This window comes from Myxine glutinosa, chromosome 4, assembly GCF_964187855.1.
Source record: "Myxine glutinosa chromosome 4, kmMyxGlut1.1, whole genome shotgun sequence".
NCBI lineage: Eukaryota > Metazoa > Chordata > Myxini > Myxiniformes > Myxinidae > Myxine > Myxine glutinosa.
In genome coordinates, this window is record NC_136264.1 from 153543896 (window position 1) to 153688074 (window position 144179).

Consider the following 144179-nt stretch of genomic DNA (forward strand, 5'->3'; position numbering starts at 1 on the left):
AGCTTAGCAAGGAGGAGATCGTTCATGGGCACCAAGCAAGGGCGACCGTTCACAGAGAGAGCTGGGGGCAGAGAGCGTTCGTTCACAGACCTCTTGGACAGAAACTCTGACTCACACTGACTGGGTCACTCACTCCGACTGGGTCACTGGGGCACTGCCGTGGGGGGCCCGGGGCAGGGTCTTATCGCCCCGCCCCAGAGTCATACCCGAATGTTCCAATCCCCTACTCTGGCTGCTGTTGTTAGCCACTCCCCTTGGGCGTTCATTGGCTACCTGCCGCTTACCGGTGTTGTGGATTTTCTTTAATTAATTCAGTCTTTGAATTAATTTGACAAGACTCAAGAGAATTAAATGTCCACATTCGTCTCAGAAGACAATCAAATATTTTAATGACACATGGGAATACTTGATTCACTTCCACCAAAGGTATTTACAGAATACACTTCCATTTGAGTTGCACACACACGAATAAAACGAAATCACTACACTACATTCGACAGATCAACACTACATTCAACACATCACAAGTGAACCAAGAACTCCGAGGGTGCCGTGAAATGGCTTTCTTATAGTCAAAGATCAAAGAGAGAGGTCATGTAAGGTTCAAGGGAGATAACAGGCAGTTCGTGTCTTCAATTCCTTGGGTCAGCTTTTTCTTTCTTCATATGCAACTCTCCCAGCCATAAAATGCAAGTCAGAGATTTCTAACATCTTACAAAATAAACAAAGCCTTCTGTTTCTAATAGATAATATGCCTTCGCGTGACTGAGGAGATCGGTTGCTTCTCAATCTCTAAGAGAAAACAGGGTCGGACAAAGTTCGAATATACATCATTCTTATAAGTTCTATGTATTAAATCTTTTTAATACATATGTGTATATAGGTGTATTGAATTGTTATACAGTTCATAGAATGCAGTTAACACCGATTAATATATACATTCATTAAGTTTACGTATTTTCAATGGCAACGTCGAGGCTCAGGTAAATCTACTTGATTTACACAAATTACGTACACAAATTAATTTTCTTCTACTACAATCCTCCATCTGATCATATAATGATCACAAATATAGAAGCCAAATTAATTGTTTGAGTCACAGGTTGACTCCATTTTGAGGAACAATCGTTTTTTTAAAAATTTGCTTCCACAAATTAATTTATCTCCACCTACGGCATACACCATCCTGATGGAAAAGTTTGTTTGTCATTAGGCATCGCCTTGTATGTTGAATTCCTCCGTCGTTGACAGTTCAGTCTGTTGCGGAGCTCTTTTCATTCAAGTGATCCTCTGCAGCATGATGAACGCTGAAACTCTGTGCGCCTGTCATCAAGGAGTGACCCTTGCAGGTCACAATCTTCTCTGTATCTTGCAATGCACAATCTGCCACATTTCAGCAGCACACAATCCATTGCACGTTGAATCACCAATATGGTTCGTAGATGGGCAAGATCACAAAACGACCCTGCACAACAGGTAGCATCACTGCCATTCTTGCAACAAGCGTTAGCAGATCTCCCATCTGACCTACCCTCTAAAGAAGAGAGCGTGAGGAGCTGCACAAATCCTGCTCAATCAGCAGAGTTGTGTGAGGTGAGGATCAAAGCTGGAGGTGCAGCGATTAAGGCTCCAGGATCATGATGTCCAATTGATCCATGATGCACACCAGAAACAGCCAACAGAGCCATGAAGGCCTAGTGTCCAGCGCATTCCAGCAGTCCCATCCAGGACTCGTCCTCCTTTGGCAATCAGCAGTCGTGATGTCATGTTGGAACATCAGGCAGGAGCTATAGTTTGACATGCCAATGGAAGAAAACTTTGGCAGTTGATGTGAGCTCCAAAAACAGGTGTGTTCTGAAGCAGGTGGTCACTTTCAGCCCACATATAACAATGTGGTTCAGGCAAATGGTCGTCTTAGGTGAACCACAATTTTCAAGGTGTCTTTCCGTGTTTCGGAGGTGCATGCCACTTTAATTTCATCTTGAGCCAGCCAAATTTACTGGCGATAATCTCCAGCAATTCTTCCAAAAGCCTCTTTTTTTGATTAGCCTGTTTTCAACACACTGGATCGTGCAAATCATTTTAAAAACATAGAATTAACATATTATAACTGACAATGTAATCAATATCCCGATTATGTCCTACTTTATAACAATTTACATTGGTTCACAAGTTCCCTAGAACATTTGAAAGATTATATTTCATGTGCAACACCCGAACAAAACATTAAATCAGGGGTGTACATGTTTTTCTTTTTAGCATAACCAAAGTACATATGAATGTATTCAATAAATCTTCAAAATTGTTTTTCTCTTTTTTCTTACAAAAGAAAAAATACCCAAAATTCTATCACCCAGAATCTCAAATCTTATCATGTATTTCATCAACATTTGCCAGCAACAATCCTGGGGTCCCCTCACCACAAGGTGAGAAGGAAATCTCATGTAATTCAAATGCTCAATTTTTCCAAAAAAAATTCCCAAATAAAATCAAAGCAAAAATCCAAAATTAACCATTTATGCATTTTTATCATAATTATCACAGATTTCCTTTATCAATTCCCAACAAAACCCATCTGTATATGTTTCACATTACTTTCAGCACATAATTCCTTGAAATCATCATTAAGTCCCTTTTTCTTTATTTTATAACAAATAAAGCAAAAAATAATAATAATAATAATAGGCCTCAATCCTTCCATCCCCAACAATCCTCTTTCACATTGTTTTCCTTATCCCACATTCATTTTTTGCAAAATCTGTTGCCAATATCTGTATTTTTCTCCTCCTTTTTATTAATATCAACCATTTTCTCTCGCCATGGAATAGTCCACCACTCATATAAATAATCATAAGAGTTCTGCGAAACATCTCCATCTTTAAAACTTAGCCAACCATTTTTAAACCACATGTTTTCCCCCCAAAAAACAAGTCACATTCTTTGTATATTGCCAACATTGTTCATCGTTTAAGTATCATCCAGAACTAAATTTTTATAAACCATCAACTTGTAGATGCATTTATTTATATCCCATTAACCCAAGAACTCTCAATTGCTTGGTTATATTTTAGTAATGTCATATATCCATATTTCTTTTCCAAAATGTTCCTGATATACACATTAATCCCACTAGATCTCCTACAAACCCAGAAATCCGTAACAGTCCAAATTTTCAAAGGATAGATAGCAGTTTTCTCTATACCTATGGAATAGGTGCATGAATATGTAACAGGTGCATGCCCCCAGGGGCACTGTTTATTTCCTTTTTTATTCACCTTCTACATATCCACACCACTTACTAAAAAAAAATACGATAAAACACATAAAGCCGCTCTCCCTTCATTGAGGCCATGTTTTCCTTCTGGTTCAAGATTACTCATTTTATTCAATTAATTGGAGCATCCCTTCATCATTTTTTTATGAATTGTGATAAACTGATCATTTGAACACAAATTGAACAAAATTAATCGAACAAAACACTTCCATTAACTCGACATTCTTTTCACAGCACAAAGTTCACTTGAACATCCTTTTCCTGGATACTCCCTCTTTATTTTTATTTTTATTTTTATTATTTTTTACAATAAAAATAACCTAGTTTTATCATCAGATTTACAATTTTCATATTTCCACTCTCACCAGTGAATACAAATGGCACCGGTATGTAGATGTCGCAAGTTATCAAAATGTATGGTGTTGGGATATATATCATCCACTGGATCGTAATTTCAACCATGCTTCTCCACTTGCAACCCAAATATTTTCCATGAAATAAATAAAATGAATTTTATGAATCTTCTCATTATTCGAAAGTTTACAAAATGTCCCAAATCTGTATATTATTTTCTACTGTGGTTATATTAAACCATTATTTTACAAAATCCAACTTTCAATAAACTGAAAAATGCTTTGCTGGACCCATGCAAGATTCATCACAAATTTTGCAAACTTCCCAAAGACATATCTTTCATTGCTTTTGAATTTGTGAACACACACGTTTCGTACTTCCACTCCATGTCAGGAACCATTTAGAATGGTGAAAATGAATTTCATAATAGACTTACCTCAGCCTCTAAAAGTATTTCCTACAATTTTCACGATTTAGAGGTCGAAATAGCAAACCAGTCCTTTTTGGGGCTAAAACGATCCTCAAATTCATTACATTTATACCCTCCTTTCCCAACCTTGTACACTTGGCATCACTATCTCCTTAAATGACTACTGTTTGCATCCTTGGGAAACTACATAATTCATCCCAAGCAAAAGGAACTACCTCCAATGTGTACATTTCCATTCTCACTAGAATTTGGCATCTGCATACATTTCTAATAATTACTCTCATTTGCTATACTAGGGCGTGCCCGTACTATATATATCTAAAATTATATCCCCCCCCCTCTATTTACATGAAATGGTTTGGTCCATTCGCAAAGCCAAAGCGAACGACATTATATCCCCCCCCCCCTCTATTTACATGAAATGGTTTGGTCAATTCGCAAAGCCAAAGCGAACGGCTTGCGAGTACGGTGACCATACCTTGGGAACCACTTGTCCGATTAATTTCAAACCTTGAAAAGGCACATCCTCGGGTCCCCAGCAATATACCTGGCAAGTTTCAAGTATATCGGACCGGTAGTTGTCGAGAAACAGCGGTCGCATACAGACACACACACACACACACAGAGATTGCTGGAATTATATAGAGACTAGGGCGTGCCCGCACGTACGGGCGTGCAAAAAAACATGCGTGCAAACAACAACAACAAAAAAAAACTTTGAAACCACGTGGCAGTAACGACCACAGAACCCCCCCCTCTATTTACATGAAATGGTTTGGTCCATTCGCAACGACCACAGAACCCCCCCCCCCCCCTCTATTTACATGAAATGGTTTGGTCCATTCGCAAAGCCAAAGCGAACGGCTTGCGAGTACGGTGACCATACCTTGGGAACCACTTGTCCGATTAATTTCAAACCTTGAAAAGGCACATCCTCGGGTCCCCAGCAATATACCTGGCAAGTTTCAAGTATATCGGACCAGTAGTTGTCGAGAAACAGCGGTCGCATACATACATACATACAGACAGACAGACACACACACACACAGAGATTACTGGAATTATAGATAGACTAGGGCATGCCCGTACTATATATATATCTAAAATTATATCCCCCCCCCTCTATTTACATGAAATGGTTTGGTCCATTCGCAAAGCCAAAGCGAACGGCTTGCGAGTACGGTGACAATCCCCCCCCCCCCCCCCTCTATTTACATGAAATGGTTTGGTCCAAAGCGAACGGCTTGCGGAGTTTGGTAAATAAATCGCCATAGCTCGGTAACTACTTCTCCGATTAATATGAAACCTTGAAAAGGCACATCCTCGGGTCCCCAGCAATATACCTGGCAAGTTTCAAGTATATCGGACCCGTGGTTGTCGAGAAACAGCGGTCACAGACAAACACACATACACACATACACACACACATACACACAGAGATTACTGGAATTATAGATAGACTAGGGCATGCCCGTACTATATATACTAGGGCATGCCCGTACTATATATATATCTAAAATTATATCCCCCCCCCTCTATTTACATGAAATGGTTTGGTTCATTCGCAAAGCCAAAGCGAACGGCTTGCGAGTACGGTGACAATCCCCCCCCTCTATTTACATGAAATGGTTTGGTCCATTCGCAAAGCCAAAGCGAACGGCTTGCGAGTACGGTGACAATCCCCCCCCCCCTCTATTTACATGAAATGGTTTGGTCCAAAGCGAACGGCTTGCGGAGTTTGGTAAAGAAATCGCCATAGCTCGGTAACTACTTCTCCGATTAATATGAAACCTTGAAAAGGCACATCCTCGGGTCCCCAGCAATATACCTGGCAAGTTTCAAGTATATCGGACCCGTGGTTGTCGAGAAACAGCGGTCACAGACAAACGACACACACACATACACACACACATACACACACACATACACACACACACACAGAGATTACTGGAATTATAGATAGATGAATGAGATCTTGTGTGGGCTAAATGCAGAGAAGTATTAATTCTGTGTTATCATTTTTTGCGTTATTAATTCAGCAAATCTTTACCCAGAAACCACTCCCCAGTACATATCAAAATATTACCGTTCTCAGGGAGCATTATCAAATTTCTTTTCACAAGTCATCCGGCTCATCATAGTGAGCTCTTGTCCATTATCACATCTGTCTTTGTTTACTAAACATACCATCCCACTGAGGCAGCTGCACCGTCACTTTACATAAACCCATGCTTTATATACATTTGTTTGCGTCGGAATTCCTTATCATTATCATTATTATATCAGGGTGGGTGTCATTCAACCGGGAACCATTTATTAGATGTAAATATGGAATGTCATATGTCAAGTCGCAAGGCCCCCCGCCCACCACCCCCCTCCTCCGATCTGGGGGGAGGGGTGGTTGTTAAATATGGTTAACTCACATGGCACTCAGCAACAGGACTGTAATTATGAGAAAAGTCAGCTTATTTTACATCCTCTGTTACTGTAATATCATATTTAATGTCTTATTCCATCTCGGGTATTAGCCAAAAGTATGCCCTATAACTGCATACAAAACACATATTGTTGGTGGGTATTCGATAAAAGTTCATATACCACATTACCCTTTACAACTATTAGTTCAACAGACAAAATTTCCTTTCTCATGAATGCACCTTTATGCAGTCACGTGAAAAAGTAAGTACACCCCTACATTTATCACTACTTCAAATACCTAAAATTAGAATCAGGTGCACCAGCTCAGGTGCAAATGATTAGAACATCGTTAGAGAGGATCTTGGAGGAACCTGTCTTATTTAAACCTCAGACATTTAGTTTGGTTTGCTCTTTGTTGTTGAAGTGTGTGGCGTCACCATGCCCAGATCAAAAGAGCTCTCTGGGGCCTTCAGAAAGAGGTTATAGATTCTTACGAGTTTGGGAAGGGATTTAAAAAGATCTCCAAACAATTTCAAATCAATTATTCGACTGTCTGGAAGATCATCTACAAGTGGAGAAGATTCCAAACAACTGCCAACTTGTTCAGGCCAGGCCGCCCCAGCAAGTTCAGCCCGAGCAGACTGCAAGATGCTGAAAGAAGTCTCTAAGAACCCCAGAATGTCATCACGGGACCTACAGGTAGCTCTTGCCACTGTTGATGTCAAAGTACACGAGTCTACCATTAGAAAGAGGCTGCACAAATTTGATCTACATGGGAGATGTGCCAGGACGAAACCTTTGCTGTCCAGAAAGAACATCAGGGCAAGACTAAAGTTTGCCAATGAACACCGAGGCAAAGACTAGCACTTCTGGAACAAGGTGCTCTGGACAGAGGAGTCAAAGGTAGGGCTATTTGGCCACAGTACCAGAAGACATGTTTGGCGAAAACCAAAGACAGCATTTGACCAAAAGAACCTGACACCAACTGTAAAGCATGGTGGTGGAAATATGGTTTTGGGCAGCTTTGCTCAATCAGGGCCTGGGCAACTCACCATCATATAATCCACTATGAATTCTTCATTGTACCAGAGGGTGCTTGAGGATAATGTGAGGCCATCTGTCGGAAAGTTGAAGCTCAACTGAACGTGAACCTTGTAACATGATAATGACCCTAAACATACCAGTAAATCTACCAAGGAATTGGCTGAAAAGAAAGAAATGGAGGGTTCTGGAATGGTCAAGTCAAAGCCCGGATCTAAATCCCATCGAGATGTTGTGGGGGGATTTGAAACGAGCTGTGCATGCAAGAAACCCCCCAGACATCGCACAGCTGAAATAATTCTGCATGGAGGAGTGGACAAAAATTTCTCCCATACGATGTCAGAGACTGGTAGACAGTTATAAGAAACGCCTACTTGAGGTTGTTTCTGCCAAAGGGGGCAATACCACCTATTCGAGCCAAGGGTGTACTTACTTTTTCCACATGCGAAATTTGCATTTATGTTTATTTAAATTATACAATGGACTACAAAATGTAAATGTTTCATGATATTTGTTATATTATATCACCTTTATCTATCAATATTTTTGAAATGAAGATCAAATAGCTGTATGTTGAAATATGTTGAAAAAGTCAAAACTTTACATGGGGTGTACTTACTTTTTCACGTGACTATATAAAAATAATAATTTTAACCCCATAAGAATGCCTTGTATGCAGAGATATTTGGAACCGTTATCATATTCAATTTATTTTTCCAATGACTGCACATCCAAACCTAGATATTTTGAGTTTCGTAACTTTTAATACCCCAAATTTTCCATTCTTTCCCTCCCTGATCCTTAGATATAGGGATGGGTTCTTTTTCGGATCATGTTGCATAGAGCATTATTTTCCCAAACAGTGTGAACATTAAACTACATTACCAACAATTAACATTTAGTAATTACTGTTACACCAACACCTAAAATATAATTATCTTTGTACCACCACCAATTCCAAATTTACCAGAATTAATCACCACCAATGCATCACTACCAATTGTAGTGACGTGTAAATACCAATTTTGCCAGAATTGGGACACTCCACCCATGGCGCGAACATCGCAATTTCAATCTGTCTACACCATGTCACAACTCTAACCTCTGATGTCTATCGGTCTCCTTCCACATTGATACTGTCCACCAGATTACACCCAAATTTGTCCATAAACCTCTGAGACACACACAACCTGTCCAAAGTTTCACAGTGAGGTGGGGTGCAGATCAATTCTGAAATAACAGAGGGTTTTGTCTGAAATTCGTCTCATGAAAACCCATCCAAGAGTCCAGTGTAACAGACAGACAAACACATAGACACACAGAAGACCCCAGGGTCCCATCAAACTAGCTTGTCCCCAGATCCACAAAACGAAACGTGTAACTTACTCAATGAATGCAATTGTCATCCCAATTTTCATTCCCTGTGCAAATTAAAGCACTCCGGACAATTTGCAGCCAATGTCAACAACTGAAGTTGTTTCTCTGACTCCAGGCAGTTACATACAGTTACATACATCCCTGCTTACGTCACACAAGACAACAGGCAATCCGCTATCAACAGACACCACACCACACAGAAACCTTTGGCAATGCAACAACCGAACCCCCAAGACAACAACAACAACAAAACATCAAATCGACCTCAATGGCTCACCGGGCAGCTCATTGTGTCCCTGTCTATCTCTTCTTGCATCTACACTGTTCACAGCAAGTCCAATTCATCCTTTAAGTCACATGTACCCAGAGTATATGTAACAATCACTCAAACTTAATCCAGCTGCACATACCGGTTTCCCAAAAACTCACAGAGCAGTCCAAATCCAGACCAGTCATGCATTTACATGTAAATATTAGGTATAGTATCTAAAATTAAACAAATGGTCGACTTGCAGCTCACAGATGAAAAGCTTGTATCTTTAAGATTGATCTAAGCTTCCGACATTTCAAATCGTCACTTGAAACGTCAGCTTATATCAAAAATACTTGCTCATTCCTGGAATCGCACGTTCAACCTTTTGTGTCATGACACAATATCTATTTAAATAACTATTTTCCATTTATATACATTCATAGAAATGTTAGCGTCGGTCACAATCCGCGTGGATTGTATCTGTCAGCCCGTCTGCAAACATCAATCACGTCGAATGTATTTCACACATATACATTCTCATTTACCCATGACTTACACACCATTTTCAAAGCACACCATATTCACCATTACTGTTGAAACCACTCTTCCTATGACAATTCAAGACACGCACGCAATTACTTACAACAATGCAACCAATGCCGTGCAAACAATTCCACGAATCACAAATCTATGACCAATAATACACATACCAGAACCAGTAAATCGCATAACCAAAACGCAAACTGTAAACCCAACCAGAATTTGTACATTTCCAGATCAACTCAAATCAAGAAATCAACACAAATCCTTATTACCTCCAATCAACTCAAAATTAAATCAAACAATTCAAAACCAGATCGGATCAGCGATCAGAAATCACTTTTCCAATCAACACATTCCAACACATTCCAAGCAACAATTCATTCAAAGCCACAATTATTTCAACACCAATGTACCAGATAAATCATACCAGATAAATCAACTCAGGGAAAATGCAATTTACCATGCACACAACACGATTTTATGCCCTTTAGCAGTTCACTGACACCAAGTCCAGCTCGATATCAGCAACCAAGCTTAAAAACACAACTCTCACCTTACTGTGACAAATAAGCAACCAACCTACTTCACACTAAAACAAATAACTTTTCATCACCCCTTTCTTCTGCAGCAAGAGTAAGTGAGTGAAACAGTTAAGAACCAACGCGACAATATGCGGACACTTGTGTGAAAAACCTGTCGAAACCAGATCGGATCTGGTTTGGACAAAACACACCTGGGGTATTTCATGCGATCGAGCATCCGGTGTACCCGCTTACCAAATCTTTAAATGGCCAGAACACACACCAAATCACACACCTTTAGAGTTGTTTCACTCATTTTCAGAGCCCGGTGAACTCAAAACCGTATCAGATCTAACCAGATCACACACACTGAACATTACACCTCCACCTGCGAGAGGGTTTTACACCTGTACATAATACACCTGTACATAATACACCTGTACATACACCTTTTACACCTGTACATAATAAAGCAAACAGGTAAACACACACTTTACACAATACATGGTCATTTAAATCAGCAATTGGTTCTTTTATACGTTACCAGATGACTCGGAGTGAGGGAAGAGAGAGTTCAGTACGTGCGAGGTGGAGACAACTTTTAACAGGGTACACAATTGTCCCTTACCTTCAATCCACCTTTCACGCACTCCTGTCTGCTCCCCCGTTGCTCCAAGCCTCCTTCAGTATCCCTGTCAAACAGTCACCATTAATTGTTGTGGATTTTCTTTAATTCATTTAGTCTTTAAATTAATTTGACAAGACTCAAGAGAATTAAATGTCCACATTCGTCTCAGAAGACAATCAAAGATTTTAATGACACCTGGGAATACTTGATTCACTTCCACCAAAGGTATTTACAGAATACACTTCCATTTGAGTTACACATACACGCATAAAACGAAATCACTACGCAACATTCGACAGATCAACACTACATTCAACACATCACAAGTGAACCAAGAACTCCCCGATGGTGCCGTGAAATGGCTTTCTTATGGTCAAAGATCAAAGAGAGAGGTCAGGTAAGGTTCAAGGGAGATAACAGGCAGTTCGTGTCTTCAATTCCTTGGGTCAGCTTTTTCTTTCTTCATATGCAACTCTCCCAGCCATAAAATGCAAGTCAGAGATTTCTAACGTCTTACAAAATAAACAAAGCCTTCTGTTTCTAATAGATAATATGCCTTCGCGTGACTGAGGAGATCAGTTGCTTCTCAATCTCTAAGAGAAAACAGGGTCGGACAAAGTTCGAATATACATCATTCTTATAAGTTCTATGTATTAAATATTTTTAAGACATATGTGTATATAGGTGTATTGAATTGTTATATAGTTCATAGAATGCAGTTAACACCGATTAATATATATATTCATTAAGTTTACGTATTTTCAATGGCAACGTCGAGGCTCAGGGTAAATCCACTTGATTTACACAAATTACGTACACAAATTAATTTTCTTCTTCTGCACCGACCACTCCCCTGTAGCTCCTCCCTTGGGCCTTCCAGACTTGTTCCAGGCCGAGCACGTGGCATTCCAGCCCAATAGAACACAGGGCATTCCAGGCCAGGAGCACCGAAGCCTACACTTACTGGCCTGCTCAACGCATACTAACACCGGAAAGGAGACTATGCTTAACATTTAATAAGATATAACTGAACTAAGCGAGGCTACAATCTACATGTTGTGGTGCAAATAACTAAGAAGGGGGTTATCTTTATTTCTCACAACCGCAACAATATATTTATATTTATATCTATCTATATATATCTATATATATCTATATATATATATATCTATATATATATATATCTATATATATATATATATATATATATATATATATATTGTGAGAAACCACCGGTGAAACCACCTGTTCTCACGACCGATTTGGTGCCCCGCCCACCGCGTGACGTGGCATCCTTGGAGCCTCACGCGATCGGGGGGAAATTCGGCACGTGATTGGTGGAGGGGTCAGAGAGCGCGGTCGCCATCTTATGCGACGCACACGGCTCGAAGGCTCCGAGTGGGAAATATCATAAGGGTTTTCCTTGAAGCCTCCGGACAGCCGAGTTGGGCTGGTCGAATACCGTTCTGTATTTTACGAGCGAGGAACTCCAGAAGAGAACGAGTGATTCCCGGCTTCGTGTTGGAGCTACTGGCCGACCGTTCCTGGCGGCCTTGTGCGGTATTCCATCCTGGTATCCTCCGAGTCCCGGAGCCCGTCGATTGGAGCCGCGAGTGATCTTACCTGCGTCCTGTTGGAGCGTCTGTTGCCGACAGTTCCTGCAGGCTTGTGCAGCATATTCCCTTTTGTTACCTTTCATGGGTTTTGTGATCGAGCCAATAAATAATCGTGCCTTACCCCTAGAAGGCCGATTAAAACACAATTGTGTTTATTGCGTCTCTTTTGGTTCACTACGTGGATTACTTGAAGCCCGGACATTCACGTCCGTATTCCGTGCTGGGATACATTCCACAGACGGGATCGCGACAAATGGGTTGCTCGTCCTAGGATCATTCAAGTAAGAGCCATTCGATTGAGACGGGAATTCTGCAGTGGACGACATCTTCTGGCATCTGTTCATCGCCTTCTCACCAGCGGACGCCGTCTCGGAGGAACTTTCTCGCCGTAGGACGCTGTCTTGGGCAGAGAAGTGAATAGCCTCGGATCCCTCCAAACAACCGACAAAGGATAAGCGAATAGCCTCGGATCCCTCCAAACAACCGAAAAAAAAAAAAAAAAACGTGAGTATTTGTACGTGGTATTTTTCTCATTGGCAATTTGATGTGCGGGTGATATTGCGTAGTTTGTGTCGTATTTCCCCAACAGAGCGTTGTGTTTGAGCGTTGTGTTTGAGGTTGTGTTTTGTGCCTGGTCGTATGATAACTCGTAGCCAAGCTATGTCGACCAGGGAAGTGAGAGTTCAACCTGATCATGTTGACAGTCACGTGGGTGGCGAGGTGAGCGATGCAAGCAGCCTTGACCCGGTCACTCAACCCGAGATGTTAGGAAGCGATCCCATCATGACTAAATGCATGCGTTCGCCCTTCTGGACCGGGCTGACTCCGGTTCAACAACTTGACATGTATAACAGGGAGAATGACAGGGCAGAGGCAGAGCGTGCGGCAGCAGCAGAGAGAGAGCGTGCAGCAGCAGAGAGAGAGCATGCGGCAGCAGAGACAGCAGCAGAGAGAGAGCGTGCGGCAGCAGCAGAGAGAGAGCGTGCAGCAGCAGAGAGAGAGCGTGCAGCAGCAGAGGGAGAGCGTGCGGCAGCAGAGAGAGAGCATGCGGCAGCAGAGAGAGAGCGTGCGGCAGCAGCAGAGGGAGAGCGTGCGGCAGCAGCGAGAGAGCATGCGGCAGCAGAGAGAGAGCGTGCGGCGGCAGCAGAGAGAGAGCATGCGGCAGCAGAAGCTGAACGCGTCAGAGAGCATGAGTTGCGAATGTTGACTGAACGACTGCGGGCAGAGGGGTCTGCTGCAAGAGTCCCGGAAACTGTTCATGTTCGTTTGCCGGACTGGACGGGAGACACGAAGCCAGAAGCGTATCTGGAGATGGCGGAGAAGTTGTTGGCTGCCGGTGGCATTGATGAGAGCTTGTGGGTCGGCCATCTTGTGAGCCATCTATCTGAGAAGGCGAGGGAGGTATATGCGAGGATGGCAACCGAGGACGCAAACAGATACAGGGCATTGAAGGCCGAGATTTTGAACGCCTATGCGGTGTCCGCATGTATTTATAGGAGAAATTTTTTCAGCTGGACTCGTGAGTCCAGTCAAACCTATGAGGAACATTCGCGGGCCTTGTTGGAACAGCTGCAGAGATGGTTCAAGGGGAGCAAGGTTGAGTTACCTCAAGCGGTGGCGGAACTCCTGGTGCGTTACCGTATCGATCAACAGCTTCCGCCTGACTTAGCATTGTTTCTTGTCGACAAAGACACTGCTTCCTTGGCAGACTGCGTCAACCTTATTGATAAACATGTTTTGGCGTGCAAAATGCTGCAAGTCACGCAGTCGCGTCGTAAGACGGAGGAGTCTGCGATCAAGACCGCCCCCCGTCTGCCCGGCGGCTGGATCGAGGGGAGGGGTTCTCCGATGCCCTCCACTGGTGGCGGTCGCGAGCCGCAGACCAGGGCAGGGCCCTGGTGCGATTTCTGCAAACGCGTGGGGCACGGTGAAAACCGCTGCTTCTCTAATCCCGCTAGTCCGGCCTACCGAGGCAACCCTCCTGTTAAGTCGGAGGGAGATCAGTGGAGCTCATCCGCCGGGCCCTCGCACACGACGGTGGCATCGGTGACCGAGGTCACTGCCACCGAGGCTAATTCCATTCATCCACTGTACCAGGATTATTCAGGGACAGCCTTAGTGGGTGGCCCTGATTCGATGCTGAAGTTTGAGGCCCAATACCTTCGGGATACTGGGGCGACACGGTGTGTTCTCCGGGCGGGGGTAGTTCCGGCCTCTCAGATGCGTTATACCGGCGAGTATACCCTCCTTCGGGGCATTGACCGGGTTCTTGGCCGGTATCCCCTTGCCCTCCTCGAGGTCCGGAGTGACATTTTTAAGGGTCCAGTGACCTGTGTGGTGGTACCCTACTACCCGATACCCGGGGTCTCCTTGCTGATTGGCAATGATGCCATGGCCAGGGAGGAGTCATTGACTCTGACCTGTGGGGGGGTCACTAGATCCCAGAGTAAACAGGCGGAGAGAGTGGCGGAGTCAGACATATCTTCACTCTGGCCCGAGGAGCCTAGCGCCTCGACTCCAGTTCCCGACGGTGACGTTGCGTCAGCTGAAGTCCACCCGAGCCTCCCGTCCAGCCACCCTCAGGTGCCGTGCTCCTCAGGGACCGCTCCCGCCATGTCACGATTCAGCAGGAACGCTAATGCTAAGGTATATGTGGGAAACCTGGGCAATGGAGCAGCGAAGGCCGAGCTAGGGAGGGTCTTCGAACATTACGGACCACTCCGCAACGTATGGGTGGCTCGAAACCCACCTGGATTTGCAGTTGTTGAGTTTGAAGAGCCACGAGATGCTGAAGATTCGGTCAGAGCCCTTGATGGAAGGTTAATTTGCGGATCGCGTGTGTGCGTCGAGATGTCGAATGGCATGTCGCGGCGGCCTCGTTTCAGACGCCCTTTGGTCCGCAGGCCTTTCGACCCGAACGATCGATGTTACCAGTGCGGTGAAAGGGGTCATTACGCATATGACTGTTGTTCTCGACACCGGAGGAGTACCCGCCGCTCTAGGTCTCGGCCCGTTCCCTTCCTGTCAACGCTTCCCCCAACTTGAGTTTGGCCCCCTTGCCTCTCTATTGTGCTTGTGTGAAGTGTAACTCTTGTAGGGTAGATATTAATGTGGTGTATGGTGTTAACTATTGTGTGTGGAAAAAAAAACCAAACTGGTTCATTGTTAACCTGTTAATGCCTGTTAATGGCCTGTGCGTTAATAATTGCGTTATTGTTGCGCTATTGCGTTGCGTTGTATTGTGGCGTTGTTGCGTTATTGTTGTTAATAAGTGTTAATACTTGTTAATGGCGTTAATTGCCTGTTAGCGATTACCGCCATCATCTTGCCATGTGATTTGCACCTACTACAAATACTGGTTTTTAAAAAACGCCGTCTATTCGACGGGGTTTTTACTTAGGGGGGGAGGACTGTGAGAAACCACCGGTGAAACCACCTGTTCTCACGACCGATTTGGTGCCCCGCCCACCGCGTGACGTGGCATCCTTGGAGCCTCACGCGATCGGGGGGAAATTCGGCACGTGATTGGTGGAGGGGTCAGAGAGCGCGATCGCCATCTTATGCGACGCACACGGCTCGAAGGCTCCGAGTGGGAAATATCATAAGGGTTTTCCTTGAAGCCTCCGGACAGCCGAGTTGGGCTGGTCGAATACCGTTCTGTATTTTACGAGCGAGGAACTCCAGAAGAGAACGAGTGATTCCCGGCTTCGTGTTGGAGCTACTGGCCGACCGTTCCTGGCGGCCTTGTGCGGTATTCCATCCTGGTATCCTCCGAGTCCCGGAGCCCGTCGATTGGAGCCGCGAGTGATCTTACCTGCGTCCTGTTGGAGCGTCTGTTGCCGACAGTTCCTGCAGGCTTGTGCAGCATATTCCCTTTTGTTACCTTTCATGGGTTTTGTGATCGAGCCAATAAATAATCGTGCCTTACCCCTAGAAGGCCGATTAAAACACAATTGTGTTTATTGCGTCTCTTTTGGTTCACTACGTGGATTACTTGAAGCCCGGACATTCACGTCCGTATTCCGTGCTGGGATACATTCCACAGACGGGATCGCGACAATATATATATATATATATATATATATATATATATATTTATATCTATCTATATATATCTATATATATCTATATATATCTATATATATATATATATATATATATATATATACATATATATATATATATATATATATATATATATATATATATATATATACATATATATATATATATATATATATATTGTCGTGTGATTCCCCTCGGTTAAGACCGGGAAATCACGAATGGCGACGTTCGACGACGTTCAATGGTGGATTTGACTATATATATTGTTGCGGTTTTTCAGAATAGAGGATAACCCCCCTCGTAGGTAGTTGCACCACAACATGTAGCCTCGCTTAGTTCAGTTATTTCTTAGTAAATGTTAAGCATAGTCTCCTTTCCTGTGTTAGTATGCGTTGAGCAGGCCAGTAAGTGTGGGCCTCAATTGGGCTGGAATGCCATGTGCTAGGGCCGAGAACAAGTCTGGCAGGCCCGAAAGAAGAGCTGCAGGGGAGTGGCCGGTAAGCGGCAGGCAGCCAATGAACGCTACAGGGGAGTGGCTAACAACAGCAGCCAGAGGAGGGGCTTGGAACATTTGGGTAAGACTGGGGCGTGGCTATAAAACCCTGCCCCGGGCCCCCTGCACCAGTCAGAGTGAGAGTGACCCAGAGAGAATCGGAGCTTCAGAGAGTCAGAGTGTGCCCTAGAAGTCGTGTGGTTGAGTAAGAAGTCAGAGTGCAGGAGGGTCAGAGCCCCAGTCAGAGTTCCTGTCCAAGAGGACTGTGAATGAACGCTGTCAGCCCCCAGCACTCTCTGTGCACGAACTCTCCCTGTGCCCTGCGCTCTGCGGCTGTTAATTGCGCTTGCAAGGACTATCCTTCCCGGGGCCACAGACGCACGATCTCCCTGCCTGAGCTCCCTGCACACGTGCCGCGAACCCTTCGAGGGCCACGCCCGGCGAGCTGTCCGGAGCGAACGGCGCCAGGACGCGTTTGGAGCGCGTACTTTTCCTTCCTTCTTTTCCCTGTGTGAGTGAGTGGGCCCTTGTCCGGGGATTAAGTAAGATTGACTAAGTATCTGCTCTGTGTCTCTTCACCCTGATCAACTGTATAAATTGTAAATAAACCTGTGTTCTTCCTTCCATTTGACCGTGCACGTCATTTCACACCATTGGCCTAGCATCGCACGAATAAGACCGCTCAATTGGGTTCAATAAGAATTAACGGCACGAGTCACGTGATGCGCAAACCGCTCAGCATATTCGATTAGCATGGCCCGTGCGAGGTCCAGTCCCCGTTCTCGTGGCGGCGTGTGTACCGAAGGTAAGTGGGGATTCGACCCGACACCCTTCCGCACGCTCGCTACGGGAGTGGCGGCTCGGCCGAAGGGGGGAAATGGTTTAACCCCCCTCTGTACATGGACGGGCTCGAGAGATCCACAACAATATATATGCGTGGGGGAGGAAAGATAGAGGAAGAAGAAGCGGGAGATTTACCTGTCGGTCCCACGCGCAGGCTTCTTCCCCAGCAAATTAATAAATCACACGAAACGGAATTTATGTCCAAAAATAACACGGCTTTATTGCCGGACTCCGAGAACAATGGACTTACCGGCAAATAAATGTCCTAAGTTGGAATCCCACACACCACTTCAAAAATGAGCACAGGGGAAGAATTGATCAAAGAAACCGTTGTGTTCTGTTGTGGGGACTTGGCTCTGTCTGCAGTGTCCGGGATCGTCGGCTCCAAGTGCACAAGCCGCCGCGGCTCCGATGTTGGAGGGAAGTAGGCCTCGATCCGCCCTTGTTCGCGCACCATTAGGCCTCACCGAGCACCTCGCTCATGCCTGGCTCGTCACGGTCCAGCGGCAAGCCTCGTTCGTACACTCGTCTTTCGCACATGAACACAGGGGAAGAGAATCGTCGGTGCTCCAACGGCAAGCCTTGCTCGTCATTCGTACGTGAACGCAGGGGAAGAGATTCGTCGGCGCTCCGTCTCTCCTCCAAAGGCAAGAGAAGGCAAGAAGGGGAGAGTCCAGAGCAAGCAGAAGATCCAAGCGCAAGAGACGGGCCAAGGGAGAGAGAAAATGTCGGTCTCCGACCACTTGCTATCGTATCCAGCACAAAAGGCAAGAAAATGTCGGCTCATGGTTCTTGGTGTGGCTCGTCCTCTGACGTCACCGACCCTTCTTCGACCACTCCTTCGCAAGGTAGGTGTGGCCTCAGCCTGCCTGAGCAATGTTTCATCACCATGGTGTGAAATGCGCGGCCGCTTCCTGACTGTTCTTCCGGTCAGGTTTTATTATTATTATTTGCTATGTGTGGAGCTTTTAATGGTGGGATTCCTAACCTATGTGTCTATGTGCGTTGCCATACGGGACAATGGATAGATCACAGAGGGAATGACGTACAAGGTAATTTTATCCTGATGCCCGACAACTATTTAACATGCCCCACCCCCTTGTGATGGGGACAGACACAAGCTTAATCCGACATGCGGGCTAGACAGAACTTATGACAGGTGAGGTTCCCAACCATGACAGTTGAAGCACCTACCTATGCAGATCTACCTGGATCTATATGTGCCCTACCCTAACATTCATAACAATATATACATATATGTATATAGATTTTTTTTTTTTAATTTATAAAAAATATATATATATATTTTCACTGGCCTGGGGTTGGCCCTCTCTCGGATGAGTACTGAATTGCGCTCGAGACATGTCCCACATTGAGTAACAATGGCTTTAAGGGACAAGCTGAAAAAAAAAAAATACTGTATGGTCTGGTCAGACAGGACATTGCTGTTGTAACAATGCCCATTTCATGGCTTTGTTTGATGGTCATCATACTGAAGAAGATTGCATGCTGTACATCTGATTGGTCCCATAGACATAAAGCCATAAAACAAGAGCACTTTCCTCTGCCGACTATTTGACATGTAGGCTTCACGGTACTAATGCCTTCAAAATCCTCGACGAAAGCAATGGGTTTTGGCACATGAGTCTCTGAACAATCATATTGTCATGTCTGTAGCCGATGAACACCATCCTTGGACGGATAGCCGGTCGGACCTTAATTCCCGAGGCGCATAGCCGAAACTGGCGGGTGGTGTGTTGTGTACGGGTGAAGGAACGAGGTGCTTACCTGCACGGAGTTCACAGGGCTTGTACTCAAACCCACTAAACGACAACAACGAAAAAGCCACAATAATAAATTTAATGAAAATGCACGGAATAAAATGAATGTTGAGGTAAAATTAAATCCTAATATCTAATTTGAGACGTCTCCATTCAGACACAAAAACAGACCAGAGGAGAGATAATGACAATAAAATATTTTGAAGTCAGCCGGCACTCAGCTTTGCTCCCACGAGACTGCCGAGTGAAGTCACAGCACAAGGCAGCCTGTAGCCGCTCATGCGGGAAACGCATGAGATGGCACGTACTTCCTCTCCGCGTCACCACGAATGTGAGGGGGATCGTGCGGCCGGTCCTCTTTCGCTCTTGTCTCCCTCCAAAATGTAATGTGGCTCCAGTTCCCCCCAAAAAACCACCATCACACATCATTCCTGGCTCCACCGTTGCAAAGGGTCTCTGAGCTCCGAACAGTTCTCTGCACGAGCGCACACCAGACAAGCGACCGCCCGCTACGAAGCCAGAGAGGGAGAGAGAGAGAGAGAGAGAGAGAGAGAGAGAGAGAGAGATAACGACAGATAGCGATTCTTCCTCTTCTCCTCCTCAAACCCTCTCGCTCTGACATCACCCCGACCAATCGCCCAGTTCCATTGAATTGCCCCATGGTCAGGCTCGACCAATGACGAACTCCGGGGTGTGACCTTTTTCCTTGCTCGATTGATGGGTGGGGTTAATTGTCTATCGAGAACGTTCGGCTCTACTCTGAAACGTTCGGGTTTGTCGGTTGTTGTGGCTTAATGGAGAGTTTTTATGGCAGGCTTGTTATAATTGCAGGAACATAGGGAAAAACACAGGAGGCAATCACATACTGGGAGAACTAGCCTTAGACCCTACCTAATTAACATTATTACCACTCCCATGTGGTGACACGTAAAATATCTTAAGCTCAGAGTTTTTTTTACTTAAATACATCGAGATTGGCTTCCTACTCGCACATGGTCCATGCTACCCTACAGAGTGCTATCTCCACGATGATATTTCATCCTCTATCCCTACAAATGCAACAATATCTACCATTCACTGATCAACAGTGTGAAGCATTGGGGATCAGCAATTGCAGTATAATGGTGGAAGAAATTGCCATGGCCACACGCATATCAAATATTTATATTGTTACGGATCTCAGAGAATGCACTCCCCTTAGCAAGGGGGGGTTAATCCCCTTGGCCTGTTAAGCTGGCCGTCTCTGGTCCTGGTAGTTATAACGCTCTTTTGCAGGGTGAAATTGGTCAGGGTTATTGGTCAGGGTGTTCTCCCGAATACCTTTACCAATCCCTCCGCAAGACAGGGAGACGAGTACTGCTCGAACCACGGACAAGATGTTATTTGCCGAGCGGCTTAGCAATCCGCGATTCGAGCCATTAACAAAGGACTAAACCCGACTATTGCGGTTGGCCGAATCGTGCCACAGGTACTCAATCGAAAGAAGGGACTAAAGCGATCGGGGGAAAGAAGAAACCAAAGTAAGGAATACCAGACATTTTATTAATTATTTACAAAACCAAAGAACCAAAGAAGAAACGAAAATAACATACAGAAGAAGAAGAAGACACAGGGCAGCCTTAAGCAGTCTTATATTATTCCCCAGGACAACAAACAGGACAGACAAACAGACTTACACGAAAGGGGAATAGCAGGCAGGAATGACTAGAAGAAGGGATGAGAAGGCCCAGGCAGACGGTAGGCGTCGAGGTCCGGCTCCAGGAGTCGACACGTCGTGGCGGGAAAACCCTGGCAGGCAGCGAGCACGTATCATTCACCGTGAGCGGACGTTGCATATAGCGATGGGACTGGGATGCTCCGTTTATAACAAATGGCCCGTGTCAACGCTCTCTCCCTTGAACAAGATGCCAGTTCGTCGCGCACTCCAGGTCCTTCCCCTCTCGTCGGTACCTTCTCACGCGTCTCTCTCTCTTGCAACTCTTGAACCCTCTCACTCAACTGTCTAAGCAGTCCCTCGAAGCCGCTTTTATTGCTCGTGTTGGAATCAAGGCGCGCTCCATAGAGCCACGCCCGCGATGGTCTTTCGTCAGCCCTGGTTGGCTGGTGGGGGCTCGCTGGCCCCGCCTCGGGTGGTGAGTCAGTGTGCCACACCCGTGATCTGGCGGCTCCGCCCCCTTCTTCCTCGGCTTGACCGCATGGCTAATGGCGGCTGGGGCGAGCGCTGAGGCGGCTGCGGCTGGCAGAGGTACGTACCACAATTGGTTGGAGAGGGACGTCGCAAAATGAACGGAATAGGGCCTATCTTATTTGATTAATGCAACGCAGATTCAACTACTGGGAACAGATCCTTAACTGAAACACATAATAATGAAATAACTACGGAAAGGTCCTATGGTTCGCTATGTGTTGTACATGGACTAACTAGGGTGCGATCTTTAACAAACCAATTGATGGGGATATTTACAGGGGAACATTTATAAGGGAAACATTTACTAAAATTTACTAGTGAAGGTTCTAAAAACCGTAACAATATTATCTTGCAGACTGATCTCAGTGTCAAAAGTTTCTGCACACTGCCACATATGCTTGCAGCCAACCAAAAAAAAGAGACTATTCTCCATGTTTCAGAATACGAGGGTTCTCCATGTCTCAAAACATGCAGAGCGTGGCAGATGAAACCTGGATGCCTTTCAATCCAGAAACCAAAAGGCAGTTGGCATATAGTGGAAGCATGCGGACTCACCACCACCAAATGTTTTTTTTGTGCCAGCAACGAGAAGATTATGGTGGTAATGATTTATGGTCAACAAGAGAATAGCCAAGAAGATTATGGTGGTCATCTTTTTCATGGCACCATTCTGACTTTGTTCCAAATTGGACAACTGTTACTGGTAAAAGTTCTCCAGTCGCTCAATGGACCCCCTTTTATTGTGGAGGAAACTAGTTCCTCAACTGCACATCACTCCAACTTTATTTTGGCCAGAATATTAAATTGGAAAAATGTTCCTTCCAGAGAGAAAAATGATCAATCTCTTGCAGCTTCCAACTGACATTCCAACATTCTTCCTCCCCCTTTTTTTTCTTATTTTTTTTTGTATACAAGATCGAGGCTCGTGAAAGAGCCAACATTAATCACACAAAAAGGCAACCGACACACAAAACACAAAATAAGGGGAGCGGAACACAAGATGGGGAGAGAGGGGGAAGGACACAATCACAACACACATTATGGTGGTCCCTTCCCTGATCTGAACCTAAGCCACAGTTTTGAATGTAAATAATTCCTTTGATTTTGTTTTGATTTCATTTGGCTGCATTGTATCACTATTTAACTGCGGTTAATGTTCCGACACATTCATATTGTAAGCAGCTGGAGTAATATTTTCAAAAGACCTGCTGGAACTCAGAAGAGATGTCCTTTTGGTGCTGCTTTTGGAATATGGGAATTGTACTATGGCAGCTGTAGCTAGCACAGTCTTGCTGTTGGATGACCTTTTCCAAAGTCTATCTTGTATGTTTATGGACTCTAATAAGCATCAGATTTTGTCTTTGTTGCTAGATGCTGCCTTTAATATATCTCTCCTACTTTTTCAAAACCACATCAAGTCCTTTCATTCTTTGAACATTGGTCGTCTGCTGGCCTATCTTCTAAACTTATTACTTTTTTTTAATTAAAATAAAAAGTTAGATTATTGGGTTTTCAGGGTATTTTGGGTCTTTGGGGTCCATTGGGTCTTTGGGTCTTTTCGGCCTTTTGGTTCTTTAAAGATCTTCAGGTCTTTTGGGTCTTTAAGGGTCTTTGAAGTATTTTGGGTCCTCTGAGTCTTTAAGGGTCTTCGGGATCATTTGTATATTTTGGTTATCTTGGGTCTTTTGGATATTCGGGGTCGTTAAGGGTCTTTGGAATGTTTTCGGTCTTTGGGGTATTTTAGGTCTTCGGGTCTTTTGGGCCTCTGTGGTCCATTGGGTCTTCAGGGTCTTTTCAGTCTTTGGGGTCTTTTGGTTCCTCTGGGTCCTTGGGGTTTTTTGGGATATTTAGGGTCCTTTGGGTCCTCGGGAGGTTGGGTGGGGGGTCTTTTGGGTCCTTGGGGTGTTTTGGGTCTTAATGGTACTTAGGGGTGTTTGGGGTCTTAGGGATTGTAAATGTAAGGGTCTTCAAAGGTCGAAGGGGTCTCAGCATACATTTCAATAGTACATAATTAATTGATAGACGTACGTAATTAGACACAAAGAGCATGACACACACACACACATATTTACAGTAGATACAAACTTTGCGTGTGCGGAAGGCATTTAATTGAGTGGTGAAGAGAACATGTATGAATCCTTTTTGGGTGAACAAAGATGGCGGCCGGTGGTGTCAACTTTCAGGGTCGCCCCTCCTATCCAGTTAGTATAGTCCTTGAGCCAACCGGCCATTTTTTGAAGTGAATGCTCCGGGGGGGGGGGAGTAATTCTCATTATGATTTTCCATTAGACCAATGTCTCAAGTGTCAGAAAAGGTGTGATGGACATCTGAGAACGGTAGCTTAGTGCCCGGATGGACGCCATCTTTGAAACCACCCAGCTCGAAAATGCCCATTTGGTGGGGTACATTGTTGCACGTGTATCTGGACTTCTATACTAGCTATCGATGTGCGGTTGACGACTAAATATACGTCCGATGTGTACCGTCTAAATAAAAAATAATATGAAGCATTTTGTTTTAGATTAATTATTATAAAAATCAATTATCGAAAAAAAATCATATATTTTTCAATATTTTATTATTAGACTTGTACTTTTTTTAGTGAAACAACACTGGTATGATTTTCCAAATTATGCATTGTGCTACACCGTTTATCTGTCTATAAAAATAACTCAAAAACTAAAACATATCATCCACCACGAGTGTACACAAAAAATATATGAAAAGGCATGCACTTTCCACAAACCGAAACTATGTCAGTTGGAATTTCCCGCCGATAATCAACCCACAGAACCCAGTGCCGAAAGTGACGTCAGTCTATTCTATATCTATATTCTATATTCTATATCTCAGTCTGAGATTTGTTGCGGTGACCTGATTAATTTCTGAGGGGGGGGGGGGGGGGGTGGGTGGCTTAAGAACTAAAAGTGAACATGTTAGATGGCGCCACATACAACTCTATTATAGAGTTGTATTGTGGCGCCATCTAACATGTTCACTGACTTGGATGAGTATGTCTATGTAAGCTGGCGAGCTTTTCGGATATCGGAGTAATCTAACGTCAGTCTTTTTGTTCTTTCAGCTGAGATGGCCGGTGTCGAGGCGAAACGGGCGAAGATTGAACCTGAGTCCGGAACGTGCATCCTGTGCAGCAAGAAGTCGCCACTCTCTGAACTAAGCAAGGCAGCGGGCAACAGTTCTTGGAAGACATTGTGTGACGCAGCCGCAGTTAGAAACTTTTATCCAATTCTAAAGCTAGTCCAAGAAGGCGCAGTTGAACTTCCTAATATTCCAATATTATACCATAGGGCTTGTAGATCAGACTTCACTCACAAAAACCAGCTAGCTACTTTGACCAATGCAGCTAGAAGTTCTTCAGTTGATACTGGCGATGCGGTGCGACGGCGATCATCACGGGAAGAGACAGGATCAACTTCAACGGTCTACGATGATAAATGCATTTTTTGCCAGCGTGCTTCAAAATTCATAAAAGGCAGTCGTACCCGTGAAACAGTTGTCTTGGCTGTTGAACTTCGAGCAGATAAGACAATAAGAGATGCTGCGACAGCTCGCAATGATGAGAGAGTTTTGGCATTGACTACACGAGATATGGTTGCAGCTGAGGCTCACTACCACTTCTCCTGCTATAGAAACTACACACGGCCCCAAAAACCTCAAGTAGAAACTGACATTGAAGATAATATCGAGAAAAAAGAAATGATACGATGTATATTCAATTTCATTCGCACTGACTTGTTCTTGAACCCGAGGATTGTTCCAATAGTTGATGTTGCAACAGATATCCTGTCTTCAGATACATTTTCAGTTGATGTTCGTGACTCCATCAAGAAGAATCTGCAGCGCACATTACAAAGAGAGTTTGGAGAATCGCTCATCTTCTTCAATGTGAAACACCGTGTATACTTGATGCCCGATAATCTGACAAAGCGAGAGATTGCTGCAGAGTGCGTAAACCTGAAAGCAGAAGTGAAAGCATTTGAACGAACGGACGGTGAAAGTAACATTGTGCGTGCAGCTACTTCACTGCGACACCAGATCAAAGATGCTCATTACAATGAACGTTGGCCGCCTCAGCCAGCAGAACTCACTTCAGATTACGTGAAGATACCAGATTCTCTTCGTGTATTTCTGCATACTTTGATTTGCGGGAGTGGGGGTAGCTCTGCGCGTGCCGACACACTGGTATGGTCGATGGCTCAAGATATCATCAATGCTGTACACCGGGGTACCATCAGAACATCGAAGCATGTCCTACTTCCGTGGGTCATGAAAACGCTCACCGGTAATACAGAGGTCATCAGAATATTGAATCGACTCGGGCACGGATGTTCGTACACAGTTCTGGAAGAAATCGAGACAGCGCTATGCATAGACAAATTAGCAAGTGTGGAGAAAGATACAGTACCACTTCCGTCACATGTGCACCCTTCGGTCCCGACTGTATTAGCATTCGATAACATCGACAGGCTAGAGGAATCGCTGAGTGGTGGCGGAACATCGCATCGCGTCAACGGTATCATCGTCCAACCGAAGTCGCAGTCGTGTTTGCCGCCCCAACCTCCATCGGCAGTATCCAAAGCAGATAAGAAGCGATCTATCCCGTCATCCAGCGATTTAGTTCCAATATACAGCGGTGGGAAACGAGAGGGCCCACCTGCAATCAAGCCTGCAGATCTTTCTGACACTCTTGCAGGCGCAACATCCCTTGCGCAGCGCCGAAATCACGTATGGATTATGACTCGCATGCTGGAACCATGCGACCAGACAATCAGTTCGTGGACTGGTTTCAACATCATGACTAGAGATCGTGTTCAGGTGACGGAAGATGTAGTTGGCTACCTGCCGACTATAAACGCGCCTGCCACAGATATGGCAACAGTGCAAGAAATCCTCAGAGAAGCTCTGAACATCATGTCATCACTTCAGCTTGAGCGTATACCGGTGGTGCTAGACCAGGCACTATTTGCTAAGGCGACCGAAATAGCATGGAAAGATGTCGATCGATATGGAAGAATCGTGCTCATGATGGGGAACTTCCATACCATCTGTAACTTCATGTCGAGCATTGGGAAAATGTTTGGAGATGCAGGCCTTCGGGATGTAGCTGTTGAGTCAGGAGTAATCGCTGAAGGTTCCATCAACAGGGTTCTGGAAGGCAAGCAATACAACCGTGCTGTGCGACTCCACAAGTTGATGTACGAGGCACTAATGCGCATCATTTGGAAGGGCTTCCAGGTGTGGATAGAAAGCAATCATCCTGACAAGGAACCCCAGATTCGAAGCACTGACCTCAAAATTCGCAGCATCAAGGAGGATGTTTGCCACGAGACTCTCGCTGCTGCTCTCGATGATGATTCATGTGTACAGAGCTTTGACATGTTCGCGAAATACCTACATTTTCTGCGAACCAAACATGGAGACCTGGCTCGCTTCTGGATGATGTATATTGATATGGTAGAGACCCTGCTGGGGTTGATTCGTGCGGATAGAGAAGGCGACTGGATGCTTCACTTGGCTTGTGTCAGAAGAGTGATCCCTTGGTGTTTCGCAATGAACAAGGTGAACTATGCTAGATATCTACCAGTGTACTATGCACAGATGACGCAACTCCACGAAACATGCCCCGAGTTGTACAGGCATTTCAATCAAGGCTACTTCTCCGTACAGCTTAGACCAGGGAATCCATTTGCCAGAATCGCTGTTGATCAGACAACAGAAGAAACAGTAAACAAAGATACGCAAACAGCTGGAGGAACACGAGGTTTTAGTCTTCGACAAGGGGCTGTGTCACGATACTATCTAACTGCAGAAAATCGGGCTACTGCACTGAGGCAACTACGAGAAACTATCCTTGTGAATGGCAGCGACACATCTCACGCCAAGCACCCTGACTTGTCTACTTCTCGCATCAAACGTGATGAGTCTGGCGTCACAGCTATCTGTGATCTACTGGAAAATGACTGGACCAATCCATTCGCCGATGATCCGTCATGTCTTCTCAGTATATCTACCGGAGCGGCTGCGAGGGAGGACGTTTCTAATGACCTACTCAACACCCTGCAAAAGGGGGAAGCGGCGTATCAAAGCTTCCAGAAACGTCTTGAAGAGGGAACAGGCTTTCATGACACATTGAACAAGCTAAACTTGAAGACCTTTGGTAAGATCAAGCAGAAAGTTGTGAAGGGCACAAACAAGGAGATCGTCCTGAGAGCTGACAGACAACTGTTTGCCACCATGATACTCATCGCCAAGACAAGGAACCTCGACATGCAACTTGTCCTTTGTCACCCACTAGGGCCGTTACCATGGTCTTTGGCAAACGTTGATGGGTCAATGAAAAAAACGAACAAAGCTGCACTTGCGAAACACATGGAAGGTCTTGTGGAACCAGCCGAGAGCGTTGACAAGCGAAGTGCAACAATAATTGATGCGATGGCTCTCATACAAAAGATGCATGGCGAGAACGACACGTTCGAAGAACTATCTGACCGCATCCTTGCTGCAGCGCTTCACGCTGGTCAAGGCAGTGAGCGCATCGATGTTGTCTTTGACACATACACAGAAGAATCCATCAAAGCAGCTGAGCATGTGAACCGCGGTTCAAATGAAGGCATCAGTTTCAGCGAGATCAGACCCGCACACAAAATCATGAACTGGCGGCGTCTCCTTGCTTGCAGCCAGACAAAGGAGAAACTGGTTGTGTTTCTGGCGGAGTCGTGGAAACATGAAACAAATCGCGAAAAGCTAGGCAACAGAACACTGTATGTCACCTGTGGTGAAAAATGTGTGGTACTGACCCGCGATAGGTGGAAGTTGGTGCAAGCACTCGAATGTAGCCACGAGGAAGCAGACACGCGTATGTTTCTCCACGCAAAGCACGCCGCTACCCACTACAAGACGATCATCTTAGTGGCAGATGACACCGACGTTCTGATCATCAGTCTTCATCTCAGCAGAACCATCGATAGTCAGCTCTTCATCAGACGAGGAACAAAGGTTCGAGTCAGAATGATCGACGTTGGAAAGTTGGCTGCGGTATTGGGGTCTGGAGTTTGCAGTGCATTGCCAGGGCTTCATGCATGGAGCGGGTGTGACACTGTGAGTGCTCTTGCTAGCCAAGGAAAGATAAAGGCTTTGAAGCTTGTGCAAGCGAATGAGCTGTATCTTCAAGCATTCACAGATCTGGGATCTTCGTGGAATGTACCAACAGACGTCTTCAATAGCATTCAGGCCTTCACGTGTCAGCTGTACGCCAAGAACACGAAGATCGTCGGTGTTAATTCGCTCCGTTATCACATGTTCTGTGCAAAGAAGGGCCAGATCGAATCTGGACAATTGCCGCCTTGTGAAGACTCCTTGATGCAGCATACGCTTAGGGCCAACTATCAGGCGGCTATCTGGCGACGCAGCCTTGAAAACCTACCAGACGTCCCAACACCATCAGCAGGACATGGTTGGGAACTCGATGATGGCGGTTCGCTCACAATCTGATGGATGGCGGGTCTACCAGCTCCAGATGTCGTCTTGAATCTCATCTCATGCACATGCAGAAGGACGTGTCGACCGTCAGATTGCTCCTGCATACTGAATGGGTTGAAGTGCACTGTTGTGTGTAAGCTGCAGGGATGCTCCAACATGGTGCAGGATGATGCTATCGTGGCTCAGGATGCCAATGACTCTGATGGCGACTCTGATGATTAACTTTGTGTGCACTGTATATTGTATAGCATATGTTGTTCTCTATTATAATGCAGGCCAAATTGCCTGAAAATCTTTATAGACAGATAAACGGTTTAGCAAAATGTATAATTTGGAAGATCATACCGGTGTTATTTGACTAAAACATGACATGTTCAATGATACCTCCGCTTGCTTATTAGGAATATACATCGTATGGTGTTAAAATCAGCTCCATACGTCTTTCCAAACTCTAGTAATGAATAATTAATATAATTGGCGGCCATTTTGAAATCCAAGATGGCCACCAAAGTGCAGATTTCCTATGTAACAATTTCCGCCTGCTTATTAGATATCGTATGGTGTTAAAATCCTCTCCGTACGACATTCCTAACTTGCGTTATCGTCAGAATAGATAATGCCAGCGGCGGCCTAAGTCATTTTATGCCTCTTTACATTTATTTGTTGTAAACTCGTGGTGGATGATATGTTTTAGTTTTTGAGTTATTTTTATAGACAGATAAACGGTGTAGCACAATGCATAATTTGGAAAATCATACCAGTGTTGTTTCACTAAAAAAAGTACAAGTCTAATAATAAAATATTGAAAAATATATGATTTTTTTTCGATAATTGATTTTTATAATAATTAATCTAAAACAAAATGCTTCATATTATTTTTTATTTAGACGGTACACATCGGACGTATATTTAGTCGTCAACCGCACATCGATAGCTAGTATAGAAGTCCAGATACACGTGCAACAATGTACCCCACCAAATGGGCATTTTCGAGCTGGGTGGTTTCAAAGATGGCGTCCATCCGGGCACTAAGCTACCGTTCTCAGATGTCCATCACACCTTTTCTGACACTTGAGACATTGGTCTAATGGAAAATCATAATGAGAATTACTCCCCCCGCCGGAGCATTACTTTTGGTCTGGCTCAAGGACTAGTAAAGAGATCAGTAGTCACCAGCTCACCACTATCGCTTGTGGTGCTCGCTTTAATCAGCCATATTAGAACCTCCCCCTTCCGGTTGTTGTTGTTTTTTTTCACAGCCTCATGACAATGGAGCAGAGTAACTTGCCGATGTGAAATGACAGTACAGTGAAATGCCGATGAACCCACAAACGTTCGTTAATTATAATCTATCGTCGTTCGATCGTTTTTTTGTTTGTTAGTTTGCGTTCGCTTCTCGTTCCTTCGTTTTTTCGTTCATTCCCCAATTTCGTTCGTTCGTTTTCGTTCCAGCTTTCGTTCTATGGTTCATTCTTAATTTCGTTCGTTGTTTTTTTTTTCGTTCTTTTGTTCGTTTGTTTTCCTCCATGTAATGTTTAGCGACGCTCGTACGTTTGTGGGTGCCGCCCTGACTAAAGACCGGATAGTCCGAGTTCGCGGGTTTCACGGATATTAACTGTCGCCTCGTCCACAAGACAAGGTCCAAACGATGCTGCCCGTGGAACGATCATCGATTGATTATACCGTGTATTAGTAAAGCGACCAAGGCCTTGTTTCCATTGGAAGCCGTTTCTGATTAAGGACGTGCGGCCTACTCGGTGAGGCTGGTACAGTGTCACGTGTGGCGTCCTGCGCTGGTACAGTGTGATACAGTAATATTTATTTAATGTGAGCGGGATATAACTGTCCTGGTGTTTATACATAGGCTCCTTTCCTCCTTCTGGTGAACCGTGATCGGGTGAGAGTTGTTATGTGTTTGCCGAACGGACAGCTTGAGGTTCCGACGTGGAGCTCGGGCAGGGTGGTGCCGGTGGTTAAGCCGGCTGTTCCGTAGGGGCGGAAGGGCTTGGATCGTTTGTTCGATGTCATCGAATGCTTCGCTGCTACTACTACTAGAGAGGATTTGGTGCTTGTCACTAACCCCAAAGCAGCCTATTTCAGTTTCCTGCAGGAATGTGCGCAGTTTCTTTTCGACTGTTTCGATGGAGTGCTTAAGCCGCTTGGCGAGCGCTCTACAAGCTGCTTGGCAATGGAACACACCTCTGGAGTAACATGATGGCCTCCCTTAAGATGTCAGTTTTAGAATTTTCGATCGTTACAAAATTTGGCATGTATATAAGGCTGGTTAAATTTTTTTTCCTGTTTATCACTTTTTTTCAAAAAAGTGGGTAGGGAGGGTTTTTTTTTTTTTTTTCTCCCCCTTTCCTTCTTTCTTTCTTTTCTTCAGAGTGAAATTTTAATGGATTATTCAACGCACAATATGTTTTTTTCTTAAATATACTTGATCGGACATACATGATGAATCATGTTTATATGATTTCTAAACTAGTAAACCTTCGTATGTACGCACTGATACGATTCAAATAAAGAAACCTATGTCACATTGAGTTCTGTTTACTTTTAATATTTGCTGATACATATAACAATGGTAGACCAAAACTTCGGCTTTTAAGAATAATGTCCGGTTGCCAAACATGTATCTATCAGCAGCTATTGCCATAGCATTCATACATATTTGACTAGAATTCCTCACCACGAAATATCACCTCATGGTACCGGTACATGCATATTGAGCAGTTTGGCAGACATGAAAGAGGACATAAACCACATCTAAAGAATGTCTGATTCGCGTTTATACATCTATCTATCAGCAGCTACTGCTATTATACTATAGCACTCAGATGTATCTATCTATCAGCAGCTACTGCAATTATAGCACTCATAGATGTATCGATATATCAGCAGCTACTGCTATTATAGCACTCATAGATGTATCTATATATCAGCAGCTACTGCTATTATAGCACTCATAGATGTATCGATATATCAGCAGCTACTGCTATTATAGCACTCATAGATGTATCTATCTATCAGCAGCTACTGCTATTATAGCACTCATAGATGTATCTATCTATCAGCAGCTACTGCTATTATAGCACTCATAGATGTATCTATCTATCAGCAGCTACTGCTTTTATAGCACTCATAGATGTATCGATATATCAGCAGCTACTGCTATTATAGCACTCATAGATGTATCTATCTATCAGCAGCTACTGCTTTTATAGCACTCATAGATGTATCGATATATCAGCAGCTACTGCTATTATAGCACTCATAGATGTATCTATCTATCAGCAGCGACTGCTATTATAGCACTCATAGATGTATCTATCAGCAGCTACTGCTATTACAGCACTCATAGATGTATCTATATATCAGCAGCTACTGCTATTATAGCACTCATAGATGTATCGATCTATCAGCAGCTACTGCTATTATAGCACTCATAGATGTATCTATCAGCAGCTACTGCTATTATAGCACTCATAGATGTATCTATCTATCAGCAGCTACTGCTATTACAGCACTCATAGATGTATCTATCAGCAGCTACTGCTATTACAGCACTCATAGATGTATCTATCAGCAGCTACTGCTATTATAGCACTCATAGATGTATCTATCTATCAGCAGCTACTGCTATTATAGCACTCATAGATGTATCTATATATCAGCAGCTACTGCTATTATAACACTCATAGATGTATCTATCTATCAACAGCTACTGCTATTACAGCACTCATAGATGTATCTATCAGCAGCTACTGCTATTATAGCACTCATAGATGTATCTATCTATCAGCAGCTACTGCTATTACAGCACTCATAGATGTATTTATCAGCAGCTACTGCTATTACAGCACTCATAGATGTATCTATCTATCAGCAGCTACTGCTATTATAGCACTCATAGATGTATCGATCTATCAGCAGCTACTGCTATTATAGCACTCATAGATGTATCTATATATCAGCAGCTACTGCTATTATAACACTCATAGATGTATCTATCTATCAACAGCTACTGCTATTACAGCACTCATAGATGTATCTATCAGCAGCTACTGCTATTATAGCACTCATAGATGTATCGATCTATCAGCAGCTACTGCTATTATAGCACTCATAGATGTATCTATATATCAGCAGCTACTGCTATTACAGCACTCACAGATGTATCTATCTATCAACAGCTACTGCTATTACAGCACTCATAGATGTATCTATATATCAACAGCTACTGCTATAATAGCACTCATAGATGTATCGATCTATCAGCAGCTACTGCTATTACAGCACTCATAGATGTATCTATCTATCAACAGCTACTGCTATTACAGCACTCATAGATGTATCTATATATCAGCAGCTACTGCTATTACAGCACTCATAGATGTATCGATCTATCAGCAGCTACTGCTATTACAGCACTCATAGATGTATCTATATATCAACAGCTACTGCTATTGCAGCACTCATAGATGTATCGATCTAGTAGCAGCTACTGCTATTATAGCACTCATAGATGTATCGATCTATCAGCAGCTACTGCTATTATAGCACTCATAGATGTATCTATCTATCAACAGCTACTGATATTACAGCACTCATTGATGTATCTATCTATCAACAGCTACTGATATTACAGCACTCATAGATGTATCGATCTATCAGCAGCTACTGCTATTATAGCACTCATAGATGTATCTATCTATCAGCAGCTACTGCTATTACAGCACTCATAGATGTATCGATCTATCAGCAGCTACTGCTATTATAGCACTCATAGATGTATCTATCTATCAACAGCTACTGCTATTACAGCACTCATAGATGTATCTATCTATCAACAGCTACTGCTATTACAGCACTCATAGATGTATCTATCTCTCAACAGCTACTGATATTATAGCACTCATAGATGTATCTATATATCAGCAGCTACTGCTATTACAGCACTCATAGATGTATCTATCTATCAACAGCTACTGCTATTATAGCACTCATAGATGTATCTATATATCAGCAGCTACTGCTATTATAGCACTCATAGATGTATCTATCTATCAACAGCTACTGCTATTATAGCACTCATAGATGTATCTATCTGTCAACAGCTACTGATATTATAGCACTCATAGATGTATCTATCTATCAGCAGCGACTGCTATTATAGCACTCATAGATGTATCTATATATCAGCAGCTACTGCTATTACAGCATTCATAGATGTATCAATCTATCAGCAGCTACTGCTATTACAGCACTCATAGATGTATCGATCTATCAGCAGCTACTGCTATTATAGCACTCATAGATGTATCTATCTATCAGCAGCTACTGCTATTACAGCACTCATAGATGTATCTATATATCAGCAGCTACTGCTATTATAGCACTCATAGATGTATCTATATATCAGCAGCTACTGCTATTATAGCACTCATAGATGTATCTATATATCAGCAGCTACTGCTATTATAGCACTCATAGATGTATCTATATATCAGCAGCTACTGCTATTACAGCACTCATAGATGTATCTATCTATCAACAGCTACTGCTATTATAGCACTCATAGATGTATCTATATATCAGCAGCTACTGCTATTATAGCACTCATAGATGTATCTATCTATCAACAGCTACTGCTATTATAGCACTCATAGATGTATCTATCTATCAACAGCTACTGCTATAATAGCAGTATTCATGTATCTATCATCACCTACTACTACATGTAGTGCAGCGCACGTTTAATTTTTGACTTGGAATCCACAGCAATAATGGGGCAGGCGGCGATGATAAACAGGATTTTTTTTTTAACCAGCCTAATGCTCAATATAAATATACAAGAATGTGTTGTTAATTTTGCAAAAATTAATGTATTTTAATAATTACAAGCTAATTAGTTGTGCCTGTACATGTAGGAATATTCCAATAGGCAGCACACACAAATTATGAAATCAATTAAAACTTCATGTGGCAAGTCAAGAATAAGCCTGGGTCATGTCGGAGTTTACGGGCGTAAACTCAAAAATTTCTAAAAAGTAATTTTATTCAGTTAAAAACAATAATTACACATGATACATACTAGCAATAAGGGTTATTAAATGTTGGAAGGACTTAGCCTCTGGAACAGTCTGCCTCCAAATAAATTCATGCAGGTATGAGGTGAATAGCGCATCCGAGGTACCAAACTGACGGCGAATCTTGCGCTTGGCCCTCATCCACATGTTTTCCACATTCTGTGTGTGGACGTCTTGATCCAGCGGGTTGACGAAGTTCTCCTGGTGTATGATTGTGCTGTGCGTGTAGATACCATGTGCCCAGTCATCAACATTGTTGTAGGCGCGCCAGCCATCAGTGATAATGTGAGAACCTGGAAGGATCCATTGGAGGGTGAGGTCAATAAAACCACAATGGACATTACATCGAGGGCAAATACAATAATTCTCGATGAGTCTGCGACGTGCACAGTGCACACCACTTAATAATGTCAGGTATTAGAGCCAAAGAAGTGATATTATGATCCTCCGCGACCATAGCGTTATCATCTAAAATTTCATCTTGTGGCACAATAAAACGAGGAGCTGGGGGACGACCGCCTGCCATAACTGAGTGCTCAAATTGAACGGATCAATATTTTTAAAAAAAACTAATCGTTTTTAATCAAGTAAAACAAATAAAATTACTTTTTAGAAATTTTTGAGTTTATGCCCGTAAACTCCGACATTACCCAAGCCTGTTAATTTTTTTTGTATCAAAAGATGCGCAAGACTCGAAAGAAGAAGAAAAGAAAAAAAGTCATGAAAAGCCGTGATGTAATCTCCAACGGTTGCAGAGAAATCACGGAATTCATGGAGGAGTGCCCATGATGCCCCCCTAGTCCTTTTAGGGTTGAGGCTTCACTCAATTTGTGTTGAGTTGCTGACGACGCCATGCTTGCCAATTGTGTTGGCAAGAGTGAGCAGACATTGGGATGAACCCACACCAGTCGGTGGTGAAAGTTATTTATTTAATCTCTCGACGGAACATTTGGGGCTTGCACTGTGGCAGGGAGGTGGGGGTTTTTTTTATACAAGTTACCCATAAATTCGTACACAACTTTTAGACCCAGAATCGATTATATGTTGTCATTTCTGACAACTTTTCTATATTGCAATATCGCGGCAACAAATTGACGAAGAAAATACGAATATAAATTGCCCCCTTCCGACGAGAAACAGCCAATCATGGAGCAGCGCTGCATCATTTGATCGTATAGGCCATAAATTATGGGCAACTTGTAATATGATCACATGATGTAGCGCTGCTCTGTGATTGGCTCTTTCATCGATCCTAGGGTTTGGGTCCTCCCCCAGTATCCTAGGGTTAGGGTCCTCCTCCAGTATCCTAGGGTTTATGGTGCTCCCCCAGTATCCTAGGGTTTATGGTGCTCCCCCAGTATCCTAGGGTTAGGGTTCTCCCCCAGTATCCTAGGGTGAGGGTTCTCCCCCCAGTATCCTAGGGTTAGGGTTCTCCCCCCAGTATCCTAGGGTTAGGGTTCTCCCCCCAGTATCCTAGGGTTAGGGTTCTCCCCCCAGTATCCTAGGGTTAGGGTTCTCCCCCCAGTATCCTAGGGTTAGGGTTCTCCCCCCAGTATCCTAGGGTTAGGGTTCTCCCCCCAGTATCCTAGGGTTAGGGTTCTCCCCCCAGTATCCTAGGGTTAGGGTTCTCCGCCCAGTATCCTAGGGTTAGGGTTCTCCCCCCAGTATCCTAGGGTTAGGGTTCTCCCCCCAGTATCCTAGGGTTAGGGTTCTCCCCCCAGTATCCTAGGGTTAGGGTTCTACCCCCAGTATCCTAGGGTTATGGTTCTCCCCCCAGTATCCTCGGGTTAGGGTTCTCCCCCCAGTATCCTAGGGTTAGGGTTCTCCCCCAGTATCCTAGGGTTAGGGTTCTCCCCCCAGTATCCTAGGGTTATGGTTCTCCCCCCAGTATCCTAGGGTTAGGGTTCTCCCCCCAGTATCCTAGGGTTAGGGTTCTCCCCCCAGTATCCTAGGGTTAGGGTTCTCCTCTCAGTATCCTAGGGTTAGGGTTCTCCCCCCAGTATCCTAGGGTTAGGGTTCTCCCCCCAGTATCCTAGGGTTAGGGTTCTCCCCCCAGTATCCTAGGGTTAGGGTTCTCCCCCCAGTATCCTCGGGTTAGGGTTCTCCCCCCAGTATCCTAGGGTTAGGGTTCTCCCCCAGTATCCTAGGGTTAGGGTTCTCCCCCCAGTATCCTAGGGTTAGGGTTCTCCCCCCAGTATCCTAGGGTTAGGGTTCTCCCCCCAGTATCCTAGGGTTAGGGTTCTCCCCCCAGTATCCTCGGGTTAGGGTTCTCCCCCCAGTATCCTAGGGTTAGGGTTCTCCCCCAGTATCCTAGGGTTAGGGTTCTCCCCCCAGTATCCTAGGGTTAGGGTTCTCCCCCCAGTATCCTAGGGTTAGGGTTCTCCCCCCAATATCCTAGGGTTAGGGTTCTCCCCCCAGTATCCTAGGGTTAGGGTTCTCCCCCAGTATCCTCGGGTTAGGGTTCTCCTCTCAGTATCCTAGGGTTAGGGTGCTCCCCCCAGTATCCTAGGGTTAGGGTTCTCCCCCCAGTATCCTAGGGTTAGGGTTCTCCCCCCAGTATCCTAGGGTTAGGGTTCTCCCCCCAATATCCTAGGGTTAGGGTTCTCCCCCCAGTATCCTAGGGTTAGGGTTCTCCCCCAGTATCCTCGGGTTAGGGTTCTCCTCTCAGTATCCTAGGGTTAGGGTTCTCCCCCAGTATCCTAGGGTTAGGGTTCTCCCCCCAGTATCCTAGGGTTAGGGTTCTCCCCCCAGTATCCTAGGGTTAGGGTTCTCCCTCCAGTATCCTTGGGTTAGGGTCTATCCCCTCCCATTTGGGTTTGTTATCGCACTGTATAAACAACCTTATCTATGTCCCACCCCTTGACCAACTGGCAAAGAGCCCCATTTGCTCTGTATTTGTATATTTGATATAATCGATTGTGGGTCTAAAAATTGTTTGAGATTATGGGCAACTTGTAAACATTGTACGAATTCATAGGTAACTTGTAATATGATCACATGATGTAGCGCTGCTCTATGATTGGCTCATTCTCGTCGGATGGGGGTAATTTCTATTCGTATTTTCTCTTTTCATAATTTTTTGCCGTGATAATGATATTACTATATCGAAAAGTTGTCAGAAGTGACAAGATATAATCTATCCTGGGTCTAAATATTGTGTACGAATTTATGGGCAACATGCAAAAATTTACCAGGGAGGCTCAATTACACTTTAGTTTGTACAATGAGCAGTGGGTTGACCACCTACAACAGGAAATTGGGCGGGGGTTACAATATGTACTCGCTAACAGAATGGTGGTGTTGTTCTCATGTTAATTGCAATATCCTTTAGTGGGTGTCAGAAGGTAGAAGTAAACCCGACCATAGGTCTGGGTGTTCGCCCTCTTTTTACTCGGATCATGTTTTGATGACCAAGTGGTGATATTGTGTGCTTCCGCATGTTGACCAGAAACATGCCGTGGCGTGGCCCATCACACTGCAGTCGGGAAGACTCTCCCGTGCCTTTTCAATTCTCCTTCCTTAAAAACATGGACATCTTCGTGGAAACACTAACTGGTACCAGCTTTGAGCTTCGTGTTTCTCCCATGGAGACCATCTTTAATGTGAAGGTGAAGATCGAGATTCTGGAGGGTGAGTGAAATTACTGTAAACTTTAATTTTTTTTATTTGATCAATGCTGTACTTTGTAATGTCTCCGTATGTCCATATGCTCTGGGTGAATCGCCCTCAATTTGTCAAACCCATTGATGTCACATTCGTGCTCCTCACAATGTCCATGAGGGCTTTTCACGCAATGGTCGCCGCATTCGAGAGTGCTCTAGTTGGATGGCTTTGAAGTTGCCAACTTTTCAGCTCCCAGGAAAAGTGAATTAAATGTATTTTCATAATTATAACGGCACTTGTAGAGTGCATAGTCTCTCCTCGCATGCTCATTCTCATAAAAAAAAAATACCATTGTTAACTGAACATGACACTATTATGGCCCACTGCTATTATGGGCCATTTTTTGTATGCCAAGTCAAGGCTCGTATAAGAGATAACACATGGGAACGTATCATAAAGGGAGCGGGTGACAAGACGGAGTGAGAGACGGAAGCACAACAACGATAGGGAACAGGGACATCAGGATATCTGTGGAATAGAGAGGGCTGGGGTAGAGTACACGGGATAAACAAGATGGACACGACAGGGGATTTCAGGAAAGAAAACACGTACTGTAATTTGAAGAAGGTGTATTAACGGGGGTAGAAAAGATCAAGGTTTTGGATGGAGGAAGATATGACATGGTGGTGAACAGCTGTTTTAAAAACCTGAAGGGAAGAGTGGGATTGAAGAGAGTGAGGGAGTTTGTTCTAGAGGTGGGAGAAAAGAGGAATGAAAGAGTGAAGGTGAGCAGAGAGTCTTGATTTTGGCAGTTTCACCAGAAGAGAGTTTCTGGCAGGCCTTATGCTCCCTGCTGGAATATTTGGGAGACAGAACAGGGGGAGCATATACACGTATCATCCGTGCACCCTATTATGTCACAAACATTGCCATTATCCATAGTTTTATTGGTCCTCTACCGGTGTACACCGGAGGGGACTATAGGTTTGCACGCCGTCAGTCTGTCAGTCTGTCAGTCTGTCACGCAAAGAACAGTTTTCCAGACTTTTTTTCTAAACTCATAATGCTAATGATTTAAAACTTGGCACATGGTTTCCTCATGATAAGTTACAGATCAAGTTCGAACTTCACGACGTTTCGATCATTTTTGACAAAGTTATGGCACTTTGAACTTTGGGAATTCTGATGATCCTTAACTCTGCCATTTTAAGTTTTAATTTCCTATAAAAAAGATTTTCTCTGCAATAATAGGACCGAGTGAGATAAAATTTTCACCGGAGAGGGGACTCTGTCTGTTGAATATTTTAATGGTAATTATGATGTCACAGGTCACGTGGTTCGGCCGCCATATTGTTTTTCATGAAAACACGAAAACCCCTTTTTCTCTGCAATGGCTGAACAGATCGAGGCCAAACTTTGCAGGCAGAATCGCATACCCATGTCAAACAAAAAGGTCAGCGAGCATGATGTCATGCGGCACATGGTTTCAGAGTTATGACGTTTTTAAGCATGAACTTTTAAAACCGAGCTCCTCCATCATTTTTGATCCAATCGAGGGGAAACTTCACAGATCTGTTCAGCATGTCAGTCTACTAAAATGTCCTTTTGGAATTTGCGATAGGGCACGTGGTTTGGCAGATATCGTTAAGTAAACGAAAAAAAAGAAGAAAAAAAAAGAAGGATATCTCTTGAATCGCTCGTACCTCAGACCGTGAGTTGGTAATTATATAATTCACACAGTGCAATACGTGCAGGCCGCTCCACGGAGCGACCTTGCGGGCTTATCAACGAGGCGTGGCGTGACACGCATGTGTTCAGCATACCTCAGATCAAGTTTGAAAACCAGCATCAACCGTGCATAAATTTGCATATTCGATCATTTTTGACAAAGTTATGGCACTTTGAACTTTGGTAGGGGACATTTATTGCAGCGCAAGACTCGGAATGCTTGTTGATTATTGATCGATTATTAGGATATTTAACGACCACTTTTGAACACCTCAAGGCTAAAAATGTGGCATGTGCGAAGTTTCAATTTTTTTTGTTGAGCGGCTTCGGAGAAAATATGTCCAAATTTCTTCCTTTAATTCAATATGACTGCCATACCATGTGACCTTTGACCTCAGACCTATCAATTATATATTCTCTAAGGAGTTCCTCTTATGTTTAAAGTTTTGCATTGATCAGATAAGTGGTTGCAGAGAACTATCTAACCCTAACACAGTCTATATACCCCACAAGTGTTACCAACATGACCCATCCTGCTGCTTCCCTGGCGTTTTCCAAGGGTGTTTCTAATAACAAAAGTAATAACACCACTGATGATAATAGCATAATATTAATATTATTCCCCAAGGGGTTTTGTGACTTGCGATATTGTCCCCTCCCTCCGCCCTAGCCTTCACCACCCCCGACACCCTCACAGAAGTAAATTTTATTACAGGGAATTCAGAATGGTGAGACACGGTCTGATCTTTTCAATGACCTGATCTAACATAAGTAATAGTAATAATAATTGGCAATAATAATAACGATAATAACATGACTCCCCCTGCCGCTCCCGTAGCGGATATACTAGTAAATTTATAATGCAGAAAGGACGTCGGTGTGTTTCAAAATTGGCTTGGGAAACCGCTGATATTCTCACCTGTGTTTGCTGGAATCGCTACCGAACATCATGCAAGTGCATTTGCTCCTTGAATAAACGCATGGGATTCGCACAGACATTGCATTCGGTGTATGACCAGCTAAAGCTTCTAAATGTTCTTGTGTTCCCTGAGAATGATGACCTGAAGTTGAGTGCCTTCCGCAGGCATTCCTGTTTCTCAACAACATCTCATCTGGTGCAACACTGAGCTCCAGGACGATTACTGCCTCCAAGATTACAAGTATGCTTCTTTAGGACGAATATGAAAATCCAGTTTATCCATATCTGTTTTATCAGTCTTTCCTGTTGCTTTGTCAACACAAAAAAAAAAAAAAACCACCTTTAGAGGCCATTTTTCCTCGCAAGCGGGGGTTGGCCTTTTTCGGGAACCGTGGTAGTTGTTGTTTTTCGGTCCCCTTTTTGAAGCAATGTTTTACGGCCGGATGCCCTTCCTGACGCCAACCCTTTTTTTTTTTCTTTTTTCTTTTTTTTTGTATACAAGATCGAGGCTCGTGAAAGAGCGAAAAACAACAACTACCACGGTTCCCGAAAACGTTTAACGCCTTTAACGACAAACAGGGAATTGCCAGTGAACTGGTACTCAATTAGCCGACCTCAGAAGGATGACAGGCTGAGTCAACCCCCCTGGCGTTAATTCAGCGATCGACCGGGTTTCGAACCCAGGATCCTAGGATCCTAAGCTGACACCCTAGCCGCTAGCCCAACACCAGGGTGTTGCTTGCAGGTGTTGCAGGTGTTGCCAGGGACCAGGGTGTTGCAGGGTGTTGCCAGGGTGTTGCTTTGTCAACACAATTAAATAAAAATAAATTCCAGCCTCTTCCATGCAAAAACAAGCTCCATGTCCCCTTCAGCCTGAGATACACCTGACCTAGATTTTGTTCACGACACTCCATTCTAATAACTAGCCTGGTGTTGGCTTAGCGGTCAGGGTGCCGGCTTGGGATCCTCACTAGCCTGGTGTTGGCTTAGCGGTCAGGGTGCCGGCTTGGGATCCTCGGATCCTGGGTTCGAATCCAGGTCGATCGCTGAATTAACGCCAGGGGGGTTGACTCAGCCCGTCATCCTTCCGAGGTTGGCAAATTGAGTACCAGCTTGCTGGGATGAATGATCCCGGTGTGTACCCCGATTTAGAATAGGTACACCGTATCCCTGCGCATCGTAAGAGCGTGACCAAGTGTTGGCGTCAGGAAGGGCATCCGGCCATAAAAACATTGCCTCAAACAGGGAACCATGATTGTCATGGGGCCCGCAAGGCTAACCCCTGCTCTAGCAGGGAAAATGGCCTTAAAACGATCATTCATTCATTCATTCACTCCATTCTAATAACTCCTACAGAGATGAGTCACATTATTAGAATCACTAATTGGTGAACAAACTTCTAAAAAAAAAAAAACTTTGTTTGAAGTTATTAAACATTTTGTCATTATTTTTCAAAGAATGGTGGTGGTGGTGATGGCTGTTGCAGCTGCCAACTACATCATTATGACCACAAAACATTATAAAGTGAGTTAAAAAAGATGAGCCTTGATTTTTTTTTTTTTTTTTTTTTTTTTTTTTTTTTAAAGCAGAAGGTGCCCTATATTGCAGTTGGCAATTAGCATTACACAAACCATCATCGATCACATTTCCATATTCTCTTTTGTTACTAAGTTGTGTGGGTTTTGTAAACCAGGAGCTAGCTGTCTTGCCCATGTGATCATACGGAACGTCAAGCAATGCATAGTCTTAAAGGTCTTTGGGGGGGCCGGTTCACACTCTCGAGGCATTTTACTGAAAAACCGGCAGCACATTGGCATGTGGAAGCCATTTGTATTGTACATGATTAATTTCTCCCCAATACATCTCCTCCCTCCCCCACACCACCTCTTCACATTTTTCAGCAGCAAGTAGATGTAATGAACTATGGCTCTCTTGCGAAGATGTCATTACCTCCGCCACCGAAGGTGGACGGTGATTATGTTTACACATCTGTCTGTCGGACATTAATCAGAATATCTCAAAAAGTTATCGACGGATTTGGACGACATTTGGTGGACAGGTTGGGGAAGTCAGTGATAAGGCCTAAATGATTCGACTTTGGTGTAGATCAACATCCGGCCTATCGGTGGGATACAAATTTTGAACTGTTCAGCCTGATGGTGGTATGCACTCTACCTACTGCCATTCACGTTGTTATTGTTGTTGTTATTATGTATTATCTGACTAATCGGACTGCTTTATTCCATGGTATAAATATATGGAGATATTGGACAACCACATCATGTGTCCCTTTAACTGCGAAAATAATATTTTAAATCCAGGAAACTAGTGCATCAATTTTTAGCTTACCTGTAACGAAGTTCATGGGAGATTATGCGATGGTGCGTCGTTCGTTCGTCAGTCCATCTGTAAACACTTGCAACTTCTTCTCCGAAACCACATGGGATTGTGACCAAATTTGGCACAAATTATATTTGTTGTGTTGTGACTAAAGTTTGTTCACGGCATTAAAAAAAATCGCAGTCTAAGGGGGTTTGCCGGGGTCAAAGTGGATCTAGGTTTGATCCCCCAAAATATGAATTTGCTTTTTCCTCTGAAACTACACACACTATTTCGATGAAACTTGACCACAACCTTCATCCCCCATTATGTGCCGAGGTGTGTTCACGGCACTAAGAAAATCGAAGTCTGAGGGAGTCTACGGGGCGTCAAAGTGGGTCCAGGTTTGACTCCCCAAAATAGGTATTTGCATTCTTCTCTGAAACTACACACACAATTTCGATGAAACTTGACCACAACCTTCACCACCTGTGCTGTACCAAAGTTTGTTCACGACATTAAAACAAATCTGCCTGTTTAGGGGTCTATGGGATGGTTTCTGTTCTTGTCCGTCCATTCGTGTGAGTAACGTTCCTTTCCATCCATTGGTTAGACAGTTGGCCTGACTCAACCGACAATTGTAACCTGAAAAATCATACGGCCACAATTTTAGTGTGATGCGAAGCCATATACCTTTTCGGGGCTGTCATAATAACAATCGCCATGCCCTCCCTTTGTTTTCCATTCAGTGTAAAACAACCAAAGTGACTGGTAAAAGGTTCAACAAATATCGAAAGGTTGTAGCCGATAGGTGTCATGGGCTGTGTGAAGGCCACTGTACATATATGCCTTTGGCTTCAGGCCTCTGGTGTCAACCTCTGGACCAGTGAAATACCTGAGCTATATAACCATGACATATTATATGCACATAGGCAGTGGGTATGTTTTTGCTTCAAACTTAGGTTGTTTTTTTGGGGGTTTTTTTGGGAGCGTTTGAGGCAGCAGCCCAAATAGCTGTTGTTGCTTGTACACTGCCCAAATAACTGTAGCATTCTCTTAAGCAAGAGCTTTTACCATGGAGGTTCCTTGCATCCTAGCTGTGCAATAATGATTGAAAAGCATTATTATTTACTTTTAACAATGTGGAAATATGCATCAGGAAGGAAATCATTAGTTTAGGATCGTTTATTGGCACAATTCGGCTGCTAATGGTCATTTGAGAGTTGCATTTCCATGAGGTTTCTACATATCTCGGATTGTAAGTTGGACATGCGATTTTGATGAGCCATGACGTGTAGGAGCCATACTGTTGCTGTTTCGATTGTGGTTTCTGTTAAGACAGTGGTGACATGATGGTGGGTTGGATAGGGGATGTGAAAGAGTTAAATATTCCACTGTTTCCATCAGGTAATGAAGAAATATGTAATGATTGATGTGGGAATGCCCTTGTGGTTTGATGAGTGGGAGAAAAGATTGGACAGAGTTGGGGGGGAGGAGGGGGTTGAGGACTTTTGGTGGTACGGGAGTGGTTGAGGAGTTGGGGTAGGAGGGGGTTTAAAGGCTGGAATGTGGAGGGGAATGAAACCTTAGGGTTGGTAGGGGGATGTTGAGGAGCTGGAGTAGAGAGGGGCCCCCCCCCCCCCCGGGGAAATCCTGCAGATGTGACACCCAGTTTAACGTCCATCTGATGGACGGCAGGCAGAGCTTCACAGCAGTTCCCACATTTGTTTTCCGGGCATCTACAGACGTCTCCAGACAGTGTTCATGCCTTTATTTAATTTCCTCACGCTTTACAACTAAAATGCGATAAACTCTGCAAGCTCTTAACCTGAGCCGAATTTCAACATTGAATCTGCGGAATTGAACCTTACAGCATTTCCGACTACAGAAATAAGTGTTAATTTGTTCTCTGGGTGTGTCTGGGTGGATGGCACAGATTAACTCCACCAAACACCAAAACGTCAACCACAAATATTTATTTACCTTTAAATAGAGTTCTTTAAAAGTGAAATTTGAGTACGGATTGTCGAAATTCAATTCACCACAGAGCGCGCACAAAATGTCATTCTATGCCTTGCCAGCTAGAGCTCAACATGGTGGAGTTCCAAATACGAGGTTTGATTCGGTCAGAAGATATTTTTTGATTGGTATAATTTTTATAGTTCTATTATTATAACTATATTGGTGCAATTTCGGTCTTTGCACAAAAATGTGTAACATGCAATGTGGTGTTAAAAAACAACTACATATCTAAAAAAAAAAAAAAAGGGACACTGTCTAATGTATTGCCATGGCTTGCAAGAGCAGTTTTTAAAGAGTACACTTGCATTAATTATCTTCATAAAAGGGGTGTTTTAAGTTGCGCAAAGACCCAGTTTTCATTAATGCACTCTTGGAGTTCCCTTGGTATGCATGCAAAGTTTCGGGCCACAAGGTTTAATGGTTTTGGAGTTATGGAGGAGACACACTGACTGACACATTGGCACACACTCTTATTATGGTAGATAGATATCTTTAATAATTGTTGAGATTTTGTTTGACTGATGCCTTTGCTGTGAACTTGCCAGTGTTGCAGATGGTGCAACAGTGCGTTTGGTCCTGGCTATGCGAGGTGGCCCTGTGAACACACGACGTGGTGAGCCGACTGCAGTTGCACCACGCTATTTTGCAACCACTGTATATCTTCAATTTATCGATTATGATTGAAAAGCATCATTGTTGATCATTTTGTGCCTTTTCTTTCAGTTGCTTTGGAAGATGTGCAGATTCCATACTTTCCGGAGAGCCCACCTCTTGAGATGAATCCCAAACTTGCGTTGCTTGTTCTGCAGCAAGGAGACCAGATTGACTTGCTTCGAGTGGTAGATCGTGGAGATGGCACATTGTCCCCACTATCGGAAACCTTTGGGTATTATTCACATCAGGGTCATTATTTATTTCCATGTGGACGCGAAGTGGAAAGTGCAGTTAAGCAATTGGTTCACTTCTGTCTCCATGAAATTGGTTCATTGTTTGTCCGTGTTTACACATGTCAGTTTATGACCAAGGAACAACTTGATATCACTTTCGTGTTGCATCTGCATACGAATCAGAAAACGAACCTGCAGTTTACTTTGGCTCTGAATTTATCCTGATTGCACATGCGTAGAGAGGAGTGAGATATATGTATATACCTTTTTTTTTCTTGCTGTTTTCTAAGGACGTCAATAACAGACGCAAGCAGGCACAGATAGTACGGCAGATAGGTGAAATATTTGGGAGAATTGTGACTGATGATACAAGCACGAGAGTTGGCACACAGTTAGAGTATGCCCTAAGGAAGATATTTGGCTAGAGGGCCATCGCAGATTTGTCCTGTGACAACAATGGCGGCCATTTTTCAAAATGGCCTCTATTGCTTGTTATTTTACATATATTTGGTACATTACTGTGTATAAACAGTTGTTGTGGTCATACAAGCTTGACATTTGGCACATAATTAAGACCCCTAACTGTAGGTTATCATATATTTGTCCTGTGACAACAATGTTTTCAAAATGACCGCCATTTATGTGGTATATTATGGTGTATGGTATATGGTATATTAATTTGTATAAACGGTTGTTTGAATCATGCAAGCATTGTATTTGGTACACAGTTAAATATTCTGACTATTAGAGTCATCACAGATGTGTCCAATAAAAATGGCGCCCAATTTTTAGTACGGCAGATAGGTGAAATATTTGGGAGAATTGTGCCTTTCATGATACAAGCACGAGAGTTGGCACACAGTTAGAGTATGCCCTAAGGAAGATATTTGGCTATCGGCCCATCACAGATTTGTCCTGTGACAACAATGGCGGCCATTTTTCAAAAAAGGACAAAATCTGTGATGGCCCGATAGACAAATATCTTTCTGAGGACATACTCTGACTGTGTGCCAAATGCCATGCTTGTATCATCAAAGGCACAATTCCTGCACCTATCTGCCATACTAAGATAACAAGCGTTATGCCTAGGTTCCCCGTCGGTGAAGTGATGTGAGTTGACAAAGTGGAAGACGCAGAAATCATGCTATGATATGATATTTCGCTCACAAGGTTCAGACATACATGGAGGCGGCCATCTTGGATTTTGACGTGGCGACCCAATTTTCAATAGCGTTCTTCCTTATGCCTAGATACACCCACACACCAGATTAGAAGTTGGTACTTCGCTTATTTTTCAAGATATTCATCTCACAAGGTTCAGACATATATATGGTGGCGGCCATCTTGGATTTTGACATGGCGACCCAATTTTAAATAGCGTTATTCCTTATGCCGAGATACACCCACACACCAAATTAGAAGTTGGTACTTCGCTTATTTTTCAAGATATTCATCTCACAAGGTTCAGCCATACATGCGGTGGCCATCTTGGATTTTGACGTGGCGACCCAATTTTAAACAGCGTTCTTCCTTGTGCCTAGATACAGCGACGCACCAGATTAGAAGTTGGTACTTTGCTTATTTTTCGAGATATTTCGCTCACAAGGTTCAGACATATATATGGTGGCGGCCATCTTAGATTTTGACGTGGCGACCCAATGTTCAATGGCGTTCTTCCTTATGCCGAGATACACCCACACACCAAATTAGAAGTTGGTACTTCGCTTATTTTTCAAGATATTCATCTCACAAGGTTCAGACATACATGGCGGCGGCCATCTTGGATTTTGACGTGGCGACCCAATTTTCAATAGCGTTCTTCCTGATGCCGAGATACACCCACACACCAAATTAGAAGTTGGTACTTCGCTTATTTTTCAAGATATTCATCTCACATGGTTCAGACATACATGGCGGTGGCCATCTTGGATTTTGACGTGGCGACCCAATTTTAAACAGCGTTCTTGCTTGTGCCGAGATACACCCACACACCAGATTAGAAGTTGGTACTTCACTTATTTTTCAAGATATTTCGCTCACAATGTTCAGACATATATATATGGTGGCGGCCATCTTGGATTTTGACATGGCGACCCAATTTTCAATAGCGTTCTTCCTTATGCCGAGATACACCCACACACCAAATTAGAAGTTGGTACTTCGCTTATTTTTCAAGATATTCATCTCACAAGGTTCAGACATACATGGCGGCGGCCATCTTGGATTTTGACGTAGCGACTCAATTTTAAACAGCGTTCTTCCTTGTGCCTAGATACACCCACACACCAGATTAGAAGTTGGTACTTCGCTTATTTTTCAAGATATTCATCTCACAAGGTTCAGACATACATGGCATCAGACATACATGGCGGCGGCCCTCTTGGATTTTGACGTCGGTTGCACCCACACACCAAATTCGAATGCGGTCCTTCGCTTACGCCCACACGCAAACACGCCCGCACGCACGGACGGACGGACGGACACACGGACGGAGGGGAAAACCATAGTACCCCTTTCGCTCCGCTGTGCGACGGGGGACAACTAATGCAATGTGTCAAATAAGGTGGTGTATAAGACTGCATGAACAGCGGTAAACTTCCGGAATTTTCTTTCTACGACCGTTAAAGTCTCCATTTTATTTTTGAATTATATACTTGAGCACTAAAACACAAATCGCATTTTTGCGAATTATATACTTGATTAAAAGCCCAGAAAGTAGCAACACTGCTGCGTAACCCACATTTACAATTGCATTTTAACAAGCATCTGTGTTCATGGCATGTTACAGCGAAGGTTCTTTGTACGGGCTGTGCACTGGTACACCGACTGGAGGATCTGACATTGGGAAGGCAAAAGCAATGCGAACAACAAAGGGACAGCGTCTCAGAGAAGATGCATTGATGAAGAAAAAAATGCTTTACCTTCATTGCCAGCTTGAACTCAGATCTACAAGCAAGCGGGTGTGTGCCGTACATAAGTGAGAATGACCATGGATTTTCCCTGGTGTATATTCGATGATCCTCAAAAAACAGTCATCGGGCCCACGCTTTAAAAAAACGAGGGGGGGAGGGGGAGAGGTGGGGTGGCGGTGAGGGAAATTGTTGTAATAGGCTCCGCCTGCGTCTGTCCGTCCGTCTGTCATGCTATCTCCTAAACATTTGTGCAGAAATAAACCAGACTCTAGTTATCGTCACATGGCAAGAAAGTGTGGGAGCAGTATAATTTTGGCCCTTCCCCCTGGGGCCGAGGGTGGGGTCAAAAGGCCGGATACCAAAAAATGTAATTACTGGCACATTCTTATTAAACATTTTATAACGAAACTTTGCATTGCAATCAACATTGGGGGATGCATGAAATTTGTAACTATTCTTTTTTGGATTTGACCCCCAGTTTGTGCACCAGGGTGTGGGGACTTGGGGTCACTGGGGTCAAAACAAGATTTTTTTTTTTTTAACTTGAAGCTTGATATTTGCGATAGCATGCCTTCGCTCAAGTTACCTTCACCACCTAAGGTCTGTCTGTCTGTTTGTTTGTTTGACTGTGTACAAGATATCTGAAAAAATTCTGGATGGATTCAAACGAAATTTGGCAGAGAGGTATCGTATGTGACGAGGACAAAAAGATTAGATTTTGGTGAAGATCTGGATTCGGATCCGGCTGGTAGAATTTTAAAAGTGATTCTTCACCATTGGGAGATAGGGCCAAAAACGATACTTAACAGGATATCTCAAAAAGTTATGGATGACTTCTGACTAAACTTGGTGAATGAGTTGGTTCGGTGACAAGAACAAGCCGATTAGATTTTGGTTCAGGTCAGAATCCAGATCCGGCCAATCATTGGGATACAAAACATAGACTGTTCAGCCTGGTGGAAGTATGCGTTCTTCTGAGTGCCATTATAGTTTTAACATGCATTTTCATAACCATGAGTAAGATAATGAATGCATTTATGCTCTACTGTACAGGATTTATTGTAAATTTAACGGAAGAATTTTAAATTAATTTTGATGATTACTTTATTTGCAGACCAAGAAAGATCTACATGCCAAGTTATGTCCTCGATCTCCAATGGTTCCCTTTGGCGTTTCACCATTACCACCTTCCCATGACGGTTGCTGTTTGCTCCCCAGTCTCGATGTGCATTGCACAATTTCTCGCCCTGAGGGTCAAGTGATAAGGATGCCTGCACGAACTGCAGCATTGCCTAAATGCCTTCAGGGCACTTTGTTGGCGGAGCACGACTCCGCTGGAAACTATGTTGAGCAGTCACCGACGTCATCTTTGTCTGCTGTTTGTCGCAATGCGTCGTCACTTGAAGGCTTTGGGCAAGTTGATTCTGCGGACAGCTTGGCAGAACAACTCAGCCGTGTGAGTGTCTGTGGCACGACCAAGAAGTCTCGTTGCGCTCGTACTTCATCACAAAATGAAGAAATAGATTTTGATGGCCTCGGAGCCTCACTCGCAGGCCTGGCATTGACTCCAGCCGCCATACCTGCAAAGACTAAAAAAACGCCACACCTCGCATGTTACAATGAATCTGAAAAAACACCATTTAAAGCTGACCTAGCTGCTTGTCCTGTATTTCATAGTTCTTCAATACCCCCAATTAAAGAGCCAAAAGGACGATGTTCCATATCCGACAGAAAAAGGCCAAGCCTTTGTGGCGAGAGCCGGTACAAAATGGCTGCTATTATCAACTGTACAAGTCGGTGCAAGAATTCCAAGATACCCAGGAGGGTGCGACAAAGCTCAAACAAGGTCACCTGGTCTCCCTTACTGTCATCCACTGATCATGGTATGTGTTTGCCTCATTCAGGATGCTTTTTATTTTTATGCCTGTAAATAGAAATGTATACTTTCCAGCTATTGTGCACTATGTAGAAAATTCCGAATTTTTTTCTTTTCCTCCAGTAGCCTCAAACTCATGGAATAGCTTGTATACATATTGCTTGCAGGACAAACATGTTGGTAGATATCGTCACTATTTTGACATGAATTAAAAGACTTCACATGAGTGGTAGAAAGGAAAGCATTTTGGTGGGGTGGAGGGGCATTGGATCAGTGGGAGTCCAAGGGAGCAGAGGTGGTTATGGGCTAAAAGATATGAAGTGACTATGGACAGCACTCTTGGAGGGGCATGAGACAGACGGACACAGTGGGTTTCACAGTCTAGAGATTGAAGTGATGGTTCATCTTGAAATTTGGATGGTTAACTGGGTGTGGATTTATGGAAGAAAGCATGATGCTAGAGGGTGACAGGAGCGAGGCCAGAAACGAATGGATAGAAAACAAAAACCATCAACTTGCCTGCGGTAAACGAGCAGACCTTGGGATTCCACTTCCTGTTATGGAATCCCTGATGGAGAGAAATGGGAGAATGGGACGTGTGTGTGTGTGTGTGTGTGTGTGTGTGTGTGTGTGTGTGTGTGTGTGTGTGTGTGTGTGTGTGTGTGTGTGTGTGTGTGTGTGTGTGTGTGTGTGTGTGTGTGTGTGTGTGTGTGTGTGTGTGTGTGTGTGTGTGTGTGTGTGTGTGTGTGTGTGTGTGTGTGTGTGTGTGTGTGTGTGTGTGTGTGTGTGTTGTTTATAACAGTGTATGCTGCAAATACGTCTGATTGTGATCAGTATGATGCATTCCACCCCCATCAACCACATGTACCATTCTTCCCTGTATTTGCCCCAATCAGGTGGCACAGACTCTGGAGTTGATTGTGGACGAAGGATGTACGAGGAGTCGTCATCGCCGTCACATTTTCGACTTCCCCACGCCACAGGCCGTAACAATACTTCAAGTGAGATTCGTTTTCGTAATTTTGATTACATATCCGTGTTGAGGTCATAATACTTCAGTAGGTTCAAAGGCTCCGATGCTTCGTTTTCAATCTATCAAATCTGGGACTGATATATAAGGCTGGATTTGCAGGATTGTACGATCTGTGAGGTGAAAAGATGTCAGTGTCACTGAATGGAAGAAGATGATTTTCCCAAAGTCAACGTTAAATTGGATAATTTAAATACAGTTGCCTTTTCCTAAAAAGTATGAATGTACCACAATAGTTGAAACAAATTCGACAAACTAAACAGCATCCGGTTGAATCGCCTTTATTGTCTATTTGGTTTAACCAAGAGAAACCCAATGTACGTTATAATAGTGTCCAGCAATTGATATGTACGGAGAACTTTCTTAGCATTTATTTCTGGCTTGATGTGCAATCAACCCAGCTGTAACGAAGGCCTGTACAGCACAAGGTGTTGAGATGTGGATTCCCTCAGGCCATGCTTTGTGGCATTTCCAGACTATTGGGAATGCATTTTCAGTTTGGGCATTCAGATTTATCTTGTATCATGTGTAATCTTGTTGCTTGTTACTTCAATGATGTTGTGGAAATGGCATCTAGGGGCTAAGGTTTCATAGGGTAGACTAGTTATTTCCCATAGTAAATGTATTCGAGTAAGCTTGAGGTAATTTAATTGTGATATCAGATATGCGTCGCTTTATGAATAGAAAGATGTTGTCAACCCTCCCCAATGTTTGTCTAAAACTGCCATCCCTAAATCACCTCTTTTTCATGGTCTTTCCTTTGTAATATGGTTTTAATGTTTTTTTTTAGTGTTCTGTTAGGCCAACAGGCGTAAGTTTTGTTGGGAAACCCGAGATGACCACCCCTGACCACCAGCAACCCTGCAGGTGAGGTATGGAAAGGGTTTGCCCCCCTCACCCCCCAAAGCTGGGCGATGAGCCGCTGACATAGGAGGGACTATATATATATATATATATATATATATATATATATATATATATATATATATATATATATATATATATATATATATATATATATTGTTACAGATACGACTTTGATGGTATGGTGGGCCGAGCGGGATGGCCGCCGTATCCGTACAAGTTACCCCGATTGCACCCGGGGTTGACTAATCGCGCTATGCTAGACCAATGAAGGAAAAAGAAGACACCCGGCTGGGTTATAATGACACAATACGACACCAGGGGTTCAGTTCTCAAGACCTCCGGAGGAGGTTATATTCGTGCGGAAGGTCAGATTACAGGGACGAGAGGTACATCATAGGAAGACAGGCACTTAGACACAACCTTATATTATTCCCGACAGACCACAGAGAAACAGGACAAAAACTGACTCACACGGGGATTGATGACAAGGAAAGCGGGTATTCGATGGCCAGCACAAGGTGCACCTTGTGCTCAGGGACAGGATGGCACGGCCCAACAGATGCAGGAGGTCTCTCAGCGCTCGAGGTGGCGTCTTGTCGTCTCAAGCTGGGGGCGCATCTCTCGTCACGTCCGGCAAGCGGCTGCGTATATCCGGCGGGGAGTGACACGCCCTCGGCTCGCTAGCTCCGCCTCGTGGAATCGGCACGTTGCTTCTCATTGGGTGCGTGCGGGGGGGTTACTGGCTCCGCCCCCGACGAGGAGCTGACAGCCAGCCCCTTCGGGGTAACCCCGTGGAGCGCATGGTCTGGAGCTAATCGAGCCGGTGTGAGGACGCATCCTCCCCCGCTCCGCCGCCATCCCCTCTGTTGTTGTTGTAATTGTTGTTGTAGTTGTTGTTATTGTTGTTGTTTGGGGAAGAAGATGGGAGGAGGTATGGGAAAGGTCCTAAACTCACTACTGGTGCCATATAATCACATTCTGGTGCAACGAAGAGTCATAATTAATGGAAACGAGGCCTTAACTGACATAGATTAAGAATAACTAGGAAGATGTCCGAAAGTTGTCTACGTGTGGTGCGGTGGACCTGGGCACGACATTTAATGGGGGAATAAGGGGAAGGTCGGCTCTACTGATTGTTATTTACATGCAATGGGACTAGGGAATGGGGGACTGGGGAAAGTTGGGGAGTATTGGAGAAAATAGGGGAATATTTACAAGCGGATATGGAGGCCAAATTCCATATTCGCAACATTGCACCCTTCTCTACCCTCGGGGCGTCCCGACCCGATAAATTTTTACCTACTTTAGTGTGGCACGCAATGTAGTTCCCTCTACTATTAACTCTACCCTGAGTGCGACAGTTTTACAGATATTCACAAATGAGTAAATATGTCCCCCTGCGACGTTGCACCCTTCTCCTCACAGAAACACACCCACAGGATAACCGAATCCGGAAAGAATTCTCAAACTAAACATACAGCCGGTAGGGAGCATTATTTACAAGACTATGCTGCTATTTACACTACGATCCAGGACCTGTTTTTGGAGGAACACATGCAGATGTTATGCATAGAGAGAGCGCGCTTGCCAGCATCGATACACCAACCCACGAGTGCTCTGTGGCCGACGGCCTTTAATAACGTGCAGAGCACCCTTCCCGAGCATCAACAGCACCACCCCACCACCAATCGGTGCAGTCACCATTGTTCATTGGTATAAAAATAAATTCGACAACCCCTAACCCTGCAGGTGTCTCTTGCTCTTCTTGTGGTGCACTTGGTGGTGTTAATTAACAGTGGTTCACCTTTATGGCATAGGTGCCACGTTGACCCATAGGTCCATCCCCGGGTGGTGCTTGGCCGCAAACGAACTGCGGTCCATTGTGGGTGGCCACAAACATTGCGGTCCATATGGTGTACCGATCCAGGCAGCGAACAGCGAAAGTGCAGGCCCACAACTGCGTAGCCAGCACCTCTCTCTCCTCTCTCTCCACCCCAAAGCCAGATCCTCGGAGGTGGGAGACAAAAGAAGAAACAAGTGAGTAAGGTGGTAAGGGCGCAAAAGTGCACGCAATGTAAGGTGATGCACACTGGGGGCACATGGGAACCAGGTGAGACAGGTACGTTCCTATCGTACGCCCCCCCCCACCAGGTAACCTACATGGCCCCTCCCTTACCCCTTACTGTATCCACACAACACAACACTACCCATAAACATCTACTTTACAAATCAACAAACATCCCTACTGTCTTCCCCGTTCCTCCCATAAACCAAATTCGTCTTCTCTCCCTCCTAACCAATCAAATTTGCCATTTCCAACTCTCATCAAAATTTGCCATTTTCAACTCAACATCAAAATTTGCCATTACCAATTCATCATCAGTCCCTCCTAGGGAGGGAGAGATGGAATCACCCCAATGTCTCATCCACGTCGTGATGCGTCTCACAAATCCTCACAGCAATCTCATTTCCTGCACACAGAACAAAGAAAACACAGGTGTGGAGTCATCATCATCACCACAGGTAAGTGGCTGCGTATGGTGCGACAGGTTCATCAATCCTAACTATTTCCTAAATGACTTTAACAACTTTACACTACCCGGGGGCTTTCTCCGGCCAAACCATTGGCCCTCTTACACTATGGGTTCTAAAAACCAATTCCCATTGGCCAAACTGTGGTGCTCTTCAATTTGGGGTCTCACTCCCCCGATTCATCTCCCGGTGCCCTCGCACAATTTCTGGGCTGCGGCGTGTACCTCTCCCAGTGGGTCTACCCACCTGCACACCTCCACCACTGCAGTTGCCTCCGAGCTTACCTGCTCCTCACCCTAACCTAACTACCTGGGGAAGGCCCTCTGGCTCTCTCCCCACTCCGTGCCCTCTCTGGCACTGGGCTGCCCGATCCACACCCGGGATCCTCAGGCACCCACTCACAACTACCGGCTCCCAGAGCCCACCTGCGGCCTCACCTGGCCGACATCCTCACAGTGGTGGAGTGCCCAACCAACTACACACACTAACAGGCTACACGCCCAGCCATTTCCACAACACTAATGCACCCATTCACAACACCATTCTGCAACCGCACCACAAATGCCAATATCCAACCACAATTTACCTGCACCCTCTACCTAACACTTACACTACCCGCCCCGGGTGCTCGTGAAAGGGGTCCACTCTTCCCCCATCCACACCTTCGCACCATGCACACCACTCCGTACCACTCACTCCAACTCTCTCCACACACCTGTACCTGCACACCTGTGCTCTCACACCTGGTGCCACCTGCACCCTTCTCTCCCCAAGCGCATTCGCGCTGATCCACACACTCACTACTCATACACTGCTCCACACACCTGTCCAGTTGCACACCTGTGCAATCACACCTGTTCAATTCTCACAAACACGGCATCATCTCAGCTAACTACTCCCTTCTGAAACTTGCGCTTCCCAGTCGTCCCTTTAAACTATTGCGCTCCCTCGTCATTATAATCCACACTAATCTACCTGCGTCCCCACTACAGGTATCAGTCACTAACTAACCTTAACGTTACCTAAGGTCATCTTCGCTAGATCCCTACACACCATATCCTAACCCACCCGGGCTAGTTTTCACTGCCATACACCCCACAAGCTATTGCTCCTTTGCCCCCCTCACATGGGAAAGGTGGCAGGGATGCCACCCTCTCCCACCGGGCCTATCGCTCCTCAAAATTATTGTCTAACTTCTCAATTTTCTTGTCTAACTCCTCAAAATTATTGTCTAACTTCTCACTGGTACCCCTCGCTTCGTCCCTCATTACCCCCATTTGGTTTCCCAACCGCTCACTATCAGCCCTCATTTGCTCACTATCAGCCCTCATTTGCTCACTATCAGCCCTCATTCCCACCATTTGTTCCATAAGGGCCCTCATTTGCAGGAGGAAAAGGTTCGAATCCACCAGGGGCGCTGCCACGGTCGCGGGCGCGGTGACCAGCGAGGCGCCATTTTGCGCGCCCGCTTCTTCGTGCGTGACGGCGCTATTTTGCGAACCTGCCGCCCTCACTGCTTCGCTCTCCTCCTGTCCCTCATTTTGGTCCTGGACCGACCCTGCTTCACTCTCCCCTACCGGACCCCAGCCGTCTTGATCCGCCATAGCGCGACTTGCAAAATTCGAGTTTCGTAAAACAAAACAAATTTCGGCCGCTCCAAATTTTGACCAAATTTTTTTTTTCCTCTATTCGTTTTTTTTTTTTTTTTTTTTCAAAATTTGGTCGGGCCTCGAATCTCACTCCCGACACCAATTGTTACAGATACGACTTTGATGGTATGGTGGGCCGAGCGGGATGGCCGCCGTATCCGTACAAGTTACCCCGATTGCACCCGGGGTTGACTAATCGCGCTATGCTAGACCAATGAAGGAAAAAGAAGACACCCGGCTGGGTTATAATGACACAATACGACACCAGGGGTTCAGTTCTCAAGACCTCCGGAGGAGGTTATATTCGTGCGGAAGGTCAGATTACAGGGACGAGAGGTACATCATAGGAAGACAGGCACTTAGACACAACCTTATATTATTCCCGACAGACCACAGAGAAACAGGACAAAAACTGACTCACACGGGGATTGATGACAAGGAAAGCGGGTATTCGATGGCCAGCACAAGGTGCACCTTGTGCTCAGGGACAGGATGGCACGGCCCAACAGATGCAGGAGGTCTCTCAGCGCTCGAGGTGGCGTCTTGTCGTCTCAAGCTGGGGGCGCATCTCTCGTCACGTCCGGCAAGCGGCTGCGTATATCCGGCGGGGAGTGACACGCCCTCGGCTCGCTAGCTCCGCCTCGTGGAATCGGCACGTTGCTTCTCATTGGGTGCGTGCGGGGGGGTTACTGGCTCCGCCCCCGACGAGGAGCTGACAGCCAGCCCCTTCGGGGTAACCCCGTGGAGCGCATGGTCTGGAGCTAATCGAGCCGGTGTGAGGACGCATCCTCCCCCGCTCCGCCGCCATCCCCTCTGTTGTTGTTGTAATTGTTGTTGTAGTTGTTGTTATTGTTGTTGTTTGGGGAAGAAGATGGGAGGAGGTATGGGAAAGGTCCTAAACTCACTACTGGTGCCATATAATCACATTCTGGTGCAACGAAGAGTCATAATTAATGGAAACGAGGCCTTAACTGACATAGATTAAGAATAACTAGGAAGATGTCCGAAAGTTGTCTACGTGTGGTGCGGTGGACCTGGGCACGACATTTAATGGGGGAATAAGGGGAAGGTCGGCTCTACTGATTGTTATTTACATGCAATGGGACTAGGGAATGGGGGACTGGGGAAAGTTGGGGAGTATTGGAGAAAATAGGGGAATATTTACAAGCGGATATGGAGGCCAAATTCCATATTCGCAACAATATATATATATATATATATATATATATATATATATATACATCACACACACACACACACACACACACACACACACACACACACACATATACATACATACATATACAATTGTCAGGTTGACGTCAGGAAGGGCATCCGGCTATAAAAACATTACTTCAAAAAGAGAAACATGACAATTACAACCACATATGGGCAGGGTACAGCCCGAAGTGGAGATCGGTTTCTGAGGTTTGGGACATGGAATGCAGGGACAATGACAGGGAGATCAGGAGAAGTGGTGGAAGTATTGGTCAGCAGAAGAGTGGACATATGTTGTGTGCAAGAGACGAGATGGAAGGGAAGTGGTGTGAGAATGGTGAAGGATAGGCAGGGACAGAAATACAAGTTTGTGTGCCAAGGGTGCCCGGAGGGTGTGAATGGTGTTGGTGTCCTGTTTTCTGAGGAGTTTGTAGACAGTGAGGTGCGTGTGACTAGAGTGAGTGATAGGTTAATGATGGTGAAAATGATGAATGGAAAGCTCTTGGTGAACGTCATCTCGGGATAGGCTCCGCAGGTTGGTCGGAGCGATGAAGAGAAGGACAAGTTCTGGTGTGCGATAGAAAAGCTGATGGAAAACGTGAAAGATGAGGAAGTTGTTGTGGTAGGAGGAGACCGAAATGGACATGTGGGAATGAGTATGGACGGTTTTGAGGGAGTTCATGGGGGTTACGGATATGGTGAGAAATGGAGAAGGTGAAAGGATTTTGGAGATTGGTGATGGAGCTGAGCTGTTGATTTGTAATACTCAGTTCCAGAAAGAGGATAATAAGCTTGTTACATACACGTCGGGTGGGTCGACGACAACCGTTGACTACCTGATGGTGCGGAGGCGAGATAGGGGGCACCTCCGGGACACAAAAGTGATCCCGGCGGAGGAGGCTGTTTCGTGTTTCACAGCACCACTTGGTTGTCTGCGACATAAGGGTGAAAGGTGCGAGGAGAGGTCGGCGGGTGAAGTACCTACCGAGAATGAAGGTGTGGAGGTTGAAAGAGGTGACAGTCAGGGAGGCATTAAAAGAGAGGCTGAGTAGGGTAGAGGATGATGTGGTTGAGCTTGAAAGTGGTTGGATGTCAATGAAAGATAGGCTGTTGGGAGCCGTTGGTGAAGTATGTGGATGGACAAAAGGACCAACGAGGCACTCGGAAACATGGTGGTGGGATGATGATGTTGGAAAGAGGATTGACAAGAAGAGGAAGAAGTTCAAGAAGTGGCAGAAGGCGAAGGGTACGGGAGCAGAAAAAGCAGAGCATGAAAGTTAAAAGGCAACCAAGAAGGCTGCAAAGAAAGATGCAGCAAAGGCGCAGGAGGCATGCAGGAAAATGTTCAGAGAACGCTTGGATTTGGAAGAGGGTCAGAGAGCGGTATTCAGGATTGCAAAGCAGATAGCGAAAGAGAGGTGTGATGTGATGGGGGTGAGTTGCTCGAAGGATGAAGTGGGACAAATCGCTGTGGACCCAGATGGAATTAAAGGAAGATGGAAAAGATATATGGAAATGCTGTTGAACACAGAGAATGAATGGGATGGCAACATAGAGAGTAACCCAGTTTTAGGACCGGCAGAGAACATAACTGAGAAGGAAGTTGAGGAAGCAATAAAAGCAATGAAGAGTAGAAAAGCGGGAGGGCCGATGGGAGTTGTGGGAGATATGTTGAAGGCAGCAGGAAGTTGGGGTGTGACGAGAATGACAGAGATCTGTAATCTGGTGGTGAAAGAAGGCCGCATTCCAGTGGATTGGGAAGTAAGTGCCCTCGTCCCTCTATACAAGGGGAAAGGTGACCCTCTGGAGTGTGGCTCGTACCGAGCGATAAAGTTATTGGAGCATGGAATGAAGGTATTGGAAAGGATGTTGGAGAGGAGGATAAGGAAGAAGGTGAAGACTGATGAAATGCAGTTTGGATTTATGCCAGAAAGAGGAACGACAGACGCGCTCTTTATTGTGAGGCAGTTGCAGGAGAAGTACATGGAGAAGAGGAAGAAGTTGTTTCTTGGGTTTGTTGATCTGGAGAAAGCATTCGATAGGGTTCCACGCGAAGTATTGACATGGGCATTGAGGAAGTTAGGAGTGGAGGAATGGTTGACCAGAGTAGTGGGGGCAATGAACAAAAGAGCACGCACAGTTGTAAGGACGGGAACAGTGGTGAGTTTGATGTGAAGGTGGTAGTGCATCAGGGGTCGGTACTAAGTCCACTACTATTTGTAGCTGTGATGGAGGTGCTGGCTCAGAATGTAAAGGAGGGTTTTCCGTGGGAGTTGTTGTCTGCAGATGATCTGGTTTTCATTGCGGAAAGTATGGATGGACTGAAGGAAAAGATGAACAAGTGGAAGGAATGTATGGAGACAACAGGTCTGAAGGTGAATATCGGAAAGACGAATGTGATAGCAAGTGGTAAAGCATGTGGTGAGGTGGAAAGAACTGGGAAGTGGCCGTGTGCTGTGTGCAGGAAGGGTGTCGGAGTGACCTCCATTCAATGTACAATGTGCGCTGAGTGGGTTCATCAAAAATGTAGTGGTCAGGGTCATTTACCAGTGTAGCAGCTACATTCAAATGTAAGGTGTGCACAGAGGGAGCTGCAGATGGAGGAAATGTTGAGTTGGATCTTGGAGACGGCGTGAAGCTGGAAGGTGTGAAAACATTTTGCTGCCTCCGAGACATGCTGAATGGGGAAGGTGGATCAGACTCGGCAACGGTTGCTCGAGTGAGATGTGCATGGAAGAAGTTTCGGGAACTGAGTGGCGTGCTGATTAGGAGGGGAGTGTCGTTGAAGCTGAAGGGAAAGGTGTATGCTGCATGTGTGAGAAGTGTTATAATTCATGGGAGCGAGACATGGGTAATGAACGTAGAGCAGCAACGAAGGCTGGAAAGGGTGGAAATGTGAATGGTTTGGTGGATGTGCGGAGTATCGTTGAGAGAGAGGAAGACAAATGATGAATTGCGAAAGATGATGGGAATAGAGCCTGTGATTGATGCTGTGAAGAGGAACAGGGTGAGATGGTTTGGTCATGTGTTGAGGAAGGATGAAAGTGACTGGTTGAGAAGAGTGATGGAAATGAATGTAGAAGGAAGTAGAGGACGGGGAAGACCGAGAAAGACTTGGCTCAAGATGGTGGAAGAAGAAATGCGGGCAAGGGGGTTAACAAGGGAAGATGCATAAAATAGGGCAAAATGGAGAAGATTGTCACGGGGACCGCAAGGCTCACCCCCGCTCTAGCAGGGAAAAATGGCCTTAAAATGCATGTTGTTGTTGTTGTATACATATACAGTCACGTGAAAAAGTAAGTACACCCCATGTAAAGTTTTGACTTTTTCAACATATTTCAACATACAGCTATTTGATCTTCATTTCAACAATATTGATAGATAAAGGTGGATATACAGACTTGGCGTTTAATATGGAATATATATATATTTTTTCTTGACGGGTTTACTTTCTTAACTCAGTATATCAATCTGGTGAGTTTCTTTTACACTTTGGTGATTTATTTGTTAAAAGAACCATGTCACTGATTGTCTGTCACAGCAAGAAGTCAACAACAGGATTATATCACAGGTGGCGTGGCAAAATGTACGGACATGTGCATTTGATGATTGGCTTCACAGTCAGGTAAACAATGATTGTTGCGTTCTGTATTTGTGGAAAACAACTGCTGCACGTCTCCAAAAGTTATTGCCGCTTCCTCTGGAGATGGTCCGTCAACTCGACAATGCTGTTTGTCATGGAGTGGTGGCTTTACGAAATTACGGCATGAAACAGCGTGCTATTGCTCGGCAGTATGGCATCACTCAAGGTCAGGTGTCAAAGATCCTAAAACGAAATGCTCAGAGGGGTGTCCCTACTCCAATACCGAGGCCAGGACGTCCCCGCAGAACCACAAGGAGGGATGATCGCCAGCTGGACCGGTTAGTCCGCAATATATATAACCACCTTTAGAGGCCATTTTTCCCCGCTAGGCGGGGGTTGGCCTTTTTCGGGAACCGTGGTTGTTGTTGTTTTTTGGTCCCCTTTTTGAAGCAATGTTTTACGGCCGGATGCCCTTCCTGACGCCAACCCTTTTTGCCGCCTTTAACGACAAACAGGGAATTACCAGTGAACTGGTACTCAATTAGCCGACCTCAGAAGGATGACAGGCTGAGTCAACCCCCCTGGCGTTAATTCAGCGATCGACCGGGATTCGAACCCAGGATCCTAGGATCCTAAGCCGGCACCCTAGCCGCTAGCTCAACACCAGGGTTAATGGCCGTACCAAGTCAGCTAATCGGCTTAGGGCTGAGTGGCAGCAACTGACAAATGTGCCTGTATCCAGAAGGCTAGTCAACCAACGACTGGTTCAAGCAGGCTATCGTGCCAGGCGTCCCCTGAGAAAGCCACGCCTGACAAGACAACACCGCCAGCGCCGATTGCAGTGGGCCAGAGAGCACCGTCAATGGCAGCCAGGACACTTGAATCACGTGATCTTCAGTGATGAGTCTAGATTTCTGGTCTATCGTCAAGATGGCCACGTCCGAGTGCGCAGACAAGTGCATGAAGCCTACAACAAAGATTGTATAGTGCCAAGAGTCCAAGCTGGAGGTGGTGGGGTGGCCGTTTGGGTTGCTTTTCATGCAGGGGGCAAAACTGACCTGGTTGTTCTGAATGGAAACCTGAACCAGTTCAAGTACAGGGCCATTCTGGAAGAAACATTGCTTCCATTTGCTCGTGCAGCCTTTCGAGGAAACTTTGCCTTCCAAGATGACAATGCACGGCCTCATCGTGCTCGCATGATCCAACACTTTCTTGCTGACCGTGGTGTAGAGCATATGGAGTGGCCTGCCATGTCCCCGGATATGAATCCGATAGAGAACTTGTGGGCAGAATTGACGCGTCAAATCGACCACTTGGACCAGCAGCCGACATCTGCGCGCGAATTGCAGCAGGCTATTGTCACTGCATGGCAAGCGATTCCTGTCCAAACCTTGGCAAATCTCGTGAACAGCATGCCTCAACGTGTGCATTCTCTCCTGAATGCTCGTGGGGGTTACACGAAGTACTGAACTGTAATTTTACTGTCCGTAATCCCAGTCTTAATTGAACTTTTGTTTTTGTTAAAAAATTTTTTGGCTAATGTGCAAAATAAAGAGATATAGTCCGTGGGCTGAATAGGGTTTACATGCACCCCCCCCCCCCCACAACTTAACCTCCCGGGTATGTCCATGTACCCCCCACCCTAGGGGTTAGGAAAAACCATGTTAACAGAAAAAAAACTCATTCCCAAGGTACCTCCCACGCATATTTTGATGTTACTCCCCCTGTGTCAGTGATTTCCGAAAATTAGGGGAAGGCGAAATTCAAATGGCCATAACCTTTTACCTAGTCATCCTATGGTTGCATATGACCCCTCAAAATGTTTGTCCTGGGACACTCTTTACAATGATATGTGTTATATGCAAATGAGGTCACCAGAGGTCAAACTATGAGGGAATGAGTTTTTTTTCTGTTAACATGGTTTTTCCTAACCCCTAGGGTGGGGGGTACATGGACATACCCGGGAAGTTAACTTGTGGGGGGGGTGCATGTAAACCCTACTCAGCCCACGGACTAATACTTCTGGAAAACGTACAGAAGTTTAACACAGTACTGTCCATGAATTGAGTTCGATATCAGTTTACATCACTTTCAAGGATCAATTTATTTGTTTCGAAATGTCAAATGTGGTTTTTGTTTCTTTTAAAGATCACATTAACAAAATCTAGAATAATTTCAACATAATTCCAATGAACTTTTGGTTCTAAGACATCTTGAAAAGTAAGTTCACCCCCATTAAAAAAATATTCCATATTAAATGCCAAGTCTGTAATATAACAAATATCATGAAACATTTACATTTTGTAGTCCATTGTATAATTTAAATGAACATAAATGCAAATTTCGCATGTGGAAAAAGTAAGTACACCCTTGGCTCTAATAGGTGGTATTGCCCCCTTTGGCAGAAACAACCTCAAGTAGGTGTTTCTTATAACTGTCTCCCAGTCTCTGACATCGACTGGGAGAAATTTTTGCCCACTCCTCCATGCAGAATTCTTTCAGCTGTGTGATGTTTGAGGGGTTTCTTGCATGCACAGCTCGTTTCAAATCCCCCACAACATCTCGATGGGATTTAGATCCGGGCTTAGAGTTTGCCATTCCAGAACCCTCCATTTCTTTCTTTTCAGCCATACCTTGGTGGATTTACTGGTATGTTTAGGGTCATTGTCATGTTGCAAGGTCCACCTTCGGTTGAGCTTCAACTTTCCGACAGATGGCCTCATATCATCATCAAGCACCCTCTGGTACAATGAAGAATTCATCGTGGATTATATGATGGTGAGCTGCCCAGGCCCTGATGCAGCAAAGCTGCCCCAAACCATAATATTTCCACCACCATGCTTTACAGTTGTTATCAGGTTATTGTGGTCAAATGCTGTCTTTGGTTTTCGCCAAACATGTCTTCTGGTACTGTGGCCAAATAGCTCTACCTTTGACTAATCTGTCCAGAGCACATTGTTCCAGAAGTCCTGGTCTTTGCCTCAGTGTTCATTGGCAAACTTTAGTCTTGCCCTGATGTTCTTTCTGGACAGCAAAGGTTTCCTCCTGGCACACCTCCCATGTAGATCAAATTTGTGCAGCCTCTTTCTAATGGTAGACTTGTGCACTTTGACATCAACAGTGGCAAGAGCTACCTGTAGGTCCCGTGATGACATTCTGGGGGTTCTTAGAGACTTATTTCAGCATCTTGCAGTCTGCTCTCGGGCTGAACTTGCTGGGGCGGCCTGGCCTGAAGAAGTTTGCAGTTGTTTGGAATCTTCTCCACTTGTAGATGATCTTCCGGACAGTCGAATGATTGATTTCAAATTGTTTGGAGATCTTTTTAAATCCCTTCCCAGACTCGTAGGCATCTATGACCTTCTTTCTGAAGGCCTCAGAGAGCTCTTTTGATCTCGGCATGGTGACGCCGCACACTTCAACAACAAAGAGCAAACCAAACTAAATGTCTGAGGTTTAAATAAGACAGGTTCCTCCAAGATCCTCTAACGATGTTCTAATCATTTGCACCTGAGCTGGTGCACCTGATTCTAATTTTAGGTATTTGAAGTCGTGATAAATGTAGGGGTGTACTCAGGGCGGGTGCTACAATAAGGCCAACTAGGCAGCCGCCTAGGGCGCAGACATCAGAGAGGCGCATTACTGAACCTTAAAGGGTCACAGTTTTATACAAATTATTGTTTTAAGACCGGACACAGTATACCGAGTGCCCTTTAGTTCAAAATGATTTGTGTGCCAAAATATTTTCTTTTGTATTTGCGAAAGATTAATCAAAGATTGATTATTTAAAATTTTGATTTTGCATATCTAAAACTTATTGCTCAAACCAAAAACTGTTTTGTTTATCTGTAATTTCCATTCACACACTCATAAAGGGACCACTTTCTTTATTTTGCATTGCAAACCACATGTAGTGTCATATTTTTTTAAGTGAACCCATTTGCCCCAAAGCGTGGGGTAACAGGGCCACTGCCATATTTATGGATATTGCGCCTTTAATATTGGTGCTGTTGGCATCTTACGGTACTTATTCTTGCAATTTAAAATAAATTTAGCAGTTTCAAGTTTTCTGCTTTTTATTTTTTCTGCAAGATATCTGTTTTGAATAATCGAAGTTGGCAAAAAAAATTTGGGGGGGGGGGGGGAGGGGGAGGGGATGGAAGTAGCTGGCCTTGCCTAGGCCGCAAAATAGTCTGGCGCCAGCCCTGGGTGTACTTACTTTTCCCACATGCGAAATTTGCATTTATGTTTATTTAAATTTATACAATGGACTACAAAATGTAAATGTTTCATGATATTTGTTATATTATATCACCTTTATCTATCAATATTGTTGAAATGAGGATCAAATAGCTGTATGTTGAAATATGTTGAAAAAGTCAAAACTTTACTTGGGGTGTGTACTTAATTTTTCACGTGACTGTATATCCTCCTCCTCCAAGGCCAGCTTGAACTGCTGCAAGGCCGTTGACGCAGTGCTTCCTAAAGATCCTGTTTTGTCCTGCCGGGCATTGCCAGGGGATATTCTGTCTTGTCCGACTCTGACTTGTCTCTCTCTCGTAGAATAACTAGGCCCTCATAGAATAACCACAGCCGTGCCATGCCATGTTGTGCTCTTCAAGTCTGCACTGTTGTAATTAGAGATGAGGCGCGCTTACCGAATCAGTATGGCGTATCTATCGTCTATTTTATCCCACTGCTGGCACGGTATCATGGTGATAGCTCCACATAATCCGACCCAAGGCAACCGAATCCGTTGGTGGCCGCTGTGATGTGGCTCGGCGTGACTTGTACCAGGCAACTGGGATAACCTGATGGCTATAACACTACAATATGGTATTGGAAAGTATTTTGATAGGAATTTCTTTTTCTGTTTGTGTTAACTCCTTCACTGTTGGGGATACTAGACTCCAAAAGCCACGTTTGCCTGTTTATAAGTTGTGGTATTGATTGGTATATATGCTCGCAATCATAGAAAACTGAACACGTGATTGTTGTGATTTATTACCTCTGCCACCGTAGGTGGATGGAGGTTATGTTTTCACCCCTGTCTGTTTGTTTGTTTATGAACAGGATATGTCAAAAAGTTGTGGACGAATTCAGACGAAATTTGGTGGAGATTGGGTGTGTGACGAGGACGAAATGATTAGATTTTGGTGAAGATTCGGATCCGGATCTGAAAATTTTAAAAGTGATTCTTCACCATTGTATAATAGGGCTAAAATTATATATAGCACGATATCTCAAAGTTGTGGATGGATTCGGATGAAACTTGGTGGACAGGTTGGGTGTGTGACAAGGACAAATCGATTCGATTCGATTCAATTCGATTTTTCGAAACCTTTTTCGAAAAAAAAAAAATTTTTGAAATCGATTTTTCGATTCGATTCGAAATCGCTTCGATTTTTGGTGAAGATCCGAATCCGGATCCTGATTCAAGAATATTGAATTTTTTAAAGTGAATCTTCACCATTGAGTGATAGGGCCAAAACAATATAAAAATACAAACAGCCTTTTTTAAGGCCATTTTTCCCCGCTGGAGCAGGGGTTAGCCTTGCGGGCCCCATGACAATCATCATGGTTCCCTGTTTGAGGCAATGTTTTTATGGCCGGATGCCCTTCCTGACGCCAACCCTTTAGTTGCCTATTACGACACGCAGAGATACGGTGTACCAATTCTCAACCGGGACCGGCAAGGGCCAAAACGATATACAATGTAGCATGATATTTCAAAAATCTGTGGACACTTGTGATTAAACTAGGTGGTTAGGCTGGTTAACTGACAAGAACAAGCCGATTAGATTTTGTTTCAGGTTCAGGTTCAGGTCCAGATCTGACACATCAGTGGGATACAAAACGTAAACTGTTCAGTAATTCTGTGTTGTGGTGAACGTTTTCATTTAGCGATCCATATGTGGAAGTAACGTTCTCAATACAGCGTACAGGGTCCACCTCTGGCAGTAATCGCTGCATTGCACCGTCGTCACATTGACCATATTACCACTCAGATATGAGCCTGTGGTATGGCATTCCATGCCCAAAGCTGCTCCTTTTCCAGCTTAAAGGGTCTGTGGCTGTCTTGGCTTGGTGCAAATGCGATGATCAATGATATCCCAGGGATGATAAATTGGATTTAAATCTGGTGAGATGGTCGGCCATGGCATTGACAAAAATGGTCCTTGTCCGAATGGCCCTATGAGCAGATGAATCCTGGACCATGTGGTTGAAGGGTACAGGCACTACATGTTGCCCCCACTACATGTTGTAAGATCTCATTAATGTATCAATCTGCCATCAGATTGCCATGGATGTGGATCAAGTTGGTGCAAATTGTTTCCGCAAAATCTCCCCACATCATGACATTTCCACACCCAAAATGTGTGGCTTCCTGGACAGAGACTGTGGCATATGGCTCATTGCATCTTCTGTGGACCCATGCCATGGCCATCATACCTTTCAAGGAGCAACCTGCCAGTGTGCTTGGATGTGTCTTGGTGCAAGTCTTGGACACTGAACAGTACTCTGGGCAGACACTTTTTTTTTCTTTTTTTTTTGTATACAGAGTCGAGGCTCGTGAAAGAGCTAACATTTATCATACAAACAAATCAAACAAACAAATCAAACAAACAAGCAAACAAAGTATATAAAAAGGGGAGCGGTCGACAAGATGGGGAGAGAAGGGGAGGAAGCACAAAAACACAACATTTGAGGGCAGGGACATCGGGAGATGTGTGGGAGGCAGAAGGCCTGGGGGGAGGCAGGATAGGTATAAAACGCAAGGACACCAAGGACTTCTAGGAAAGAAGACAAAAGTCACCTCAAAAAAGTGGATTAGGGGTGAAATTAGCAGGGGTAGAAAAGATCAAGGTTTTGGATTGGGGAAGATAAGAGATGGTGATGAACAGCCGTTTTAAAGACCTGGAGGGAGGAGTGGGATTAAAGAGAGTGAGGGAGTTTGTTCCAGAGGTGGGAGAAAAGAGGAATGAAGGAATGAAGGAGTGAAGGTGAGCAGAGAGTCTTGATTTTGGTTGTTTAACCATAAGAGGGTTGCAGGCAGATCTTGTGCGACCTGCAGGAATATTTGGGGGACAGAGCCCAGAGAGAGCTGGGGGAGCAAGGCCGGAGAGGAGTCGGTAGAAGACGGAAAGACCACCAACCTGCCTGCGGTGAGTAAGTGAAAGGCCTTCGGAGATAGCGTCATCGCGGGAGATTCCAATGATTCTGAACGCTTTGGTTTCAACAGCGTGAAGACGAGCTAGGTGTGAGGCAGGAGCACCAGCCCAGAGGGGAGAGCAGTATTCCATTGAGCTGCGGATGAAAGCCTTGTGTGTGGTGAGGAGCTCAGGTGTGCCAAGGAAGGACTTCGCACAACGGAGGATGCCCAGTCGGCGACTGGCTTTGGAGGCCAGCTTGGAAATGTGGTTTTCCCAGGAAAGATCATGGCAGATAGTGAGACCCAAAAGCTTGAGTGACAGAACTTCTTGGAGAGGATTATTCAGAAAGTAGATGGGAGGGTTGTCCAGTCGGTCTTTTCGGAGAGACATCGTAAGAGTGTGAGATTTGTCAGGATTGAAAGACATGTTCCACTTGTTTGCCCAGTCTGTGATTTTGTGCAGGTCTGCAGAGAGTGAGGAGGCTGCAGACTGCCGATCTGAGGGATGAGGAATGGAGCGGCAGAGAGTGGAGTCATCAGCAAAGAGATAGAGAGGATTTTCAAGAGAGTCAGAGAGATCATTGATGAAGACCAGAAAAAGCACAGGGCCCAGAACACTGCCTTGGGGAACTCCAGCCTGAACAGGAAGAGTTGATGAGAGAAACCCATTCAGGGCGACACGTTGACTACGACGAGAGAGGAAGTCCGCCAGCCATGCGTGGAGATTTCCATGGATACCAAAGGAGGAGAGTTTGGTGAGCAGAGCGGGGTGCCAGACCGTATCGAAGGCACGTGATATGTCAAGGGAGACAGCTCTGATTTCCTGTTTGGCATTGAGGACCTCCATCCATTGTTGAGACAGCAGAAGCAGCATGTCCAGAGGAGAGTGACCTGGTCTGAAACCAAATTGATGATCAGAGATCAAGCCATTGGAGAAGAGGAAAGATTTCATATCCGAAGCAATGATGGATTCCATGACTTTGCTGATAATTGGGTCTGTCGGTCGGCTGATTGGTCTGTCGTTGCTAGGATCTGTTTTTGCACCTTTTTTGTGCAAAGCGGTGATGTTGGCTGATTTCCAAGCAGATGGCAGTTGGCCTTGAGCAAAAGAGAGGGTGAAGAGAACAGAGAGAGGGAGTGAAAGAGCGGAAGAACAGGATTTTAGGACCCGTTGGCTGATGCCGTCAGGTCCAGTTGCAGAATCAGAGTCGAGGGTTGACAGAAACTTTTCCACCTTGTCAGGAGGAAAGGACACGGAGTCCAGGAGCAGCTGGGTACGACTGGGTACGGTGGGTACAGAGAGGGATGGGTTTGGGACACAAGATTTGGAGGCAAACACAGAGTTAAGGCATTCAGCTTTTTCACGTGCGGAGTCAGCTGTGTAGCCGTTTGAGGTAAGGGAGGGGATGGAGGGGGAACAAACACCAGAAACAGATTTGACCAGATGCCACCAGGATTTGGAAGAGGGAGACAGATAAGAGAGTTCGGTCTTGAGAACGGAGAGATATTGTTTCCTGGCTCTCCTCAGGGTGGACACACACTTGTTTCGGGCTTTGTGAAAGGAAATGAGATTGCCTTCCGTTGGATTTGCTTTCCAGGAGACGAAGGCAAGTTGTTTCTGGGCAACAGCCTCACCACAAGATTCCGTGTACCATGGACACATGTACCGTGTACCATACACACTTGGAGTGTGTTTGCAGTACTCTGGGCTGTTTAAAACCAATTGTATAGATTGGTCATGTGAATGTATCTATCCTGAGCAGGAGTTGTTATCCTGGTATGTCCACTTCTTGGCCAGTCTCCTCTTCATTCACTGGCTTGATGATGTCCTCCGAGGCCATGAACAGTTCTTCTCCTCATGTTTAAGAACATTGCTACATAACTAATGGAAGACTTGGATTGAAGATATCCATTCATTCATTCATTCATTTTCTGACAGATGGGACATTGTAATGGATGTTTAAAATTCTAATGGGTGTTCTTTTTGGATGATCCACATGCTGGTGTCTCGGAAAGACTTTCAAATTTGCTCAGAATGCCTCGTCACCACCTCTAAACACCAAAGGGTGCACGAGTTGCACATGCTTACCGATTATTGCATGAGGCAATTACCTTACATGGAAATCAGGTGTTATACCCATCCCTCGTGCCAAAAAGGCTGTTGGAATGAATGCTGGAACAGTCCTTCAGTAATTGCATTATAAATTCTACATCTTTGGTATTTGTGTAATGGTGGAGAGTATATTGACCAAATTTTACATAACTTTGCAATTTTCAATAACTGTCACATTTTCTGTCACTGTCACTGTCACTGTCACATTTGCAATTTTCATAACATTTTCAATTGACAAAATGTGTACTTGTTACACAAACTGGGGTCTCGCAATGCTCCAGTTGACTTAAACGAATGATACACTACAGCCCCATTGGTCGAAGAGATCGCGTCATCCAATTGCAAGGATTGGCCGAGTGATTAAGGCCTTCAATTTTGAGCTAAATTAATTCACAATGGATGCATACAGAAGAAAGAACAGGTAGTAAATTTACCAGAATTAACATTTCCTTAACTACTACACATGCATTTGCAATTCTTATTCTTCATACAAAGTTGTAACTTGTTAAAGTCAACTTTTCCACATTTACCGGCACTGTTGGTATGAATTGAATAATTCATGGTATGAATTGTTTGGTAACACAAATTATAAATCCTTTATTCCAATGAAATAATTAACACACAAAGATAATATAACTCCTCCATTGTAAATATATACTGTCACTTATATCGACATGTGAATAAGTGGATGGTAGCTGTCCCTTTGTCACCTTTCCAATCTCATCACCGATTCGAACATCGTCACCAAACTTTGTCGGCATAATTAACTGCCTTGTGATTCTCCTTACAGCATCTAAATTTACTTCCAATTCCTCCTTTAATCCCGTTGAGCCCAGTTGTAAGTCAACCTTTTCTCACAAGTAAACTTTTCTCTGTGTTTGCCATTCCGTGTGATGTCGGGGCATTCCGATGAGCAGTTGTTATTTGGCCCTCCTGTCCATTGAATGCTATCACATACCTTTGGACATATCTACCAGTTGGTCATAACGAGGATTTATCATTCCTCTGTCTCTGCAAATTAGTGTGATAATTTTGATGTTGTGATTTGATGCAAACACCAAACTCTATTCTTCTTCTTCCTCCTCTTCTTCCTCCTCTTCTTCTTCTTCTTACTCATTTTTTGGGTCTTTTCTATATTCCTAGAGTCTCAACTGCCATCACTTTCTCCAATGAAGGTTTTTGCTCCTGCTAAGAACAAGGGAACACGCCGTTGTCAGCAATGCAGAAGGAAAATAGGATTGGCCACAATCTTCCAGTGCCGGTAAATGGTTACACGATAGACTGACTTGGCAAGCATGAGAATTGGGGGATTTGTTTTTGAAATTGCCTTGCTTTCTCATTTTATTTTAAGTAATGAACTTGATACAGATTCCATATTGATATTAATAAAAACAAAGAATTGTACAAGGCTACACAAATGAAAGGGGGAAAGTGCCACGGGCTAGACAGAACAGTGTTATTCTTTTGTTTTTTTAATTCAAACTGTTGCTTGCAATCACTGTAATCAGTTATTGGAGTTTTCCAAAATGCTTTTACATGTTGAAGTTTGCGTATGCACTGCCTTGCATATTGACCCTGTGGCAAGTCATTTTGTGTTGTATTTTATTTTTCTTTGATGTTTAGTCTCCCCTGTCCATCCTGGCACTGGTTTGCTTTTCACTTACTGTATTTACATTGTCCATCAGTGGGAGACGGGGTTTGCAATCACTTCTGCTCCTCTCTGTCCTCTGTGTCTATTATGCCATTTATCCTCTCTGTCCTCTTTATCGTGTCTATTCGGCCTTCTATCCTCTGTCTTCTCTATCCTGTGTTCTCTATCCTGTGTTCTCTATCCTGTCTTCTCTGTCCTGTCTTCTCTGTCCTGTCTTCTCTGTCCTGTCTTCTCTGTCCTGTCTTCTCTGTCCTGTCTTCTCTGTCCTGTCCTCTCTGGCCTGTCCTCTCTGGCCTGTCCTCTCTATCCTGTCCTGTCCTCTATCCTGTCCTCTATCCTGTCCTCTATCCTGTCCTCTATCCTGTCCTCCATATCCTGTCCTCCATATCCTGTCCTCTATATCCTGTCCTCTATATCCTGTCCTCTATATCCTGTCCCCTATATCCTGTCCTCTATATCCTGTCCTCTATATCCTGTCCTCTATATCCTGTCCTCTATATCCTGTCCTCTATATCCTGTCCTCTATATCCTGTCCTCTATATCCTGTCCTCTATATCCTGTCCTCTATATCCTGTCCTCTATATCCTGTCCTCTATATCCTGTCCTCTATATCCTGTCCTCTATATCCTGTCCTCTATATCCTGTCCTCTATATCCTGTCCTCTATATCCTGTCCTCTATATCCTGTCCCCTATATCCTGTCCTCTATATCCTGTCCTCTATATCCTGTCCTCTATATCCTGTCCTCTATATCCTGTCCTCTATATCCTGTCCTCTATATCCTGTCCTCTATATCCTGTCCTCTATATCCTGTCCTCTATATCCTGTCCTCTATATCCTGTCCTCTATATCCTGTCCTCTATATCCTGTCCTCTATATCCTGTCCTCTATATCCTGTCCTCTATATCCTGTCCTCTATATCCTGTCCTCTATATCCTGTCCTCTATATCCTGTCCTCTATATCCTGTCCTCTATATCCTGTCCTCTATATCCTGTCCTCTATATCCTGTCCTCTATATCCTGTCCTCTATATCCTGTCCTCTATATCCTGTCCTCTATATCCTGTCCTCTATATCCTGTCCTCTATATCCTGTCCTCTATATCCTGTCCTCTATATCCTGTCCTCTATATCCTGTCCTCTATATCCTGTCCTCTATATCCTGTCCTCTGTATCCTGTCCTCTGTATCCTGTCCTCTGTATCCTGTCCTCTGTATCCTGTCCTCTGTATCCTGTCCTCTGTATCCTGTCCTCTGTATCCTGTCCTCTGTATCCTGTCCTCTGTATCCTGTCCTCTGTATCCTGTCCTCTGTATCCTGTCCTCTGTATCCTGTCCTCTGTATCCTGTCCTCTGTATCCTGTCCTCTGTATCCTGTCCTCTGTATCCTGTCCTCTGTATCCTGTCCTCTGTATCCTGTCCTCTGTATCCTGTCCTCTGTATCCTGTCCTCTGTATCCTGTCCTCTGTATCCTGTCCTCTGTATCCTGTCCTCTGTATCCTGTCCTCTGTATCCTGTCCTCTGTATCCTGTCCTCTGTATCCTGTCCTCTGTATCCTGTCCTCTGTATCCTGTCCTCTGTATCCTGTCCTCTGTATCCTGTCCTCTGTATCCTGTCCTCTGTATCCTGTCCTCTGTATCCTGTCCTCTGTATCCTGTCCTCTGTATCCTGTCCTCTGTATCCTGTCCTCTGTATCCTGTCCTCTGTATCCTGTCCTCTGTATCCTGTCCTCTGTATCCTGTCCTCTGTATCCTGTCCTCTGTATCCTGTCCTCTGTATCCTGTCCTCTGTATCCTGTCCTCTGTATCCTGTCCTCTGTATCCTGTCCTCTGTATCCTGTCCTCTGTATCCTGTCCTCTGTATCCTGTCCTCTGTATCCTGTCCTCTGTATCCTGTCCTCTGTATCCTGTCCTCTGTATCCTGTCCTCTGTATCCTGTCCTCTGTATCCTGTCCTCTGTATCCTGTCCTCTGTATCCTGTCCTCTGTATCCTGTCCTCTGTATCCTGTCCTCTGTATCCTGTCCTCTGTATCCTGTCCTCTGTATCCTGTCCTCTGTATCCTGTCCTCTGTATCCTGTCCTCTATATCCTGTCCTCTATATCCTGTCCTCTATATCCTGTCCTCTATATCCTGTCCTCTATATCCTGTCCTCTATATCCTGTCCTCTATATCCTGTCCTCTATATCCTGTCCTCTATATCCTGTCCTCTATATCCTGTCCTCTATATCCTGTCCTCTATATCCTGTCCTCTATATCCTGTCCTCTGTATCCTGTCCTCTGTATCCTGTCCTCTGTATCCTGTCCTCTGTATCCTGTCCTCTGTATCCTGTCCTCTGTATCCTGTCCTCTGTATCCTGTCCTCTGTATCCTGTCCTCTGTATCCTGTCCTCTGTATCCTGTCCTCTGTATCCTGTCCTCTGTATCCTGTCCTCTGTATCCTGTCCTCTGTATCCTGTCCTCTGTATCCTGTCCTCTGTATCCTGTCCTCTGTATCCTGTCCTCTGTATCCTGTCCTCTGTATCCTGTCCTCTGTATCCTGTCCTCTGTATCCTGTCCTCTGTATCCTGTCCTCTGTATCCTGTCCTCTGTATCCTGTCCTCTGTATCCTGTCCTCTGTATCCTGTCCTCTGTATCCTGTCCTCTGTATCCTGTCCTCTGTATCCTGTCCTCTGTATCCTGTCCTCTGTATCCTGTCCTCTGTATCCTGTCCTCTGTATCCTGTCCTCTGTATCCTGTCCTCTGTATCCTGTCCTCTGTATCCTGTCCTCTGTATCCTGTCCTCTGTATCCTGTCCTCTGTATCCTGTCCTCTGTATCCTGTCCTCTGTATCCTGTCCTCTGTATCCTGTCCTCTGTATCCTGTCCTCTGTATCCTGTCCTCTGTATCCTGTCCTCTGTATCCTGTCCTCTGTATCCTGTCCTCTGTATCCTGTCCTCTGTATCCTGTCCTCTGTATCCTGTCCTCTGTATCCTGTCCTCTGTATCCTGTCCTCTGTATCCTGTCCTCTGTATCCTGTCCTCTGTATCCTGTCCTCTGTATCCTGTCCTCTGTATCCTGTCCTCTATATCCTGTCCTCTATATCCTGTCCTCTATATCCTGTCCTCTATATCCTGTCCTCTATATCCTGTCCTCTATATCCTGTCCTCTATATCCTGTCCTCTATATCCTGTCCTCTATATCCTGTCCTCTATATCCTGTCCTCTATATCCTGTCCTCTATATCCTGTCCTCTATATCCTGTCCTCTATATCCTGTCCTCTATATCCTGTCCTCTATATCCTGTCCTCTATATCCTGTCCTCTATATCCTGTCCTCTATATCCTGTCCTCTATATCCTGTCCTCTATATCCTGTCCTCTATATCCTGTCCTCTATATCCTGTCCTCTGTATCCTGTCCTCTGTATCCTGTCCTCTGTATCCTGTCCTCTGTATCCTGTCCTCTGTATCCTGTCCTCTGTATCCTGTCTTCTGTATCCTGTCCTCTGTATCCTGTCCTCTGTATCCTGTCCTCTGTATCCTGTCCTCTGTATCCTGTCCTCTGTATCCTGTCCTCTGTATCCTGTCCTCTGTATCCTGTCCTCTGTATCCTGTCCTCTGTATCCTGTCCTCTGTATCCTGTCCTCTGTATCCTGTCCTCTGTATCCTGTCCTCTGTATCCTGTCCTCTGTATCCTGTCCTCTGTATCCTGTCCTCTGTATCCTGTCCTCTGTATCCTGTCCTCTGTATCCTGTCCTCTGTATCCTGTCCTCTGTATCCTGTCCTCTGTATCCTGTCCTCTGTATCCTGTCCTCTGTATCCTGTCCTCTGTATCCTGTCCTCTGTATCCTGTCCTCTGTATCCTGTCCTCTGTATCCTGTCCTCTGTATCCTGTCCTCTGTATCCTGTCCTCTGTATCCTGTCCTCTGTATCCTGTCCTCTGTATCCTGTCCTCTGTATCCTGTCCTCTGTATCCTGTCCTCTGTATCCTGTCCTCTGTATCCTGTCCTCTGTATCCTGTCCTCTGTATCCTGTCCTCTGTATCCTGTCCTCTGTATCCTGTCCTCTGTATCCTGTCCTCTGTATCCTGTCCTCTGTATCCTGTCCTCTGTATCCTGTCCTCTGTATCCTGTCCTCTGTATCCTGTCCTCTGTATCCTGTCCTCTGTATCCTGTCCTCTGTATCCTGTCCTCTGTATCCTGTCCTCTGTATCCTGTCCTCTGTATCCTGTCCTCTGTATCCTGTCCTCTGTATCCTGTCCTCTGTATCCTGTCCTCTGTATCCTGTCCTCTGTATCCTGTCCTCTGTATCCTGTCCTCTGTATCCTGTCCTCTGTATCCTGTCCTCTGTATCCTGTCCTCTGTATCCTGTCCTCTGTATCCTGTCCTCTGTATCCTGTCCTCTGTATCCTGTCCTCTGTATCCTGTCCTCTGTATCCTGTCCTCTGTATCCTGTCCTCTGTATCCTGTCCTCTGTATCCTGTCCTCTGTATCCTGTCCTCTGTATCCTGTCCTCTGTATCCTGTCCTCTGTATCCTGTCCTCTATATCCTGTCCTCTATATCCTGTCCTCTATATCCTGTCCTCTATATCCTGTCCTCTATATCCTGTCCTCTATATCCTGTCCTCTATATCCTGTCCTCTATATCCTGTCCTCTATATCCTGTCCTCTATATCCTGTCCTCTATATCCTGTCCTCTATATCCTGTCCTCTATATCCTGTCCTCTATATCCTGTCCTCTATATCCTGTCCTCTATATCCTGTCCTCTATATCCTGTCCTCTATATCCTGTCCTCTATATCCTGTCCTCTGTATCCTGTCCTCTGTATCCTGTCCTCTGTATCCTGTCCTCTGTATCCTGTCCTCTGTATCCTGTCCTCTGTATCCTGTCCTCTGTATCCTGTCCTCTGTATCCTGTCCTCTGTATCCTGTCCTCTGTATCCTGTCCTCTGTATCCTGTCCTCTGTATCCTGTCCTCTGTATCCTGTCCTCTGTATCCTGTCCTCTGTATCCTGTCCTCTGTATCCTGTCCTCTGTATCCTGTCCTCTGTATCCTGTCCTCTGTATCCTGTCCTCTGTATCCTGTCCTCTGTATCCTGTCCTCTGTATCCTGTCCTCTGTATCCTGTCCTCTGTATCCTGTCCTCTGTATCCTGTCCTCTGTATCCTGTCCTCTGTATCCTGTCCTCTGTATCCTGTCCTCTGTATCCTGTCCTCTGTATCCTGTCCTCTGTATCCTGTCCTCTGTATCCTGTCCTCTGTATCCTGTCCTCTATATCCTGTCCTCTATATCCTGTCCTCTATATCCTGTCCTCTATATCCTGTCCTCTATATCCTGTCCTCTATATCCTGTCCTCTATATCCTGTCCTCTATATCCTGTCCTCTATATCCTGTCCTCTATATCCTGTCCTCTATATCCTGTCCTCTATATCCTGTCCTCTATATCCTGTCCTCTATATCCTGTCCTCTATATCCTGTCCTCTATATCCTGTCCTCTGTATCCTGTCCTCTGTATCCTGTCCTCTGTATCCTGTCCTCTGTATCCTGTCCTCTGTATCCTGTCCTCTGTATCCTGTCCTCTGTATCCTGTCCTCTGTATCCTGTCCTCTATATCCTGTCCTCTATATCCTGTCCTCTATATCCTGTCCTCTATATCCTGTCCTCTATATCCTGTCCTCTATATCCTGTCCTCTATATCCTGTCCTCTATATCCTGTCCTCTATATCCTGTCCTCTATATCCTGTCCTCTATATCCTGTCCTCTATATCCTGTCCTCTATATCCTGTCCTCTATATCCTGTCCTCTATATCCTGTCCTCTATATCCTGTCCTCTATATCCTGTCCTCTATATCCTGTCCTCTATATCCTGTCCTCTATATCCTGTCCTCTATATCCTGTCCTCTGTATCCTGTCCTCTGTATCCTGTCCTCTGTATCCTGTCCTCTGTATCCTGTCCTCTGTATCCTGTCCTCTGTATCCTGTCCTCTGTATCCTGTCCTCTGTATCCTGTCCTCTGTATCCTGTCCTCTGTATCCTGTCCTCTGTATCCTGTCCTCTATATCCTGTCCTCTATATCCTGTCCTCTATATCCTGTCCTCTATATCCTGTCCTCTATATCCTGTCCTCTATATCCTGTCCTCTATATCCTGTCCTCTATATCCTGTCCTCTATATCCTGTCCTCTATATCCTGTCCTCTATATCCTGTCCTCTATATCCTGTCCTCTATATCCTGTCCTCTATATCCTGTCCTCTATATCCTGTCCTCTATATCCTGTCCTCTATATCCTGTCCTCTATATCCTGTCCTCTATATCCTGTCCTCTGTATCCTGTCCTCTGTATCCTGTCCTCTGTATCCTGTCCTCTGTATCCTGTCCTCTGTATCCTGTCCTCTGTATCCTGTCCTCTGTATCCTGTCCTCTATATCCTGTCCTCTATATCCTGTCCTCTATATCCTGTCCTCTATATCCTGTCCTCTATATCCTGTCCTCTATATCCTGTCCTCTATATCCTGTCCTCTATATCCTGTCCTCTATATCCTGTCCTCTATATCCTGTCCTCTATATCCTGTCCTCTATATCCTGTCCTCTATATCCTGTCCTCTATATCCTGTCCTCTATATCCTGTCCTCTATATCCTGTCCTCTATATCCTGTCCTCTATATCCTGTCCTCTATATCCTGTCCTCTATATCCTGTCCTCTATATCCTGTCCTCTATATCCTGTCCTCTATATCCTGTCCTCTATATCCTGTCCTCTGTATCCTGTCCTCTGTATCCTGTCCTCTGTATCCTGTCCTCTGTATCCTGTCCTCTGTATCCTGTCCTCTGTATCCTGTCCTCTGTATCCTGTCCTCTATATCCTGTCCTCTATATCCTGTCCTCTATATCCTGTCCTCTATATCCTGTCCTCTATATCCTGTCCTCTATATCCTGTCCTCTATATCCTGTCCTCTATATCCTGTCCTCTATATCCTGTCCTCTATATCCTGTCCTCTATATCCTGTCCTCTATATCCTGTCCTCTATATCCTGTCCTCTCTATCCTCTCCTGTCCCCTCCTCTCTGTCCTGTCCTCTCCTCTCTGTCCTGTTCTCTATCCTGTCCTCTCTATCCTGTGCTCTCTGTCCTTTCCTCTCCATCCTGTCCTCTCCTCTCCATCCTGTCCTCTCCTCTCCATCCTGTCCTCTCCTCTCTATCCTGTCCTCTCTATCCTGTCCTCTCCTCTCTATCCTGTCCTCTCCTCTCTATCCTGTCCTCTCTGTCCTGTCTTCTCTGTCCTGTCTTCTCTGTCCTGTCCTCTCTGTCCTCTCTGCCTGGTGTTGGCTTAGCGGTTAGGGTGCCGGCTTGGGAGATCCTGGGTTCGAAATCCCGGTCGATCGCTGAATTAACACCAGGGGGGTTGACTCAGCCTGTCATCCTTCCGAGGTCGGCAAATTGAGTACCAGCTTGCTGGGATGAATGATCACGGTGTGTACCCCGGTTTAGAATAGGTGCATTGTATACCTGCGCATCGTAACAGCCGACCAAGGGTTGGCGGCAGGAAGGGCATCCGGCCATAAAAACATTGCCTCAAACAGGGAACCATGATTGTCATGGGGCCCGCAAGGCTAACCCCCACTCTAGCGGGGAAAATATCCTTAAAACGATCATTCATTCATTCATTCATTCTGTCTTGTCCTCTCTGTCCTTTCCTCTCTGTCCTTTCCTCTCTGTCCTTTCCTCTCTGTCCTTTCCTCTCTGTCCTTTCCTCTCTGTCCTGTCCTCTCTGTTCTGTCTTGTTTACCCTGTCCTCTGTCCTCTCTGTCTTGTCTTATCTGGCCTGTCCTCTCTATCCTGTCTTATCTGTCCTGTCTTCTCTGTCCTGTCTTCTCTGTCCTGTCTTCTCTGTCCTGTCTTCTCTGTCCTGTCTTCTCTGTCCTGTCTTCTCTGTCCTGTCTTCTCTGTCCTGTCTTCTCTGTCCTGTCCTCTCTTTCCTGTCCTCTCTGTCTTGTCCTCTCTGTCCTTTCCTCTCTGTCCTTTCCTCTCTGTCCTTTCCTCTCTGTCCTTTCCTCTCTGTCCTTTCCTCTCTGTCCTTTCCTCTCTGTCCTTTCCTCTCTGTCCTTTCCTCTGTCCTTTCCTCTCTGTCCTTTCCTCTCTGTCCTTTCCTCTCTGTCCTTTCCTCTCTGTCCTTTCCTCTCTGTCCTTTCCTCTCTGTCCTTTCCTCTCTGTCCTGTCCTCTCTGTCCTGTCCTCTCTGTCCTGTCCTCTCTGTCCTGTCCTCTCTGTCCTGTCCTCTCTGTCCTGTCCTCTCTGTCCTGTCTTATCTGGCCTGTCCTCTCTATCCTGTCTTTTCTGTCCTGTCTTTTTTTTTTTTTTTTTTTTTTTTGTATACTGAATCGAGCTCGTGAAAGCTCATAGAGCTCGTGAAAGACCTAACATTTATTTCACAAACAAATCAACCAGACAAACAAAATATACAAAAAGAGGGAGCGGAAGACAAGATGGGGAGAGAAGGGGAAGCACACAACCACAACATTTGAGAGCAGGGAGAAGTGTGGGAGGGAGAGGGCTTGGGGGCAGGAGGTGTGGGAAGGGGGGGGGGGGGGGTGGGAGAAGTATAAAACACAAGGGGACCGAAATTAGCGGGGGTAGAAAAGATCAAGGTTTTGGATGGGGGAGGATAAGAGATGGTGGTGAACAGCTGTTTTAAAGACCTGGAGGGTGGAGTGGGATTGAAGAGAGTGAGGGAGTTTGTTCCAGAGGCGGGAGAAAAGAGGAATGAAGGAGTGAAGGTGAGCAGAAAGTCTTGATTTTGGCAGTTTAACCATAAGAGGGTTGCAGGCAGATCTTGTGCGACCTGTAGGAATATTTGGGGGACAGAGCCCAGAGAGGGCTGGGGGGGCAAGGCCAGAGAGGAGTCGGTAGAAGACGGAAAGACCACCAACCTGCCTGCGGTGAGTGAGTGAAAGGCCCTTGGAGTTAGCTTCATCGCGGGAGATTCCAATGATTCTGAACGCTTTGGTTTCAACAGCGTGAAGATGGGCTAGGTGTGAGGCAGGAGCACCAGACCAGAGGGGAGAGCAGTATTTCATAGAGCTGCGGATGAAAGCCTTGTATGTGGTGAGGAGCTCAGGTGTGCCAAGGAAGGACTTCGCACGACGGAGGATGCCCAGTCGGCGACTGGCTTTGGAGGCCAGATTTGAAATGTGGTTTTCCCAGGAAAGATCATGGCAAATAGTGAGACCCAAAAGCTTGAGTGACAGAACTTCTTGGAGAGGATTATTCAGAAAGTGGATGGGAGGGTTTTCCAGTCGGTCTTTTCGGAGAGACATCGTAAGAGTGTGAGATTTATCAGGATTGAAAGACATGTTCCATTTGTTTGCCCAGTCTGTGATTTTGTCCAGGTCTGCAGAGAGTGAGGAGGCTGCAGACTGCCGATCTGAGGGATGAGGAATGGAGCGACAGAGAGTAGAGTCGTCAGCAAAGAGATAGAGAGGATTTTAAAGAGAGTCACAGAGATCATTGATGAAGACCAGAAAAAGCACAGGGCCCAGAACACTACCTTGGGGAACTCCAGCCTGAACAGGAAGAGGAGATGAGAGAAACCCATTCAGGGCCACACGTTGACTACGACCAGAGAGGAAGTCCGCCAGCCATGCGTGGAGATTTCCATGGATACCAAAGGAGGAGAGTTTGGTGAGCAGAGCAGGGTGCCAGACCGTATCGAAGGCACGTGAAATGTCAAGGGAGACGGATCTAATTTCCTGTTTGGCGTTGAGGACCTCCATCCATTGTTGAGAAAGCAGAAGCAGCATGTCCAGAGTAGAGTGACCAGGTCTGAAACCAAATTGATGATCAGAGATCAAGCCATTGGAGAAGAGGAAAGATTTCATCTCTGAAGCAATGATGGATTCCATGACTTTGCTGATAATTGGGAGAAGGCTGATTGGTCTGTAGTTGCTGGGATCTGTTTTTGCACCTTTTTTGTGCAAAGCGGTGATGTTGGCTGATTTCCAAGCAGATGGCAGATGACCTTGAGCAAAGGAGAGGGTGAAGAGAACAGAAAGAGGGAGTGAAAGAGCGGAAGCACATGATTTTAGGACCCGTGGGCTGATGCCGTCAGGACCAGTTGCAGAATCAGAGTCGAGGGTTGACAGAAACTTTTCCACCTTGTCAGGAGGAAAGGACAGAGTCCAGGAGCAGCTGGGTCGACTGGGTACGGTGGGTACAGAGAGGGATGGGTTTGGGACACAAGATTTAGAGGCAAACACAGAGTTGAGGCATTCAGCTTTTTCACGTGCGGAGTCAGCCGTTAAGCCGTTTGAGGTGAGGGAGGGGATGGAGGGGGAACAAACACCAGAAACAGATTTGACCAGACGCCACCAGGATTTGGAAGAGGGAGACAGATAAGAGAGTTCGGTCTTGAGAACGGTGAGATATTGTTTCCTGGCTCTCCTGAGGGTGGACACACACTTGTTTCGGGCTTTGTGAAAGGAAATGAGATTTCCTTCCGTTGGATTTGCTTTCCAGGAGACGAAAGCAAGTTGTTTCAGGGCAACAGCCTCACCACAAGATTCCGTGTACCATGGACGGGAGGAAGGGTATGACAACTGAAGACGAGATGGGATAAATCTGTGCATGAGAGAGAGCAATTTACTTTGAAAGAATTCCCAGGATGAGTTGATGTCAGAGGCGGTAGAGATGGGAGACCAGTCCAGATGATTGATGGCTGCTTGAAGACCGTGCCAGTTGGCCTGAGTGAAATGCCAGACTCGTCGATGCTGAGGAGGCTCTCTGAGAATGGTCAGAGAGATGTCCACTTTGACAAGCACATGATCAGATGAGCCGATTGGAGCAGAAGAAGAGCAGCAGACATTTTCAGGGAAGTTTGTCATAACCATTTCAGGGAAGTCTTCTCTGTCCTGTCTTCTCTGTCCTGTCCTCTCTGTCCTGTCCTCTCTGGCCTGTCCTCTCTATCCTGTCCTCTCTATCCTGTCCTCTCTGTCCTGTCCTCTATCCTGTCCTCTATCCTGTCCTCTATCCTGTCCTCTATCCTGTCCTCTATCCTGTCCTCTATCCTGTCCTCTATCCTGTCCTCTATCCTGTCCTCTATCCTGTCCTCTATCCTGTCCTCTATATCCTGTCCTCTCTATCCTGTCCTCTCTATCCTGTCCTCTCCTCTCTATCCTGTCCTCTCCTCTCTATCCCGTCCTCTCCTCTCTATCCTGTCCTCTCCTCTCTATCCTGTCCTCTCCTCTCTATCCTGTCCTCTCCTCTCTATCCTGTCCTCTCCTCTCCATGCTGTCCTCCCCTCTCCTCTCTTGTCCTGTCCTCTCCTCTCTATACTGTCCTGTCCTCTCCTCTCTATCCTGTCCTCTCCTCTCTATCCTGTCCTCTCCTCTCTATCCTGTCCTCTCCTCTCTATCCTGGCCTCTCCTCTCTATCCTGTCCTCTCCTCTCTATCCTGTCCTGTCCTCTCCTCTCTATCCTGTCCTGTCCTCTCCTCTCTATCCTGTCCTCTCCTCTCTATCCTGTCCTCTCCTCTCTATCCTGTCCTCTCCTCTCTATCCTGTCCTCTCCTCTCTATCCTGTCCTCTCCTCTCTATCCTGTCCTCTCCTCTCTATCCTGTCCTCTCTATCCTTTCCTCTCTATCCTGTCCTTTCCTCTCTATCCTGTCCTCTCCTCTCTATCCTGTCCTTTCCTCTCCATCCTTTCCTCTCCATCCTGTCCTCTCCTCTCTATCCTGTCCTCTCCTCTCTATCCTGTCCTCTCTGTCCTGTCCTCTCTGTCCTGTCCTCTCTATCCTGTCCTCTCTATCCTGTCCTCTCTATCCTGTCCTCTCTTCTCTAGCCTGTCCTCTCTGTCCTGTCTTCTCTAGCCTGTCCTTTCCTCTCTATCCTGTCCTCTCCTCTCTATCCTGTCCTCTCCTCTCTATCCTGTCCTCTCTATCCTGTCCTCTCTATCCTTTCCTCTCTATCCTGTCCTTTCCTCTCTATCCTGTCCTTTCCTCTCTATCCTGTCCTCTCCTCTCTATCCTGTCCTTTCCTCTCCATCCTTTCCTCTCCATCCTGTCCTCTCCTCTCTATCCTGTCCTTTCCTCTCTAGCCTGTCCTTTCCTCTCTATCCTGTCCTCTCTATCCTGTCCTCTCTATCCTGTCCTCTCTGTCCTGTCTTCTCTAGCCTGTCCTTTCCTCTCTATCCTGTCCTCTCTTCTCTAGCCTGTCCTCTCTAGCCTGTCCTCTCTAGCCTGTCCTCTCTATCCTGTCCTCTCTATCCTGTCCTCTCTATCCTGTCCTCTCTGTCCTGTCTTCTCTAGCCTGTCCTTTCCTCTCTATCCTGTCCTCTCTATCCTGTCCTCTCTATCCTTTGTCGTGTTTATTCTGTCCTCATCACCCATCTGCCGCATGAGACAGAGGTTTTTTAGGGTTTTAAAAAATTGCTTCTGTGTTTATTTATTTACCATTGTGCCTCTTGTTCCAGGCCACAACCTTTTTACCATTTGAGCTTTTGTCATGACATTTTCAAGAAACCTTATTATGAGAATATGGGGAGAGGACTGATTAATAAAGTGGAATTATTTAATATTATTATTATTTTTAAGCTGTTGTTTTCGTCAAGTTTAGTTTGAGTACAAAGCGGACGAAGGTGGCCTTTGCATTTTGGAATGCTTTCTAGTTTGATTAAAAAAAAAATTCCGTCAGTCTCCAATCAAATGCTCGTCTCGTTCCTATGGTATGCAATTTATCATAACGCAAAAATCCATTAGCAAGAATTAGCCGATTGTGAGTCATTACCCTGCGCTCGCAAAGCGAAAAGCGGGGTTAAGCATTCAGTTACGTCCGTACGTGTGCCGAGTGCTGTACGTGTCCGCATTTTAAAAATTCATTTTCTCGGCAACCGTTGGTCTGATTGACATGAAATTTTCACCATAGGAGCGCCTCGTGTATAATATTTTAATGATTATTATGACGTCATTGGTCACGTGGTACAGGCGCCATCTTCGAAAAAACTTCGCACCCCTATCTCTGAAACCACTCCATGGAAAAAATTGAGACCTGGCTCATTGTCAAGTACTCCCCATGGGGAATATGATATGTTAATGATGTCATCGGTGCCTTTGTTATGATGTCATAATTCTACAAATACAACACTTATTCATCCGATCATTATTAAAAAAAAATTCAGCAACTGTTGGTCTGATGGACACGAAATTTTCACCATAGGAGCGCCTCCTCCTTTGAAATATTTTAATGATAATCATGATGTCATAGGTCATGTGGTACAGGTGCCATCTTGGAAAAACCGAAAAACGTTGCACATCTATATCTTCAAAACAGCTGCATGGAAAAAATTTAAACATGGCTCATTGTAAAGAACTCCATATGGGGAATAGGTGTTGTTAACAATGACGTCATTTGTGCCATAATTATGACGTCATAATTCGACAGGGACAACGCTTAGTCTGATCAGTTTGAAATGTATTGAGCGTGATCTATGCAACAATTATATTAGAGAATATAAATTTATGATGTCATCGCTCACGTGGTCTGGCAGCCATATTGGATCAAAGAAAAAAAAATGTTCAAAAACAGAAGAGTTGGCTCGCAATAAGTTGCGCAGGTTAAGTATTCTATGAATACCATCTAGTTGTTCATGTTTTTAGGATTGTTTGTTGTGTTGCGAGCAGATGCGGTGGAAACTTCTGCGGAACACATCGCTATGCCGAAGCGCACAAGTGCGGCTTTGATCACAAGATGTTGGCCCGCCACTTCCTCCGTGAAGCCAATCCAGTTGTTACACCTTTAAAGTTACCAAAGATTTAGTTTTGCCAACTCGACCTACATTTCTGTCACAGGTCGCTCATCTTTCTTGCATTATTGTGCACGGTTTCCGCAGGACTGTTCAAGTGTGATTGCGTGAATGAAAATACCCGAGTTATACAAGAAAGCCAGCTATCGATATGGATAACAGCAGTCTAGTGCATGTAAAAGTCATGTTGGGATTGTGAATTTTTATTTTATTTATTTATTTTTCCACCTTTGTGCCATGAACTATCCAGGTGGCAGACCTTGCTATCGTGTTTGACCCATCCCATCAAGATTCCAGTGACCTTTTCTTGTTTGTGCAATTATACGAGCTTTATTTTGAGGGATAGCTTGAATATTGAAGGCCTTTGTATAACTGAACAGATTGTGATTATCTTCCCCTTATTGTGCCTTGTCCCTGCACTCTGTTGTCACCTGATGTGGAAAATCGAATTGTTAATGTACTTTGTTGATCTTTTATCATTGCTGTGAAATTTCTTTGCAAAATGGAGCCTGAAAAGATCCAAGTAGCATTATCTGGAGAGCATATTAAAATTTGAGGTGTGGGGCCTATTCTTGAACTGTATTCCACTTTTGGTGTCGATGTTTGCAAATGGAAATTATTTTCATATTGTTACAAATATGTTCTGCATAAAAAAGTAATGATTTGTGGTGAATATATCGTCTGACTATTTGGTCCTTAATTACTTGACTTTTGGAAGGATAAAAACACCTAGAAATGAAATCCGGTTTTTTGTCATTACCTGTCAAAACATTGAGATTGGAGGGAAACACCGTCGAATAAAATGTGTTCAACCTCATATCCTGATTATCTCCAGTTACATGTTTTGTATCTTTATTCTCACACTTGTATCTTGACACTTTGTTCCGTCGGCAACCATGATTCCGCATGCAATTTAGTTTCCGGAACGACACTGAATGTAGTTGCACGAAGTGGTTTTATTTGTGGAGGTTATTACATCCGCCACCCCTGGTGGACAGAGGTTGTGGTTTCTTGTTTCTCTTTGAGTAGGATATCTCAAAAAGTTTTGGATGGATTTGGACGAAATTTGGTGGACAGGTTGGGTATATGACGAGGATGAATTGATTCAATTTTGGTAAAGATCCAGATCTGGCCTATCAGTGGGATACAAAATGTAAACTGCTCAGCCTGGTGGAGTATTGCTCTCTACCGAGTACCGTTGTAGTTTTCACCGAAATAAGAATGGTATGAGCTGTTTGCTAATGTGTTGCGAGGTCTATCAGTCTTGAAGATTGTATTGTCTGTGTTCGACGAACCATGCGCACCGTTTTGCGTGTGATATGATTGCTTTTGGTGAACACAAGATTATCATGTTGGGGGAATAGAAGTGGAGCAAAGACATTGGGTGAGTTGGTGGGAGGTTAAGGTTCAACTAAGGTTGCAAATGTTTAGGCTAAGACCAAATCGTCTCAATAGCACGGGCTATTCATTCAACCAACACAGTATGGTCAAATGCCTACCTCCATTTCCATCTGAAAATTTGCATTGAGGTAGTTAGCATATCCAAACAACAAAACTGCATTAATGTCACTAAAAACAATTTTAGCAGTTTGATTTTGTGATGGTAATGCAATTTTGTGATGGTATTAACAAGTGCTTTCACAAAAAGGCAGCTTTGCTGTGCAGATTTAGTTAATCTCTTCTGCAGCTTTCTATATGCTGTTGTCCCTGGTTCGTATTCTTGTGGGAAAGTTGCTTTCAAGCAGATTTTTACCTGCCACATGTCGAAAGTCAACAAAAGCGTGTTGGTGTTGGGGGTCGATTTTTGAAATGTGCATCCATTGGTCGGACAGTTGTGGGACCACACCCACATCTGTTGCTTGACTCCACCCACCATAGCATCGATATGAAATGATACGGCCGCCATCTTGGTTTTCTGGTGGGCCTAACACTTTCGGCCTGTAGGCCTCTCTGATTATATACACTAAATGGGTTTGTTTTGTCAGATTTACATTGGCTTTGTTCTAAAAAATAGCATTACGTAATTTTTGAGTAGCCCCTTGCCTGTACGTGTTAAATGCGCGTTAACCAATCAGCCGTTCCCAGATTTTAAAAGTCAATTCACTCACGCTTTATGGAAAAGTCCCCTACTTTGAATGACCACGTACAGCTTGTTAAGAAGAAAATGTTTATTACCACAGAGATGGTGGGAGACACACACACACACACACACACACACACACACACACACGCACGCACACACACACACACACACACACACACACACACGACAAAACTGAAGTTATAGATACAAAATAAATCCCCTGGTCAGAATCACAATGAATCTTATCTATAAGACTATCTATTCTTATTCATTCACATGGGAACACGAGATAGACACGGCACAAGGTTAATGAGACAGATTAGAGAATGGAAGCTGAACCGTGATTTAATATATTTTATTTATCATTGCCTGAAGTCATCACCATCATCATCATACGAAAATATGCAATTTGGTGTCTGTCTGTCTGACTGACAATTTTTGACTGCGATACATTCGGTCATTACTTATCCAATCCAAGACATCCAATCTCAACCAAACTTGACAGGAAGACTAAGGGTCAGACAATGAAGGTGTTAACGAATTCATTTTCCGCCCTCCACCCCCAATGGGGTTTTCCCCACCAATGGGTTTGCGTGTTGAGGTGTATATCCGTGTTAAGATAGCTTTATTTTGGCGTTTTTCCAAAGACGCTTCTAATAACAAAAGCCGGAAGTGACGAGCGAGAGGAGGGAGTTCACGGTGTGGACGTTGTGGTCAATGAAGGATTGACACGGATTCGGAAGATTTCGGCCATCTTTCCTCATATGCTAAATGTGTTTGTCGCACTAGTCCTCCTACAGTTGTTGGCAGATTACATCTAGACTGGCTCCATGGGATCAGCATGACCCCATTTTAGACAGGTCCATGCCAGGCAGAAATGGCGCCGTTTTCCAGTCAAGGTTTTCTCAGTGGATTTATATACTTTTGATCATACTCTGTCGAATAAGCTTGTGGGCCACCCTGAAATTTGCCTCAAATCCAAGATGGCGGCCAAAAATCCAAAATGGCCACCAGAATAGCTAAAATAGTATTTCTGAGAGTTGCTTTTACCCATAGATGATTTTTTTTCAACTGATTGTGGCCTATTATGATAAAGAAAGATAACTCAGTCATAACTCAGCCATAAAAATTAACAATCGGTACTTTATTAACAAAATGGCCGCCGGGCAACTTCCGTATTACGGAAACTGCTATAACTTCAGTTCCGAGTGTGATATGATTATAATTTTGGTGTCCAGTCATATGTTTTTGGGGTCAAGGAATCCATATTTGTACTTTTTATTTCAGTGAAATCATTGGTTCATAAAGAAATCTAAGATGGCTGCCAATACTGGCCACCGATGTGGCAGATTCAGTCATGTCTTGTGCTCCATAATATATATTACAATACATTTTGATTCAATTTCTTGGTTTCCAAAGTCTGGTTATCCATTTAGTTGGTTTATCATGACACTAGCTCAATAGATCATCCCCTAAATCATGGATGAACAATAAATCCAAGATGGCTGCCGCTGAACGGCTCCTAGTCAGTTTTGCTTCGTCTACCAAACTACACAGGTTTATAAAATGTATCTGAATTCCCATTCAATATGATCCCCGGCTTTGGTTATGCTTTGGGAAAAATATGTTGTTCAAAAGGCACATAATCCTCAGTTACTAAGATCAAGATCAAGATCACTCTCTTCACTCTGAAAGTCTGAATAAAGTCCACAGGTATCCGAAGAAAGTTGTTCCATGGTGCTCTCCGAATTTTCCCCATCTCCTTGGTACTCTTCATCAACTTCAGATTCTTCTGCTCTTTCTTCTGCCCCACCGATACCTATAAAAAATGTGAATGGATATAGTCGGGATTCAAAACAGTAAATCATATAAAAATAACAAAATTACGATTGCATTTTGGACTTATCTACCTTGCTTTTCTCTTTCTCTACAGTGAACTTCACTGTCTTGTACATGTTTTCTGCTTGTATTCCTGTGTCTCTTCTTCCTTGAAGGCTGGCTTCTCTCTTCTACTGCATCTTCTAAATCTGCATCATACTCCGCGAGACCTGTAAGTGGAAGGTTACACATATTTAATCTGGATGAATGCACTGCCAGTGGGAATACATTGGAGGAACTTTATGACAGGAACGAAAAGCAATGATCAAAGTAATGATATATTTTTAGTATACTTACTTTGAATTTGTCTTTTCTTGCTCTTTTTCTTGGAGAGGCTTGGAGGGAGTTGCGGGCAGGTAAACCATATTGGCCTGATACCATCATCTGTATTTTCCCATCCTCTGTCAGTGATAGAAGGATACTCAATGTTTTGCTTGAGACACTGGTACCACACCCATGCCTGAAGGTCACTCCTCTTGAGGTGTTCATTGGTGCTACTCTCGTCTGGAAGGATGCTGGAACTAGATTTCACCTTTTGAGTGTTGTACGTTCGGATCCTTGTTTCAACAAAGCTTTCTTGTTCACTTCCAGAATACATACAGGTTCTGAAGAAGCATTTAGCACTGGTAGCATCTTGAAAAGATTGATTTGATCTGCCCAGCTGAGAGAGTAGATGGGATTTCTCTTGTTTCAACATCTTCTTCAATGGCTTGATTTTGCCGATGCGAAATGGGAATGATGTCGTGTCACATCCAGTAATGCTATGATATGCTGGGAGAGTTTGACACACTTCATCTCCAAAATGAGTCGTTAGTTTCTTGACACTGACGTACCGATGGTCAATCTTCATGAACCAGTCTTGTGGTGGTTTGCAGACAGAATAGGCATAGCTCAAGAGGATCAGTACATCTGTATCTGAAGCCTTAATCACAACTGGACCTTCGCACTTGCTTGCATGAAGAACAAGCCTGGTGTCAGCCTCATGATGGTTGCAGGATTCAAGTTGTTCAAACTTAGTTTGCGTGATCAACCATGTATTCTGTTCCTCTGTCACGGTGAGTGGAATTCTGAGTTTCGATCTGACTGAATCACTTTTGAAGTAAGTGACCATAAATTTAATCAGCTCAGTCTTGTTTTCAGCATTATGCAGAAATGCGTCCCAATCTTTGCCTCTGGGCATACTCTGCTCGGGGCTTGTGATGTGGGTTCTTCTACCAGAGATCCCTCGGCGTCGTTGGGTTAACTCCTTTGTAGTGGACGTACAGTAGGAATCAAATATGATCCCAAGCTGTTTTGGGTTTGACTGGCTTGGTGGCATGCAGAATTTCAATAGGGCATCAGTGTATTCTCCCCAAGTCTGTTGAGCCGGGATTGACTTTACAGCTGCCATTCCGTCAATCAGCCAGTTGCTTCTATTTGGCGGTTCCTCTGTAGTTGATGAAGATTCCTCAATAAGGTAGTTCCTCAGCGCTGCTTTAGAACCTTGTCGAATGTCTCGTTCTGGTGTGGCAAGGGCAAGTGGAATAGTTGTCAGGGGGTGTGAATGTGCCTCTTCAGGGGTAGTTGCCTTTCCTACCAACACACCAAATGCTTGTCGATCCTCCTTGAGAACGTTCACTGCCTTTGGATTTTTCTTGACCTTCTCCATGCCCGTTTTGATCTTGAGATTCACAATCCTGTCAAAAATGTTCATTCTGCCTTCTCCAGTAGCCTTGAGTCTAAGGTTAACAAAGTCTTGGAATTGTTTCTCTCCTGCTTCGGTTGATGACAACAATCCACTGACAATACCTTGGTTAATTTCCACTCCAGTTTTCATGTGACGCGCAGAACCAATCAGAAAAGGGTCAAAGTACTTATCCAATTGGATGACTAGGTTGCGAACCATGTTGTCATGCTGCCTCCGTGCCCCTATTGTTGTTTCCTTGTGAGTTGAAGAGGTCAGGATATGCAACCTTTCCTTCAATCTTCCTCTGAGCTTTGCCATTAAGTGACTCGTTTTTATGAACGCATCTGTTGTCTGCTTGCTGGTACTGTAACCGCCTTGCATTGGACCACCCCGGACTTTAACCTCTCTGTTGATTGTGGTCTCAGTGATCAAGTCCCCATGGATCGTAGAAAAGGGCTCGCCAGTCATCGACCCTCCGAATCCATTTTGCAACAGATCATCCCAGGCATCTTTGTGATTCACCTTCAGATTTTGGAGATTGACGTGTTGGAATGTCAGGTACCTAGCATAGTTGATGTGCCCGAAAGCAAAGCACTTTGGAAGAAGCGTTCTCTCTGCTGCCAGGTGTGTTTCAATGCTCTTCTCCCTTACAGCTGCTATGAGGCACAACATTGCTGATACGTCCTTAAGCCTTAATTCGGAGAGCACCATGGAACAACTTTCTTCGGATACCTGTGGACTTTATTCAGACTTTCAGAGTGAAGAGAGTGATCTTGATCTTGATCTTAGTAACTGAGGATTATGTGCCTTTTGAACAACATATTTTTCCCAAAGCATAACCAAAGCCGGGGATCATATTGAATGGGAATTCAGATACATTTTATAAACCTGTGTAGTTTGGTAGACGAAGCAAAACTGACTAGGAGCCGTTCAGCGGCAGCCATCTTGGATTTATTGTTCATCCATGATTTAGGGGATGATCTATTGAGCTAGTGTCATGATAAACCAACTAAATGGATAACCAGACTTTGGAAACCAAGAAATTGAATCAAAATGTATTGTAATATATATTATGGAGCACAAGACATGACTGAATCTGCCACATCGGTGGCCAGTATTGGCAGCCATCTTAGATTTCTTTATGAACCAATGATTTCACTGAAATAAAAAGTACAAATATGGATTCCTTGACCCCAAAAACATATGACTGGACACCAAAATTATAATCATATCACACTCGGAACTGAAGTTATAGCAGTTTCCGTAATACGGAAGTTGCCCGGCGGCCATTTTGTTAATAAAGTACCGATTGTTAATTTTTATGGCTGAGTTATGACTGAGTTATCTTTCTTTATCATAATAGGCCACAATCAGTTGAAAAAAAATCATCTATGGGTAAAAGCAACTCTCAGAAATACTATTTTAGCTATTCTGGTGGCCATTTTGGATTTTTGGCCGCCATCTTGGATTTGAGGCAAATTTCAGGGTGGCCCACAAGCTTATTCGACAGAGTATGATCAAAAGTATATAAATCCACTGAGAAAACCTTGACTGGAAAACGGCGCCATTTCTGCCTGGCATGGACCTGTCTATTTAGTTAAAAGGGATGTTTTTCATCTTTGTCAGGTGATGTTAGGAAGAGACGACGACGCAAATTTTCAATGTAAATGTATATCGTGGCGCGCCCCCTACTGGTGTAGAAGGGTATTACAAGACACCGTTTACAGTATTCCCACGTTTTCCAGTGCTGTGAGGTGTTTTGAATTACGGTATAAGCAGTAGGCACGTTCTTGCTTTATGCACGTAACCCGGGTTGTTGCCCTGCGCTCGCGAAGCAAAAATCGAGGTTAAGCATTCAGGTGCGTAGTGCGTACGTGTGCCGTGTGCCGTACGTGTTTAGTTGTGTCTGCATGCACGTGTCTGAATTTTAAAAATTCATTTTCTTGGCAACCATTGGTCCGATCGACATGAAATCTTACCAGAGAAGTGCCTCCGCCTGTAGAATTTTTTATATTCATAATTATGACGTCGTAGGTCACGTGGTACGGCCGCCATCTTGGAAAAACGTTACACCTCTACATCTCACAAACCGCTCAATGGAAAAAATTGAAACATGCCTCATTGTCAAGTACTCACCATGTGGAATAAGACATGTTCATGGTGATGTCATCGGTGCCTTAATTATGACATCATAATTTGACAACTACAATTCTTGATCTGATCAGTATGAATAAAACAAAACTTCCTCTGCAACTGTTAGTCCGATGGACACGAAATTTTCAGAATATGTGTGGTGCCTCCTGTATAATTTTTTAATGAGAATTAGTCAGAGGTCACGTGGTACAGACGCCATCTTGGAAAAAAGCAAAAAAGTTGCACCTCTATATCTCTGAAACCGCTCCATGGAAAAAATTGAAACGTGGCTCATTGTCAAGTACTCCCCTTGGGGAATAAGATATGTTAATGATGATGTCATCGGTGCCTTCGTTATGATGTCATAATTCGACAAGTTCAACACTTTTTCGATCATTGTGAATTTTTTTTTCCTCAGCAACTATTGGTCTGATGGGCACGAAATTTTCACCATAGGAACGCCCCCTTATGTAGAATGTTTTGATGATAATCATGACGTCATAGGTCATGTGGTACAGGCGCCATATTGGAAAAACCGAAAAATGTTGCACCTCTATATCTCCAAAACCGCTGCATGGAAAAAATTGAAACATGGCTCATTGTAAAGAACTCCACATGGGGAATAGGTGTTGTTAACGTTGACGTCATTGGTGCCATAATTATGACCATGATTCGACAGGGACAACGCTTAGTCTGATCAGTTTGAAATGTATTGAGCATGATCTATGCAACAATTATATTAGAAAATATAAATTTATGATGTCATCGCTCACGTGGTCTGGCAGCCATATTGGATCAAAGAAAAATAATGTTCAAAAACAGAAGAGTTGGCTCGCAACAAGTTGATTGCGCAGGGTAAGTATTCTATGAATACCATCTAGTTATTTTTTTTCGGGAGCGATTGAAGGTGCTCTCAGTTTCCTATACACCGTCCACATAAAGGCGTGTCAGAAGAACGTGTTGCATGCTCAGAACAAGACCGCCCGTTCTGGGCGGGGTACTCTGTTAGTGTATTATATAAATAAGTGCTTCTGTTGTAGAAATGTTTGAAATAATACAATTATACAATGCTGTCTACAATTCTGTGTAAAATGCTCATCAATTCTTGGCACAAAAAACAACTTTTCAGCAGATGGGACAGTTACAGGCCCAGAGTACATAGCAGCCACAGCCTTGCACTAAAGTAAAGAAGAGGAGCGTTATAAAAGTTAAAACGTCAGGAAGGCAGGGGTCTTTCACTTATATAGTAGTAAATGCATGGAATAGTCTCTCTGCAAAGGTCGTGGCAACGCAGACATTAGATATCAATCACAACAATGTCACAATAACTTTTCTAGATAATGTACACTTTATAGGGCCATGGCAATATAGTTCGTGGCAGTCATTCAATGGACTAAGGCTCATAATCCCGTTTCGTGTTTTGCAAAATGTAATCTGTTTCAGCAGTGTTGGTGCTTATTTATATTATATCCTTATTATAAATAAACGTAATTACACCTGAAGAAGGAAAACAGGAACAGGAAGCATCAAACGTTCTTTTTTCTTTGTCCACGGTCCACGTGCGCCGGTCGATGTATTGATACAGTCTTTGAGAGATCGCAAGGCTTGGTATGTTATCACTGATGTAGTTTAACAGTATTTGCCATCGCACGTGTGCAGCAAATATCGTATAAACGTCGTTGGCACGAACTTTTCATGACACTGTACTCGTGTACTGCACTCTCCTTTAATGGTTTTCAATTGACTTTACTGTGTGGATGCTTGTTAGCGGTTTGATTAGCTGTGTGGATGCAAGAGATCTTATGGTCCTGAGTTCGAGCCTCTGTAAACAAGTTGAATTAACACCAGGTGGTATTCAGCCTGTCATTGTGTCATTCATACTGCTAGGTAAATATTGATATTCAGCCTGTCAAGTGTCATCCTTCCGAGGTCGGCAAAATGAGTACCAGCTTGCTGGTAACAGGGGGCACCGCATTGGCGGCAGCCACGCCCCTCATCTGTGGCGGCCACGCCCCCAGAAAATGATGCAACCAGCAGCCACAGGCTACATACGAACCACCACCGGAACAGATGTCTGGGGTCATATATTGACGATTGGTTGGACGTCTGCGAGCCTGTACTTCTGTCATTTTGTTGACCATTCTTACATAAAAGTTGTATATACCTTACCGGCGAATAATCCGTTCTTACAAACAAGTGAATTGTCCCAGAATTGGATTTTGATAGGACTTGTAATACCCCCTCCCAGCTGGAGCGGTGCTATCCCATCCCATGCATATTTAAATTCATAAAATTGGGGTCCTCTCCGAGAGCAGGCATTGGTTGTCGTCCAGAGGATTAGCAAACCAATTGTTCATTTTTTGATAAAAGCATCAAAATTGGCACAGACATAGATAATTACATAGTAAACAATTTCAGATATGGAGGCACTTGAAATTGTACCAATGTTGGCCAGAGCGGCCATTTTCCAATATGGCCGCCATGCTGCATTAGCGATATAGATAATGCCTACTAGATGTCTTTGTGTCTAATAGCCACTTTAGAGCTGCCAATTGCTCATGATCTTATGCCAGAATATTAACCAGGTGCTGGCCTGAATATTTATGGGCGCCATTTTTCAAAATGGCCGCCATGTTCACAAAATGGGATCATATCTGAGCATATTGCTTTAAAACAGTTCAGCTTATGTAAAAATTGACGTACTGCTAGGTATATTAGTTTCTTGGACATTCTCCTTCACACCAGCAGAGAGTTGTGCATTGAAGTGCAGCCTTTTTGCACTTGCAGCGGTTACGGCATCCTTTCTTGCAGCCACAGGAGATCAAATCATAGCAGGTCTTGGATGCTTCAGGAAGTGTCGTCCAATTTGGTTGATAAAGGCCATCATCAGTCTTTATCCAACCCCAGCTACATGAAGAAGGAAGTGCAGGCTGTGGAAGCAGTGTCTGGCCCCAGATATGGCCACCCTGTCAGTGCATCCAGATACTTAGTAAAATTGGCTTCTCGTATGGAGTGCACATAGATTAGAATGCAAATTTCCAGTGCCATTGTTGTTGCCCAGTACTGAAGCTGTGGGCAATTCTGTTGTCTGTCATTACACCAGGCATCAAAGTCCACTGGGGTCTCTCCATCTTCTGTATTAGCAACACTGTAGTGGTTATAGGCTCGATGTTGCAGAATGTATAAAGCAGCAGCTGTGATTTGGTGTGCCCTTCTTGTGTGTGTAACATGTGCTGCCTGGAGGAAGGAGTCTGCTGTTCCTGCTGTAGTAATCTCTGCTTGTACCAGTGCTTGTACCCATCCACTTCCACGTAGCCAGTCACCCACAGTCTTCAGAGCTGCCATCTCGATGTGGAGACCACCGAACATCACCACAAATTGATCTTCTCCATATTTCTCAGGCCACTTCCACTGGATCTGTTTGGCGAGAGCATATAGCGGCTGGTCAAATGTCAGCACTGGTGTTTGGCCTGTGTTCAGATGTTCGATAGCATTCTTCACTACATCCATTGAGTGTTTAATCATAGCCACATTGTGGGCACACTCCTGGAAAAGGGGGAGTAAGGCAGTGGGTGTGATGATTCGATCACCAGGGGTTTGATGGCTTGCATGGTATGCAGCCCATTATATGTTCTCAAAGTCCTTCTCTTCGTCATCATCAAGGACATGTCTCGTGTTTTCCAACCACCTGTACTGTTGTTCGGTATGGGTCTTGAAAATACTCCTTCGCAGGGAGGTGACATGGGTAGCCGGAACAGTAGATTCATTGATGCTGGATGTAACAGGCGGTTGGTACATCAGCATAGAAATGTGGTCGATCACCAACCGTCTTCGAGCCAACATTGCCTCCAATTATGACAATACCACGGTCTACTCCAGCATCTGCGCAAGTGGGATGTTGCAGCAATGAGATTCCTGTTCCATGGAATGAGTCTTTGGCTGTGGTTGCACTCAGATTGTGGTCAATATTGTCCACAGTAGCAGTTGTGAATATGTTGCCACGCATGGTGGTTGGACAAACCACTTGCTCCATGCGAAAGCGTTGGCAGACATTGTTCCCCATCTCAGCAGAGAGGCACAGCATGCAGTCATATGAGATGCCGAGGCCGAGATTGAATAGCCTGTCTACCAGTTCTTTCTTACGAGTTTTTGCATGCAGCATTAGCCCAATGTATGTTGGAAGAGGTGTTTCCTGGGAGGTATCGTGTCCGACTGATGGAGTAGTGTTTTTCTGGGTTCGCCTGTGCTTGACACAGTTATATTTCAGAAGCTGGGCAATAGCCAGTGTTGCTGGTGTCGAAGACACCAGGCTTTGGTCCTTGATGCTGGGCCCCTCCAGCACCATGCTTACTAAGGCAAGCAAAAGTTTTGGCAGAGTTCTCCTGGCACCTTTCATCAAATGACCCATTGAAAGGCACTGAGTCTTCGAACATGTGTTGACGTACAATGTGTGCAGCACGTGCAAGGTGAACAGCGTCACTATCAATGTCCCCATCACAGGCTTTGCCTAATGCAGCACCGATATCTTCATTAAATACCAGCACAACATCTCTCCCCTTACTCTGAGCACGCAGGTCTGGGAACTGGGCCAAGAGTCTTTGCTTCAGTCATGTGGTATTTACTCTTTTGTCGTGTGAAACTCCCAACTGTTCCATTCTTGACATGTAGAGATGTGCCAGATCAGCAAGCTTAAAGACTGGTGCAGTTCCTGATTCCAGGCGAGTTTCTTCAATGTACATCACAAGTTCACCAAAGGCGATTCCGTAAATTACACGTTTGCTATCTGTCCCTTGCTGTGCATCTGTCTTGACCTTTCTTGCGCGATTGTATAGGGCCAGCAAACACTTTGTATGGTATTTGGCTTCCAATGCCACCATCTCACCCATACTGAGCCTGGCCAATAGCTCTGTATCCTCAACAACTGCTGCACTTGCCCATACATTGCGGTCAATCTGAAATGTTGAAGCCCCATGAAGGCCATCATTACCAGCCAAATGTCCACAGAAGAAGCATGAAGGCTCGCTTGCAATATTGTTTCTGTGCTAGCAGGCCACGATCTAGTCCGTTTGCATGGAGTATCACCACTTCCACTCGACGTAGCTGCTACACTTGGCATCGTTCTTTTCTCTGCCCTTTGCAGCATTGTACTGTTGTAGCGGAGCATGCATGTGTGATGCCACTTAGCCTCGTTGGCAACCATAGCAGCTTCAATACCAGAAACACCATCTATTCTGTCCAACTGCAATGTTCTTGGTAACTGTCTTAGTTCATTCAATTTGACAAGGTTATCAGCAAGTGACTTGTACCCTCTTCCAATATCTGACCGTTTCGATAGTGCCAGGCATCGAAGCGACTCCATTGTTTGCTCCTGGCATATAACACAAAGTTCCCAATTTGTATGAGCTGGCTGTTGATATGCAGGCGATGTACATGTGTTCACAAGTTTGAACCGTTTTGACATGATTAATTAAGTGTCTTAGTCACTATTATGTGCTATCGGGTCACCTATTACTGCAACCGCCACCTCTGTATCACAATATCCACCATCCACCACCACCACCATACTCTGCAAAGACATGTAACACATTATTAGGTTGATTGTGGTCGCTATTAAATTCATTTGTAATGTGATTGAGTTAGCACTGAAATTTTCAATAAATCGCCACCATTTTCGTAAATTTTCGTAAAATGGTGGCCATTTTGAAAATTGGCGGCCATATATATTTTATGTAACCCTCTGTTTGATATTCTGGTGCAATAGTATTACCAACTTACACCTTTAAAACGACTTTTAGAATCATAAAGTGACATCTAGAGCGGCATATCTATATTGCGAATGCCATATGGCCACCATTTTGGAAAATGGCTGCCCTGCCCGACAGAGGTAAAATTTCAAGTGCCTCCATGTCTGAAATTGTTTAGTATATAATATTCTATGCTTGTGCCAATTTTGGTGCTTTTATCAAAAAATGAACAATTGGTTTGATATGTTGAGCTAATCCGCTGGACGATTGGTGGACGTCAAAGATCCCATGATGTCCTTCGCGAAGCTTAGGCGAGCTATCACCAGCACCCTGAACGAATCACAATTTCCTGCTCTAACCTTATTCGAGCGTCAGGACTGGCCAGCTGGTTCGTGAAAGACTCAGGCCAAACTTCCCCCGGCCAACCCCAAAATAAAGGATTAAAAATTGTGTTACCGCTTAAAACCTTCCCAAGTACAACCACTATTCTTCAACTCATTCCGTACATTGGTCCAGGAGTGCATAGGAGTCAAACAATCACGCATCTCCTGACTTGTAGTGCATGTGATGACACAGTACAGGACGAGAGGACCAGTATGAACGGTGATTTAACGCCTCGTCACGTCCAAGTTTGCTGTAATTTGAACGCCAAGGTTGTCTCTGACCCTGAACAGGCCTGCACAACTTTTATCCCAATCGATCTTCGGGATCCAGAAGTTTGGGATCAAGGTACTTTTGAGGCATTGGCTGACCCTTCTACCTTTGAAGCTGTGTAGTTTTGCTCTTTTGCCCCCTACGTACATCAATGTATACAGTGTATCCTTGGAATACGTCTTGAACAATCCAAAATTATCACTTTAATGGAAATACAGTACAACACTAAGTAAAAAAAGGCCTTTTGTTTTGCAATACGCTCAATTCTTCATCGATATGTGGGACAACCATTTTGCTTTTGCCTTGACTTGAGGCACGTGACCTTTCATTCCCTTTACCTTTGCTCTCATGTTATGACTTCAGTTGAAGTCGAGTGTGCTCACCACCATGCACAGTGCACACTGGACGTACTCCGCAAAGTCAAGTCCGTTTCATGTCCTTCGGCTTTTCACAGCCTTCCCGTATGAAGTTAAATAAAGTATTTAATGCTTTTACTGCCAATCTACTAACAACTACTTTCTATCTCATTAAAGTAAATTTGCTAAAAGTCTAGCAAATAGCACCCCTTTAAGGTGATGCAATTTGCGTTGACTTCCTCTTTAACCACTCAACTACTGACTACTGGGTACGACCTGGAATTCTGCATTTTCTACACTATCGGTTTCTTTTCCACCATAGCTACCCAGATTGATATTTTTTCTTATGAACAAGGAGTCTTATGAAGATTTGCTTTGCTTTCGATATTTATTATTGTTGTTGCTCTTCTTCTTCTTTCATTGCAAGCCTGGGCCCTGTCCTCCAACCGAAGAGTTTTCAGCCAATCCAATGTGTATCACACTCACTGTACTGTCCACATTTCCTGTCTCAGCTGTGTTTTCCACTGTCGAAGCATTCTGGGTCCACTCATGTTAGATTTTTGTAACGATGATCTTTCGGGCCTTTCACAAAGATCATGTTTCGTTTTCTCAAAAGATTATCCAGCACCAATGGATGCCACTCTGTGACAAGCAGGCTGGAGATTCATTTTTGTAGAAGACTCGATTTTGTTGACCCTTCAAATTAAGCCTTTCAATATAACTTCAAACTTTTTGCATTTGTGAAACTTTTACTGCAAGTTGCATACATTTCAGGCAAGAGGATGATGTGCAGCCTTGGAGGTGGCTGCACGTCATTGTTTAATGTGAAATTTCAAATCTGTGAGCTATTATTATCTTCGCTTGTATAGCGAGATGCGTTTTATCTGACAAAGTTATATTACAAAAAATATATATATATATAAAATCTTCACCGAATCAACAACGCTGCGTTGGCAACCATCCATTTCTTCAACAATTGTATCAACCAACCATCCATCAACATGTCCATTTCGGCGATTGACACGGTTTACGGGATTCGTTTTCTCACACACCGACGACATATATATATATATACATATATATATACATATATATATACATACACACACATACATGTATATACCACCGTATATCTATCACCGGCACCGATCTTGTATAGCGAGATGCGTTTTACCTGACATAGAGAAATAATTAAAAAACTAACACCAGAACGAGAATCCCAGCCTCGCTTAAATAAATGCATATATACACTTCGTTATAAAATCGAAAGATGTGGTACATTTTGTCAGATTTCACTCCAGATTTGGACATTATTTAGTCTAAAACATCCAATCCTCATATCCGAATCCATATTTTGATGACATGCTTCAATTATGTAATGATAATCGATCGTGTTTCCAAAGCAAGGCACGTTTGAGTAGGCCGAAACAAAATTGCGGCTTAAGAATCCAGTGAGGTGCAGTGGGCTGACCAAGATGGAGGGCCGCCATATTGGTACACCACCACATCGGGTTTTTTTCTTATGAGCACCTGTTAATCATCTTCAAAAAGGATGTTATAACACACCCAAACACCCAGTTTTCATCCTTGCAATGTGTTGGAGGTCTAGGTTTATGCATGCAAAGTTTAGGACCACTAGGTTTCATGGTTTTGGAGTTGTGGAGGAGATGGATGGACGGACACTGCCTTATACTGCCATATATATATATAATGTTTTTTGTTTTTGTTTTTTCCCCCCCAACAGATCAAATATAATCTTGCAACTGTGTAATTTATTGCAAATACTTTTCAAAGATGTTTCAAGTATGTGTTCGTAATTGTAGTAACAGTTTATTAAAGTAAAATTTTTTGTTTCAGAACGTCTGATCAACATGTCCTTTCGTGGAAATTTTGGCCGAGGTAGGGGTGGTAACAGTCGAGGGGGCTTCAACCGAGGTGGAGGATTTGGTGGAAGAGGTGGTGGAGGTTTCCGTGGAGGTCGAGGTCGCGGATTTGGCGGCGGTGGTGGTGGTGGTGGTTGGTATGACCAAGGACCACCAGAAGAGGTAGTTGGTGAGTGCGCTTTCTTCTCTTTCTACTTGACTTTTGTTGAAATATCACAAGTGCTCAGTTTATTAATGATAATGGCATTGCATATTTATGATTGTACTGTAATAATAATGAGGGGGTGGGGGTGTGGTGAGCAGAAGTTGGGCACGCGATGCATCCATGTGAAGATGACTTGGTTTGCAAGTGCACGGCGCTTGAAGGAAAAGTCCCGTACTTCAATGCACACATTTACCTGGAAAACAAGGAGACCATTGGCAAAGTGGATGAAATCTTTGGGCAGCTGCGCGAATTTGTATCTTTTCTCTCGGGGTGTGTGTGCGTGCCCGTGCATTTTCTTTCTTGAACCTGTATTGGTTATAGGGCTTTATGGTTACCATGTAGGATTGCCAGATAGGACATGGGGCCCATATGAAGATCATGTGATTGCAAGATTGTGCATAGGGCCACTACGAGAATCATGGGAATCCAGATAGGACATAGGGCCCCTTTGAGCGTAATGGGAATCCAAATAGGACATAGGGCCCCTATGAGGATCATGTGATTGCAGGATTGTGCATCGGGCCACTACGAGAATCATGGGAATTCAGATGGAACATATAGGGCCCCTTTGAGAATCATGGGAATTCAGAAAGGACATAGGGCCTCCATGAGAATAATGGGATTTCACATAGGACATAGGGCCCTTATGAGAACCATTAATTCTGCCAACACAAATTTGAGAACTAACCAAATTTCATGTCTGTACATGAAATATCAAAACTATGTCTGCTTTTTTTTTAACCCTCACTTCAGTATTTCTCTGTAAAGCTTGCAGACAACATGAAAGCATCTTCATTCAAGAAACTTGAGAAGGTCAGCCTGCAATGAAGGCGAGACGGTCGCTGCTATAATGCCAGTGCCCATTTCATTTTTGGGTTAAGATAATGCTCACATGAATGGTAATGTTTTGAATTATTTCACTAATAACTTCATGCATGAAAATGGATTTAAATGTTTGATAATATTTAGATCAAAGGTCAGAGCTGTTTAAAAAAAAAAAACGTTTTACCTACCTACTGAGGATAACTATGTTGTGTCCTGGATACAGCATGGTCTTCCTCTGCTTATTTTGTTTTCCCATTTCCTTTTACTAATGGTAATTAAGCCTAAAAAAATGTGGTTGCTGCAACATAGTTGGTGTTGCATAGTCCCAGCAAGCCTGGTGTTGGCTTAGCGGTTAGGGTGCCGGCTTGGGATCCTAGGATCCTGGGTTCGAATCCCGGTCGATCGCTGAATTAACGCCAGGGGGGTTGACTCGGCCTGTCATCCTTCCGAGGTCGGCAAATTGAGTACCAGCTTGCTGGGATGAATGATCCCGGTGTGTACCCCGATTTAGAATAGGTACACCGTATCCCTGCGCATCGAAGAGCGTGACCAAGGGTTGGCGTCAGGAAGGGCATCCGGCCATAAAAACGTTGTCTCAAACAGGGAACCATGATTGTCATGGGGCCCGCAAGGCTAACCCCTGCTCCAGCGGGGAAAATGGCCTTAAAACGATCATTCATTCATTCATTCATTCATTCATTCAACATAGTACAAACTAGATCTGCACTCGATAAAGCACTTACCTCCACCAGGAGGATATGATGTAGCATGATATCTCAAAAACTTGTGCACAGATTCGGACAAAACTTGGACAGGTCGGTTGTGTGACAAGGACGATATTTATATATTTTGTGAAGCTCTGGATCCGGATAGTATAATTTTTTGTGATTCTTCACCATAAAGAGATGGGGCCAATAGCGATATACCCGAAAAAGGTTTGGATGGATTCGGGAGAAACATGGTGGACCGGTTGTGCGTGTAACAAGGATGAATCGGTGCCGTTTTGGTGAAGATATGAAAAAAAAAACCCAATTCTAAGTGATTCTTTACAATTGAGAGATGAGGGCCAAAATGATATAAAGCATATTTCAAAAAGTTGTGGATGAGTTGTGACAAAACTAGGTGGAAGAGTTGGTTAGGCAACAAGAACAAGCCATTTCGATTTTGGTTCAGGTCCAGATTCAGATCCGACCCATCAGTGGGATACAAAATATAAACTGTTCAGCCTGCTGGAGGTATGCGCGATGTTTGCGATAGCGGATAGATGCTGTGGGTTCAGCATTGGTCTGTACTGCCATCGTACAACGCACAACGCTTAGTGAGCACGCCAATGAATGGAAGAGATTCGTCGAATGCGACGACTCACACCATTATACGCTCTATCAAGTGCCGTTGTCGTTGATAATGAATTATTGATGAGATATCTGATAATGCAACCCTTGTTTTTGCTGATAATTGAGATTCAGTAATGAATAATCAACCGATAATAGCTTTACATCATTTACCTATCGCTGCTCAATATTATATGATTTTGCATTGTTTTTAATAATTATATACATATATATATATATTATATATATATAATATATATATTAACCCACTTTTTTGGTGCAGTTTTTTATCGACCCAGCAAGGTTGCTGCCTCTTCAAAGGTTTTTGCCACAACCAGGAGGAGAAAATGGACGTGGCCGTGGAGGTCGAGGAGGTCGAGGAGGTCGAGGTGTGTTTTGTCACTTTTGTAACACCCAAGCTCGTCACTAAGTTTTGCAGCTTTTCCTTGTCATAACTAGCTAAGTATTTTACTCTTTCTGCAAGTATGGAATCCACACAATATTGATGGATGATAAAAAATATGAATGATACAGGCAAACTGATACAGCTAAACCTTGAAAAGAAAAACATGGTATAGGATGGAGCTGCTTTCAACAACTGATGTGCCTTTAACAGGAATAATGGATACTCTAACAACTGATTTGACTCTGTTTACATTGACTTCAATACAGATTTGACACGGGCATATTTGTTGTGGAAATGTGTTGATGTGAACAATTATGTAGGCTATTTAGCAATTCTGTTGTTTCTAGGTGGCTTTCGTGGTAGGGGTGGAGGGGGACGTGGTGGAGGCAGAGGATTTGGTGGTGGTCGTGGCAGAGGATTCAGTAGAGGTGGCGGCAGAGGATTCGGTGGCGGTGGCGGTGGCGGCAGGGGATTCAGTGGTGGTGGTGGCAGAGGATTTCGTGGTGGTGGTGGTGGTGGTGGTGGTTGGTGATTATGAGGTATGTTTGGGAAGGTGAGGGGAGGGGGGGGGGGGGGGGGAGGTTGATTGGTGAGCAGATGCAGATGTGCATATACTCCTTACAAATGGAATACTCGTGGAAGAGTTGCATAAAGAACTAGAACGGCACTCAGTAGAGCCACTTTGGTAGGTAGAGTGCATATCTTTGCCAGGCTGAACAGTTTACGTTTTGTATCCCACTGATAGGCCACATCTGCAGCCAGACCTTAACCGAAATCTAATCTGCTTGTTCTTGTCAACGACCCAACTCATTTACCAATTTTTGTCATAACCCATCTCCAACTTTTTGCGATATCTTGCTATATATATATATTGTTACGGTTCTCCGCCGCCCTTCTTACCCTTACCAAGGGGGGATTTTAAGCCCCTTGTTCTTTCTGGGCTTGGCAGAACCGAGAGACTTGAAATGCCTCTTCCGGGCAAACGCAAGGTAGGGTTTCGGGACCAAGTCTCGCACGTACCTAAATCCCTGCGCCGCCACGGAAGCGGGGAAGCAAGCCTCGCACGAGCCACGTGTGATTTGGGTACACCGAGCGGATTGAGTACCACGTGGTCCGTGCAGTCACCGTTAATTATTGGACCCCGATTCGAGCGGTTCTATTCGTACCACGCTTCGTCAATGATGGAAAACACAAGAACGATCGAATGGAAGGAAGAACACAGGTTTAATTATTATTTCCACAAGTATGTACAATGATCGGTAGAAGCAGAGACACAGAGCAGAACTTAAACAGTCTTATTCTTAACACCCAGACTCGGGCCCATCACACTCACACAGGGAATTGCAGGCAGGATGCTGTTCAGGCCAAAACGCGCCGACTTGGTCGCCCAGGAACGGCTCCGTCTGGCTCTCCACGGTCCCAGCACGTCCCGCGAAGAAGGTCAGCAAGCGGTGGAAGGATCCTCGTCGCGCGTCTCCCGAACAAAATGCAGCCGATGAGGTAGGAAGGAAAAGTACGCGTCTCTCAGCGCGGCTGGCGGTTACACAGTGCGTTATCACTCGCGTAACTCAATTGCACTATACGCGGCTCGGCTTCAAGCTCAACCGAGCATTACTTTCATACGAGCGCTTATCCTGGTTCATGCGCGTCTTTCGCCGATCTCGTATCTTTCAAAGTCCTCTGCCGCTGACCGCGCTCCTTCACTCCTCACTCAATGCCAACTCAGTCCTCGTACCTCAATTGCTGCTCGAACTCCCCGCACTCTTTTTGGTGGCTTTGCTCAACGGCTTATATCTACACGCCCTGAACCTTCTCGAATCTTCCAACCACGCCCTGTGAGCCCTGATTGGCGGCTCGCGCTTTCCGTCAGCTTCTCTGCCGCCCTCATTCGGTCCCGCCTCGACCCTCCTAGGCCTGCCTCGTGTTAATTCGCGCCAAAAGAACCGAAGGCAGCACAAAGAGGCATGAGGCAATGGAGGCAGGATAAGGCAATGGAAGTAGGAGAAGGACCTATTCTCCTTACTCTACTCAACGCAGAACTAACATAGGAAAAGGATATTCTCACAAATACTAATAGATAACTGCACTATCGCAAGGCTACGTGTTGTTTGTGTGACTAACGATGAGGGGGAAATTTAACCTTTATTATACAAAACTCAAAACCGCAACAATATTTTGGCCTGATCAATCAATGATGAACAATAAGAAAAAGACATTAAATGTCATAGCCCCCGCTGTGGTTTTAGTAATTTTGCTGTACGGAGTTAAAGGCTGTCGGTTGGCCATCTTTGGTCGGATGGCAAAACAAAATCTTCTGCATATGTATACTCGTGTATTGTCTTTGTGCCAAGTTTGAACAAAATCGGTCCATGCAAGTCTGAGAAATGGATGGGGACACGTTTAAGTACTAAATGGCTGCCAGTTGGCCATCTTGGATCTGATCTCGAAACAAAAAAGATGTGCATATGTAACCCATCATTAATTATTATCTGTGTGCCAAATTTGAACAAGATCGGTAAATGCATGTCCGAGAAATGGTTGAGGACGTGGTCAATATCGGGCTTTTTGCAACTTAAATGGCCACCAGTCTACCAGTCGGCCATCTTTGATCAATCACAAAATAAAGTGAGTTGCACGTGTATAGCATCATGTACTCTGCTTGCACCAAGTTTGGACAAAATCGGACCATGCATGTCCAAAAAATTGTTGGAGACACGTTTAAGTAACAAATGGGCCACCAGTCGGCTATCTTGGATCTGTTCTCGAAAAGAAAATGTGCATATGTGAGCCTCAAATCATTATCTGTGTGCCAAGTTTGAACAACATCGGTAAATGCATTTCCGAGAAATGTTTGAGGATGTGTTCAACATCGGGGTTTTTTTACAACTAGAATGGTCGCCAGTCGGCCATCTTTGATCGCATCGCGAAACAAAATGATGTGAATATGTATACAGTCATGTATTGTCTTTGTACCAAGTATGAACAAAATCGGTCCATACATCTCCGAGATATGGTTGTGGACGCACGGACGGACGGACGAGGCCAAATACATAAGCCCCCGTTTTGGACTAAGTCCAACAGGGGCTAATAATCACTAAAAAATATTGTATCCTGATCTGGATCTGAACAGTTTACATTTTGTATCCCACTGATAGGCCAGATCTGGATCTGGATCTGAACCAAAATCTAATCGATTTGTCTGTGGCATACACCCAAACTGTCCACCAAGTTTTGTCTGAAGCTGACTATAACTTTTTGGGATATCCTGCTCACAGACAGGCAAATGGGGGTGAAAATATAATGTCCATCCACCTTTGTTGGCGGAGGTAATAAAATAGGGCTGGCAGGATCGTCTAGAGATAAGCGCACTCATCTCTGAGCTATCTAACATTGGTTTGAATCTCAACCTAGCAATAAACTGTTTCGTTAATGCTCCCACGGTGTCCTTCGTGGGGAGTGGGTAAGCTACCACAGCCACTGGCCAATTAAAAAAAAAAAGGCCTAACTTGCCCGGGCAGTTGCATCATTGTTGGAAGCATGGCGGTGCCACTGATGCAGTGCCCCCCTGTAGATTAGAACAGGAATTTGTAATTTTGCCAGGGTGCAGACGATAGCTCGCCTACTCTTCGTGCAGGATACCGTGGGATCTTTAATGCCCACCTGTTAATGCCGGCAATTGGGATGCCCATTTTGACATGAATCCAAGGGACGGCACACACATTGAGTCACGCTGCCTGTGAAACACCGGGATGAAAGTTTATACCTGGGTCGAGATTCAAACCCAGGCTAGACAGCATAGAGCTGAGTATGTGTACCATCCTACCAGCCTAAATCAACATTGAAAAGCTTGTATCGTACTACAGGCCTATATAGCTATACTTCACCTTCTCCCAGAAAGTATTACATGATGGAGAGGGGGAAATGGCTGAATGAAAATCAAAATACATTCGACGTATTTTTTGTGCATTTGTTTTGGTACGTAAATGATCGATATCAGTAGTGCTTTAGGATTTGAACGAATGTAATACCTTTTGTTTTTGTGCTGCAGGTGCTGCAGGTGCTGAAGATAACTGCAATATCAACAATTGTATATATAAATTTTTCAGTTGGCTTCTGTATTTTTTTGAATTGATCCATTTCTTGCAAATTGACCTAAGCTGTACCTTGGTTCAATTAAACGTGATGCGCTCTTGAATTGAACTTCTACAACAAAGGATGTACCAGCATGGCTGTTTTATAATGATTTATTTTGAATAAGATGCAATGATGCCTGTTTTTGAGGTAAGGGAGGGGGGTGGTAGAGCAACGGCCTGAAATGCAATTTGCTGGTAACACGCAGGGCGTATCGTTGAAATTCGGAGTGAATTTTCTTGTATTTGGCACGTGATTGCCACTCCCAAAGATATGGTATCATTGAATAACTTTTTCATGTCTCATTACTCTGCACGATGTCCGCCCTCTTTGCACATTGTCCAACGGTTAACCGAGTCTTTGATCCCAGCACAGAAGGCCCTTCCGAGCATCCCATAAAGCAGCGGACGTGGTTGTGTTGATGTCTTCAGTGGATGCAAAACATCGTCCCCTAAACTTATTGGGTTTTTAATTATTCTTTCTTCGTTGATTTTTAAAGTGCAGTTTGCTTATTCCGCATCAGCATTCGTTACCCTGCGCTCGCGAAGCGAAAAGCGGCGTTAAGCAATCGGTTGCGTACGTGTGCCTTGTGCCGTGTCTGCATTAAAAAAAATCATTTTCTCGGCCACCGTTGGTCCGATTGACATGAAATTTTACCGTAGTAGCTCCTCTGCCTGTCGATTTTCTTGCTGATAATTATGACGTCATAGATCACGTAGTACGGACGCCATCTTAGAAAAACGTTACACCTCTATATCTCCCAAACCGCTTCATGGAAAAATATTGAAACATGGCTCATTGTGAAGTACACCCCATGGGGAATAAGATATGTTAATGATGATGTCATAGGTGCCTCCATTAAAATGTCATAATTCGACAAGTACAACGCTTCATCTGATCAGTATGAAAAAAAAAAATTCCTCTGCAACAGTTAGTCTGATGAACACTAAATTTTTAGAATATGAGCGGCTCCTCCTGTAGAATTGTTCTAATGAAAATTATGACGTCATTGGTCACGTGGTACAGGCGCCATCTTGGAAAAATCGAAAAAAGTTGCACCTCTATATCTCCGAAACCGCTTCATGGAAAAAAATTGAAATATGGCTCATTGTCAAGTACTCCCCATGGGGAATAGGATATGTTAATGATGATGTCATCTGTGCCTTTTATGTCCGTTTATGTGAGCAAAACCCTTCAAAAACAATCAAGACATCAAAAGAAAGAAAAACCCTTCAAAAACAGAAGAGTAGGGTTTTAGCAAGTTGACTGCGCAGGGTAAGTATTCTATGAATACCATCTAGTTTGACATAGGTTTGGAAGGCTTTATTGAAGATTTAAGTCTTTGATATTTCATCTTTGAAGATGAAGTCAAGTCTTTGATATTTGTTGACATTGTTTTAACTCTTAAAACAAATATATTGTTACGGATCCGGGGGACGGCACTCCCGTTAGCAAGGGGGGTTAATCCCCTTGTCCTGTTAAGCTGGCCGTCCGACCGGTCCTAGGGGTATGACGTCACGCCCGGTCAGCGCTGAATAGGGTAGTAGGCCAATCCTTCCTATGACCTAAGTACCAGCGCCTTCCGGTACGCGAGGAAATACTCCTGCCCGAGCCGCAGCGTAATAGATGGATTGCGCCGAGCGAAGCAAGCTGCGACGCGGGCCGTTAACAGAAGACTAAACCCGATTGTAAGCGGTTCGGCCGAAATCGCGCCACAGGTACTCAATGGGGAAATCACTAAAGCGCTCGGACGAGAAAGAAACCAAAGAATAAGAAGGAACAGGGATTTATTAATTATTGTCCCCCGTCGCTCAGCGGAGCGAAAGGGGGACTATGGCTTTCCCCTCCGTCCGTGCGGGCGTGCGTGTGTGCGGGCGGGCGTGCGTGCGGGCGTGCGTGTGTGCGTGCGTAAGCGAAGGACCGCATTCGAATTTGGTGTGTGGGTGCAACCCACGTCAAAATCCAAGATGGCCACCGCCATGTATGTCTGATGCCATGTATGTCTGAACCTTGTAACCTGCATATCTTGAAAAATAAGCGAAGTACCAACTTCTAATTTGGTGTGTGGGTGTATCTCGCCATAAGGAAGAACGCCATTGAAAATTGGGTCGCCACGTCAAAATCCAAGATGGCCGCCGCCATGTATGTCTGAACCTTGTGAGATGAATATCTTGAAAAATAAGCGAAGTACCAACTTCTAATTTGGTGTGTGGGTGTACCTCGGCATAAGGACGAACGCTATTGAAAATTGGGTCGCCACGTCAAAGTCCAAGATGGCCGCCACCATATATATGTCTGAAACTTGTGAGCGAAATATCTCGAAAATTAAGCGAAGTACCGACGTCTAATCTGGTGTGTGGGTGGATCTAGGCACAAGGAAGAACGCTGTTTAAAATCAGGCCGCCACGTCAAAAGCCAAGATGGCCGCCGCCATTTATGTCTGAAACTTGAGATGAATATCTTGAAAAATAAGCAAAGTACCAACTTCTAATTTGGTGTGTGGGTGTATCTCGGCATTAGGAAGAACACTATTGAAAATTGGGTCGCCACGTCAAAATCCAAGATGGCCGCCACCATATATATGTCTGAACCTTGTGAGCGAAATATCTTGAAAAATAAGCGAAGTACCAACTTCTAATCTGGTGTGTGGGTGTATCTCGGCACAAGCGAGAACGCTGTTTAAAATTGGGTCGCCACGTCAAAATCCAAGATGGCCGCCGCCATGTATGTCTGATGCCATGTATGTCTGAACCTTGTAACCTGCATATCGTGAAAAATAAGCGAAGTACCAACTTCTAATCTGGTGTGTGGGTGTATTTAGGCATAAGGAAGAAAGCTATTGAAAATTGGGTCGCCACGTCAAAATCCAAGATGGCCACCGCGATGTATGTCCGAACCTTGTGAGATGAATATCTTGAAAAATAAGCGAAGTACCAACTTCTAATTTGGTGTGTGGGTGTATCTCGCCATAAGGAAGAACGCTGTTGAAAATTGGGTCGCCACGTCAAAATCCAAAATGGCCGCCACCATATATATGTCTGAACCTTGTGAGCGAAATATCTTGAAAAATAAGCGAAGTACCAACTTCTAATCTGGTGTGTGGGTGTATCTAGGCATAAGGAAGAACGCTATTGAAAATTGGGTCGCCATGTCAAAATCCAAGATGGCCGCCGCCATGTATGTCTGAATCTTGTGAGAAGAATATCTTGAAAGATAAGCGAAGTACCAACTTCTAATTTGGTGTGTGGGTGTATCTCGGCATAAGGAAGACCGCTATTGTAAAGTGGGTCGCCACGTCAAAATCCAGGACGGCCGCCACCATATATATGTCTGAACCTTGTGCGCGAAATATCTTGAAAAATAAGCGAAGTACCTTCTGGTGTGTGGGTGTATCTAGGCATAAGGAAGAACGCTATTGAAAATTGGGTCGCCACGTCAAAATCCAAGATGGCCGCCTCCATGTATGTCTGACCCTTGTGAGCGAAATATCATATCATAGCATGTTTTCTGCGTGTTCCACTTTGTCAGCTCACATCACTTCCCCGATGGGGGACCTAGGCGTAACGCTTGTTTACACAAAAACCAAAACCAAAGAAGAAGGGAACGAAAGCAGTTTACAGAAGAAGAAGAAGAAGACACAGCGCAAATCCTTAAACAGGCTTACTTATACCCACAGGACAATACAGACAGACTCACACGAATAGGGAATTGCAGGCAGGAATGGCTGGAGGGATGAGAAGGGCAGGCGGTCCATGGAACCAGTGGCAGGGAGGTCTGGTGATCGCGGCACGACGTCGGTGCCCCGCGTGCACGCCCTCGCCCTTGGTTCAGTGGCGAAAACCCGGTCGTCAGTGCTGGTTGGTATCGCCCACGAGCGTGCCGACTTGCACTTGCCGCTGGATGTTCCCGCCAAGAAAACGAATGGACGATCCTCTCTCAACTTCTCCGGTTGTGCTCCCTCACTCATCTGCCTCTTACCGACTCTCTTGAACCTCCTCACTTGTCTCTGGTGGGGGCCTCGCACCAAGGGTTTTATTACCACGCCCTTGGAACCCTCTCGAACTCACCAGACGTTTCTTGCCACGCCCTATCAAGCTGTGCCCACCGAGCCCTGGTTGGTTGTTAAGGGCTCTCCGACTCCACCTTTGATGACGAGGTGGTGCCACGCCCGTGCTGTGGCGGCTCCTCCCCCCTTCTTGGCCTCGTGCGTAATGGAGTTTGGCGCCAGGCAGCGAATGCTACTGGGCGAGCAGAGGCGGTGTGATGCCTACGAAAACAGCCCAACTGTTCCTGGCACTTTGAGGAGACGATTGGGGATATTGAAAGGGGGCCTATCTTAGTTGATTGATGCAACGTAGAGTCAACTTTTGGAAACACAGCCTTACCTGGAACACAGAATAATGATATAACTATAGAGAGATCCTAAAGTGTCCTACGTGTTGTACATGGACTAACTAAGGTGCAATCTTTAATTAACAGCCAATTAAGGGGACATGTACACAGGGGTCATTTATAAGGGAATTTACTACTAAATTTACATGTGAAGGTTCTAAAAACCGTAGCAATATCTTTTTAATGCAGAAGTCTAAGCTTATTTAGGACCGAAGTGACAAAGTGCAACGTATTTATAGACTAACAGAGGGTAAAAGAGGATCGAGCAGCCAAAATGCATGCATATACCACATGCATGTACAGGAATGGTCAATAAATGTTTTAAGAACATGTGACAAGACAGGATGGATGATATAGGTTTCATGGAAGAGAGCATCAGGGAGATGAATCGATGAAGGTGAGCATCCAGCCGAGACTTATGTGGGGAAACCAGGTGGGGTTTCAGGAATAATTCATGCAACCCAGAGAGGGAGGAGGGTTCTTCTTCGTTTGCTAATTATGCTTACTGTGGGGGAATGGAGGGAAAAGAGGGCAGGTGGAGTAGGGCCTGCAGTAAGGTGATAGAAGATGGAGTCCACTAATCTGCCTACGGTGGGTGAGAAGCAGACCCTGGGATTTTAAAAATTATTGGACTTGACTGTCTCCAAAGGAGAAAGATCAGAAGCAGCTGCACCAGCCTGGAGTGAGGAGCCAAACTTCAAATGGTATTTTGGATGGAGGCCTTGTACATTGTGATGAGCTCTGCCTGGCTCGGAATGAACTTGGCTGTGCGGTGAATAACAAAGTGTTGGCCAAACATTTCACGAGTTCGGAAATATGGTTCACCCAAGACAGAATGTGGCAGATAGGCCGAAGAGCTCCAGTGATTGCACCCCTTCTCTGTTCCCCAGAAAAGTAAACTGGAGCATCTGAGAGTGAGAACTTGGAACTTTACTGTATCCAAATGCATGTTCCAGGTCGCTGACCAAAAATCTTTTCCTTTTTTTCTTCTTGATCTGCAGAGAGGGATGTTATGGTAGCTTGCTTCTCTGAAGCATGCTGTATTCAGCACGTTGGAATGATCAACAAAATGGTACAAAGGATTTTGCAAGAAGGCAAAGAGCTCATGAGTGCAGACCAACAATATGGCTGGTCATAAAACGCTAGTTAGCGGCAACACCAGCCTCAACAGGAATGTCATGAGACAAGACCATCCACAACGACTCGTTGTTTCCACTCGTGGAAACAATCAGAGAGCTATTCAGGGAGGGCCCCAGAATACTATTGGCAGACAGCTTGGAAAGTAGGGTTGTGTGCTAGGTCGTCAGATTTGTAAAATGCCTTGAGCAATGGCCGGCCCTGACCTCTCGTTTGAGATTGAGAGCATCTATCCGTTGTTGAGGCTAAAGAAGCAATGTGTCCATGGTGGGATTGCTGAGATGGCACCTGCATGCTCATCAGAGTTGGAAAAACCATAACACCTGAGGTCTACAGCAATGATTGATGCCTTCCATCATTTGGTTAATATGGGGGGGGGGGGAAAGAGTTGAGTAGATCAATCTTTGAACTTTTCATGAACAGGGCTGATGTTGGTGGTTTCCCCAGATCAGTGGAGGAGACCAGGTGAGAAAAAGCTGGAAAAGAGGAGTTGATGGGGCAGAAGAAGTTTCTGAGAGTAAAATCAACATTACCATCAGGGTGCAGTTACACTGCAAGTGGCAAGATGAAGAAGAAGGTTTCAAACCCTAGTGGAAGAAAAGTCTACCTGATGCAATCTTTGTTTGGGAAAGGGTTGGGAATGGGAAGACGAGGATTAGGAACCTTGAACGTCTTCGGAAAGACGATGAACGTATTCAATTGTTATCACGCGAAGCAAAAAGCGGGGTTAATCGCAATTGGTTCATGTCTGTCTGTCTACAAATGTCAGTTTATGATCGAGGAACAACTTCTCTAAATCGAATGTTATATTTTGAACATTAATCGGAAAACAAAACCTGCCGTTTCACAATTATTTGTCTCTGAATTCCTCCTGATCGCACATAGAGAAGAGAGAAAGAGAAGAAAGAAAGAGAAGAGAGAAAGAAGAGAGAAGAGAAGAAGAGTGAGAGAGAAGAGAGAAAGAGAAGAGAGAGAGAGAAAGAGAAGAAGAGAGAAAGAGAACAGAGAAAGGGAAGAAAGAAAGAGAAGAAGAAAGAAAGAGAAAGAGAAGAAGAGAGAAAGAGAAGAGAGAAAGAGAAGAAAGAAAGAGAAGAGAGAAGAGAAGAAGAGTGAGAGAAAGAGAAGAGAGAAAGGGAAGAAAGAAAGAGAAGAGAGAAAGAAAGAGAAGAGAGAAAGAGAAGAAGAGAGAAAGAGAACAGAAGAAGAGTGAGAGAAAGAGAACAGAGAAAGGGAAGAAAGAAAGAGAAGAAGAGAGAAAGAGAAGAGAGAAAGGGAAGAAAGAAAGAGAAGAGAAGAAGAGAGAAAGAGAAGAGAGAAAGAGAAGAGAGAAAGGCAAGAGAAGAAGAGAGAAAGAGAAGAAGAGAGAAAGAGAAGAGAGAAAGGGAAGAAAGAAAGAGAAGAGAAGAAGAAAGAAAGAGAAGAGAGAAAGAGAAGAGTGAAAGAGAAGAGAAGAAGAGAGAAAGAGAAGAGAAGAAGAGAGAAAGAGAAGAGTGAGAGAAGAGAGAAAGAGAAGAAGAGAGAAAGAGAAGAGAGAAAGGGAAGAAAGAAAGAGAAAGAGAAGAAGAGAGAAAGAGAAGAAGAGAGAAAGAGAAGAGTGAAAGAAGAGAAGAAGAGAGAAAGAGAAGAGAAGAAGAGTGAGAGAAGAGAGAAAGAGAAGAAGGAAGAGAGAAAGGGGTTTGCGAGAAAGAGAAAGAGAAAGAGAAGGAAGAGAAAAGATTTTGGGTCTCACTATCTGCCATGATCTTTCTTGGGAAAACCACATTTCCAAGCTGGCCTCCAAAGCCAGTCGCCGACTGGGCATCCTCCGTCGTGCGAAGTCCTTCCTCGGCACACCTGAGCTCCTCACCACATACAAGGCTTTCATCCGCAGCTCAATGGAATACTGTTCTCCCCTATGGGCCGGTGCTCCTGCCTCACACCTAGCTCGGCTTCACGCTGTTGAAACCAAAGCTTTCAGAATTATTGGAATCTCCCGCGATGAAGCTATCTCTGAGGGCCTTTCACTCACTCACCGCAGGCAGGTAGGTGGTCTTTCTGTCTTCTACCGACTCCTCTCCGGCCTTGCACCCCCAGCTCTCTCTGTGCTCTGTCCCCCAAATATTCCTACAGGTCGCACAAGATCTGCCAGCAACCCTCTGATGGTTAAACTGCCGAAATCTCGGCTCTCCGCTCACCTTCACTCTTTCATTCCTCTTTTCTCCCGCCTCTGGAACAAACTCCCTCACTCCCTTCAATCCCACTCCTCCCTCCAGGTCTTTAAAACAGCTGTTCACCACCATCTCTTATCTTCCCCCATCCAAAACCTTGATCTTTTCTACCCCCGCTAATTCACCCCAGATCCACCTTGTTTGAAATTCCAACTTCTTTCCTGGAAGTCCTGGCAGTGTCCATATGTTTTATACCTCTCCCACTGCCCCCTTCCCACGCCCCCCCCCCCCCAAAGCCCTCGCCCTCTCTCAGATCTCTCGATGTCTCCATGTCTCTCGGTCCCTGCTCTCAAATGTTGTGTTTGTGTCCTTCCCCCTCTCTCCCCATCTTGTCTACCGCTCCCTATGTTATATGTTTTATGTGTCGGTTTGTCTTTCTGTGTGATTAATGTTCGCTCTTTCACGAGCCTCGATATTGTATACAAAAAAAAAAAAAAAAAAAAAAGAGAAGAAGATTGAAAGAAGAGAGAAAGGAAAGAGAAGAGAGACAATATGTTTACTCTGGCTGCCTGAGTGGCAGTCAAACAAATTGAAAATCATTCCAAAGAGGAAATTTACTGTTTTAAGGATGTCACGCATAAAGGATTCAAGGCACAAAGAAACCAATTTAATGTGTTACATAGGGTGGTGTAATAGACACTGTGTCAATGGCGGTAAATTCCGGAATTAATTTATTTATACGACTTTTGCAATCTTTATTTAAATTGAATGATATGAGCAAGTTGCCCGTTCCTGCACGGGATTCTAAACAGGGTAGGAATGGAGGAGGCAAAAATACAAATGGCGTCTTCCGTCATCGAGCCGGCAAACCGGTTAGCAACAATTTGTATTTATTGCCACATCTCATGCAATTTAAATACTCCAATGGCAGGGAGGTACATTATTTGAAACTTCATTATATGTAACTTTTTAAGTTTAATTTAAAGGATACTTAGGTGTGCATTTATCTATGAATGATCTCACACTGGCAGGATCGGACAAACAACACAAGTCATAAGCAACAGCGACAATCCATCGCTGATAAAGCAAACTTTCAGCCATTTAATAAATGTGTACGGGTTTACTGACCATTCAAAGTTTTTGTCATCACAGTTTTAACATGCAAGTATGGATTAGACAAGTTTACCATTGTTGTCAAAACTGTCTACTGTAAAAATTACTTTGTGGACGTTAAAATCCCACAGTGCCCTTTGTGACGAGGAGGTGAGCTATCTCAGGAACCCTGAACAAATTACAAATTCCTGCTCCAACCCACAGGGGGCACTGCATCGACACCATCCCTGTGCCTCTGGAAGAACTGATGCTAACCAGCAGACGTGTGCCGAGTATGAACGATAACAACTAGACCGGAAATCACTTTATTACTCCCGAACGACGAAAGAGGCCATGGGTCATCTCGGCTCGCTGCCACAAAGTCCGCCGTCTGTCGGAGACGTACATCAAGTCTGTTGGCATTCGCTGGTGAACGTTAAGATCCCACGTTGTGTTTCCCGAAGAGTAGGCGAGTCATCGCAGGCATCCTGAACAATTGATAAAATTAAAACGGAACGTCTTGGTAACGGAAAAAACCTCGACAAGTGGTCGTAAATGACTGATCCTCGAGATGGAGGTGTCATAATAATTGTGATGGAAAAAGACAAGACGAGAGTGCAGTTTGTTGACGGTTTAAGGGGAACCATGAGTTTAATTTTTAAAAGCAAATTAAATCGCGTCTTGCAGTGACGTTTCTATTCAATGTTTTGCAGGTAATTGCCAAGGTGTATATACATTCCTGGTGCACGTCTACATTGCAATGGTAAAGGATTTTCACCAGAGGGCAGCCTTTGTCGAGGCAAAAAATTTGAAGCTGGCAGGGCAAAGCTTGTTTGGAATTTAGATCAAATGAAGACCGCTGGTTCATAGTGTGCCTTCGACTCGCTGATGTAGTCGTGGTCACATCGAGTTCGGTTTGAAAACTCATTTTTGACTCACTGTTGTGGAGTTCACTAAATAAACTTCCATGTAATTACCAAATCGATATATGTATTGTAACGGTTTTGGGAAACCGTGCACTGTGTGTGTGTAAATGATTGTAAATATACCCCCTTTTGTAGTTTTTGTAAATGTAATGATTCTTGTAAATACCTCCGTTTCATGTAAAGATCAAAGGTCGTCCTTTTAGTCAGTCCATCGCACACACGTAGAGAATCATAGGATCCCTCAATAGTTATATCATTATTATGTGTTCCAGTTTAAGGCTCTGTTTTCCATTAGTTGACTCTGCATTGCACCAAATCAAATAAGATAGACCCCCTTTCAATTTCCCAAAACCTCCATTGCCGATTGTATTGCCAACTGCATGATTGCCAACTGCATTTGCCACCATTACGGCATGGTCAACTCGGAGAGGAAGGGTGTGGCCCCACCTCGTCATCAGAGGGAGGAGTGAGCCAGCCCCCGATCAACCAACCAAGCATGAGGGGTTTGGCCTGAGAGGGCGGAGGAAAGAAACTTCGAGGAGGTTCAAGAAGATTCTAGAGTGTGGCCTATAAAACCCGTTGCCTCAGCCCCCACCACAAGAGATGCGTAAGAGTTCAGTTGCGCTGAACCAAGTCAGGCTTGCGGTTCTGCTGAGAGAGAGACGACGCTGTCCAGCCCCTGCGCGCGCGCATATTTGACGCGCTGCTACGCGGGAACCAGTTTGCGGTGGAATCGGTGGCCGTCCACTTTCAGCCCCGACGTCCCGTGCGGGATCAAGCTCCATCCTGCGTCCAGCTGAACCTTCCTCTCCTTCCAACCATCGATCCCTGGCATCCATCTTCCCCAGTCGTGTGAGTCTGCTCGTCATCTGTCCTCTGTGTTGTCTGGAGTTTTAAGTAAGTTTGTATAAGTATAAGTTGCTCTGTGTCCATCTTTCCCTGTAAATTACATTTCTTATCTTTTCTTCTCTTTGATTGTGGTTGTGTAAATAATTAATAAATCTCTGTTCTTCCTACCTTTGCCTTCTTCTTCTTCCTCGTCCGATCGTCCTTGTTTTTTCCATCATTGAACACCTGTGGCACGATTTGGCCAACGCTCAGGATCGGGTTAGTCTTTGCTAAACGGCTCGAACTTCGGGTTGCTAAAACCGCTCGGCAACTAGTCTATCTAAAACCGTGGTTCGAGCAGAAGTTATTCCCTCGTTCCCAGCTGGCGGTAGTAATTAGGTACGTAGCGAACCCCTAGGCCTAACAAACCCTACCTACCGTCGGTCCGGGAAGGACGTTGTAGCTTCAGGATCGGCGACGGCCAGTATAAAGGACAAGGGGTTAACCCCCCTTGGCAAGGGGAGCGCCGTCGTCCCAGATCCGTAACAATATATGTGTGTATATATATATATATATATATATATATATATATATATATATATATATCTGTGTGTGTGTGTGTGTGTGTGTGTGTGTGTCTCGGTTGTTATCTCCATGTGCAGGTTTCAGAAGGTGAAACGGAGTCCTCCCAGGTGTCGAAGCATCCACCTCCGTTTCAGTAAGGAATCGTGATCAATTTTGGACTAGATTTGTAAAGTTTTGTTCCGAGGGTTCTTTTGAGGATCGTCACCGAACTTCAGACGGCTTCCAATCGCAGTTTGTTTGTCGTAATATTCCAAAGGATGGATTTGAAGTTCTCTGTGAGGTTCTTTTTATCATTGCCGTTGCTCCAATAATCACTGATACAATATCTTGTTTGTGCTCTACAGCTTCCAGGATCATTGCACTTTATTTTTGAGATCTTGGTATTTCGTCATTTTCTTGATTCTGCGTTGTTTAGGTCAAAATAGCTGTGGACTGGCACCTCAATTAGCAATGCCTTATTTTCTTTTTTGTACCTCATTACATATCTGGTTGAAGTGCTTTGTTTTCCATGGTCATGCTCGATGGGATCATTAGGTAATACGTGAGCATTACTTCCTTGTTTTCAGTGATTGCTTTTGGTTCATGTTTCCACAAGTTTTCTGGAACTGAGATATTGAGACTTTTGCAGATGTACCAGTGGATTACTCAGCATACTTTGTTGTGTCTTTGGGTGTACAGCTGCTCTTACATGAGTTTTTTACATCCTGGTAGGAGGTGACTTGTACTTTCTGTTTCTACCTTGCAGAACTTGCACTTGGCTGATTGGCTCAGTCCCGCCATTTTTTTTAGCCATTGATGTAGTGTCCTTGGTCTTGGGCATTTATAATGATTCATTCTCTGCTTTGCGGGGAAAAATGGCCTCTAAAGGTGGTTTAAATTTTTTTTTTTATTCTCCATCCCAGTTGAACTGACCTCTTGTAAGCTATTCAAAGAGCCTTCTTTGTTTACTCCGAATCTGTCCAACTTTTTTCTTTTCTTTCTATCTTCCTGATCTTTTATCGTTTTCCCATTTGTCGGTGTATATTTGTTGATATTTTGTTTTATATTTTTCCTCCTTTTTACCCTCACCAGAGGAGAAGGTATTGCATTTGAGTCTGTTTGTCTGTCTGTTTGTCCGCACAAAGTAAATATGCTTTTCTCTGCAAAGCTTGGAAATTGAGAGGAAATTTTCACCATAGGTGCACCTCCTCCTGTATAATTTTTGATGATAATTATGACGTCATGTGGTATGGCACCATCTTGGAAAAACTGAAAAACTTTGCACCTCTATATCCAAAAGTGCTGCGTAGAAAAAATTGAGACATGGCTCATTGTAAAGAAATCTTCATGGGGGATAACATATGTTAATGATGATGTCATAGGTGCCTCCATTATGACGTCAATAGGAAATTTCTTGAGAACCATCTAGGGATACATTGGTGGAGAAAAAAAAAATGACGTCATCGGTCACGTGGTTCGGCCGCCATATTTGTTTTAACACGAAAGCCTTAAAAACCCTTTTTCTCAAATACGCTAAACAGATCAAGGCAAAACATTACATGTATGATCGCACACCCATGCCAAACAAAAACTTACGTGATCATGACATCATAGGTCACATGATTTGGCAGTTATGATTTTTTGAACGATAAAACTTTAAAAGCCACTCCTCCAGAATGGCTGAACAGATCGAACGGAAACTTCACACTTGTGTTCCCCATGCCATGCGTATACCATGCTGCACTTGAATAATTCATACATCACATGGTTTGGCTGGTGTATTGGATTGAACGAAAATCTTTTTGAAATTATATCTCTTGAACTGCTTCATTGATCGATGTGAGACTTCAAAGTAATGTATTAGTTATAAAGCTGAACACATGCTTAAAATTTCAATATGATTGGTCTTACGGTCTGGCAGCCAGAAGGTATTGTTTGAAGAAGAAGAGGAAACTCTACTATATTACCTTCTCCAGCCATGTGAGTTTTCAATATATCTATTATATATTTATGTACTGTTCGAAGTCAGTGGCATCCTGTCTATTAATTACATACGTCTATTAATTATTTACTATCGGAATTTACCTTTCAACACTTTGGACTGCTGAGACCCATTGGACCTTTGAAGAACCTTTACGACCCCTCAAGATCCTTAAGACCATTAATACCCCTACATACCCTGAAGATCCTTACATACCATGAAGAATCAGAGGACCCAAAAGACCCTGAGGACTTAGAAGACCCAAAATACCCTGAAAACTCCGAAGACCCAAAATATCCCAAGCACTCGAAAGAGCCAAAGGACCCTGATGACCCAAAAGACTCCGAGGATGCAAAAGACCCCGGGGACTCAAAAGAACCCGAGGACTCAAAAGAACCCGAGGACAGCCTCATTTAAAAAAAAAATGTTTAAATACAATACTGAATTCAGTTTTATCAAGAGGATGTAATGTGTCACGTGTGTCTGATGAAAGTGGGGTTGTATGAAAGAATGTTTAAAAACACCCCACAAAATACCCCCCACAAACATGTCCTGGCGAGGGTCTGCAATCTCCGATTGCTTTTCACCCCTCAGCCCAAATTGGGCTAAGGGGTATTGTCACGGGTGGCGTCCCGGCGTCCCGGCGTCCGTCAACTTTTGGTTTCCGTCAATTTCAAGGAGAACGGCTTGTCCGATTAAATCCATTTTTGCAGTGTGTGTTGGGGTTCAGCAGAGGAAGGTTCCTTTCGAAAATGGGCGCGTTGCGATTTTCAATACTAGCAACGGTACCCGCCCTATGGGCGGGGCTTCAATTGGGAAGCCCAAATGAAAAGGCAAGATATCAGAACTTGAAGGTTTTTTTTCTTTTAAACGATTCATATAAACATCCGTTGAATCATATCACACGCAAATCATCAACATCTAAACAGTATCTTTAGAATTTCAATAAAAGCCACATCACTGTTCATATCGGTAAATATTATTCCATCGTGATTCAAATCGTGATCGATACACTATGATCGTGATGATCGTGATCGTGAATCGTGATCGATAATCGTGTTCACAATCGCTATGTCGTATGTTCTCCCGATACGTGTACCAAATTCCCGATACGTGTAACTGTACCAAATCAACAGTTAAAAGGATTTTGAGCCGATAGCTGTTATGGCCTTGGCAAGATCGATGGAGACAGCGATCTGTAATAGCGATCGATGGAGACATGTTGCTTTCCCGGGTGCCGTACAAACGGCTGCACCGATCGCGTGGCACCCGGGAAAGCAACATCGTCACAATGAGAACAATGAACGTTATGCGAACGTGAATGTTATGCGGAAGTCCAAACCTGAGAATGCTGGAGACTAAAGCTGAAATTGGGAAAACTAAAGAGCCTATTTTACTCCTGGAGATCCCAGATCCAGATCCCAGATCAATCTTGAGATCCACCCAAAATATCTTTGCGATAAGTTCAGCAGTTTTTAGGGTACCTTCGAACAGACAGACAGACAGACAGACAGACGGACGGATATTTGGTGAATTATAGTAAGATGGCCGCCACGGCAGCCGTCCGGGCGTCCGTCAACTTTTGGTTTCCGTCAATTTCAAGCAGAACGGCTTGTTCTATTAAATCCATTTTTTCAGTGTGTGTTGGGGTTGAGTAGAGGAAGGTTCCTTTCGAAAATGGGCGCACTACAATTTTCAATATGGCCCCAACGGCAGCCATCTTGAAATTGGTTTCCGTCAATTTCGAGCAGAACGGCTTGTCCGATTAAATCCATTTTTGCAGGGTGTGTTGGGGTTGAGTAGAGGAAGGTTCATGGGCGCGCTGCGATTTTCAATATGGCCGCCACGGCAGCCATCTTGAAATTGGTTTCCACCATGCATGAGCTGAGGGGTTACGCCTGCTTTGCAGTGTTATTTATTCTTGTTTGCAATTGTTGGGGCTGTATTCGTTTCGGTTTTGTAGTGTGACATCTTCCATATCCTACCTGTCTTTGGTTTTTTTCTAGGTGGGTTAGGGATACCTTCTCTGACTTGTTAGCTTCATGATTGCTTACAAATTAAATTTGGTGTGTGTGTGTGTGTGTGTGTGTGTGTGTGTGTGTGTGTGTGTGTGTGTGTGTGTGTGTGTGTGTGTGTGTGTGTGTGTGTGTGTGTGTGTGTGTGTGTAAGTTGTTGTTGGCTGCTACCTCCACACATGGGTGGGTTTCTCACGGTGTCTTTTGCGAAGAGTAAGTAAGTTACTGGCGGCATCCTTAACAAATTCCAAGTTCTTGTTCTGATTACTTTTAGGGTGCAAAGGAAACCACCACCTTGAGTCGTCCTTTGATTTGGCCACACTGAACTGAACCAGCAATGAAGAAAACTGGAAAGGTTTGACTACAACTGTGTTTTTCCTTATTGTCTCCGATCAGTAATCTATTGTATAGCTGTATAAATCAACATGCCAAACCACACATGTGGTTATGAAAAAGGTGTTTCAAGAACATTTTTGTTGATCGTTGTGAGTGATGCAACCTGGTGATGCAATCTGATGATACAACCTGGCTATTGGATGACTCATGCCGATGTAATGAATGTAATGAAGTCAGGTAATTCCACCTTTGTGTACTGGAGCTTAGTTGGTGACTGATTCTGTTCGTACTTGAATGAGAACGATTAAATGTCTACATTTGATGAAGGAAGAGGTTAATATTCCCAATATTCCTTGCAAATGCAGCACAGTTTTTTATTCATATGGATGAGGCTCATGGAAGGTTGAGGGGACAGGGTAAAATGTAAAGAAAGTGTGGCGAAATTATTGCACAGAAGATGAAAGGAATGAATGAACAGGAAAAAAACAACAATGCGTAGCCGGGCTTGGATCTGCTGTCCCCCTGTCATGTGACCAGATCCTCAGCTCTGATTGGTGAACGTTTGTGAGGGACATACGTACACCAGACAGACAAACGCTGTTCCAGACAGCATTGTCCTGTGGGTCACGCCGTAAAAATATGGCTGCCGGACCATGTCGCTGATGACGTCATCATTTTTTTTCAGCAGTTTATGACGTCACGAGATCACCCTCAAGAAATTTCATACTGATCGGATCATGTGTTCTACTTGTCGATTTATAACGTCATAATGAAGGCATCTATGACATCACATTAGCATATGTTGTACCCAATGGGGAGTATTTTCCAATGAGTCATTTTTTTTACAAGGAGCAGTTTCGGAGATATAGAAGTGCAAAGTTTTTCGATTTTTCCAAGATGGCACCCATACCACGTGACCTATGGCGTTACAATTATGATTTTAAAAATTTATACAGTTGGAAGCACTCCAATGGTGAAACCTTTGTGTCAATCCGACCAACGGTTGCAGAGAAAACGAATTTTAAAGAGAATAGTCGCAAAATGCTGGCGGAAGGGACATAAATACATACTCCAGACACAGACATTGCCCTTGTTCATTGTTCATTGTTCATTGTTCCATTGCCCTTGTTCATTGTTCCATTGCCCTTGTTCATTGTTCATTGTTCCATTGCCATTGCCATTGTTCCAGACAACGTTGGCCTACGGGAAAGGAACCCCTAACCTGCAAGGAAGAGGGTTGGGTTGAGGGTTAATTGAATGAATGAATGAATGATCGTTTTGAGGCCATTTTTCCCCGCTATGGCGGGGGTTAGCTTTGCGGGCCCCATGACAATCATGGTTGCTTGTTTGAGGCAATGTTTTATGACCGGATGCCCTTCCTGACGCCAACCCTTAGTCACCTCTTATGATGCGTAGGGACACGGTGTACCTATTCTAAATCGGGGTACACACCAGGATCATTCATCCCACCAAGCTGGTACTCAATTTGCCGACCTTGGAAGGATGACAGGCTGAGTCAACCCCCCTGGTGTTAATTCAGCGATCGGCCGGGATTCGAACCCAGGATCCTAGGATCCCAAGCCGGCACCCTAACCGCTGAGCCAACACCAGGCTCTGTTTTACAATGGTGTATAAACTCCACCAAACTTTATAAAACTCCAGGTTGAGGGTTAATTGGTAGAGAATTTCATGGAACATGTGAAATGTTGGTGTATGAACCACCTGGTTGAAGCTCAAGACTCCAGAGGGAATAGTGGGATTGAACAGCCTCAGGAAAATTGTTCCACAAAGAGGACAAACAAGGAACAAAAGGGTAGTAGTGTGATGTAAGCCTGGATCTTGAGAATTTCCCAAGCAGGGTGACATTGCAACAAAGCATTCATGGCCATTGATGCTACTCCGCAACCAATGATGCTACCCCGCAACCAATGATGCTACCCCACAACCAATGATGCTACCCCGCACCCAATGATGCTACCCTGCAACCAATGATGCTACCCCGCACCCAATGATGCTACCCCGCACCCAATGATGCTACCCCGCACCCAATGATGCTACCCCGCACCCAATGATGCTACCCCGCACCCAATGATGCTACCCCGCACCCAATGATGCTACCCCGCACCCAATGATGCTACCCCGCACCCAATGATGCTACCCCGCACCCAATGATGCTACCCCACAACCAATGATGCGACCCCGCACCCAATGATGCTACCCTGCAACCAATGATGCTACCCCGCAACCAATGATGCAACCCAGCAACCAATGATGCTACCCAGCAACCAATGATGCTACCCAGCCAACCAATGATGCTACCGCACAACCAATGATGCTACCCCGCAACCAATGATGCCACCCCGCAACCAATGATGCCACCCCGCAACCAAATGATGCCACCCCGCAACCAATGTTGCTACCCCACAACCAATGATGCTACCCCGCAACCAATGATGCTACCCCGCAACCAATGATGCTACCCCGCAACCAATGATGCTACCCCGCAACCAATGATGGTACCCCGCAACCAATGATGCAACCCCGCAACGAATGATTCTACCCCGCAACCAATGATGCTACCCCGCAACCAATGATGCTACCCTGCAACCAATGATGCTACCCGGCAACCAATGATGCTACCCCTTAGCCAATGATGCTACCCCTTAGCCAATGATGTTACCCCTTAGCCAATGATGCTACCCCACAGCCAATGATGCTACCCCACAACCAAAAGATGCTGCTCACAGCCAAAGATGCCACCCCACAGCCAAAGATGCCACCCCACAGCCAATGATGCCACCCGGCAACCAATGATGCTACCCCTTAGCCAATGATGCTACCCCTTAGCCAATGATGTTACCCCTTAGCCAATGATGCTACCCCGCAACCAATGATGCTACCCCGCAACCAATGATGGTACCCCGCAACCAATGATGCAACCCCACAACGATGATTCTACCCCGCAACCAATGATGCTACCCTGCAACCAATGATGCTACCCCGCAACCAATGATGCTACCCCACAACCAATGATGCTACCCCTTAGCCAATGATGCTACCCCTTAGCCAATGATGTTACCCCTTAGCCAATGATGCTACCCCACAGCCAATGATGCTACCCCACAACCAAAAGATGCTGCTCACAGCCAAAGATGCCACCCCACAGCCAAAGATGCCACCCCACAGCCAATGATGCCACCCCACAGCCAATGATGCTACCCCTTAGCCAATGATGCTACCCCTTAGCCAATGATGCTACCTCACAGCCAATGATGCTACCCCACAACCAAAAGATGCTGCTCACAGCCAATGATGCCACCCCACAGCCAATGATTCCACCCCGCAACCAATGATGCTACTTGCAGCCAATGATGCTCCCTCACAGCCAATGATGCTACCTCTCAGCCAATGATGCTACCCCACAGCCAATGATGCTACCCCACAACCAATTATGCCACCCCACAACCAATGATGCTACTTGCAGCCAACGATGCTACCCCACAACCAATGATGCTGCTCACAGCCAATGATGCTACCTCTCAGCCAATGATGCTAACCCACAGCCAATGATGCTACCCCGCAGCCAATGATGCTACCCCGCAGCCAATGATGCTACCCTACAGCCAATGATGCTACCCCACAGCCAATGATGCTACCCCGCAGCCAATGATGCTACCCCACAGCCAATGATGCCACCTCTCAGCCAATGATGCCACCTCTCAGCCAATGATGGCACCACACAGCCAATGATGGCACCCCACAGCCAATGATGTCACCCCACAGCCAATGATCTCACCCCACAGTCAATGATGCCACCCCACAGCCAATGATGCCACCCCACAGCCAATGATGCCACCCCATAGCCAATGATGCCACCCCACAGCCAATGATGCCACCCCACAGCCAATGATGCCACCCCACAGCCAATGATGCCACCCCACAGCCAATGATGCCACCCCACAGCCAATGATGCCACCCCACAGCCAATGATGCCACCCCACAGCCAATGATGCCACCCCACAGCCAATGATGCCACCCCACAGCCAATGATGCCACCCCACAGCCAATGATGCCACCCCACAGCCAATGATGCCACCCCACAGCCAATGATGCCACCCCACAGCCAATGATGCCACCCCACAGCCAATGATGCCACCCCACAGCCAATGATGCCATCCCACAGCCAATGATGCCACCCCACAGCCAATGATGCCACTCCACAGCCAATGATGCCACCCCACAGCCAATGATGCCACCCCACAGCCAATGATGCCACCCCACAGCCAATGATGCCACCCCACAGCCAATGATGCCACCCCACAGCCAATGATGCCACCCCACAGCCAATGATGCCACCCCACAGCCAATGATGCCACCCCACAGCCAATGATGCCACCCCACAGCCAATGATTCCACCCCACAGCCAATGATGCCACCCCACAGCCAATGATGCCACCCCACAGCCAATGATGCTACCTCTCCGCCAATGATGCTACCCCACAACCAAAGATGCCACCCCACAGCCAATGATGCTACCCCACAGCCAATGATGCCACCCCACAGTCAATGATGCCACCCCACAGCCAATGATGCCACCCCACAGCCAATGATGCCACCCCACAGCCAATGATGCCACCCCACAGCCAATGATGCTAACCCACACCCAATGATGCTACCCCACAGCCAATGATGCCACCCCACAGCCATTGATGCCACCCCACAGCCAATGATGCCACCCCACAGCCAATGATGCTACCTCTCAGCCAATGATGCTACCCCACAGACAATGATGCTACCTCTCAGCCAATGATGCCACCCCACAGCCAAATATGTCACCCAACAGCCAATGATGCCACCCCACAGCCAATGATGCTCCCTCACAGCCAATGATGCCACCCCACAGCCAATGATGCCACCCCACAGCCAATGATGCCACCCCACAGCCAATGATGCCACCCCACAGCCAATGATGCTACCCCGCAGCCAATGATGCTACCCCACAGCCAATGATCCCAGCCTGCAGCCTTGTGCTGCATATGAACGAACGATGACATTTAAATAGGGAGTCATCTGCAAAAAGGAACAACGTCTTTTGCAGAGCATCGGAGAGCTTGTTGATGCATATGAGGAACATGACTGGACCCAAGACACTGCCCAACAAAAAGGAATGTTTCTTTTGCGGACATGAAGGGGTTATTGGCCGTGATCCCACAATTAATTGCTGCAAAACAGGTTTATTTTCTGGATTTGAAGTTCAGCCCCACAAAGGTGATCATCATGTCAAGTATGGAGGGAAGATTGATTCAAAGCATGAAGAACGTCGTGCTGTATGAACACGATGGCTTTGTGAGCGAGACACTAAAGAAACAGAGAGACGGGGAATTTGAAAAAGAAGTTTGGGAGGAAAGAATTTTTGAAAGAGCACCAAGGGGTGTTGAAACCTTTTAAAATAAAACTTAAAATACATTTTGAGTTGGAAGAAAGCAGTAATATGGAGGTTTCGAATGTTAAAAGGGAGAGTAATGGAGTGATTTTTTTTTTGTTTATTTAGTCGAGGCCTGGTGTTGGCTTAGCGGTTATGGTGCTGGTTTGGGATCCTGGGATCCTGGGTTTGAATCCCGGTCAATCGCTGAATTAATGCCAGGGGGGGTTGACTCAGCCTGTTCATCCCTCCAAGGTCGGCAAGTTGAGTACCAGTTAACTGGTAATTCCCAGTGTGTCGCAAGAGGCGACTAACAGGGTTGGCGGCAGGAAGGGCATCCGGCCATAAAACATTGCTTCAAAAAGGGGACCACGGTGCCCCAAAAAGGCCAACCCCTGCTCTGCGGGGAAAAATGGCCTCTAAAGGTGGTTCTTCTATTTAGTCGAGGCTGGTACGAGAGCTAACACATAGAACATAAAATAAAGGGAGCGGGGAGAGGGGGAGAGAGAGAGAGGGAAGCATAACAGCAGTGGGGAACATGGACATCAGGAGATCTGTGGAAGGGAGAGGCCTGGTGTGGGGGGTACACAGGATAAACAAGATGGACACTACAAGGACTTTCAGTAAAGAAAACAGGGAAGTTGAAGGAGGTGGATTTGGGGTGGATTTATCAGGGGTAGAAAAGATCAAGGTTTTGGATGGGGGAAGATAAGAGATGGTGGTGGACAGCTGTTTTGAAGACCTGGAGGGAGGAGTGCGATTGAAGAGAGTGAGGGAGTTTGTTCCAGGGGTGGGAGAAAAGAGGAATGAAAGAATGGAGGTGAGCAGGAAGTCTTCATTTTGGCAGTTTAACCATAAGAGGGTTGCTGGCAGATTTTGTGCGACCTGTAGGAATATTTGGGGGACAGAGCACATACAGAGCTGGGGGAGCAAGGCCAAAGAGGAGTCTGTAGAAGACAGAAAGACCACCAACCTGCCTGCGGTGAGTGAGTGAAAGGCCCTCGGAGTTCGCTTCATCGCGGGAGATTCCAATGATTCTGAAAGCTTTGGTTTCTGCAGCGTGAAGCCGAGCTAGGTGTGAGGCAGGTGCACCGGCCCAGAGGGGAGAGCAGTATTCCATCAAGCTGTGGATGAAAGCCTTGTATGTTGTGAGGAGCTCAGGTGTACCAAGGAAGGACTTCACATGTGGGAGGATGCCCAGTCGGCGACTGGCTTTGGAGGGCAGCTTGGAAATGTGGTTTTCCCAAGAAAGACAAGAACAGAGAAAAGTGGAAGATCAGAATGGTTTGAAAAATTTACATATATTGGTGAGCATTTTCGCAAGTAAGCGACCTCCGTCTCTCAAGCAAGCGTTGGTCGTGTTGAACCGATTAATATTGTTGCGGATATGGGATTTGCATCCATCCATATCCGCTTGTAAATATTCCCCTATTTCCTCAATACTTCCCAACTATCCCCAATCCCCCCATTCCCTAGTCCCATTTTCTGTAAACAACACTCTGTAGACCCGACCTCCTCCTATTTCCCCCATTAAATGTCGTGCCCAGGTTCACCGCATCTCATGTAAGACAACTATAGGACATCTTGCTAGTTATTCTTAGTCTATGTCAGTTAAGGACTCGTTTCCATTAATTCTGACCCTTCGTTGCACCAGAATGTGATTGTATGGCACCGTTAGGAAGTTTAGGACCTCCCAATACCTCCCCGCAGCTCTTCCTCACGGTTCAGCAACAACAACAACAACAGCAACGGCAGCGGCGGGCGCGGGGAGTGCGCGTCCTCACTCCGGCTTGGTAGGTAGGGGGTGTTGGGAGGGCACCAGGCCTCCCCAACGAGCCGCCATCGAACATGTGCTCGACGGGGTTACCAAATAGGGGCTCCCTGTCAGCTCCTCGTCAAGGGCGGAGCCCAGTAACCCCCGCACCCAATGGAAGCGGCGGACCGGCCCCAGTGGGGCGGAGCCAACCAGCCGAGGGCGTGTCACTCCCCGCTGAGCATGCGCAGGGAGAGGGAGGTGACGTCAGATGCGCGCTGAGCTTGGAGCAAGCAAGACGTACCCTCCGAGCGCTGTGCGGCCTCCCCGCATCTTCTGGACTGGACCGTGCTTTATCCTGTCCCCGAGCCAAGGTGCACCTTGTGCCATCGAACTACCTGTCCCTCCCTGCCATCAATCCCTGTGTAAGTCAGCCTTGTTCCGTTTGTCTGTGGTCTGTCCGGGAATAGATAAGATTGTATTTAAGTGCCCATCTCTTCTGTGTCTTTTACCTCACTCTGCCGTGTAATCTACCCCTTTTCTCCACCACTGCAATTATACCCTCCTCCGGAGGTCTTGAGAACTGTACCCCTTGCGTCGTTTCCTCTTTCCCAGTCGTCGCGTCCTTTCCATCATTGATTTGGCATAGCGCGATTTGGTCAACGTCTGGGTGGAATCGGGGTCTAGTCGGGGAATAACTGTTCGGTCGCGGCAATACCACCGCTCGGTAAATAACATCTAAACCGCGTCCGTAACAATATTAAACAATTATTTCACATGAAATTGCAGAAGACTTTGAGCTCAGTGTTGGAAGTATGGAAACAATAACTCATTTTTAGTTGAAATTCAATGAGATCAGTGCAAGGTAGGTAAGAAAAGACCTCTTTTGCAATATTTCTCAAGGTACCTGGGTCCTCTTGAGGTCCCAGACTCTCGCCTTGTGATGTTCATCTCCTTGGACCCCTCAAAAAACGTCGGCGTGGCATTAAGTTTGCGAATGAAGATGCCAAAACACGTGTCCTAAAATGGTTGCGTTCCTAACGCAAATACTTCTACACAGATGTCATCAAGGCGAATGAAGGTGAAACCAAAGCTTTCAGAATCATTGGAATCTCCTGCGATGAAGCTAACTCTGAGGGCCTTTCACTCAATCACCGCAGGCAGGTTGGTGGTCTTCTGTCTTCGACCGACTCCTCTCCGGCCTTGCTCCCCCAGCTCTGTCTGTGCTCTGTCCCCCAAATATTCCTGCAGGTCACACAAGATCTGCCAGTAACCCTCTTATGGTTAAACTGCCAAAATCAAGACTCCCTGCTCACCTTCACTCCTTCATTCCTCTTTATTCCCGCCTCTGGAACAAACTCCCTCACTCTCTTCAATCCCACTCCTCCCTCCAGGTCTTCAAAACAGCTATTCACCACCATCTCTTATCTTCCCCCATCCAAAACCTTGATCTTTTCTACCCCCGTTAATTCACTCCAGATCCACTTTTTTGAAATACTGCGACTTCTTTCCTGGAAGTCCTAACAGTGTCCATGTGTTTTTACTTTTTACCTCTCCCAACCCCCCACCCTCCCTTCGCATGCCTCCTCCCCCCAAGCCCTCTCCCTCCCACAGATCTTCCGTTGTCCCTGTTCGCTGTGTGTTTGTGTGTAGTTGTCTCTGTCCCTCTCTCTCCCCATCTTGTCTCCCGCTCCCTTTATTGTATGTTTTGTGTGTCCTTTTTTTTTTTGCAATTAATGTTAGCTCTTACACGAGCCTCGATCTTGTATACAAAATGGCACAACCATATGAATATGTGAAGTACCGTACCATGGGAATACCTTGACATATAGGTGAAGTTACAGTCACGTAAAAAAGTAAGTACACCCCATGTAAAGTTTTGACTGTTTTCAACATATATCAACATACAGCTATTTGATCTTCATTTCAACAATATTGATAGATAAAGGTGATATAATCCAACAAATATCATGAAACATTTACATTTTGAAGTCCATTGTATAATTTAAATAAACATAAATGTAAATTTCACATCTGGAAAAAGTAAGTACACCCTTGGCTCTAATATGTGGTAGTGCCCCCTTTGGCAGAAACAACCTCAAGTAGGCGTTTCTTATAACTGTCGACCAGTCTCTGACATCGACTGGGAGAAATTTTTGCCCACTCCTCCATGCAGAATTCTTTCAGCTGTGCGATGTTTGAGGGGTTTCTTGCATGCACAGCTCGTTTCAAATCCCTCCACAACATCTCGATGGGATTTAGATCCGGGCTTTGACTTGGCCATTCCAGAACCCTCCATTTCTTTCTTTTCAGCCATTCCTTGGTGGATTTACTGGTATGTTTAGGGTCATGGTCATGTTGCAAGGTCCACCTTCGGTTGAGCTTCAACTTTCCGACAGATGGCCTCACATTATCCTCAAGCACCCTCTGGTACAATGAAGAATTCACAGTGGATTCTATGATGGTGAGCTGCCCAGGCCCTGATGCAGCAAAGCTGCCCCAAACCATAATATTTCCACCACCATGCTTTACAGTTGGTATCAGGTTCTTGTGGTCATGCTGTCTTTGGTCTTTGGTTTTCGCCAAACATGTATTCTGGTACTGTGGCCAAATGGCTCTACCTTTGACCCATCTGTCCAGAGCACATTGTTCCAGAAGTGCTGGTCTTTGCCTAGGTGTTCATTGGCAAACTTTAGTCTTGCCGTGATGTTCTTTCTGGACAGCAAAAGTTTCGTCCTGGCACACCTCCCATGTAGATCAAATTTGTGCAGCCTCTTTCTAATGGTAGACTCGTGCACTTTGACATCAACAGTGGCAAGAGCCACCTGTAGGTCCCGTGATGACATTCTGGGGTTCTTAGAGACTTCTTTCAGCATCTTGCGGTCTGCTCTCGGGCTGAACTTGCTGGGGCGGCCTGGCCTGAACAAGTTGGCAGTTGTTTGGAATCTTCTCCACGTGCAGATGATCTTCCGGACAGTCGAATGATTGATTTCAAATTGTTTGGAGATCTTTTTAAATCCCTTCCCAGACTCGTAGGCATCTATAACCTTCTTTCTGAAGGTCTCAGAGAGCTATTTTGATCTAGGCATGGTGACGCTGCACACTTCAACAACAAAGAGCAAACCAAACTAAATGTCTGAGGTTTAAATAATACAGGTACCTCCAAGATCCTCTCCAACGATGTTCTAATCATTTGCACCTGAGCTTGTGCATCTGATTATAATTTTAGGTATTTGAAGTAGTGATAAATGTTGGGGTGTACTTACTTTTTCCACATGCGAAATTTGCATTGAGGTTTATTTAAATTATACAATGGACTACAAAATGTAAATGTTTCATGATATTTGTTATATTATATCACCTTTATCTATCAATATTGTTGAAATGAAGATCAAATCGCTGTATGTTGAAATATGTTGAAAAAGTCAAAACTTTACATGGGGTGTACTTACTTTTTCACATGACTGTACATCAACAGGACTACTCATTTTTTATTTTTTTATTTCGAATATACAGTCTGCATAAATGTTGAACAACCCTCGTATAATTGAATCCAACACTCTATTTTATATATTAAGCAAGTCTTCTCTACATTGTGAATATACCTTCATTTACTTTGTATATTATACCTTAAACACATCTTAAGATTCGCTGTCCTTTTATTATTAACACCTGGTATTGAGCTGACAACTACGTGTCTTGTCTGCAATATTATGGTACTCCCAAAGCTTTTTCTTAATTAGCCTCTGCAGAATAACTCCATTGAAAGAAATAATCCCTTGAAAATTCCCTTTATCCCTCTTTTATGCAAGTCTATTTACATTACCATGCAGCGATAAATCTCGCTGTTCAATTCAACTTTTAGATAATTTTATAATTTGAAAATTAATTTAAAATCTCGTAGACATGTGGCGTTCCATCGTTTACTGCCTCTCATCTGGGCATGCAGTATCTTCAGGGAATGGACCTGTTGAAGGTCACTCGTTGAACCAAGATGTTTGCACCTGAGCCTTGTCGGCAGCCAGTGTAAAATTTTCTAAGTTGGTGATTCCTGTGGCCACAATGCCCTTCCAACTTGCACTCATTTCTTTGATTTGAAATATATATTTATAAACAAAAGATATAACCTGTGCTGACATCCTCAAGCATATTTAGGCAGACGGTTACAACCACAGAAATACATTTTCGGCTGCTTCAGTCGCTCCTGTAAGAAAGAAGAAAAAAAACACAAATATCCCAGGTTACCTTTGGAAGGAAAAACATGCGTATTGCTTGTGTGCTCTGTTCTCTGCTTTGCTCCTCCTCCGAAGGAAGAAAAAATGTTAAGATGGGCGAAACTTTTTTTATGCCCCCGCCCCGGAGGCATTATGTTTTTGGGTTGTCCGTCCGTCCGTCCATACGGGCTCAACCAATTGAGACAAAACTTTCAGGGTAGGAGCAACACCCATGTGGAATGTATTTATGATAACTGTGATGTCATAGGTCACGTAGTCTGGCAGCCATCTTGGATTGAAGGGAAATATTAAATAATTATATCTCAGAAACCGCTTACCCTATCGATGCGAAACTTTGCAAATGTCATTGAACACCATTGGCTGCATATAGTTTGAAAATTATTACATCGTAGGTCACGTGGTTTGGCAGCCATCTTGAATAGAAAAACGAACCTTATCCGATCAACACGAAACTTCACAAACGTGATCCCCTACGCATACATATGCAGAGTGTACATTTTTGATGTCATATGTCACGTGGTTTGGCAGCCATATTAGCTTGAAAGTCGACATACAAAAAATATATCGAAACCCCCTTCTCTGAAACCACTTCACCGATAGATGTGAAACCTGTCATGTCTGTTAAAAATGTGATACTTTTTTTTTTTTTTTTTTTTTTTTTGTATACAAGATCGAGGCTCGTGAAAGAGCGAACATTAATCACACAGAAAGACAAACAGACACACAAAACAAATAACATCGGGAGCGGTAGACAAGATGGGGAGAGAGGGGGAAGGACACAAACACAACATTTGAGAGCAGGGACCGAGAGACATGGAGACATCGAGAGAACTGTGGGAGGGAGAGGGCTTTGGGGGGGAGGCATGGGAAGGGGGGGGGGGGAACTTGAGTCTTGAGAACTTGAGGCACTTAAATACTTGAGATGCGCCCACGCCCATGAGAACAGATGAAGGGATTTAAATCAAACTTGTTTATTTTTCGGACAGTCAATGAGGGCATCTACCGGTTGTCATGGGCAGGGACTACATGGAGGCACATTGGTGACGTAGTCACATTGCTCTAGTTTTTACAAAACTTGATGGAATCAATGAAGCTTTCACAAGCACAACTTTAGCCAGACGTGCCCTCATTAATCCCTGAAAGTTTCAGCTTTCTAGGTTAAATCCTCTCGGAGGAAAAGATGAAACATACATACAACATACAACATACAATCATATACTTTCCCACAATTATATATAGATTCCAAGAAGGATATAATAATCATGCCCAATGTAGAGTGTTTGTGCTGCTGAAACAGTTACTAGACTACAATTCTGGACAGGTCACCACTCCAGCTCAGGAAGTCAGGGAATGAATTTGGCCAGAGTGTCGGTGATACCTCAAATACTCTTTGCAAATGACACTGTGCGATCTTTAATGTCCACCAACTAATGCCGGCAGATGGGATGCCCGTTTAACATCCAGCTGAGGAGGGCACACACATTGATGAATCATCCTGCCTGTGAAACACCAGTTTACTGTTTGTTTTAAGTGCCTGCAATTCAGAGTACTGTAACTTGGTGGTATCTCTTAGAAATGACAAACTGAGAATCTATCTTGATCCATCTGATCTGAACGAGGCCATCAAAAGGGAGCACCATCACATGTGCATTGTTGAGAAAGTTGTTGCATGGATGACATTCTTGTAGCTGGTCCAGGTATTGAGCTGCATGATCGAATCCTGAAACAGTCACCGAGAGAGCAACAAACAAACTACAACCTGAAGTTGAATCTGCAGAAGTGTAAAATCCGCCAGTCACAGGTACGGTACGTAGGACATGTACTTTCTGCTGATGGATTATCTCCTGATCCGTGCAAAGCAGAGGCACTTCACAGTTTGCCGACTATGACCGATAAGGAAGCTGTGAGACGTTTCGTCAGATTTATCACGAATCTGTCAAAGTTCATCCCTCGGTTGAGTGTCGAGTTAGCTCCACTTTGAGAGCTGCTGAAATAGCATGTGGAATATCAATGGCAACCAGCTCAAGCCAGAGCATTTGAGAGACTGAAGGAACTTTGCTGTCATCCACCTGTACTTGCATTCTTCAATGTGAACAAACAAGTCGAGATTCATTGTGATGCTAGCCGAAGTGGACTTGGCGCAGTTCTCGGCCAGGACAATCGACCCGTTGCATTCAGCTCCAGAATTCTCCGGCAGACGGAGACATTGTATGCACAAATAGAGAAGAAGCTGCTGTCCATCGTCCATGTCTGCAATAAGTTTCACTGTTATATCCTTGGGAAAACAGCCACCATTTACAATGACCAAAAGCCTCTGGAAAGGAATACCAGGAGGCCGCTTCTGTCCTCTCCGATAAGACTACAGAGCATGCTACTACAATTGCAATGGTGTGTTCTCAACATTCAGTACAGAAGAGGGGAGGATATGCAGCTTCCAGACACCCTTTCTGGAGCCTACCTCATTCGGAATTGGACAACTTGGAGCACATTTCAATGTTGGACTTTCTATCTATCTCTGACGAGAGAGGTATGCTGATCTTCAAAAAGCTACTCAGTCAGAACTCAATCAGTTAACAGTCCATGATTCATTACGGATGACCAGATGCCAGGCAAGGTGCATCACTCAGTCTTTGACCATAGTGGGATTCCCAAAGTGAACTTTTGGTTACTAATGGCATCTTATACAAAGGCATGCAAATCGTCGCAACACCTACTCTGAGACCTCGCATGCTGAGCTTGATTCACGAATTGCATCTCGGAGTAGTCAAGTGTAAGCCACGAGCTAGTGAGGTTGTATGCTGGCCCTCCATGAATGTGGACATAGAGCAAACTGTTTAGAACTGTTCCAAGTGTGCAGACTATCAAAATTGCCTGTCTGCTGAGCCCATGAAACCGACTCCTACACTGAATCTACCTCGGGGTGAAATTTGGTCAGATCTGTTTCAGTTTGACAATAAGACATACCTGATATTGGTTGACGATGACTCCAGATTCATTGAGGTGGATGAAGTGAAGGATTTACGCTTCAGGAGAACTCTTGAGTAACTGAAAACACAGTTCAGTTGACATGTTCTACCAGAGACTCTATGGAGTGATAATGGGACTATGTGCAACTCATAACTTGTGAGAAAATTCTGTAAAGATCATGGAATCATTCTTAGAATGCCTAGTTCCAGATATCCACGTTCAAATGGAGAAGTCCCATGACCGTCACATGCTCTAAGATCTTCCACCATTACATCCGGATAATTAAGTTGGAATGGGGCCTCCTAAGGGTTCCAAACGGTGGATACCAGGTGTGATTATGAAGCAGTACTCCGAGCCACGTTCGTACGTTGTTCGGTCCCGAGAAATGGGTGACACTTATCACCGTAACCGTCGACACTTACGTAAGAGCAGGTAGTAGCCAATGAGCTGGTACCAGTGCAGCCAATGGGGGTGCTACCCTTGACCGGTCTTTCCTTTTGTTCGTAGTGATAGAGCTACTAGTGAGGTCCATGATGGCTCAAGCACTTCATCAGACTTGAAGCCTCCAGCTTTGTGACATTGCACCCTCTGCAGATCCCGGTGAGCCAGGCAGAGCAGTCACCCCACCAGCGTCCACTGTGAACTCACTTTCCCTGGGTGTAAATCGTACTCAAAGTGCTCCGATCAGTCGTCGACCAAACAGACCCGACTTGCTTGTAATGAACTGTAAATGTTGCCCTTACCAAGTTTGGATGTTTGCTAGTACCGAGTTGGATTTGACTTGTTGCAATTTATATGCGGCTTTAAAAGTTGGATCTGTTGTTGTTTTGTTTTGGACTGAGTTGGACTTTGCAAGCGATCAATGCTTACATTTCTTTAATGCGTCCATTTTGTTTATGATCTACGCTTCTATTTCCATCACTGCATTGGTTTGCCTTCCATACTATTTGTTCGTGTAACAATACCTCTTCTGGTGAAACTTCCAAAATCAAGACTCTGCTCACTTTCACTCTTTCATCCTCTTTTCTCCCGCCACTGGAACAACTCCCTCACTCTCTTCAATCCCACTCCTCCCTCCAGGTCTTCAAAACAGCTGTTCACCTCCATCTCTTATCTTCCCCCATCCAAAACCTTGATCTTTTCTACCCCCGCTAATTCACCCCAGATCCACTTTTTTGAAATACCGACTTCTTTCCTGGAAGTCCGAGCAGTGTCCATGTGTTTTATACCTCTCCCACCCCCCCCCCACCCCCTTCCCATGCCTCCTCCTCCCCCCAAGCCCTCTCCCTCCCACAGATCTCCCGATGTTCCTGTTCTCTACTTTCCTGGATGAATCTGGATGTTTCCTGGATGTTCTTTCCTTTCCTATTCTTTCGTTTCTTTATCTCCCGATGTTCCTGTTCTCCACTGTTGTACTTGTGTGCTTCCGTCTCTCTCCCCACCTTGACTCCCGCTCCCTTTATTATATGTTTTTTTATGTGTCCGTTTGCTTTTTGTGATTAATGTTTGCTCTTACACGAGCCTCGATCTTCTATACAAAAACAAACAAAAAAAAACTTGGTCACTGCTTTTTTCCATCTTGAAGGGGAAGATGTAATGTGTGTTTGAAGTACCTGCAATTCAGAAGCAACTAGTTGTTGTTGTTGTTGGTGATGGTGGTGGTGGTTGTCCCAAGGGGTCTGACGTTTGTCTGAGTAGCACGTTTCAACCTATGAGGGTCATCGCAGAACTTATCACTCTCCTTGTAACATTTTAAGTTCGAAGTGTGAAACGTTAAACTCGTTCGTTGTTTGCGATGTTCATCAAGGGTGCCAGTCTTGCACCACGTGGATCATTCTGAACACTTTCACATCGATCTATGATTTCGAACAGTCAAATACGGATGTGCTTGACAGCCAATCATCACCATTATGTACAACCAATCTGTAACTTTAAACATAATTTGAGTTTGCATTGATTAAAAAGTTCTGGATTTTTTTTGCTCTTCCATCCGACTTGTTATCTCATTTGCCACCATCTTGATTTTCTGCACAACTTGCCTATTATAGACAGGTGGGAAAAAGACGAGTTTCTTTGAAACAATAGTCCATAAACAGTACTCTGCGTTTTGTGAACTAAAGTTCCGGTCAAATTCGAAACAACTGTTTCAGCTTCTGCACGAGTAAAATTTATTTTCACTCTATTTTACGGCGTAGCCCATCGGGCAAAGCCGTCTAGAACAGTGTTTGTCCGTCCGTATGCATGTATGTCCCCTCAAACGTATACCAATCAGCTGAGGATCTGGTCACCTGACAAGGTGATGTGATTACGTCTGATATCATTACGGCAGTATGGCGGCTGACTCCACACACCGCCATTTTGATTCTAACTTCGTTCAAGCAAAACATATCGTCGAACCTGTCATATATCACAATCACCATGCTCTACCTTTACGATTTTCATTGTGTGAAACACAAACAAAGCGATTGTTAAAATGATCATCAAATATCGAAAGCATAGACGTTAGGGTCTGCCAACAATACGGTACATGTAGGCCTTAGGCTTCATGCCTCGTCTTCGGACCGCTTCGGACAAATTAAGCCCAGGTTCCTTAGTACAGTAGTGTATCGTTTCAGTAGTGTATCGTTTCAGTCGTGTATCGTTTCAGTAGTGTATCGTTTCGGTAGTGTATCGTTTCAGTAGTGTATCGTTTCGGTAGTGTATTGTTTCGGTGGTGTATCGTTTCGGTGGTGTATCATTTCGGTAGTGTATCGTTTCGGTAGAGTATCGTTTCGGTAGTGTATCATTTCGGTAGTGTATCGTTTCGTTTCAGTAGTGTATCGTTTCGGTAGTGTATCGTTTCGGTAGTGTATCGTTTCGGTAGAGTATCGTTTCGGTAGTGTATCGTTTCGGTAGTGTAGCGTTTCGTTTCAGTAGTGTATCGTTTCGGTAGTGTATCGTTTTGGTAGTGTATCATTTCGGTAGTGTATCGTTTCGTTTCAGTAGTGTATCCTTTCGGTAGTGTATCGTTTCGGTAGTGTATCATTTCGGTAGTGTATCGTTTCGTTTCAGTAGTGTATCGTTTCGGTAGTGTATCGTTTCAGTAGTGTATCATTTCGGTAGTGTATCGTTTCGTTTCGGTGGTGTATCGTTTCGGTGGTGTATCATTTCGGTAGTGTATCGTTTCGGTAGAGTATCGTTTCGGTAGTGTATCATTTCGGTAGTGTATCGTTTCGTTTCAGTAGTGTATCGTTTCAGTAGTGTATCGTTTCAGTAGTGTATCGTTTCAGTAGTGTATCGTTTTAGTAGTGTATCGTTTTAGTAGTGTGTCGTTTCGGTGGTGTATCGTTTCGGTAGAGTATCGTTTCGGTAGTGTATCATTTCGGTCGTGTATCGTTTCGTTTCAGTAGTGTATCGTTTCAGTAGTGTATCGTTTCAGTAGTGTATCATTTCAGTAGTGTATCGTTTCAGTAGTGTATCGTTTCAGTAGTGTATCGTTTCGGTAGTGTATCGTTTCAGTAGTGTTGTGGCAGACACGAAAGCTCACTGGCATGATGGCATCATTCCGCGCACCAAGTGGGCGGCGGCCACGCCTGAGGGGTAGGCGTGGCCTCGGGATATACACCGGGCGCGCAGCCCGGAGCGCTCCAGTGCTACAGTGGAGCTCTTGTAATAAAGACACTTTCAATTTACCGCGTTGTCCGCTTCCTCCTTGCTAACAAGTAGCGCGCGTAGCACCGCGCTTCATTGGTGACCCTCCGACGTTCTGGTCAGCCGTCGCTGACCACCCGAACCCGCCACAGCAATGGCAACCAACGCGGTCACAATCAATCTCCCTGAGTTCTGGGAGGCTCAAGCTGAAGTTTGGTTCCTGCAGG

General features: G+C 44.7%; 2 protein-coding genes across 4 annotated transcripts; both read left to right on the top strand.

Moving 5' to 3' along the window:
* The first annotated feature begins 30690 nt into the window (after positions 1-30690).
* LOC144891839 (AN1-type zinc finger protein 4-like) lies at positions 30691-88049 on the top strand. Of its 3 annotated transcripts, none has more exons than XM_078776638.1 (10): positions 30691-31082; positions 38866-39047; positions 41833-41908; positions 46554-46621; positions 46732-46894; positions 49684-49855; positions 50922-51690; positions 52580-52684; positions 72969-73086; positions 87111-88049. In XM_078776638.1, the coding sequence occupies exons 2-10, from the start codon at positions 38870-38872 to the stop codon at positions 87244-87246; spliced, it is 1785 nt and encodes a 594-aa protein (XP_078632764.1). In that variant the 5' UTR covers positions 30691-31082; positions 38866-38869; the 3' UTR covers positions 87247-88049. The 3 variants fall into 3 exon arrangements, 2 of the variants coding, with proteins under 2 accessions (XP_078632764.1, XP_078632765.1); XR_013623238.1 differs by having other exon boundaries at positions 30826-31082; positions 73001-73086; XM_078776639.1 differs by having other exon boundaries at positions 30826-31121.
* Positions 88050-96485: 8436 nt separating this feature from the next.
* Positions 96486-110591, top strand: GAR1 (GAR1 ribonucleoprotein). The gene is made up of 7 exons (XM_078776640.1): positions 96486-96600; positions 103604-103798; positions 103933-104087; positions 104588-104647; positions 106274-106379; positions 106744-106935; positions 110445-110591. The coding sequence occupies exons 2-6, from the start codon at positions 103618-103620 to the stop codon at positions 106926-106928; spliced, it is 687 nt and encodes a 228-aa protein (XP_078632766.1). The 5' UTR covers positions 96486-96600; positions 103604-103617; the 3' UTR covers positions 106929-106935; positions 110445-110591.
* Positions 110592-144179: the final 33588 nt, after the last annotated feature.

What these genes read in the sequence shown, in the direction of transcription:
- GAR1 (XM_078776640.1), top strand. Translation starts at nt 103,618, where the DNA reads ATGTCCTTTCGTGGAAATTTTGGCCGAGGTAGGGGTGGTAACAGTCGA. An exon ending in ACCACCAGAAGAGGTAGTTG is followed by an intron (nt 103,799 to 103,932) that starts GTGAGTGCGCTT and finishes TGTGGTGAGCAG; the next exon opens with AAGTTGGGCACGCGATGCAT. An exon ending in CATTCAAGAAACTTGAGAAG is followed by an intron (nt 104,648 to 106,273) that starts GTCAGCCTGCAA and finishes TTTTTGGTGCAG; the next exon opens with TTTTTTATCGACCCAGCAAG.
- LOC144891839 (XM_078776638.1), top strand. Translation starts at nt 38,870, where the DNA reads ATGCCGTGGCGTGGCCCATCACACTGCAGTCGGGAAGACTCTCCCGTG. An exon ending in GAAGATCGAGATTCTGGAGG is followed by an intron (nt 39,048 to 41,832) that starts GTGAGTGAAATT and finishes TGCCTTCCGCAG; the next exon opens with GCATTCCTGTTTCTCAACAA. An exon ending in TACTGCCTCCAAGATTACAA is followed by an intron (nt 41,909 to 46,553) that starts GTATGCTTCTTT and finishes TGAACTTGCCAG; the next exon opens with TGTTGCAGATGGTGCAACAG.